The following is a 135469-nucleotide window of genomic DNA, read 5'->3' as shown; positions in this document are numbered from 1 at the left end:
AATAACTGTCTGTAGAAGTGTTTTTCAGAGAAACGAGTATGTGAGCTTAGCATGTTTCCTCAATATTTGCAGAAATATTATGGAATTTTTATGCTTTAGTAGAGTGAAAAAGTTACATAAAGCACCTTTTAAACACAGTGTTTGAACTTGAAGAAACTCTTCTTTAGATATAAGTCTAAAAGTAATTTAAAAATGTTCGGTCCATCCAGGTACAGGCGACACAGAAAAGTGCTATATAAATGTGACAAATTATTACTATTATTAAGTGAATTCTTTTTGGAACCACTGTGTTTATGATTAGCAGCCAGTGGCTTTCCAGACCAGGGGCCTCATTTATAACCATTGCGTCGCACAAAACAGGCCCTGAAAGAGGCGTACGCCACTTACGACGCACAAGTTGTGATTTATAAATACAAACTTGACGGGAAAATTTGCGCACCTGCAGGCAAACTCTGACCCATGTGTACGAACATTTTGGAGATTGAGCAGTTTGGCGACACCGATGGTGAGCTGGAGTTAAATGTCTTTTTGGTCCCTTTTAGACAGAAAATCTAAAGATAATTATACATATACAGAAAGATAATACAAATATAATTTCACAAACCAAGCCTATCACATGAAGCAAACATCCATCCCTTCTTAAATGTCCGCGCCAGCGAGCGCGTTTGGCTGTTTAGTGAAACTGACGCATAGCATAACGCATCTAAAACCGTAAATCTTCATTATAAGTCCTAATCATAAATACATTCATGTTCACAATAACAGTTTAAATAAATAAAACAATGATTTAAACTTTGTTTTACTTCTGTTGTAAAGATTTAGATTAAATATGCCATTCTGACATGAAATCATTACTGAGGAGTTACAAAATTTTTAAATTCAATAAAAAGAAATACTTGTGTGGATGCAATGCTTTCGAACACTTTTCCTCTTGCATGCTGTGTTTTAATGTTTTAACTAAAGAGATAATTGCTTATCATGATAATAGCAGATTGTCTGAGAAAATGGTTTCGTGCAAATAATGCACAACAAGGTCTATCTGTTTCCATTAAAAACATAAATCAATTAAAAATACTCTTTGGCCAGTGGAAAAGATTAAGAAAAACTTTCTCTGAAATGTATTCTATTCTATACTATTTGATTTATTTATTCAAAAACAAGGCAAGGATAGGCTGCTAGTTTTTATTAATGTAACTAATGTGACAGCACAGCCGCATTTCATATTTTCCTAATGTCTTGTACCGTTAAACATGTTATCACGTGGATGAATAATCATATGAAATGATATGCAGATGAGGATATACATAGTAAAACTAGGCGTTGTAAGCTCCATATATGCTTGTTTCGGGGAGCAGTGCGCACAATCTTCCGCTAACTGGGATTTATAAAGTGAATTCTGCGCAGGTTCTGGCGTACGCACGGTTTTATAAGTCTGAATAATTTTTTGCGTACGCCATTTTTAGCTTTCTGGTGCGCGTACACTTTTAGTAAGGATCCTACGCACAGTTTTATAAATGAGGCCCCTGATGCTGTTTTGGCGAAGGACTCCTCATTCAATAGACCGTTTAGAAAATGGAGTTAGAAAATGTTTCATAATTTCTTTTTATTTTACTGAAGAAAGAATCAAGGAAGCCAAAGTGGAGCATCTTGTGCTGTTTCAATTTCCCCATATATTTATGTTATAAATGATCTACAAATTATCCCTACACCATTTAACCCCGTTAAACACGGGAGCAGACCTGGCCTAATGGTAAAAGAGTTGGACTGGTGACCCAAAGGTTGCTGGCTCGATTCCAATACCGACAGGAATATGACTGAGGTGTCCTTGAGCAAGGCACCTAACCCCCAATCGCTCCCCGGGCGCCACTCAAGGCTGCCCGCTGCTCCGGGTGTGTGTATCCACGTTTGCAGTGTGTTTGTGTTCACTACTCACTACTCTGCTCCTAATGTGTGTGCACTTACTTGGATGGGTTAAATGCAGAGGTCAAATTCCAAGTATGGGTCACCATACTTGGCCATCACGAGTCACTTTCACTTTTTCACTTTCACTTACAAACAGTGCTGTCACTATCACCACTACTTCACAGGTGTTGTAGCTCCTATTGTAATTGTTGGTTTTCTTTATTATTATTCCTCCCGAATGGGAGACAATGGCAGCCCTAAGAACAGTACATAGGAAAATGATGAAAATTGTCACACTTAGTAATGAATAGTAATCTGACCAACTTTGGGTCCACCTACAGGTCACTTTTGAAAAGTTGTGGTTCTTGGGTCATGATGAATCCGTGGATTTGTCCAGGATCAGGAAAATTTTAACACAACGCAACCTAGAGTTCCAGAGATATAAGGATTTTTGCACAAGCGCTTATAACTTTAAAAAAAAAAATTTGTCTAAAATTTGTTTTCATTATGTTCCCAGGTTTATGCCTAATATGACAATATATCAATTGTCATTTTACATCAATTTGTCTGTCCACCATATAGGCTATGAAAACAGTTTTTTTGCTACAAATTTTGCCCAAAATCTGATCACGTGATCTTTGGACCGATCCACACAAAAATAACTGAATGGATTTTTGATATTTGCCACCGCTATCAAGAAATAAGTACCTATTCGAATTTGATTCTGCCTGTGTTAGTTTTCTAATGCTTCTTAGCTTAGCATGCTAATTGGTTAGCATGTTAAATTTTGTTCATTCATTCTAATGTGGCATTAAACTATGTTAGTAGCTAAGTTAGCATAGCATGCTAACCCGTTAACATGCTGAGTAATGCTTTTGTGTGTTCTTGCCTTGCAAGCATCAACTGTTGTGATGAGCAATGAACACTTGAACAGAAAGTTGGGGGTTCAAATCTCTTATGCACCATTGTCCAAAGTGCTACTGATACGGCAAGTAGCCTACATTCAAGGGTTTATTTGTTTTAAAAGTGTTTTCTGCTACAACGGCTATGTCTAAAAATATTCTCACCTTGAATCTTCAAAATCAAAACAAGATATTGTTTTATTTGTGAGTGAGCCCTCTCTGTGATACTTAATGTTAAGCAACAGAATTTCCGAATGAAAGTTTGTTTTTTATAACCACACCAATCCTACAGAACTCTTAAAAACGTTAAAAGTACATTTAAAAACCAAAGTTGTTATATTTCTTTCTACATTTTCTTTCTTTTTTGCTACTTTTTGAATGAACTCATGGAACTAATGGAGGGGTTTGGCCCCATTATTGCTGCTAGCAGCTATATTTCAAAACTATTTATTTTTTAAATTAAAAAGTATGCATTGCTCAAAAAGAAATGTAATATTGTGTACAAATTACAGTATGTGTGTGGGTGTGGTTATTCTCATGTGATGTAACAGTGAATCAGTCTATACTGTATTTTATGAACATGAGCCACAAAAGCGTAGGGACCGTACAGAGTGATACAGTAATCAGGGTTTACTTACAGTACCTGCACACTTGTTACAAGCTGTCCTTGCGTGATGTAACCAGGAACCTGTTCTTCGCACACTGAAAAAGCTTTTAAGCCCATCCACACTGCTGACACAGAGCGAGGGCTAATCCCGAACACACTTCTCATATGCAACCTGTTGCAAGAATGTCCTTGTTTTCATGACCCCACCTAAAACCTTGTTATAGTCTTCCTGTGCAGATTTCTCTTCTGAATGTTCTGTTCTTCTCAATTATTACCAGCAGTGCAACAATAAGTCATATTAGTGTCACTAGGTCATTCTCAGAATACGATGCCATCAGTGAATGGAAATTAATATTCAAGGATTTTACATTTCATGTCAAATTTGAGAAGGTAATCATTGAACTTTCAACAATTTCTCTCACTCCAGGCCCAAAGCAGCAAACATAGACAATTGCGGGCACAAATCATGTTTCTATGAACTCGAAACATGTTGCAATCAAAATATTTTGTGTTTGAATTTAACAGGGTTTAATGTTCATAAAACTGTTATGTAATGTTATTTACTTCATATTTTAGACAGCTCAGGCCTGGTTTACACTGCACATGGCAGCACATTTACAAGAAATTCATTTAATCAATAAATACATCAGACATGGGCTCTGAATTTATTCACAATCTGTTCTTTTATTAGAATTTTTTTAAAGAAGCATGCAAGGGAAAACTTTGTAGCAAAAAAATACGCTCTGCAAATAAGGGTAAATGTTCCCTGTCTGCTGCTGACAAATCACGTAAAAAAATCATTTTACAGAGAGTTGTTCATCTCAAGTATGAGCAGTTTGGCATTGTGTCGTTTACTAGACACGCTCATTTATTAAACTCAATGAAGTGTCCCGTAAGACAACTACACTGTCCTGGCTTTCCTAAAAAAAACAAAAACATTAGAAGTAGAACTTCAATTCAACAAAAACATTTCCTGTTACTTTTTAACAGGTGCAAAATGGATACTTGTATTGTGCACAAAATATTCAAGCTGTCCTTAAAGTGTTACTCAACTTTTACAAACTAAAAACAGTTTCTGAAACATTTTTGGATTTCTAATAAACCCAAGCGTCAAGATCGTCCTTACTTGGGTGCAAAAAAATAAAATAAAACTAATGAATTGCAGGCATCTTGTTTTAGACAATAAAGCAAGATTTGAAAGTTCGCCATTCAATAATAAATGCACCCACTGTTACATTCACGAAATACCCTTTCAAATGTTTTAATAAAACTTTAATAAAAAGGCTATATGCATTCATCCCCACTTAAAAAGCGTGATCGTATTACAAATTCTGTTGTTTTTGTGACTATCTGTAAACATGTCTACAAAGGGCTCATCGAATACTTGTTCAAGTACTGGAGTTTCATTATGACCACGAGGAATGCTTTGGAAAGTGCAATATACATACACAGTTGGTTCCACCCTTCGCACAATGTAAAATGAAGGGACAACGCCAACGAGTGGCAAATCTTCTTCAGTCTTAGTGCACGTAATCTTCACCGTGACGCCAGTGGACTCAGCTGTGGACCGGATACGCCAGCCGGACGTCCAGAGCCCGGTTGTGCTGTGCCAGTGAGGTGTGATGGTAGTGCAGAACGAGATCCTTCAAAGACTTGTGGAGATCGAACGGTTCGACGAACCCGTAGCCTCGCTCAGTATGGCGAATCACACAGTGCCTCACCTGGCTGCCCACCCTGTGGTGAAAGACATTAACATCAGGGTTAGCGGAGAGCGCTTCACGAAACAAAGGTTCATCTAGCAGCTAAATTTATAAAACTTTCAAAGTTGAACCTATGAATGATGATTTAATACCCTTACTTTTCTGTCTGGACTCTATTGTACTATAAATAAAGGCAAAAAAGCATGAATATTGCCGTTTTTATTTGGCCTTTAGGTTTACGGAAGAGTCATCTTCCTTTGTGTTCAGCAGAACAAAGAAATTCATACAGGGTTGGACCATCATAAGGGTGAGTAAATGATGACAGAATTTAATTTTTGGGTGAACTATCCCTTTAATTATAACTATCCCTTTAATCATGACTAAGTGTCAAGATGTTTGTTTGATGTTTTAATAGCATCTCTGATTAAAATGTCTACAAAAAGAAACTCTAAAATTCATTCATTTCTATTCATTTGAAAACTTAAGTGTCTGTTTTACACGACACCGTTTTCAACTAAAAAACGTATGCTTTTCAGTTGATCGTTAACACGACAACAATGTTTCGGCTGCCTGAAAGCGCAAACATTTTAAAACGGGTTTCAAAGGGCAAGTTTTTGAAAACTGTCTCCATTTAAACAACAAAAACATGAATCTCTGAAGACAATGACGTCATGCACATGCGTGTTACGTGTTCAGTCTATAGTGTTTCATCGCCATCTAATGGCCTGGCAGCAAATACAGCGTTTTTATTTGTTTTTGCGGATCCGTGTAAATTTGACAATGGTGTCGAATGTACGCGGAAAACTCAAAGGAAAAACTTCTCAGTTTTAAGCATATCATTGTCGTGTAAACATACCCTTAAAGGGATAGTTTGCCCACAAATGAAATCTCTGTCATCCTCTTATGTCATTTAAGCAACTTATATTGTCACGCAGAGTGCATAAGTGTATTCATTCACCCACAATGGCAAACAATAGTCGAGATCCATGTTTGGATTTATTACATCACTCAGAAGGTTTGATCGCAGGTTTATTCGGACAAGCGGCTCGTGAACCGAACACAGACTGACTGAATGACACTTTCATTTAAGCAGAATACCTCAAATGGAGATTGCTGAACTACAGTTTACTTGTTTGTCTGAGTTTTCAGATCGGCGGCACTTTCGCATTATAGAAAGAGCTTGTGCGCATGATTGCCAGATTGCAAATATTAGGTAAAACATTGGGCAGAAAGTGTATCTTTTGTTATATCGTTCATGGCCAGAAAAAGATCCAATGTGGATCAGACTAAATGCAAACAGCAAAATGTCTGCCTATACGGGACTACAGCCTCTGAAGACAATAGATTCACAAGAAGTTACTTGACATTTCTATCGTGTGCTAATTAACAATCAAACAGGACAAAGCACTGATTGATGACTTACACCACAGAGCAGGCGTAGCAATCCTTCGAGCTGCTGTTGCGGATGAGGAACGCACCGGATGGTTTCCCGTGGAGAAGCTCCTCCGCCTGACCTCGACCGAGATCTCCCACAAACCAACGCTCTTCCTCCAGGAGCTCCACACTCTCTTCTTTTACCTCACATGGAGACCTGAGAAAACAAACACTCGTTGATGAGCAAAAAGCTCTGGAAACGCCTCATGCAGCTCCAAGAGCACTCTGTCTTTTAAAGAGCAATTCCTGTTCACCTGCCATTGTCCCTTTGTCTGTTCTGATCTATTGCATCAGGCAAAGCAGCCAGACGTGTTCTCACTCGCTGCCTTTGACTTTGTTAATAAAAACGGGAAATTGAACCGCTTTAAAAGGTGTCATAATATTGAGAGACTTGAAGTAATACAAGATTTTTTAATGAAATCAGTGGTGACGGGTAGATTATTTAGAAATACAATAACAATCATAATAACTGGTGTTCGCAAAGTCAAGAATCACACATTAAGGGATAGTTCATCCCAAAAATGACACACATTTGAATGAAACCTGAGAGAATTCCTCCATTAAAAGTCCATTCACCCAAAACTTTGCCACTTCAGTAAGTACAGTTTAGCTACAGTTTATCATATTTGGTGTGCTCAGTGTATGTGTGTGTGTTACTATGGGAATAAAAACTTAAATTAAACCCGTTCATCAAATAAAGCATGTGTCTCTTCGAAAGACTTGGATTAAACCATTCAATTCATATGGATTAGTTTTATGATCTTTTTATTAACTTTTTGAAGCGTCAAATTTATGGGGGAATGGACTAGCAATGGAGGAACAGAGATCTCTCGGGTTTCATGAAAAATATCTTCAGTTGTGATGATGAATGAAAGTCCAAAACCCCAAATCCAAGTATTAAACTTGAAACTTAAACTTAAACTTAATTTTTTACAAGCTTTTTTAGATGTTTTATTATTTTGTGGATTGTGCTGTTAGAGATTTAATTAAATGTAATTATCAAAAAGCATGTCTAATCAATTGAATTCATAAAACTTAACTACTTAATGATTTATTAACATTTATACAATAATAAAAATGTTTTATTTTTCAGAAATTCTGTTGTCTTTTTTCATTTTTCAAGGCATAAAACATTAACAGTTTAATTAGTCATTTAAAACGTAGTCAAACGAAACTAACAATTTCTTTTATTTTAGGCAAACAAAGTTCTGCACAACATTTGAATACTGAAAAGAAGATTTTTTTTAAAATATACATAAAAAAATCAAATTTGAATAAATATCTTCTTTTGTTTTCAACAGAAGAAAGCAATTCATTCAGGTTTGGACCAACTTGAGTAAAGGATGTTAAAGATGGGTCAACTATCCCTTTAATTCCTAGGGAAACACTGGTGCTCTTTCAGGCCAGCTGATCTACAGTTAATCCATATGAGCACTCACTCTGTCAGATGACTGTGGATTGAGACGGGGAAATCCTTGCAAGAGTTCTCCTGAGAATAACACTGTTCTTTTGAGATCTCTGTCATACTGACGGGCTCTAAAGGATTTCTCCTTTGGATTTCCTGTAAAGCAACAAGGGGCATTCTTAGAAAAGCAATGTATTTGATATACATTCCTGAACATTTTTCAAACACTATTATATCAGCACATATTTGATCCTGAAAAACTTACGTGTAATAAAGTGGTGCAAGCATCATATAGCTGGTCATACTCTGCCGTCTTCTGAAACAGTCTTAAACATTCTTGGAGTTTCTCTCTGGTTGCGCTCAAAAACTCTTCCTTCACAGGTAGATCCTGAACATGCAATAAAAGGACTTTACTTGTCGACACAAAAAACACACTGACTAAATCTTCCTTTCAACTAAGATCATCTTCACAATGAAATTCACTGAAAGGTACCGACCGTGTGACAGTGGGACACGGGATAAGCCAGTGTGACATCCAGGGAAGTGTTGTACTGGACTAAGCTCCTATGCCTGTAATAAGATATCAGATCCGTCACCGAGCTGAAGGTCAGAGGCTCCGAGAATCCAAATTTTCCATCTCGATGTTGGATCCTGATGAGTTTGTTGGCGCCATTGTTCCTGTGGAGAGAAGCGCTTTCAGACATACAGCCTTCTCTGTAAATGCAATGGTACAATGCATTTCTCCATGTAGAGGTCATGTGTGAAAAGAGCCCATTGTTGAAATCCCAACCAATAAAATTGGACAATTTGCTGTCTTACTTGCCGGCTAAAGAAGTTGTTATATTGTTATTAAATGTGTAACAATGCTATTCGTAGACAAAGCCACAAGATTGATTAGTTCACTTCGGAATAAAAATTAATCTAAAGCCCAGGAAACACACAGTTTTCGTGCGTCGGTAGACTACGTTTTTTAAAAGTTTTCTCAGTGTTTTTCGAACCGTCGGCTGAAATTGGTCCTCATCGGCTTTCATTCGGCCGATTCGATATGTTGAAAGGGTGTCGGGCCGTCGGTGAGAGAGAGAACTCTGATTGGCTGTTCAGCTTAGTGAACGAGTCAGACTCAGTGCACGAGACTAATAGGAAAACAACGAGCAAAGTCAAACCGGTACAGAAGGTGTGCCCCGGGCTTAAGATATTCATGTCTTCCTAACTTCAGTCGAAATCTAATCGTCAGAACTAATGCTTTAAGAAATGAAGGGGTTTTTTTTGAGGAAAACATTCCAGGATTTTTCTCCATATAGTGACTTCAATGGGGTTCAACGAGTTGAAGGTCCAAATTGCAGTTTCAGTGAAGCTTCAAAGTCTCGACACGATCCCAGCCGAGTCTTATCTAGCCAAACCATCGCTCATTTAAAAAAATAAACATTTATATAATTTTTAACCACAAATACTCATATTGCACATCCATGACTTCACGCATTGCGTAATCACATTGGAAAGGTCAGGCGGTAACCTGACATAGGCGGAAAATTTAGAGAGGGCGAAAAACTGCATCTCATTTTCTCCTCCAACATGAAAATCGTCCGACATCGTTGTTTTACCTTTTTTTAATTTATTTTTTTAAAGGGCGTTTGATTTAGTCTTTGCTCGTTCGCTTTGTAGACACTAGGTTGGTACTACCGCCCTCCGCATGACCTTTAGTCGTAAATACATATTGTAGCGCATCGACATTTACACGACACAATTTTCAGCTAAAAACGAAAAACTTTTCATGCGTCTCGGCCATTTATTTACACGACAACAGCATTTTGGAAAACAGGTTTGTATGTTTTTGCAAACGATACCGTGACCTATTGCCTCGCTGCAAAAAAAACAAAACAATTTGTGAAAACGGTGGTTTAGTCTATAACCACGGTGTGTCTTTATCGCCAACTACTGGCCTGGCAGCAGAATACAGCGCTTTTAGTCGTTTTCGTGGATCCGTGTAAACGGGAATCGTTTTGACAACATTGTCATCTGTACGCGAAAATCATAAAGGAAAAACATTTCCGCTTTTAGTACATCATTGTTGTGTAAACGTACCTTTAGACAGATGCTAAATGTACTAGCAAATCACATCACAGAGTTTTAATGACACTCATTTGTGAACTAATGTGTGATTGGTAGCAATACAGACAAAAGACTGTTTTATGCGTGAGAGTGGCTAATGATTAGTTGGCCACTGTCAGTACCCGAGTGCTTCACCTGCTTCACTAAAAGAGGAATCCTAAAACATGCAATCCTTACCTCACAGTTAATGTATATTCTCCCTGCACCCTGCTGGAGGCATTTCGGACCAGGAAAGCACCGTCAGGCATGCCATGGAGGATTTCGTTCACCTCCTCCCTAATGCAAGTGGTATAAATTCACTAATATGCAAAACAATTTATAAAGACAAAAATACTAAGACTTATTCCGGCTAAATAGTTTACCGAATAAAGTTAAAATGCTCTCACCTTGATATGTCGGCCCAGTACCACCCGGCCTCCTGTAATGAATCGCTGGGCTCCATTTCTCTTGGTAGATGATCGTCGCAATTGATGACTGATGAAGAAACATAATATGAGACAACCTATTATTGAACAGTTCAGCAACTGTTACATTTCTACAGGAAAACCTAAAGCAATACATTGTCAATTTGTCAAGTATTGGTCTCTGAAAAGGAAAAAAAAACTCAATTGTACCAATCCACTATTTTACCTATTTTATTTGAAAAATAATATAAACAGATCTTTATATAGATTGTTTTCGATAATGACAATTTCTTCCTACATATTTTAAAATAATTAATATAATTAATGATATAAAATATATTAAAGGCATTGAATAATTAGATTGTAAAATTGATTGATACATTTAATGTTTAATCTATTTTACTCAGAAAACATAACATTTAGTCTTTTTTTTCATTTTTGCAAATATCAGTTCACATTACTACATACAATAATTTTAATACAAACACGAGTGACAAACTGGACAGAAAATATAGAGTACAATACAAGCAATATAGAAAAGCAAATATCTAAACGTGTATGAGGGGGTTTTGCGGAACAACGGCAGTAACGAATCCTTCAATGAAAAACAGATGGCCAGCAGACAGAAACTTAAATTCTCTTATTAACCTATCAGTAATACTGTTAACAAGACACAGTATGTTTGTGTAAAGACGCCTGTCTTGAACTGTGTGCGTGCCTGAAGTGACAGCTGTGGACAGAACAGCGCTCGGGATTTCCCTGGGATCCCCGCTCGCGAATTCAACATTCCCACTATGGAAAAGGTGAAGTCTGTGAACATTCAGTATGACGTGACGTTAATCAGCGAGTCTCTGTGATTGGCTTAAAATAAGACTTTGCTTAACCGTTGAAAACGGCACTGGGTTCGTGAATACTAATCAAGTTACGTGATTGGACGCTCAAAGACTGTTACCAAGCGACGTCACCATTGCCTATTTAATATTCATGAGCTCATGCTTCGCCATAGTAGGATTGGTAGTTTCGTGGCCCGATACTCCTGCACTGCTGACCTCAATGAACTCAGCGATGACATGTTGAGACATGCAAGACTCAACGAATAATAAGCCCGAGACTAGGCTATCTCACTTTTATATAATATTAAATAACTTTCACAATTGTTATCGTCATGAATACGGCTATATTATTGTTCCCAAGATTAACGCTTGACACTTGGGATTGTGTTTGAACGAGAACAAAGACAGTGTGATTTAAACAGAAAACTCACCAAATATAAAAAGATGAGAAGGAAAACAATAAAGAAATATAGTTACGAACCAGTCCCCGCTGCGTTGACACGACTCATTTCGATGTAGGAAAATTGTTCAGCAGACGACGACATCCTTTCTTCAACAATGGATCGTGTTCGCGAAGTGAATTAAGCTCTTTAAATACTGTAAATCGGACCGTCAAACAATTGTGAACGTTTGTCTAGTTGTTATATCTAAGATAACGAAGAAAACAACGGCAGGATAATGTTAAAAATCCGAAAAAAGTCAGTTTTTCCACTTCTTATTCCAAGTGTCCGGTCGTAAAAAAAAAAAAGAAGAAAAAAAGACAGAAAGAAATTGGCAGCCAGTCATTCAAAATAAAACTTAGCAATAAAGCTCATGATCATGTACCATAATAACATACATGATCATCACGTTCATAACGCTAAGTATTGATCTAAATATCCAATTGAACAGAGTGTCTGGAGTGAATCAAACTCTTATAAGGTTTGGGACGATGTAAGTGTCTGAGGACGATACCATCGATCTGCATAGGGAACTTTTTATACAGGATGTCACTGTGCTGTTGTTTGGATTAATTTTTTGTTATTGTAAATTGCCATTACTTTTATCAAAATACTTGAAATACATTTTAGAAACGGAATATTAGTTGTATACTCTTATTTAAAACCACTGTTGTGTTAATGTTAGGAGGTATTACCCCCTTTCCCCGCAACTATGTTACGGTCCATTTTTGTCCTGCATATATATTGCATTGTGCCAATGGATTCGTTTCTTTAACTTGTTAGAAGTCAAAATTATGAGTTTTCTGCACACAGACATTGTCGTCTATTTATTTTTTAAAGAAAAATTAAACTGTTTAAATTAATAAAATATGCCATGAGGTTTTGTAACTTAAATATTATGAAGGTCTACACATTGGAGGGGGGGGGGGGGGGGGGGGTCGGTCCTTCGTTGAAGGGAACATTGTGTACTGTTGGCATTGTCTGCCTTGTGCCTACTGAGACAGTGATCGTTTCACTCCTAGTGTTCACTCAAACACTAGTTCGTTTGAGCTTGCAAAGCAGCATGCTTTTCAGATACATGAAGACATGTGAATTGCTTTTGCATGATATAACATCTCTAGGAAGTCGATGACAGAAAGCACAAAAAAAGCAAATTTTAAGTGCAATTATTTAAGGCTACATATTACCGATGAAATAAGGCTATTACATAAGAAAATATTTAACGCGTTTGATCACACAACATTACAATGAGAAACTTACTCTAAAAAAGTTAAATAATTAATTACTATTAATTACACCTTAAACATTGTAATTAGGTTACTGTGTAATTATTCTCTAGTACTGGATACTTATTTCTAATTACTTTCTAAATCCCATATCAACCTCGACCAGTTGAACAATACAATGATAGAAACTGCACTTTTGATTCTTTCAAATAAACAATATACAATTAAATAATTCTTGAACTGACCAAATTTTGTAGAGGGAGAAGGTTACATTAAAACATAGATTTTAACATAAAACTTTGATGTTAAATCCCCTATTGTTTTATTTTTGTTTTATAATTGTTCTATAATCTCTACACCAGAAGTAACTGTAATTCAATTATAGAAAAATGATGAGTAGTCCCTTACTTTACTTTTTCAAAGGAAAAGTAAATTACACTAATTAGATTACTTCGTTTTTAATTACACCCGACACTAAAAATGTATAACATGTTTTGATATTATAATACATAATTTCACATTGAATTTTCAAAACAACATAAAGACGATATATTTTAAATAGTTGTTTAATTAATAAAAAGTTTTTCAAGAATATATATATTTTTTTTTTACCAAGTACAATGATTGAAGGCCATGCAGTGCTTCACGGTGCTGGTGAGCATGAAACCCTGCTAGCTTGATCATGCCAGGAAGGGAATATGGATGTTGCGTTAAAGGTTGGGTGGGCAATTTTCGGAGAGGCTAGCAATAGTGAGTTAGCTTTGAAAGCATAAGATCCCACCCTCCCTTCAGAGCGACTCCAAAGCCACATATCCTCAAAAACACACGATCGCGTACAGCAGGGAGCAAACAAAAGCGTCACAAGAGACGGCGTTAAATTACCTCATGTCTCAAAGCACATTACATTACAATAATAATGAACGTAAACCACTTTAAGGGCACTGACCTCTACCACCTGGCTGCTGCATTTTGGAGTTGATATAGTGTTGCCATTGAAACGCATAAATATGAGTCACAAACCGCTCCGAGTATAACGTCAAGGGTTTCCATCTCTTCCAGATTACAGTAGTTATGGTATGAACGCAGCATAAGCTGGTTGTTTTGGTTCAGGAGGAACTGCTGTTTCGTTTGCGGCGCTCGGTGACTGACGTCTGTCTAACTCTGCATAGCATGAAACGCGCTGATGACGTGTGATGTCTAGGCGAGCAGGGTACGTGGAGGTTTAAAAATATATTTTTTGACAGGCAGGGAGGACATCGTATCATTGCATTCGGACCGAATAATGATTGGACAAACATTGTATTGTCCTACGCCTTCCATGGATGATATATATATATATATATATATACATATGATTACATTTAGACCACTTAACTTGCTGCCAGGATGTAAAGAGACTTTCAACTAGCATAACAAAAAGAAAAATCTGGAACAAATCACCTTCCCTTCCCTGTGTTCAATATTTGACCGTGATATACAGATTAAAAAATATCAATTGGAAATATTAACATGTTTTTGACAGACCTATATGATTTAAATAATAAAAAACACAGTCTATAATAGTCTATTATTCACTTTCCATCTGAATCATTGCATAGTGTTGTGCATCTTAATATCAATTTACATAAAGTTTTCATATGTAGAACAGACAAGGTCTGCCATAGCGTATATTTGGTACTGCTTCAGATATATTATAGATTTGATTTGACTGGAAATGCCTCACAACTTGCCAGTTTTCTGTTATTTATAGTTCTTTGCAAGTGTTACAACAATGACAATAATAATATATACAAATAATAGATCAAATTAGTTGATTTCGAGATCTGTGTGTATTCTGTATGGAATAGTCTCTGGGCAGAAATACATAATTGGCATCTCTATCATTCAGACCAAACCAATATTGTTTCAACCGCTTGTTTTAATTTACAGTTCATTCATCACAAACAAAACTTGACCCGCTCTATAGAGTCAAGTAAAGACATTTTGTTACGTTTGGAATGTGATTGTTCATAAACTCCCATGTTCAATAATGTGGCAATTCATGACAATAAACATCTTTACATATTGAGATGTCAGAATAGAATTATTGTTTATATAATATGTGCTGTATACTGGTTTTCTGTACACTGACAACACCATTTCCAAACACGTCACTGAGTCAATAAACATTTCCTTTCCATTTCATATCCTTTTCAAATATTCAGATCTCTTGGTGTCTAATACAAACAATCCACTTGAAATAGAACAAAATATCATTTGCTTGTAGCCAGATCACATTCCACTTTTCCACAAGAGATACAGTCTATTACTGGTCGTTTATGTTAGGAAAAACTATGCCAAGATCAGGATGTGCGTATACAGAGCCATGGCCATCGTGTTTCCAGCATCACAACTTAATTCTGTCTCTGTTAGCAAACAAAGATTAGAGAACATGAATCATGTATTATGTGCTATGACTTCCACTGCACTGCATTTGGTTAGTTTTAAGAGCAAATCTCAGTTAAACTGTGCTGTAGTTTTCTCTTAATGTTGATTTTTAATGATATATGTTTTCTCCGCTGTAATAGTTGATAAACAATATCTGTTCACCGAAACAATATTTTGAATTTGTTTTAATGTTTCAGCTGTTTCAGCGAAGACCATAGACTGGCATTATGCAAATTTGTTACATTGTCACGTAGGTTTGTGTCAGGACGTGAGACCAGCTCAGAATCGATTCTTTTAGGAGACAAAAACTTTATTTTTTGTGCAATTTAATCTTTAAAACTTTGCAGACATTTTACATTCACAAACAGCTTTATTACACACTGCATGAAAGGTAATATTCGAAAAAGCATAATAGGTACACTTTCATTAATTATTTTGCGTTTCATAATTGTTTCACTGTGTGAATTTTACTGCAAAGTCACTAAAAAGCATGTAATATATTTTCATCATAAATCACTGTCAATAAACAACAGGTTTTCACTGTGACAACCCCAGTCAGCGGGATTGTCTCCACTATTTTCTGACAATGATCTGAGCTGATTAAATTCATGTAATCATTCTTGTGCTTTTTTGTTTGTTTGTTTTTTGCGAAACCTTCCTTTTCTCTGGTTCTGAGTAATTTAAAACGTCTTTCTCTGGAATGTAATTTCTCTGTTCACAGGAAGCAATTTATTACTCAAAAAAAGAAAAGAAAAGAGCTGTAGATCAAAACTAATCAAAACCAACTCTTTTATGATTGAGCACAACTGCAGTAAATCTATAATGTTACTATAACTGTTTATTAATGTTACGTTTGATCTGGGTTTGAGTTTTTGTTTGAGTTGAGTTCTTGTTTGGTTTTGCACTATTTTCAGTTCAGGTTCCAGTGTTAGGTTTACACGACGACGTTTGCGTTTTTAGAGTATAGACAACAAGGTTGTCAAAACAATTCCCGTTCACACGGATCATAAAAACACTTTAAGTGATTACACCAAAACAAAAGATAACATCTATACTTTTATGTCTGAAACTTTTTACATTTCTTTACATTCCCTTGTCTTACATTTCATAATAAACTCAGTACATAATAAACAATATTATTTCATATAAACAAGCTCAGTACCGACTCCTTTCCCTCCGTTTATTTTTTTTGTAAATTTAAATGTGTGCAAAGTGCGTGGGTGATTTAAGGCCGCAAAGGATACATCCAATGCGTCCTTCAAAACAGGCCGAAAGAAGGAGGCGAAACGAAGGCGGCCTTCCAAGGATCCTTCAAATTGAGACGTTCGATGACGTGGCCACCGAGATATATAGCCTTCCGTTTGAGAAACACCCATTGACGTTTACACAGAGACAATAATGGTATTATTTAAAAATAAAAAAACGGATTTGTGTTAATGGACATCGTTTGGTCTGTACGCAAAAACGGAAAAACCTCTCTGTTTTAAGCATATCATTGTCATGTAAACGTACCCTTAGTTCATGTTTTCTTGGTCACTGTTCATTAGTTGCCATGGTTTTTGATATTACACCTGTGTCTTGTTAATTATCTCGTACAGTGAAATCCCTATAGTGTTTCCCTGTGTATTTATAGCCCTCAGTTTCAGTTATTCTATGTCTTTATCATCCATATTTGCTGGTTGTTCTGTTCACGTTTTGAGAAGTTTTGAAGATACCCGAGTGTTTTGATTTTGTTAAGAGAATCAATACCATGAGTTTGCTAACTGCTTCAGCTGCTAGAGAGGTTGTTTTGGTCAAGCATTTCACAAGGCTCTATCACAAACTTACAGTTATGACATGGTTAAATTGAGTTATTTTACAGGATCATAGGAGAGTTTTTGAACATTTGCTCCAAGAGCAAGCTGCATTCTGAGATGGTGTGTTTGTAGTGTGTTTAATAAAGTAATGTCTCTAGCACAGGTCATAGTCTTCAGATGAGAACAAGTTATTCCAATACAAACTATTTAGGGGAAAATAACTGTACCGGGGCTTTGTCTGTGGTTCATTCTGACGTAAGTTGAGGTCCTTTGTTAGGAAAGCATGTGACTTACTCTCTACTGATATTGCTCAAGGATCCTAAACACAACTCTGGGCGTCTTATGCCTTAGATACACTTTATTTTGGCAGCATTTATTGTTTTTAAAACACTTTTGGAATCACTATATGATTGATAAGTAATTTTTTTTTCTGATTTGTGATGTAAGTGGAATAAATGGTCCATTATTGAATACACTTGCTCAAAGGTGAGGGGACCAATTGTATGTTTGAGAATCCTTTTTACCATTTATTTCATTCTTCAAATCATAGTTTTAGGATTGATGCTGAACCAGCAAAGGAAATTGTTCTGATAATTAAAAATACACTATACGCAACTCAATCTGACATATTGCATAACAGAAGAAGATGCAAACCAAGCTCCAGAATTTGATAAACATTCCATTCCAAGTCTATACAGAAACACTGGGACAGAATGTGATGATCTGAAAACAAACAACAGCTTACATTATGCATTTATATCTACATTTCCTGACACGGACAGATACTTGAGAGTTTACACTACAATGAAATGTGTGTGTGTGTGTTATTGTTTCTTCTGTAAATTCATAATGAATTAATGTAGGACATCCAAGAGGCTTTAAAATATTATTATTTTAATATAACTTTTTATGACAGTGGAGACCCTGAAAAAATTTACTTTATTGTATTTGAAATATATTCCCTTTTTCAATAGTAGGCTACTTTCTTTCTTTGTTTTACTATCTTTAAATATATTAAAAGTATATTAGCATTATGCTTTTACCTATTTTCACAATACAACTTTTAACACACTTTTAAAATAATTGTACATTCGTATATTTTAGAAAAATATTCTTGAAGTGAAAATTCTGTTTATCTTTTTAAGTAAACAATTTACACACAAAAGTAGGCCTACACTAAATACACTTAAAAGTTATGCTTTAGCCTACTACAATTTAACAACTAAAACATACTTAGTACAAAATTAGTTGTTCCAAAATAAACTTTATCACACTCTAATCATTAACACACTTGAAGTATACTAAATTAGTCTGGCTGCAAGTATAACTTAGCATATTATTTTTATTTTTCCGACAGGGCGATTAATCCCTTTTTTAAATTTTACCCTTTTTTCTGTTGCAACAGTATTGTAACCATAGTATTTTGAAGGAATTATGATATGGTACAATTTTGTAATGTAGCCTACTAGCAAAAAAAAAAAAAAAAAAAAAAAAAAAAAAAATATATATATATATATATATATATATATATATATATATATATATATATATTATATATATATATTAAAAGTTCTATGCAACCACATTGCGGTTGTCCGTTTATTTTGCCTGCTGTCCTTACGAAAAGCTGTTTTTACGACGTTTAACAAGCAACCAATCAAAAGTCTGTGCTAAGGTCGTCTGTCACTGAAGACACGCCCACCACAATAATCCGACGTCACTGAAGACATGCCCACCACGAGTAACCAGCTGTCAAGATTATTTCACGTTGCACGTTAGTTTTTAATGACAAACAATCTGAAACCGACCGTTGCGCTGTATAAAAAACGCAACTGTACGCAAACTGGACCAACAGTAGCTACTGTGTTCCTCTTCCAAGAGTAGTTTCTCTTGAAGAGCTCGACGTTAGCTGCAGTAATTAGATTAATCCTGTAAAGAGAGAAATCTAGGCCCATATGCATTAGAGAAGCTAACTGAACATTGCCACCTGTTGCAGAACATCTATAATGGTGAGTTACTCTATTTACTGCTCACTAACAAACTACATGGTGTGAAAGAGATTAAGTGATTTAAAGATTTAACGTTACTTTGAGCAAGTTTGATCTCTGAACTAAAAAACAACAACACAATCGTAGTAACGTTAACTGTTATATACCTAAGTGACGTAGTAGGCCAAATTTTTCGTTGGAGAAAGTGAATGAATGCATTTATTACGTATAAATGAATCTTTGAGTTTCTTTTTACAGCGTTTTATATATTTTTTAAACCACACGTTACACAGTTAAAAAAACAACAACTTAAAAGTGCCAAATACCTTAATCATACCTGCAAATAGTTAGTTGACATACCATATATTTGATAACATACATGTAATTTAATCATTTGACTGTAACTTCCATCAAAGAGCACGTCAAATTATCTATAAACATTTTGTTATGGATATTGTAAAATTCAGTTGAAACTGACAATTTAATTGAATAAAAAATAACAGACAACGCAGAATCCCAGTAAAAGAGATTAATCTGAAAGGTAAATTTATTATATGACTTATGTACAAGTATTTAAATATATACACATTTAACGGCCCATATATCAATCAAAGCCATGTCTTAACAACATTGTGAATGTAAATTGAATGATTTCACTCAATAAGAAATTTTAATGAATAGCAAAGATATCTGAAATGTACATCTAACTCATGGAATTATTGAGTAATAACCCCATGAATTCCAGTAAGCATTAAATTTAAATAATTACAGTATTAACAACATGCCACTCTGGACCCTCTGTGCCAAATCAGGAGGGCTCATCTTACCACAAAGGTCTAATTTTCACTTCAAAGAAGAAAAAGCAATATTTTTTACAAAAAAATCTAAAAACATTTACAAATAGTCACAAAACACTTGTATTCAACATAATTCAGTTTCACATATCAATTTTTAACAGACACAAAATTTGATCAGATTGTTTTCATCTTGTCCTGTCAGTTTATAAACACATTTAAATACTTGTTTAACATGGTAATGGTTTGAATACGATTTCCTCAAAAGTATGTAGACATGACAAATGTTTCTAAAATTGCATTACATAATAAAATATTTTACTGGTGGTTATATATTATTAATTTAAACTCATATATATATATAACCATCCGCTTCACTGACTAACGGCATCATCAGTATAATTCATTGGTCACAATATGAAAGAATTATACAGTGGTATTTTTGTTTCAGGATGAAGAGAGTCCCTTGTCCCTGACTGACATTAGTTTGGCCTGGCTGTGTCACAACGTGGAAGTGCTTTGTGTTGAACAAGAGAATGGGTCACTGCAGCTCCGCCACTGTCCTTTATTTCCTCAAGAGTTGGCTGATCAGCTGCTGCACAGGATGGCTCATGAGGGTAGCTAAAAATGATATATTTTTCCAAAAATCTCAATATTTTATATTTTATTTGATGATATTCCTGATATATATATACATACATGCATACATGCATACATACATACATACATACATACACACATACAGTGTTTCCCTTACAATGTATTCAGCATTTTCAGCGCCGCTGCAAAATCTTTCCATGAACAGTAATATCACGACATTCACTTACACACCTAAAAACACTGAGACATGGCGACCGGCGGCGCTGCATGCGGTGGCTCTGAGTCCACTTGATGACAAGCGAAGAGAAAGCGTTTTTTGCACGTGCAAATTCGTTATTTCAAATGTGGCATACGAGCTCATAATAGATGCAGAGAATGTCTAATAAGGGGAGAACTGTCACTCTCAGTAAACTTCTGGCTTCTGAACTGGTTGCAGTTTCACTCTGGTTCCATATGAGGGCGCTCACAGGACGAGTGCAGAATGAATGGAGGTCTATGGATCTATACCCCTCAAAATCCACTTTTCTCAGGATATAATTTTGTCTAGTAATTTGAATGTTGTATTCGAAAGGAGATGCAAAGAAATTACAGATTAGTGGGTGTTAGATTTTTTTAGAGTCACTCATTGGCTTTAAAAAGTCTTTCAAAATGTCAATGACGTCATACACATCGTACGACCAGAGATACTGCTTTACGGCAATCCTTCAGTCACTTTGTTGCTTTCACGCTCTTCACTTTCTTTTCTTTCGAGGCATCGACAACACCGCTGACACAGGTGCTAGAAGAGTGTTTGTTTTGTTGTTTTAAAAGACCACGCCGAAAATACACACACACATTCTGGCCCCGATTCGTATGTCACGATGCCATCAAGCGGTATCTCTGGTCGTAATCAGTCCTTCACTGACCAATCAGCGTTCATCAGCAGAATGCTAGCTTGTAAAAGGCAAGAACAACTCAACCTGTAAGAAATCGAAAGGACATAAGTACTCCTTCATTCAACTTTCGATCTATAACCCTTGTTGAACTTGCAAAACCTACAATCATTTTGCACTCAGGGCGATCGGCCCCCAGTGGAACTCTGGTGGAACTACAACCAAAATTCGTTCCAATAGGGCTTAATACGCTGATTTCACGCAGCCGTTATTTTGAAATCGAAAGCGAGGCTCCGGTGGGAAGAAAACCGGAAGTGTCGTCTTTACGCCATCGCATTCGTGACTCTTTTATCATTATTGTTGTTTAATGTAGAAATTAGTTATTCTAAAAATGTAACATACATTTCTTTCATACTTTAGACCAGTGTTTCTTAACCTCTCCTGAAGGGACCCCCTGACAAGACATGTTTTTGTTTTAACCCTGAAATGGCACACCTAATTCAATTAATTAAAGGCTCAAAGGCTTAATGTGTAGCTGACTAATTGAATCAGGTGTGCCATTTTCAGGGTTAAAACAAAAACATGTCCTGTCAGAGGGTCCCTGCAGGAGAGGTTGAGAAACACTGCTTTAGACTATATACAGTGAAATTCATTTATAATTTTTTTTTTTCAGAAAGTAAAAAAAAAAAGCAGGAACGAACTATATACATATCCTATATTGGATATTAACATCCAATAGTGTAAATTGCGGCAGCAGCTTCAGGTTGGTAGTCAAAGGCATTGTTGTTCATCTTTACTTCCGGGGTTCTTCCCACCGGAGCCTCGCTTTCGATTTCAAAATGGCGGCTGTGTGTAATCAGCGTATAGGGAGTCATAGATATTAACACTAGATGTCGCCTTGGCTACGGCAGTTCATTGGAACAAATGCGTCAATAGAGCCGCCATCTTGAAACGGGAGCCCCTCATCAGCGTCAATGTAGGAAAAGGACTAACGGAAATAAAATCACCATAAATCGTAATGAATGCGATTTTTTTTTTTTTTTTTTTTTTTTTTGTTGTTGTTGTTTTGGTTCGTTCCAACGGTCAGATATGTATTTATTGTAGAGTCTAGAGAAATTTTACAATCTTGTGAAATGTAATCCCTTGCTGTCTGGTTTTTAGATTTCGTTCATGTGAACATCCATACGCAGCACAAAAGTCCGGCATCATCCATGAATTCAGCATTACCTAGCTACTTCCTATGACAAGACCCCTGTTCCAACATGGTGGCGGTTTTGACGCATGCTTAGAACCCCAAGGCGACATCTAGTGTTTATATCTATGATAGGGAGTGAACAGCTCCGTAAACGGGCTCTGATAGACGCGATGTGGCGCCTCTGTTCATGGTTGCATAGCAACGACAGACGCCACGGTTGAGCAAGCGCTTGTGGAAATAAGCAGACTTTTTTTTTTTTTTAGATTCTTAAAAAAAAGAACATCATGTAATAATATTTCACAATATTAGCCTACTGTTTTTTCTGTATTTTTGATTAAATAAATGCAGTCTAGATGAGCATAAGACTTCTTGAACTCTCTGCACGTCCCTGGATTTTAATGTTCAAAATGTCTACAGGATAAAGTAAATGAAAGTACTGGTTAAAAGATGTATCTAAGTGTGTTACAGAAAAAAAGATCAGTAGTGCATGTGTGAGAGGAAAGAGACCTCGAGAGAGAGACCATCATTTTCCCCCTATCAATTTCTACCTTATAGCTGAAAATTAACACAAAAGAAAAACGTGAATAATCCTGTCTAAAATTATAAAATGAAGGTTTCTGTTTGTGACCAGTTCAAGGTACGTGCTGCAATAATCATGCCTTGAATCTGTTGATGGTATGTCATATTTGTTTCTCTCAAAATGTCCATTTCTATCCACAAAACTTGCCGGATTAATGACGGAAAATGTACATAGTACATTTCACAATGGTGTGTTCTGTAGGGGCAGCGGAGAATAAATCTACACAAGCTATTGTTGACTGTATTAAGAGACTGAAGGCTGGAGGCTGTAGTATTTTGATATACAATGTCAGCATAATCCAAGATTGGCAGTAAAAGTTGAGAAACAATTCTTTTTCTGACAGGATAATTAAAACAGTTAATTGATTGATATAAAATTCTAAGTGTACAGTTGAGCTTATTAGTTATATTATGAGCCTGAGTGCTAAAAGAAAGATCGGAATCAAGCCAAAGGCCAAGATACTTAACCTGCCTAGTAGATTTTAAAGGAGTTTGATCCATAAATGTAATTTTTAGTAAATTTTCAGATGAAGGACTCTTTCTTTTTAAAAAGCATTGAATATGATTTTGATTTAAGTAGAAGCTTATTTGACAATAGCCACCACTCGACTGAATCAAAACCATTTTGTAATGTAGTGCTGATGTCATAAATATTAGGTTTGGAACAATAAATGACCGTATCATTAGCATAAAGTTGAATATTGTATCCAGTGCAACTACGTGGAAGATCATTGATAAATATCGAAAATAATAAAGGCCCGAGAGAAGAGCCTTGAGGAATTCCTCTGTCAGTTCCTGTGAACTTAGACATGCTGCCCCAACAGGACACACACTGGCGACGATTATGCAGATAAGAATTGAACCAAAGCAAAGAAGAAGTGGACAAACCAAAAGAATACAATTTTTCTAAAAGTAAATAATGATCAACTAAGTCAAAAGCTTTAAGATCTAAAAATAATGCACCTGTACACATATGATTATCAAAACTCCAGAACACATCATTGGTAAATTTAAGAAGTGCTGAAGGAAATATACAAGAAGAGAACGACAAGTTAAAAAGTGAGGCCAATGGCACTGCTAATATATGAGAGCCAATTTTAATAAACTTATTCTCAATGCCATCTAGACCAGCACCACTGATAGACGGCAGTTCACTTATAACCCTTTGTACATCAGCTGGGCTGACCTCTTTAAATGAAAAGGAACTGCCTGTATGAAAACAAGGAGCCAATATATTAATTATAAATATATGTTTATTTATAATTAATTTAGCCGATCAAGGCTAAGTACTGCGCACTAATCTAACGATTTCTTACGTTTTACCCCCCTCCCCTCCCCTCCCCCCCCAGGGGAGGGGAGGGGAGGGGGGGGGGAGGGGGGTAAAACGTAAGAAATCGTTAGATTAGTGCGCAGTACTTAGCCTTGATCGGCTAAATTAATTATAAATAAACATATATTTGTTATAATAAACTTGTAGGCTAATTGCAGTATATTTAATCGTTTTTTGACCTAGGCTAATTGTTTTGCACTGAAATGACACACTCGAGTCTGTCGGCTCTGACAGTGTTGCATCACGTGCATCTGTGCAATATAGCCTATGATTTCTGAAAATAGTTCTATGTCAACTAGTGATATCAGCACAAGAACTGTTGAGGAATATGCAACATCATTTAGACAATTGTTTTTGACAATTGTAACTGACAGACACTATCATTTCAGCCGAATAGTCTAATAAAAAATAGTAAAAAATGAATAGTCTATTCGTGTCTCAGCCGCGAAGCTGCGCTCCTATGTTCAGCCTCGCTCATGCAGCTTCGTGGCTGAGACACGAATAGACTATTCATTTAAAGCTTTTACTCTTAAACGCACAAGGCACGTCCACTTTAATAAAAAAAGAATATTTATTAAACAAACCAGATCAAGACGAGAGTAGAAACGAAATAAAGTGCATAACTGAAAAATAAAGCATATGCTTAAAACACATACAAACGGTGGGCACAGCACAATTTGGCATTAGGCTCCAAAATAAAATAAAAAATAATAATAATAAAGTGCCCAAATCCAATAAATAATACTAGAAATAAATGGTCACAATAATAATAGTGAACCATAAAATGTTTCCTGCGTGATCTGGGTGTGTCTGGGGGATGCTACCGTCGTTGTGTGCGGGTGCGCCTGCAGTTAACTTATAAAACAATTATTACTAATTGGCATAATTCAATGTTTTATGCCAATTCTGATATGTTCATTCATATAGATATTCAAAACAGACGGGGCAACTAAACGCAGACAAGTTAGCTTACCGTTTTTAGGTGATATGCCATGTTTGATGTTGAGCTGTGATATGCAAACTTTGCCTTCATCATTTTTTCTATTTTTTATTTTCATAAAATACTGCCACACTCCCGATGTCTTTGACATGGTAGACTACTCTGACAGTAAATTAAACGCTAATTTCAGCAAACAACCATGGATGATGCAGACCAATGCCTTGTTCTTTCTTCAATCTGTCTCCATTGGGTTGGGCTAATCCAAAAAAGTGAAAACAAGGGGGATGTTCTGAAGACAGACTGTTTCCTGTGAAACAGGGGTGCTCTGAAAACACCCCCATTAGCAATTAGTGATGAAATGAATGTAATGAAATGAACGCGGCAAAAAGTCGACTAATCAGAATTTTAGTCGAGCCAGAACGTATCGACCAATAAATCGACTAGTCGACTGGGAGATTACAGCCCTAGATCCAAAGAGCATGCTTATTTATAACATTCAAGAGCTCAGTATATAGAAAATTCCATGCATCATCAATAAATGGAATTAGATTCAGCATATACCAGTTAATTGATTACCTCTATTAACTGCACTTGTTTGAACCCTTTACCTATATAAAAGACACCTGTCCACACACACAATCAAACAGACTCCAATCTCTCCACAATGACCAAGACCAGAGAGCTGTGTAAGGACATCAAGGATAAAATTGTAGACCTGCATAAGGCTGGGATGGGCTACAGGACAATAGGCAAGCAGCTTGGTAAGAAGGCAACAACAGTTGGCGCAATCATTAGAAAATGGAAGAAGTTCAAGATGACGGTCAATCTCCCTCAGTCTGGGGCTCCATGCAAGATCTCACCTCGTGGGGCATCAATGATTATGAGGAATCAGCCCAGGACTACACAGCAGGACCTGGTCAATGACCTGAAGAGAGCTAGGACCTCAGTCTCAAAGAAAACCATTAGTAACACTACGCCGTCATGGATTAAAATCCTGTAATGCACGCAAGGTCCCCCTGCTCAAGCCAGCGCATGTCCAGGCCCGTCTGAAGTTTGCCAATGACCATCTGGATGATCCAGAGGAGGAATGGGAGAAGGTCCTGTGGTCTGATGAGGAAAAAATAGAGCTTTTTGGTCTAAACTCCACTCGCCGTGTTTGGAGGAAGAAGGATGAGTACAACCCCAAGAACACCATCCCAACCGTGAAGCATTGAGGTGCTTTCTCCATCATTCTTTGGGGATGCTTTTCTGCAAAGGGGACAGGATGACTGCACCGTATTGAGGGGAGGATGGATGGGGCCATGTATCGTGAGATCTTGGCCAACAACCTCCTTCCCTCAGTAAGAGCATTGAAGATGGGTCTTCCAGCATAACAACGACCTGAAACACACAGCCAGGGCAACTAAGGAGTGGCTCCGTAAGGAGCATCTCAAGGTCCTGGAGTGGTCTAGCCGGTCTCCAGACCTGAACTCAATTGAAAATCTTTGGAGGGAGCTGTAAGTCCATATTGCCTAACGACAGCCCCGAAACCTGATGGATCTGGAGAAGGTCTGTATGGAGGAGTGGGCCAAAATCCCTGCTGCAGTGTGTCTTTCATCCGATGATAAAAATTACATACTTCTACATGCTTTGTAAGTGGGAAAACCTGCAAAATCAAATACTTGTTCTCCCCACTGTGTATATATATTTAGCCAGTTTGTCTATTCATACTTTGCACATGACGTCACAAGTACTGGTTGGCGGGCAAGAACGTCATTCAATAGCAACGAAACCAGTAAACTAATCAAGGATCTTGCCAGGACGTCGCCAGTTTTAATATACAAAAGTTGGTGCTTTGAGGTGTAAACGACATGCCAGATAGTTGTTGTGCGATTGGATGCACTATTATTCAGCATAATCGGGTTAAGAACGTGCATGTAAACGCGCTCATTCCCAGAAAGTGAAAGTAGAAACGGACTGAGCTTTCAGCATCTGTCGCTGCATTAATGCCGTGTTCTCTCAGAGACGACGATGGATATCAAAGATTCAAAGCAGCTTTACAGAGATAACAGGAAAATAATGAAACCAAGTTTGCACAGATGTGTTAAATTAAATGCAAATATATGTCCAAATATTTCAGTTATAAAATGTATACAAATAAAAATGATAAAAAAAGTTATAAAAATCAGTTATAAAATTAAAACATAAATTGTTCAATTTCTGAAACCTTTCTCCATTTTCTGAAAACATTAAACACAAAACCTCATCTTCAAGCACTATTTACAAAACCTCTCGCAAAATGAAACTTTCGCCTCAAAACAGTTTTATCTGTGTTCAGAATCAAACACTGCTCTCAATTAATGAACAAAGTGATCAAAATGATATACACTGTCAAGCAGTCAGTAAACAATCCACCGAAAATCACTTCTGGTTCACATACATTGTGAAGAGTAATGTCATTCACATAGTTTGTGTTAGTACTGTAGACAATCTGGATTACAGTAAATGTTTCTGAATGTACACTTACTCGCACATACTGAGCTCACAGTTCTTTCACCCTTGGTGAGTTGCGCTCAAAAGGTACCCCGTATACTTGTTTAATTTTTTCTCCATTCTGTCACCTGATGGAGTTTTGGTTCCTTGCCACTTTCGCCTTTCTTCACCTTTGTCGCCATTGGCTTTTGGCTTGCTTAGTTGGGGACATTTAACTTTATATTTAACAATATTAATACAACATTATTTTCCTGTTATCTCTGTAAAGCTGCTTTGAAACAATCTGTATTGTAAAAAGCGCTATATAAATAAAGGTGACTTGACTTGTAGTACAGTAAATTTGCAATTACAAAAAATACAGTAGTATACTGTACCTGTTCTCTTCTCTGAATGTCCTTACTATGGTGGACACAGAAAATCGGCTCAGATTGGGTTGCACTCTTAAGTCCTGCTTCCCTCATTGCCAGTCCATCTACAAGAACATGGTCTATGACTGTTGCTCAAATTTCATCAGATATTTCCACTCTCGCATACGCACTTGTCCTCGTCCTCTCACATTGTTTCTTCTATCCATTCTCAGACTTTCTCCTTCCCACCTTCAACCACCTGTTTGCTCTCTGAACTGGCTTATATTGGTTGTCACATCATTTGAAACAGGTTAAATCAATTTTGAGTGGTTGTGTTCAATCAATTACATGTTCTCTTTTTGTATTTGATTGTTGCCACTTGTGTTTACCAGTATAGATGACATGTGCATTAGATTGCAGAATGTGTTTTGAGAATGAGAATGTGTTTAGAGTTTTGCTGAAAAGTCTAAGTGAGATCTACAAATTGTGTTTTACCATGTGAAATGGTTTAAGGTATTGACAACAGACTGCACAATTAGCTAAATGAGTTCAGGCAACTGAGAACTTTGTTTAGCCAATGGGTTTTAGTGTTTTAGCAATTGAGAAAAACTGTAATAGATTATTATTATTATTATTAATTAAAAGTTTATCTGGTGAAAGAAGTTATGTTCAATTGGTTGTATGTTGTGATCTGTTTTTCTGATCCACTTAGGAGTCCTCAATGACAGAACCGTAGGAATTTTCCAGAACCTGGAGCACCTGCGTTTGCGGCGTGCGCACATCCAGTCCTCACACCTCTCGGGCAAGTCCTTCAGAATGGCTCTCTGCCCTCACAAGCTTCAAGAACTGGATGCTTCACATATACACAGTGACCTCACAATCTCAGATATTCTCCACAGCATTACCTCCAGCAAAGCCTGCAGACAGGGCCTTCGAACACTGCTGATGAATGGCCTACATCTGTTTGGGGAAGCAGGTGAGGAGTGCCTGCAGGCCTCCTTCAACACGCTCCGGGGCTTAAAGAAGCTCTCTCTGGCCTGGACGGACCTGGAGGACAGAGGTCTGGAGGATATCTGCACAATGCCCATGCTGGAGAGCTTAGATATCTCCAATACTAACATCACTGATCTAACACCTCTGTTGAACTGTGAGTCTCGGCTAAGGTCTCTAACTACGCATGGGCTTCAGAAGTTAGAGATGCCGACCTCCAGCCTCATCTTAGTGCTCTCCAAGCTGCAGTTGCTGAGGCACCTGGACATCTCTAATGACAAGCTGGTAATGGATGGAGACAACTTGGTGCAGCAACTGCTCGAGCGCCCAGGGATCCTTCTGCATCTCGTGTCCCTGGATGTGTCGGGCTGGAGAGGTGTAAGCGATGCTACCGTCCAAGCCTTTGTAGAGGTGCGGCCTGGGATGAGGTTCATTGGGTTGCTGGCCACGGGTGCAGGTGGCTCTGAGCTGCTGTGTGGAGATGGACATCTGAAGGTAAGATGTCCAAGAAGCTAAGGTGTTTTTGTTCACACTGACTATGTTTACATGCACGCCTTTTGTTTCAATCGGACTGCATTCCGATTAATGAATCCGAAAGTCATGCTTACATGAACACTGAATAAAGTGATTGGGTTGATGTGCGCAAGCACATCAGTTTACAGTTTATATGTCACAAGCTTCAAATTGGAATTGATTTTTTGACATGCGCACATTGCCCAAATATGCAGAGTTTCCCGCTGTTTTTGCATAGTAACTATTCTCCTTCATTGGTTTTTCATTTGTTTTAAACAGCAGACTTAATATCTATCTCTGGCCATAATTTGGAGACAGTGAACATATGAACATATGTTGTGCCGTGCTGCTCATATTTATCACGCAGTACAAATTTCATTCGAATCGGATCGATTAAGGTGTTTATATGAAGGCTTTTCAGTCTGATTGAGCCGTCAATCTGATTACTAACTGATTATTTGGTTGCATGTAAACATAGCCATTGACTGACTAAAAAATCTTAAAGGGGCCATGAATTGAGAAATTTAATTTCCCTTGATCTTTTGACATATAAGAGGTCATTTTATAATAAAATAAAATAAACTAGCTTGTTTGTCCAGAACAGCTTTTATTGAAACCAGGCTGTCCCCTCTTTATTACATAGTAGATATGAATACGTCAGCACAAGACTACCTGCAGAGAGACAGATCAATATCTACTTCTTCATCTCCTCTTTAGCCACCCACTTAGAGATATTAAAACAGGATCACTGGAATAAAAATATCATTACCTCCCTGTGCTTTAATCCAAAAATAAACAAATAACAAATCTCAAAAAGTTCAGGCGTGGTCCTCTCTCGTTCTTCACTGTCTCCAATCCTCCTCTTATCCTTCCGGAGCTCCTCCGTGGGACTCGAGACTGGTGTGGCTCGCAAGGCTCTCAGCCTCGCCCTGCTAGCTACATAAACGTTCAACATAAACTTTAATCCAAAAATAAATAACAAAACCAAAGTACATAATGCAACACATTAAAGGGTTAGTTCACCCAAAAATGAAAATTATGTCATTAATGACTCACCCTCATGTCGTTCCAAGCCCGTAAGACCTCCGTTCATCTTCGGAACACAGTTTAAGATATTTTAGAGTCAGTCCGAGAGCTTTTTGTCCCTCCATTGAAAATCTATGTATGGTATACTGTCCTTGTCCAGAAAGGCAATAAAGACATCATCAAAATAGTCCATGTGACTTCAGTGGGTTAGTTAAAAATTTTTGAAGCATCGAAAATACATTTTGTTCCAAAAATAACAAAAACGACGACTTTATTCAGCATTGTATTCTCTTCCGGTTCTGTTGTCAATGAAACATGCTAGCAATTATGTTAGCAAACATGCTAAGGTGTTCATGTCATTGACCAACAAGGAAGAACGCCGTTGCATTGGCTATATTGTATTTTTCGGTAAAAATAGCAAATTGTTCCCGTGAATGTGGTACATTTTGTATGTAGTATATATGAGGTATGTGGGAGCTCGTATTCTATCAAAACGAGGAAAACGTAAAATATTTTGGTATTGTGATTAAATACATGTTTTATTCTGAACGTTGCAGGAAGAGAAATACAATGGTAAAGGGGTAAATATTTTTACTTTACTCATACTGTTTAGCAGACTAACTATTTACTAAATAAAGTATTGACACATTTCACATTAATGTTTGTCAGTGTGTATTGTCAAAATATCTACTAAATAAATCAGCGCTACATGTAGTTTAGTGATTTAGCAAAACAGTTCAAGATTCTTGAGTGTGATATAACATGCTGAAAAAATGACCGATAATTAGACAGAAATTTTGAGTAAATTATTACAGAAAAAGGATGTATTGTTATTGGAATATTCTACTTAGCAGATCAATAACAGGCTGAACCCCGCAAGTCTTCGGCGGATTAGCCTGTTTGGCTTTTATGAAAACGTCATGGTGACATTTGATTGTTTATTACCTTGAGACATTTGAGTGAACGTTGTTGACCAACCGTGTATGGTATGATTATTATTTTGAGCTTTTGCGAAGTAATCAATTATATTGTTTATGAATGTGTTTTCATAATAATACAATCATAGTTGGATACAGTAAAAACATAAACAAAGTTTTCTACTACCCCCGTTTTTCCCCTCACACATAAGAGTAATTTACTCAAATGTCTTTCCTTCCATATATTTGAAATGACTTGCAGATTTATAACTTTATTACCACTGAAGAGATTTTGGCTGTACACCAAAGATCTGCGCGGCAGATGCTCCTTTAGTTATGAACAGCTCGTGCTCGTGCATGCGTGCGTGTGCGTGTGGTCCATGAGCGTGCACAACTCTGGTTGCAGTTTCGCTTGTCGCCAGAGGGGGCGTAGTTCTGCAAAAACTCAGAGACCTGCGTTTTGCACCTTTAATTTTTCATTTTTCAATTACAGGTTAAAAAGGAAAAAGGAATGGACACAAAAGTACACGGACCCAATTCTATCAAACTTTTTCTACAAATGCATTATTTGAAATGTTTTAATAATATAAGGTCCTTTTACTTTTACTATCCATTCGTTTTTCCTTTTTAACCCGTAATTGAAAAACAAAAAATTAACGGTTGTTGTATTTTGCTTTTGTTGGTTTTTTGGTTGTTGTATAAAATGCAATTGACATATTTACATATTTTTGTTTGACATTGTGCCCCTTTATTAAACATTTAAAATACTAAATTTAGATTTTACTGTTTTTCTAAGGCCAAATTAGAAGCTGGAAATTATATTTTCCCCGCTGTGCTGAATGAGAAGAGCCATGTCTCTGGAACCATACAGAGATCTGATTTATTTACTGGCTAATGATAATAAATGTGTCTGAAAAAATAACGAGTTTGTAATTTTAAATGTATAGTTTATTAGTAAACTAGTGTTTTATAAATTAGTGTTGGCTGCAAGCAAATCTCCATCTCTGCTGTAAAGCGGATGCGCCTTTAGAGAGAAATGCACCTTTCATACGGGTTACATCAGACTGTATTAGCTTTCGATTTGAATTTGTTCGTTTAAAAGTGATTTAAATTTTTTTTTTAAATTAACCAATCACATGAACAATAACCTAAATGGCCAATGAAAAGGCAGCGTCGTTCGCGCACTTAATTAGGCAATATATAGGCTTCAAATTTGAATAGCCAAACAGCCAGTTGATTTCAAATGACGAACAAAGAAGACACCAGAACTGAACCAAAGAAAAAAGACAAAGGCATCCAAAACAGTCAACATTAATTACGGTCATTAGTGTGAGCCCTGAGCTTGGTGACTGGCAGCCAACTTTTTCACATCAGGACACAAGGATGTCAGCTTGAGCCGGAGTGCGCCTGAGGTAACCAAATTGAGACGGCTGCGGTACTTGGTCTGCATGTGCAAAGCTTGACTGAACCCCTGCTCGACAAGGTATGACGTCGGAAAAGCAAGGAGCAGAAGACGAATCCTCTTCCACAAAAGAGGGAAACGCTGACCATGCGTGGCCCACATGACGCGCCAGCCACAGGCACGAAAGGTTGCCTTGGCCTCCTCATCATTTTGGAGGTCGATTAGAGTTTTTTGAATTTCGGCCTCACTCCTGGACACATCCCCTTCAAATGGCTCCATCACCCACTCAGGGACATCCAATTGTTCGAGGTCCCTGAAACGGATCTCCATGTCCGCCTTCACTGCCCTCAAGTGATCGGTGTAACGCAGCAGGTGGTTATCGGTCAGCTCATCAACCACCTGAATGTAAGTACAGAAAGGCAGTTAACGTTATTGATTTTATTTTTAGGCTGCCTTTGTAAATTTAAATATAACTAATACTCCTACTACTAATAATAGCTAATAATAGGCTACCTTGGCCAGCTGAGGAAAATTACTGAACTGACGCCTGCTCAAATTTAGTTTGTACAGCTCCAGCTTGGCGAGGAAACTGCAGATGGTGGCTTTTGAATGGACCAGTGTCACGGCATCTCCCTGGAGCTTGAGTGACACTTCATTCATCTTCCCGAAAAAATCTGCCAGGTAAAATATGTCAGCACGAGACACGACCACAGCGTGTCCCTTAGACCTGCGTCGGCACCGGCAAGGAACTCCAGGACACTTGTGAACAACTCACACAGCCTAGCCAGACAGTTGCCCTTGGATAGCCAGCGTACCTCGGTGTGGAGCAGCAAGCGCTGAAACGCTTCATCGTTCTCCCCGCACAGCTGCCTGAAGATCCGGTCGTTCAGAGCATGGGCCTTAATTTTGTTTATGGCCCTGACAGCGATGTTCAGAGACTGGTGGAGAGAAGGACTTAAATTTTTGGCCACTAAATTGTGACGGTGCAACATGCAGTGCACTGTTAACACCTGCGGCACACGCTCCTTTAACAAAGTTGCGAAGCCACGGTACCTGCCAACCATAGCGGGAGCTCCATCTGTGGCACAGGCGAGGATGTTGGCGATGGGAATACAGTTCTCCAGCAGGTAGTCACTCAGAGCCCTGAAGATCGTCTCCCCTCGTGTGTCAGTGGAGAGATATTTGGCAAACAAAACATCCTCGGCCACATCCCTCTCAGACATATAACGCACATATGCCATCAGCAGAACATTATTATCCATGGTCGTGGTTTCATCTAGCTGGATACTGAATGGATGTTCACGTAGTGTGGCACACAACTGCTGCTCAGTATCCAGAGCCATCTCCTTTATTCTCCGAGCCACACTGTCATTGCTGAGCGGGATGGCCTGCATCACTGGCGATGGGTCTCTCTCCATGACAGTGGAGATGGCCTCTTTAATCGCTGGGATAACCAGCTTCTCCCCCACTGTAAATGGCAACCCGGACTTCGCTATCATAAGAGAGATGTTATAGGAGGCCACTAACCCACTGTCTGTCTGGTTTACCTTCCTAGCGAACATCTTGGAGATGGACTGTTTCGAAAGCTGCTCCTTGATGTTCTGGAAAAACGCAGCATCCTTGGATGCCTTATCCGGGTGAATTTTAGTAAGGTGCTCCTTAAGACGGGACGGTTTCATTGCCTCGTTAGAAAAAACCTGCTGGCAAAGCAGGCACATAGGGAGCTGGATGTTCGTGGGTGAGGGAATAAATCCATATTTAATATACTCGACACTATACTGTCTGCACTTCTTCTTGTTTTCCGCCATGATGTTTAAATGTGTTTTGATGTCAAAATTGTTTTAGTTTACGTGATTGTGTGCATTTTGATTGGACACATTAATCTTAAACCGCGAAGCTTGTGTACATTTTGATTGGACACATTCTTTCTACCACTCTGCCGGCTGCGGCATTTGTTTTTAAGCGTTGCCATGGAGATAATTTGCCGGTAACTAGCTGGGACAAGTCTGAGTGGGCTACTAGCAACATTTAAATATTAATTAATTAACACAGACATAATTTTATTTTACATTAAAACATGGACGCTATGGAATTATGTCGGACAGAGACGCATTCGGAAGGGCATTTTCAAAAGTGCGAATGACTCATTCATTCTTTTTTTTTTCTTTTGCGCAGGTAATGTTTTGAAAGACGATGTCTTGTAACGTTAGCTTACTGATGTAAATAAATAAAAATGTATACAAAGATGTGATGATGTCCTGATTCACTTTCTTTTTTTTTCTCTTTTTTTTTTATTGCATAACAAGAACAATATATAACATACACATACGGAGGATCACATAGTATTATATCTATTACATTCATAATAGCATCAAAGAAACAATAGACAGAAAGAAAAAAAAAACTATAAGGGGAAACATTACAAAAAATTCCAAAAGCAAGGGATTCAAAAATAGTATACATCCGTTTCGCTTTTTTATTTCTTACATCTTTTAGGGAGACTTTCACTTTCCGTAACGGACTGAAGTGCGCGTCCGAGTGAAGACAACACATTTCAGCGCTAGATCGTCTCTTATTTAACAAACGAATGAAACGAATGCTGCTAGTTAACTGGATATGTTTTATTTGTATTGGTACATCCGTGCCGCGAGATGTTTTAAAAGTGTTTCAAAACCGCCCTGTAGGCTAAATGACGCCTAGGCTACTATTTCATATACCGGTAGGCTACATGTTCTACGATATGATATTTTATATTAATATTCTCATAGGAACCTGAGACTCGCGCTTGGGACTGCACGTGCGTATTGGATCGTCTGGCCTGGTGGGACTCCGAATGAAGGTGGAATGGATTTGAGCAGCAGCGTGGAAATCAATGCTGTACCTAAAACGCCCATGCATTCAAATTAACATTGTATGTGTTGTCAGAGGCTTAAAAAAGTTGTGATAATAACAGTGAGTATATAGTGCCACAGTCAGACATAACGCCCCCCATTTGTGCCTGAGCGCCCCCCTCTCAGCTGCCTCGTTCCCAACGCCCCCCGACACTGTCCAAACGCCCCCAAGGGGGCGGTACCGCCCCCGTTGAGAAACGCTAGTTTAGAGCGACCTAAAATTTGTCCAGCTACGACACTGCAGGATCCTCAAAATCCTGCCGCGCCACTCACTAGGTTTCCATTAAATTACATTTACAACTTTTTGTTATGTTGTACTCGTACATCAACGCCACTTTGCATGTTTGGTGGTTAGATTCACTGATCGACGAGTCCTGTGTCCTAGACGCGATGCGGCTTGAGTTTTGTGCGCTAACCGGCTTTACTGTACTTAAAAACAAGAAATATAAACCAATATGGACCAAGGACAAAAAAAAAGCTATTCTTTTGAAAGATTTTTTGAAACACCCAAGCCTGTCACTATAATCAGTCACTCTTGCGGACAAGAATAAAGCCTGGCATGAGGTAGTTAATTCAAGCACACAGTGGACGTTCTAAAAATATGAAAACGCTGGTGTTCCATTCCATTTTTGACAATTCGTTCAGTTCACATGACGTCACTGTAGCTTTGCGCCGCCATGTTGACGACCGACGGTCTCAGTAATGCCTCCAATATGTTGTGCAGTTGGCTGCAACAACAGCCGAAAGAGGAAACCTGAACTGGAATTTTATTCTATACCAAAAGAAAAGGATAGAAGAAATGTCTCATATTGTATGAATGTCTAATATTGTATCATGTCTCATCTTTCTGTGCGCACATACCCGACCCGAAGCGTGCCGCCATAGAGCCCTATACAGCGCGCGAGTAATGAATTGAGCTCTGTTTCGTGTCTGAATGCACAAATACACACAACAAATGTCCGTTTTGGAGAGTATTCACGTAAAATATGTCGGTTATGTCTTAAACAGGTTTGTCATCCAGTCTCTTTGGTAGAGAGAGATAGAGAGGGAGAGAGACACGAGGAAAACAAAGCATGCAAATGGAAATTATCGCGGCCGGAAAAATTATCGAGCTCATTTTTTTATCGTGCGATTAATTGATTTATTGACTATCACGACAGGCCTAATCCAGATTAATGACAGCTAGCCGTGAGCCGTGGCTAACAGCTGGCAAGCTACCAGCTGAGCCACTTAGCTAGCTAACAACTCGCTACCTAGTCAGAGCAAACTACCACCAAAATCATACATTTGATTTTTTTTTTTATAATACCAACATTTCCCATGATTAAATATAAATCCTTGGTGGCCACTGGCCAGGTGCCGCACTTTTACGTTTGTAACCCATCCAGCCACAGCATATTGATACGCGTCTGTACTCTTTGAAAGCCTTCAAGCGATCCTCACTGTATGGGGAGGGGTTATGCACAAGGTAAATATATATATTATGGAAGGCAAATTGGGGCAAGTCTGGGGCAGATGACGAAGGACAAAAGAAAACTGGGGGTAACAAATAAGGATCGGAGCCTAAAATTAAAATTTTATCCATCTATCTCTGTCTTTCTCTCTCATTCAAATGGGCAGTTTGGGCTGCGCCGGGCGAGATCGGTCGTCAATATGGCGGCGTTCTATTTCTAGTGACGTAGGTGGCATCTATGAATACACACTTTTTCACGTCATACTTTCAACAAGCTTATTTCAATCGCTAAAAATGTACATCGGTACTTCCTCCTCCTTAGCTAACTTGAAATCATCCATCACGTTTGAATTCAGCACATCTGGAAACATAAAATAAAACAAAAATGCAATTCAAGACCCCATTAAGAGAGCAGACGGTGAAGCACACGATGATCCTCTAGCGTTACTATTAGTATTTACGCAGAGCCTTAACGGCACATAAACAATTTCTAACTGGGCTGTTCCTGACCAGAATAAGCAGCAAAGTGGGCCAGACTTTATGCTGCTATTCAAAAGTTTGTCTATAAGAGACTAGAAACAACATGATAGCTTGCAGAAAAATTACATTTGACTGCTATCTCATTGAGCATGTGACAAATAATTAATAATCTAAAAATCAGAACTAATTGCAGATTTTGCCAGGATCTGCAAATTCTTAGAAGATAAGATATTTGTAAACCCATCCAGGTGGCTGGAGAGTCCAATTTAACTCAACTGTGTGAAGCCTTGAGGAGATACAGCGACCGAGAGACTTTTATACGGGAGGTTCTTACACATCTTTACAGTCACACAAACAACATGGAAGGACCTCAGCCAAACATATTAAAGGTACAAAAAATTATTCTTTAGCAGTTCTTCTGTTGTCTCATTATCTGTATTTGTGAACAAAATATGTGAAGCTGGTTTCTTACTAGGATCAGTAAATAAGATTCATAAATATCCTTTTTAAGTTTTGAGAAATCACACCATATCACATTTTACAGCCTGAACGAACCTTGCCTATTTATAAATCCAGTCTCTTCAGAAAATATTGACTAAACCACTCAATTCTTATGGATTAGTTTTACGATATCAGGATAGTTTTATCTCCCTGAGATTTTTTACTTTATGCTTAATTAATTTTCTGTATAATCATAGAATGAAATAGAATAAAGATCATTTACATCATCATAGAAGAGGTGTGTCATATAAAAATCATCGTTATGCATACATTACATTTTTTTATTTTCATTTTTAAATGAGTGTAAGGGCAGTTTTTTTTAATATGGCATGTTTAACATGATGATCATGTTTAAAAACACAGTTTTTTAGTGTGCTAAATGACATTTACAGCCGATGTACATGTGGCTCTTCCTGTTGCAGCTGGTATTGGCTGGAATGCAACACCACACAGATTCTCTTCATCTTCAGCTTGTGGCCACTGCATGCGTGTTTAACCTGACCGTACAGGAGCTGGTGCTGGGAATGTCCTTACCCCTGGCAGGAACTGTAGTTCAACGGCTTCTTACAGCCATGAAGAACTTCCCAAACCACAACCAGGTATAAACACACTCAGGCTGCATTCAATATTCATCCTATCCATCGTCCAACGGTTTGTATGATAAAGCACCCAGATAGTATTGTATCCATCCATGCATTGGGGGTCAATGTTGCCCACAGGCCCTATTGCCCCTGCTGAGAAAAAGTGCCATGAATCACCGGTTCTGATTTGCTTGTCTTAGCTGGTCTTACTTGATTCAAGCTGTTTTTCTAACTTGTTTTCCCCAAAAGCCCCCTTCCTGCTTTTGGGGAAAGCAGTCCTACAGTGGTGTGAATAACTTAGGCCCCCCATGCTAAAGTTGCCTAAAAAGAGGAATAAAAAGTCATCTTTTGGAAATTGATCTTAATGGCTTAATTGGAAAAATGAGGAAAAATCCAACCTTTAAGGACACCAATTTTCTTTGTGTATGAATAATGTATCATAAATAAATAAATGTTCTTCCTTAAAATACAGGGTGCATAAGTCATTGCCCCCCTATGTTAAATTCCCATAGAGGCAGGCAGATTTTTATTTTTAAAGGCCAGTTATTTCATGGATCCAGGATACTATGCATCCTGATAAAGTTCCCTTGGCCTTTGGAATTAAAATATCCCCACATCATCACACACCCTTCACCATATCTAGAGATTGGCATGGTTTTATTTCAGTTAGCCTAATAGCTGGTTTGATTTGCATTGAAAGATGATCTTATGGAAAGTGCCCCATGCCAATCTCTAGATATGGTGAAGGGTATGTGATGATGTGGGGATATTTTAATTCCAAAGGCCAAGGGAACTTTATCAGGATGCATAGTATCCTGGATCCATGAAATAACTGGCCTTTAAAAATAAAAATCTGGCTGCCTCTATGGGAATTTAACATAGGGGGGCAATGACTTATGCACCCTGTATTTCAAGGAAGAACATTTATTTATTTATGATACATTATTCATACACAAAGAAAATTGGTGTCCTTAAAGGATGGATTTTTCCTCATTTTTCCAATTAAGCCATTAAGATCAATTTCCAAAAGATGATTTTTTATTCCTCTTTTTAGGCAACTTTAGCATGGGGGGCCTAACTTATTCACACCACTGTAGTTCTGCTGTTGCAGGCAATTTCAGCCTTTTCAAACAGCGTGGTTTTAACAGCGGTTTTAAACAGTTTTTACACATCATAATTTCTACATAATGGATTACTTTATAGTTGCTTCTGCTCTTGTGTTTTAAACTGGGATAGGCGAAAGTATATATATAAAAAAAAAAGTTAAGTTGCCATTTTGCGCCGCCATGTTTCTACAGTAGCCTCTACAGAACGCATTTCGTCACTATGTTGTTGTTGTTTTTTTCTTCTTCTTCGTTGGTGTTTTTAGAGGCAACTTGCACCGTCCCTTTCTGAATTAGCACAAAGTAGTAGTACTAATGTTAGTAGTGAAATTTGAACTAATGGAGGACCACATCTATTATTTTGCACAAGAGCCGACAGAGCGTCAATCTTCGACCGACACGTTTGTCCTGTTTTGGCCACCGTATCTTCTTCAAAGGGGAAGGGTGAGCAGTGGGCTGAGCAGTTGGTTGCAATTTGCAACCGAACCACTAGATGTCGCTAAAATCTACACACTGTACCTTTAAGCAAGTACAACATACTACCATGATGTATAAATAAATTTTTATACATTTTGAAATCATGTATATGTAATATTTTTTTTGCATTACAGTGATGAGAATGAGATTGTAGGCATCGGAAATTGGTGATCATGCAAAAACTTATTTTGTATCAGTAAAATATCATTTTTTTATTTCTTTATTTATATTTTGCCATTAAACATGACCTAAAATTATTCATGGCAATTTTTGTAAGATTCACCATTTACTGACTATCAATGTCTAATTTTTTTCTGCTTTTAGTTGCAGAAGAATTGCCTGCTTACCCTTTGCAGTGACCATATCTTACAGGTTGTCCCATTTGACAGGTCAGTCCATGCACATTTCCTCAGCGCACTTCAGCTTGTTGTTGATGTGGCTTGATTTAGTCTTGACCCCTGTTCCCGGATAGATACGAAGCTGCTAAGCTGATAATGATGTTGCTGGGGAATCACAGAGATCAGACGGTGCAGAGAATGGCGGTGGCTGTAGTCTCCATACTGGTGTCTAAGGTAATTACATCACCACCAGCATTCTGTTCAATATCTAAAACCAGGAGAAGCTTTGATGCTGTGCTGAGTTGTTAAGTTCAGAGATTTTTAGTGTTATTAAAGTCGGGATGAAATGGAAGTTGCGCTAGCTATTTTTTTCGTTGTTGTGACATATATCTAACAGAAACGTTTTGTCAAACAAGAAAAAATCTAGGACGGTACTTGATTTTGTCCATAGGGAGTTGATTGGATGGTTGTGGTTTGCTATTGGCGGATCTCATGTGGTTTGCTATTGGCGGATCTCATGTAAGTGACTGGTTGTCCCGCCCTTGCACCAGTAAACGCATCATCAGAGAAGAGATGTCGTTGCAAGGGGGAGGGGAAGTTATTTAAAACTTTATGACAATAATTTTAAAGACTTTAAAGGAAGATATATAATTATTTTTGCTGTGTTTTTTAATAATAGGTGATTCAAAAGTAAAAGAAAAAAATTAAGGCAGTAAAAAGTAGTGAGTGGCGTATTGAGTGCTTAGTCAGGTTGTGAAAGTAAAAACTCCATAAATTTTCTCCATGGTAAAATTGATTTGTAACAATGACTTATAAACCCTTAAAGACAGACCTGTTGTGAGCTCCAAAGTATGGTATGCTTGTTGATGCTATCTGTTGCATTATTTTAGATAGTTTATATTGAGTTACACATTCTCTATTAACAAGTTGCTTTGTTAGCATGCATATTACTAGCATATTATTGACTGTTTATTAGTACTTATACGGCACATATTAATGCCTTATTCTGCATGACCATATTCTAAAACTAAAAAAAGAGTTTTAGAACAGGGAACATATTTAGACATAGAAAGACTTAATTTATTTTTGTGGTGCAATAGATTTTGAGATCTGCTTATATGAACAAAAATCATTATCAAATAATTTTCATCTCTGGGACATTATTAATGTGTAAAAGGTTTTGAGGCTGGAGAATTTAACTCTTTCACACTTCATTGCAGTTGAGTACAGAGGAGATCTCAGAACTGGGTGCAGAGGCATTTATAATGAAGGTAAATATTTTTATTGGCTTTTGGTCCATTGCTATTAGCTTTGAAGCCATCTATGTGCTAGTGTACTCCTGGATGTTGGCAAGATAGGCTCTAAAATTAAAAATTTCATATTTTACAAGCTTTCTCATAAGGTTAAATGGACCAAAAATAATGACTCCTCTTGAACATAGTTTTGAATAAATTATACAATGAGAATGTCCCTCCCACCATAAACCGCCAGACTATATATTGCTGTCACAAACTTCCATCACCAGCCCAGTCACCTTAACAAACTACATTTCCCAGCATCCCTCTTGTTCACCTGCACCTCCTCAGCACACTCATCACCTATGGCTTATAAGCACACACTCATGATCTGGTCTACGACTTGGACTACGAATTACTTGCCTGTATTCCCTACCTGGAAATATGACCTCCTATGAGTCCGCCCCAGAGCCCTCTCCGGCCGGCGAGTCCGCCCCAGAGCCCTCTCCGGCCGGCGAGTCCGCCCCAGAGCCCTCTCCGGCCGGCGAGTCCGCCCCAGAGCCCTCTCCAGCCGGCGAGTCCGCCCCAGAGCCCTGTCCAGCCCAAGCTCCGCTCCGCCCCGAGTGTGCCCCAGAGTTTGTGCTTGTCTAGGAGTGTTCTCCCAAGTCCGTTCCAGCCCATGCATCTCCAGAATTCACTCCAACTACGGAGCTTCACCAAGTATCCCCTGCATCCTCCAATTTGAACACCACATTGAGCCCCGCAAAGAAGAGGAGGCAGAGGAGGAGGATAAGGATTCTGAGGGAATTTTTAATCTAGAGGTTTCTGCACACTCAATCCCAATGCTCTCAGTTGTGCCAAGTCAAATGTCTCGGCGCTAGCCAGTCCGGTGGTCTCCGCACTGCCAGGTCAAATGGGTACAGCGCTGTCCAGTCCAATGGTTTCCGAGCTACTTAACCCAATAGTCTCAACACATCAGAATCAGTTAGGCCCAGAGTTCATGCTACGGTTATGTTCTTTGTCTGTGATGGCAACTGTCTGCTAGTGTGTTGGGCTGTGACAAAGTCCCATCACCATCCCAGTCAACTTAGCACACTACATTTCCCAGCATCCATCCTCTTCCTCACCTGCACTGTTTACTTGCCTGTATTTCCTACTTGCGAATATTACCGATTCCAAAGTTCCTCTCCTCATACCCTGACAATAGCAAATAGCAAAATATGTCAGACTGTGATGCAAGCTAAAGGTTGTTAGTTAATAAAAAAGACAGGCCTTTAATATGTCCCACCCCTTCTATTTCAAGAGCAAATACATCAGCACAGGAAAGACAAATTCTTCAGAACATTTAATGGGGTCTTTTACACTAACCGTACTGTTCCCCTAAAGTACTATAGGATGTAAATGGCTAAATTCTTAAGCTTCTATTGCAAATGCCTGAATGGAGAGATGACTACATGAATAGACCAAAACAATCGATTTTTTTCCCCTTTCTGTGGAACTTCAGCAGTTGCTGAGCATCGTTCAACAGAAGGCCTCACTGGGTGTAGTGGATTCAACTCTGAAGTTTGCATTAAGTGCTTTGTGGAACTTGACCGATGAGACACCTACTGCTTGTCGCCATTTCATTCAGTGCCAAGGACTGGAACTCTACATGGAATTGCTAGAGGTACACAGACACACACCCATGCACAGTTGGACACATTTCAAGTCAAGTAACCTTTATTTATTTATATAGCGCCTTATTCAATACAGAGTCAAAGCAGCTTTACGGTGATAAACAGAAAAAGGAGTTCAATTCTACTGTAAAGCAGCTCTAAAAAGGCAAAAGTAAACAACAGTCATTATTCAGTTGAAATTAGTTCAGTGTTGATTCAGTTTTGGTTCAATAACTGTGTAGTTAATTAATTAATCTATAAAGTAGCTCTAGAGAAAACAGTGATGTCATCCAGCTTAGTTCAGCTCTCATCCAATAGTGTCAATGCATTCAAGTCAATAATATTGTCAAATATTAGGTATCCAAAACTAAGCTAGCCAGAGGCGACAGTGTCAAGGAACCCAATCTCCATCGTTGAGAGAAATGGAGAAAAAACCTTGGGCGAAACCAGGCTCAGTTTAGGGCCAGTCCTCCTCTCGCCAAATTAACATAGTGTGGTTTAATTACAGGTTGCATCACAAGTCAGATTATAGATTGATATCATGACAAGTTTACAACAATGACATAGATTCTGGAACTTAGTAATGTTCTCTCAAAAATAAACCTGTGACCATTCTCTCTTCCTCTTGCTGATCCAATCCAAACTAGTATGACTTACTTTCTTCTGTGAGACACAAAAGAAGATGCTTTAAATAATGTTGATAACCAAACCATTTTGGTTACCATTGGCATTTCTCAAAATATCTTATTTTTGTTTTTCACAGAACACAGAAATTCAAACAGTCTTGGAATTACATAAGTTTGAGTTAATGATGAGTAAAATTAATTTTCATTTTTGTGAGAAAAATGCCTTTTAAATGGATGTTAATTTTCTGGATCTTCTCATCACTCTCTCCTCTCCTCCATAGTCGTATTATTCTGAGTTCTCCATCCAGCAGAAGCTCCTGGGCCTTTTGGTAAATATATTTTATATATCATGTAAAAATTGGTGGAAGTGAACTCACCCACTCTGACATGATTACTTGTGGTCACACAAAAATCTAAATGAACTCAAAATTATTCATTGCTCAGTGTTAACAGAGGATTTGTTGACTAATGGTCCAAAAAAAGGGAATATTACGAATAATTGCTGAACAAATTTCTTCATGCAGTTTTTTAACCTGCAAGGAAAATCAGATAATGTCCTTATTCAACCTTCAGCATCCCCCATGTGGAATCGTGGGGGTTTTAATATTCTGTTCTAGAAGCTTATCTACTTCAAATGACAATAGCTTGCTCAACATTGAAATCAGCGAATCTCCTCTGTGCTCCAGAATAATGTAGCAGAGGTGGAGGAGCTGCGGTCGGAGCTGATGGATGAGGACCTGGTGGAGCACATTCTGTCACTCTTAATCAACCCAGAGGTGGAGGTGGCTGTCCGTTACTTTGCTGGAGGGATCCTGGCACATCTCACCTCAGTCAGGGGGCCTGCGTGGGGTCTGGATGCTGAGCTGCACTGCACAGTGCAGGAGAAACTGGTGTGTGTGTGTGTGTGTTCTTGTGCATATGGTTTATGAGGACGGAAATGTGTGTAATGACACTTCCTGTCCTCGTAAACCAACTGGCTTAAAAAACATACTAAACCGTGCTTTATTGAAATTAAAAAAATGCAGAAGGTTTTCTTTGATGGGTTGGTTTAGGGGATAGAATATACAGTTTGTACAGCATAAAAACTATTACGCCTATGGAGAGTCCACGTAAACCGTGTGTGTGTGCGCATTAGTTGAATTTTATGTGCTCAACCCTGTACCTTAAATGTCTCACTTTTAGCACTCCTCTATCCTGTCATGGAGTTCTCCTGAGCATGCAATGGTTTCATACCGGTAAGTGTTTTAATTTACTTTTTTATTGATTAATCTGTATTTATGTAATATTATACAATAATCAGTCAAAAGACAGGACGCACCTAATCATTCCATATTATTATTATTATTAATATTATTACTTACCAAATTTCAGAAAATGTAGACAAATGGAAATATGGGAATTATGAAGTGATCAAAGTTTGAGTTCATCTTTTAAAATATTTTAAATTTTAGTTCTGGAAAGAAATTCATTTGCAGGCACAATTTATATTTATATGTGTCTACAAGACTAATTTTAAGCATTTAGGCAGAGGCTGTTTGATAAAAAGGATCATGAGAAGCATAAATTCAGTCCGTGCTTCAAGACATTTTTGGTGAACTATCGGGTTGATTTTCACCAAAACTATTAAGGCACTTGAAAAATAACCAGAGCTGCAATTTTTTGCTTATTTTCACATTTATTAAGGCACTCAAAAGTGTAAGTCATGATATATAGCCATTGTGAGCTTTTTGATCAAAGGGGCCATCAGAGGCATAAAGCTGTATATTATAAGAAAATTGACTGGCAAGGAGTAGTAATTTTTGCCATCATTTACTCACGCCACCTACTGGACTGTGTGTAGCGCTAAATGGTGCACAGGAGAACAATGGCTGAAGTCACCATTTACATTTACAATTAAGGGATAGTTTGTCCAAAAATTTAAATTCTGTCTTCATTTACTCACTCTTGTCATTCCAACCCTGTATCTATTACTATTTTTTTTTAAAAAATTAACTATCCCTTTAAATATCAAGTTGTTTTTCACCAAAACAATGGATGCACTTAAAAAATAATCAACATGCCATTTTTATTATTAGTGAGTTGTGATGTGCTGCCATTGTGTTAAATTCACACAACCAACTATTAATTAAAATCTTCTTTTCTATTTATTTCAAACAAGAAAGACTTTTGTCCAGAAGGAGAAAATCCAAAGAATGAGCTGGTCACTTTTTTCCATGCAAATGCACACTGTTTATCGTATTTAAATGGAAAACAGTATAGGAACAGTTTTCATTTGTAATGGAACTGTTAATTTAACATTGCAGTAGCACAGAAAGCTTTTAATGTTTTTCTTTCTCTCTCTCTGTCTTCCAGGACACTCCAGCCCTTCTATCCTTTGCTACACATCTCTCAGTGTTCTGGTGTTCAGCTGTGGGCTCTCTGGGCCATACAATTTGTATGCTCTCAGAACGGTAAGAAAAAAGCCAGAGAGACTAATAAATGGCAAGTTCATTGAGATACACAGCAAATCCCTGAAATCCCTTGCTTTTCACAGAAATGAGTAAAAAAAAAAAGGAAAACAAAGAAAAGATAATGGTGTAATTTGTTTAGTTTGATTATAGCGACATTGCCTACTGGCCCTTATACGCATTTAGACCATTTCATTTTCCCTTACCAGGCTCCATTCAAAACTGAATTGTGAATTCCTTTAAAATTCTATTTTAATTCCTGATTTTAAATTGGAGCTTGGAGGTATCTTGATAATCCAATTTAAGGAATTAGAATTAAAAGGAAATTCAATTATCTGCAATACGTGTACCTAAGGCTGGGCGTACACTGTGCGAGTTTAGACGCTCTTTGTCACGTAATGGTGGCTGTAATGAGCGCACGACGAAAGAGAATCAAACCAATGGAGAATGAGGAGTTACGTCACGATCTTTTCACGCAGCGTTGCATTCCGGGAAGGCACTGCCATATAGACCTCTTTTCAGTTGGTAAACATGATGATGTTTTTATGTGGGCGGAGCTTAGGTGGAGGCAGAACGATCCCTCTGGTCGCTTCACTAACGCTAGTTTGCAAGTTTTGTTAGCTTGTTTTTTAACAATGATGGGAGAAAATCTGATTTTATCTTAATGTGCAAGGTCACTCACTGTCCAGGACCGCGATTGTTATTTGCAAAAGTTAATTTCAACGGAAGGAACCAGATTAGCCGACCGGTACACGCTCAGTCAATGGATGGATTTAACGTTACCTCGGTCGAGTGGCCTGCCTTCTACACCTACCTGGTAGAGAAACCGAGCATAAAGAGAAACTGAGGGCATATAAATCTTTAGATGCCTATAACTATTTGATGAATGGACTTGACTTGTGGCAACGTTACATTGCGCGGTCCTGCCCAGCGCCAAGGCCAGAAGACAACAATGTAAAGAGTGACAATACAGTGCAATTTTAATTATGTGAATATTTTCTAGAAATAAAAATATTTTTTATGTATTAAAATTATATTAATTAACTATGTATTTGATTATACTTTCTTACCAGGTTCTTCAAAAAGTCTATCACAATCAATCACAACAATGTATACAATCATAGATGTTTCACAAATAATCACAATAATTTACAAAACATTATGTGATAATTTCAAATTGGATCCTGTAGGGGATTCTTGCACCCAGAAACACAACAAGATGACATTTAGTAAAAATAATAAAAATTTAAGATCCTTATTATGTAGCCTAATCTGTGCTAGTTTGTATTGGCCGCCTCCAGTTTTCACTTTGTTTTGCCTCCAGCTAACGGCGTGATGTAATTCAAAAGGGGTCTATTAGGTGGTTACGCTATCCGTTGCCATGGTTACTTCGACAGTGAGACCGAGAGAAATAGCGAAAGAGATAGAGCACAGCTTAGTATTTGCTTACATTTTAGCGATACGCCGCAGTTTCTTCGGGAAGATATGGAGGAGGAAGCAAAAGGAAAGGGGCTCTATCGGGAGAGACTAAACACCGCAAAGCAACGTTATTTAGAGAAACTGCATGCAATCAACAACATGGAACCGTACGAACTGCCAGCTACAGAATGGACGAAAGACCTAGAAGCATGTACCACCTTTCACATACCCTGACTTAGTGAATTACTTGGTTTATGGCATCAGTGCCTACACAATGCAAGAGTTCAGAAGTTTCAAGTCTTTTGAAGCTTATGAACAATTCTGCTGTGGCAAGACTTACAAACCCACAGAACTGTGAACTGTGAACTGCGAGAACACAATCATACTTGCCAAGGTAAGGATGCACTTCACTTTTATTAATGTTTTTTTTTTTACAGTTATAATGCTTGTTTATGTTTATGTTAATGTTATATTTATTTTATTAGTTGTTTGTGATGATGGGAGCGCTGTAGACGTGCAAATGAGATGTGATTAGGCTGAATGGCAGGCAGATGGACAATTGTTTTTTAGTTATAATGCTTTTTTTTTATTAAGTGGTTAAATATACTAATAATATAATTGTATTAGGTGTATTGTACCTACTGAGTCATAGATTAAAAGGTTAGTGTGTTTGCTGATGGGAGACATCATGGTGATGATGGGATGCAAATGAGATGTGATTTGGCTGAATGGCAGGTAGATGGACAATTGCTGCAGGCAAAGTAAAATGGAAATGTAGCATGGAATAAAATGTATGTACTTTTGTTGTGTAACAGGTCATGCATTCACAGCGCCTTTCAAGGTGGAGGCAACTGTCCACTGCAGGGAAAAGGCCACAGTCACTGAACGGCCGGCCTACTGGATGCTGCCAAGCAACATTAACAAGCTTCATCCAGAGGTTGGTCACAAAATCAATTACACGTCTGCTGCTGCCACACGTTGGTCTCTGAACAGTCTTCTGGATGGTGAGACTCACAGCAGGCCTGCTTTCCACTAAAACAACAACAACGCCACCAACACCAGAAGAGATGGCTAAATTCTACAGTGATCTCTACAACATGGGTGCAAGATCAGCCATTCTGTGCATGCTACCACATTACAGTGAGGACTTCAAAGACCCTGTTCTGCCCATCGGAAACTTAACATCTCTGACAAGCGTTTGTAACACCAGCCTTGATGGGAGTGACTTTTCAACACTGCGGCAGCACTGCCAGGTGATAATAAGCACAGCGGATGTTTCAGAGGATCAGGCAGCGCAGATTGAGAGAAAGACCAGGGGACAGCACAACTCCGCACTTTGGTTTGCAGCACCTGGGGTATCAGACAGGTGGAGAATGCAAGGAAGGCATACATCTATAAAACAAGAGGACAGCACAGCAATCAGGAGGTGCAAATTTGTGGGGGTTTTTATCAACCCAGCCTTTCCACAAGTAGGAGCATCACCAGATGCCATTGTGAGATGTGCCTGCTGTGGGAAAGGCTGCATTGAAATTAAGTGTCCTTCAAAATACAAACATTGCACAATCCTCGATGCATGTTCCTCCAACGACAGGAACTTCTGCCTTCAACTTGTAGATGTACAGGTGCATCTGAGAAAAGGTCACCAGTACTACAGCCAAGTACAGACACAAAGTTTTGTGACAGACAGCGCTTACTGTGACTTTATCGTCTGGACACTGAAAGATTGTTTTGTTATGCACATCACCCCTGACTTTTGGAAGCCACGACTTCAAAAGGCACTGGAGTTTTTCAAAGAGGTGTCTCTCCCTGAATTGGTAGCACAATATTTCACCGGACAACCTACCGACCAAGCGTCTTTGAACAGCAGAGTGCTCCAGCAACAGAAAGTGAGAGATAAAAAGCCAAGAAAGCAGGTTGAAAAAAAGACTGTTAAGAGGTAGAAAGCACTGCGGTGTCTGTCATAGACCTGAGAGAGATCATATGGTGGCATGTCAAGTCACCTTCATTTATATAGCGCTTTTAACAATATGGACTGTTTCAAAGCAGCTTTACAGTGATAATAGGAAATTAAAGTAACAGAGATTGTTTTGGCTGATTCACTTCCGTCGCAACGATCATTAGTTATTAACTTAGGGGGGCGCTAACACGACACCGCTCTAACAGAAAACCTTTAATGTGATCCGGACGCTCATTTGCATAAAACAGTGCCTGGTGGCTCTGAGAATTTTTATCGCTTCCGCGTAGCACTGTGAATCGCAATTATCCCAACTACGTTTTATCAGTACAGAGATAAAGGGAAGCAGGCCTTCACAAGGGAGAGACTAGTTGACACTTGAGGACTGCGTTGTCGTCGTGTCCAGGCGCATCAGTTCCCGATACGGCCTGGATCCGGCTGACTGCGGAAAACCTCGGGATAAACAGAGACAAATATTAGCGTAGACAGCATCATCCTTATGATGTACAAAGTACATCAGGATTTATGGGAAGTGTTCCCGGTTCCAGCTGATCTTAACTATGCAGCCTAACATTGAATTTAAGACAACCAGAACTGTCCATTTCAGTGGTTTCAATTTGATTGTGTGGGGCTTGTAGAAACCCCTCCTGAAGGGTCTCCCTGGTTTTGTCCATCTTGTGCTGAGTAGTGTTTTAATGCACAATATGCACATTCAATGCACATTGTTTACTTATAGATGCATTCATTATAGCACTGTGAAATTGAAACGTTCATTATAGCACTGTGAAATTGAAACGTTATTGCACATTGTTACCTCAAGTGTATATTTGTAATATATTTATAAACAATTGTACTTTTTTAACTAACTATATAATTGTATTTATACATATCATTTGTCTAAATAAACAGTTAAGTCATATGAAATTGTTGTAAGGTGTTACTTTTTTTATTAAACTGTATATTTCTCTTCTCAAATAAACAATCTCAGGTAGGGCTGTCAAATATATACACAGTTCATTATGCAAATATTTTTTAAATATATACATGCATGTATGTGTGTACTGTGTATAATTATGTAACGGAAAACTTTTATTTTGGATGCAATTCATCATTAGACAGCACAAGTCACAGCAGGCAAAGTCAAACAACAGTTGGGCACATGTTTGTTAAACCACAGCCAAACAGTGACAGTTTTGTCTAAAAAATGTTGTCTAGGGAAACAATGCTGATGGGGACTTTAGAATGCAAAATCTTGTATTTGTTGCGCACAACACCAATTAGTCTCTCCACATGTATTCAAAGATATGCAATGGCCCTAGTCTCTTCCACATCCATCTAGCTGTTCACGACCCTTAGTGTATGCATGTATTTTCACTTCAGCACACAACATACCTACACTTTCCCTGACATTAAATCCCCGATCACCCAACACAATGTCACCCGGTAACAGTTTTCCTAGAAAACCACAACGTTCTGTTATTAGTTTGTCACTGCTGCGCCCACCCCACCCTTTCAAGATGAAAGAAATTACACCTTGTGGTGGGATGACAATCAGATATTTCAGTGTGTGGTTGTGTTTGTATTGTGAAAAAGTCTGCGCCCTTGCCTGGAGATTTGGCGGTCTTTCTATGAAAATCTCGAAACAATCCACAATAGCAGTAACATGCTTTCCAAACGCCTCCACAAACTAATGGGGCATACTGACCAACAATTTTCTCTGTCTGGCCAGTGCACAAGTGGAGACAACCGTGCATACAAGACACCAACAGTCTCTTGAAATGCAGCACTAACAGTTGTTCTGTGCACACGAAACACATGGTCGAGGTGCTGAATAGGCAGGTCTAACCTGAGACGCATCAAAGTCAACAGGGTCATTTGGAAGGGTGTGAGCTTCCTTTTTCCTTGAGACAGAAATGGCATGATACTACGTAATAGCACCCGTAATAAAACGTCACCACCCCTCAGAAACTGTTCATTCATTCTGTGTTTGTCCAGCACCTCCTTTAGCTGTCTGTTTTCCTCCCATATAGTTGATGAAATCTTGCCTAGATCGGCAAAGTGCACATTCCTTACCACTCAGTTCAGGATGCTCTGCGTCCTGGTGGGGCGGCGGATGCTCTGCGTCCTGGTGGGGCGGCGGCTGCTCTGCGTCCTGGTGGGGCGCCGGATGCATAGTGTGCTGGTGGGGCGGCGGATGCTCTGCGTCCTGGTGGGGCGGCGGATGCTCTGCGTCCTGGTGGGGCGGCGGATGCTCTGCGTCCTGGTGGGGCGGCGGATGCTCTGCGTCCTGGTGGGGCGGCGGCTGCTCTGCGTCCTGGTGGGGCGGCGGCTGCTCTGCGTCCTGGTGGGGCGGCGGATGCTCTGCGTCCTGGTGGGGCGGCGGATGCTCTGCGTCCTGGTGGGGCGGCGGATGCTCTGCGTCCTGGTGGGGCGGCGGATGCTATGCGTCCTGGTGGGACGCCGGATGCTCTGCGTCCTGGTGGGGCGCCGGATGCTCTGCGTCCTGGTGGGGCGCGGGATGCTCTGCGTCCTGGTGGGGCGCCGGATGCTCTGCGTCCTGGTGGGGCGCCGGATGCTCTGCGTCCTGGTGGGGCGGCGGCTGCTCTGCGTCCTGGTGGGGCGGCGGCTGCTCTGCGTCCTGGTGGGGCGCCGGATGCTCTGCGTCCTGGTGGGGCGGCGGATGCTCTGCGTCCTGGTGGGGCGGCGGATGCTCTGCGTCCTGGTGGGGCGGCGGATGCTCTGCGTCCTGGTGGGGCGGCGGATGCTCTGCGTCCTGGTGGGGCGGCGGATGCTCTGCGTCCTGGTGGGGCGCCGGATGCTCTGCGTCCTGGTGGAGCGGCGGATGCTCTGCGTCCTGGTGGGGCGCCGGATGCTCTGCGTCCTGGTGGGGCGCCGGATGCTCTGCGTCCTGGTGGAGCGGCGGATGCTCTGCGTCCTGGTGGGGCGCCGGATGCTCTGCGTCCTGGTGGGGCGGCGGATGCTCTGCGTCCTGGTGGGGCGGCGGATGCTCTGCGTCCTGGTGGGGCGGCGGATGCTCAGTTACCACCTAAGATGGCGGCAGCCTGTAACTTACGTCACCTTCTCATTCACTATAGTCTTTATTTTAGATCCACAAGAAAAATCAGGAGATAAACACAACCACTAAACAGACGAGATCGGACAAAGAACTGAAAACACAGGGAGTAAGAGTACTCAGACTAAACGAGGGAACTAATTAATTAATTAATTAATTAATTAACAAAAGGTGAACAGAATGAAAAAGACATGGAAATTAGGACAACTTAGAATGATAGAACCAAATACAATAAACAGAACATAATCCTGACAGTAGTACGTCCACCCCCCAGGAAAGGGGGTGTTGCTGTAATGTTGCAAATTTCTGTAATGCTGCTGCTGCTATAGCTTCAGATAGAAAATAAATTAATAATTAAAAAGACGGCTGTGCAAATGATTCAGTGAATAGTAGAGAACAGCATGGTCATTCCGATTAACACACACCAGCACACACAAATACACTTTCTGTATTCGTTTATGTGCCTGCTAGGGTTGGTAGTAGCCCATGTGATGTGGTTGTATGATGTATGCATTTTTGTATGCGTGTGTTGTATGATTTTGGAATAGGGGAGTGCCTATACACTTAGAGAACCTTACTGAGCATGTCCTGAATAAATGTCATCTTACTTAGTGGTGAAATTTTGAGCCACTTAGAGAAATGCAGCTCTTGTTCTCTTGTTGTAGCTCCTCAGTACTGCAGTATGCTCCAGACGGAAGGAGGAACAGGCCTACTGAGAATCCTGAGCACCCATCCGGACACCCACACTGACGTGAAGTGTCTGGTAGAAAACATCCTTAAGATCCTGGAGCGAAACCTACATCCTGCCAGCCCAGGTTCAAAACGTGCTAACATCTCTCTGCAACGAACATGTTCTGTTAATGTTGTCATTACTTGTAATTTAATCATTTTAGGAATAACTCTTTAAATGTCTGTATTTTCAGAATTTAAAACGCACGTTCTTCATGTTTGATATGTCTGCTTTTTCTAGTGGAGGATTTTCAGTGACGCCACCAAAAAAAACCAATGGATTTAACATGGATGTGCCATTATGTATCCTGTTAAGAAGACATTTCAGAACTCTAATACAAATGAGATTCAACAGAAGAGCACAAGCACTTATCTGGTGGTTGAAGATTAAAAAAAAATATATATATATATTTTCTGCCCAAAACTAAGTGTTTTTTTATAGTTTATTTAAGTGTGTTAACTTGTGAAACACATATTCCCACCCCGAATTCACACCATTGGTGGAGCCAGTCTTGCTGTGTAGGTTGACCTGGATGCTCAAACAACCAGCATATGAAAAGCAAAACATGTATTTGATACACAAGTTGTACTGTTGGTTTAAACTTCTTCAATTTTTTAAAATTCATGTTTCTGGATGAAAAACTACACTACCATAATCCATGTATATGCAGATGCCTCATTAGTGACTGTTTCTATGGGCTGATATTAGCCATCCTCCATATTGGAATGGTCAAAGCTGGTTATTGAGCACAAACAGTTTTACAAAAAATATATAAACACAAGCAAAATAAAATAAACACTTAAAACCAACAACCAGATATTAGTTTATACTTTTTCAAATGATTATGCAAGTGACATCAGGAGTAAAATAAACATTCAGATTTTAGTTTTTCATAGAAAGTGGTTGTATTATTTCTCATATCTTGTTTAGATAACTTGTATTAATCTCAGACAAGTTTGTTGAATAGTTTGCCAGGTCTTCTCAGATAAATGGAAAACCTACTTTTCTCATGCAATATGGGGAGGTAAAAAAATCTTTGAAAAAGGCATGAAAACTATGCTGCATAGAGATGATAAAACTGTCAAACTATTTTTGAGTGATTTAGAGCTCAGTCAGAAAAAGGCTTAAGAATGATTCTGTCAAATAAATTAATTGTATAAAAAATGGGCAGCTTTAAAAATAAAGTGTCTCTGGAGACCCAAGTTTATCTCCTTGCAGACTGCAGTTGAATAAAGTTGCATTTCAGCCACATAACCAAAGCTCACAAAGAGAAACATTTTTATGCGTTCATTTAAAAATCATCCCATATGCCTGTATACAAGTAACATAACTGCAGCTTTTGATCTGACCAAATGAAATGCTAATGCTTTTAAATAAATTACGTTACTGACGTTTAGATCTAGCAATTGCTCGGTCAGATCACACATTACAAATTGTTTAGCAAATTGTCACTTTCCTTTTTGACTGCAAGGCTCTCCATAGTTTGAGTTTTCTTGGTTTTGGTAACTGGTGATTCACCAGAAGTAAACGATGATTGCCGTTAAGTCCTTTCCAGATAAAAAAGCAGCCATCTAGATGACAAATTTAAATTCTAAGCAACTGAATCTTTAGATTATGGCCTATAGTAGCCAGGTCATCTTTCTGTTTACGGATGAAATTTAACTACCCAAAGACAAATGGCATCAAACTGACATTTCCAGTGACCTTACAGCATGGTGGCTCATTTGGTGCTCCAAACAGCCCAGATTCTTCCTTCTTTCCAAAATTAGTAGGCAGTATCCTTGCAAGGCTGCAATTCTCAAGTAAATCATCAAGCACAGTCGAAAGACATGTCAATTTGAAGGATCCTTGTTAGGCAGGCTTCGTTTCGCTCCCTTCATTCGTGTATTTTGATGAAGGCATCAAGTATTAAATCTTTTAGGACTATAGATAAGTCCAATGAAGGAACACAGGCAGAGTGGAAAGTTGTCAGCCATCTCATCCCTAGCATGAAACGAGAAATGAGTGTGCTAAGCAGTATGAATGCCTCCAAAGAACAGTGTTGTGCAAGTTACTCCCAAACTGTAATACATTATATATTACTTGTTACTGTTATTTAAAAGTAATTCATTACCTTACAATATTACTGTCTCATAATTGTAATGCGTTACATTACTCCTGTATTACTTTTGAGTTACTTTCACCAAAATAACTATACAGGAGTAGAACTTAACATTCTAAAATGACTAGGGCTGTAAGGATATGCCATATCATATGAAACCGAAATCGCGACACTCAGATCCTCGAACCTGCAGAATCGCGACACACCCTTTCCAACTCCCAGCGTTATCCATACCGTCCAGATCCAATGCTACCACATATTTAAATTACTATTAGTATTATCTGAAGTTAACTTAACATTATAAAATACGTAGACCTACACCACAAAACTAGTTGAGGATAAATTATTTAAAATTTGGGAATTCCAGCGTTATATGGACATGACATTTGCAGTCAAAACTTGAAATATAAATTCTCAGAAAATGCATTAATACCAAAATGAAACGTCTGTTTATCCATAGGCTCCTCCCTGAAAGGAATCCAGACATTAGAAAAATATCAGTCTACACATACGTTTTATATTTAATATTAGGGAAATAGACAGTCATGCGTGACAAAAAAAAATCTTTAACTTTTAGGAGGCAACGATTTTTATTTTTTTTGTAATTCTGTGAATTACACTGCGCAAATCGGATGAAGAAGGGTTGGCTCTCCACAGAACATAAAATATTCATTTTATTTTATTGTTCGTGTTGGCATTTATGAGGAAAAAACAATGTTACAGATGTGACAGTTCTCCGTTATGGATGCGACCGCTATGAAGCGGCACTAAAAGACTGCTTTAAAACTTTCACAGAGACCTTACACACACAAAGCGTTTCTTTAAAGTGAATTTCGTTTTGTATTAATTGTATCTTAATTTTAATCAATGTTTCGTCAACCAATTGCCTGGATTTAAGCGCGTGAACTGGAGCGCGTCTCATAAATGAACCGAAACTCAGCGTATAAGGTAGCCTATTCACGGACCTGAAATATATATCTATATTGATATGTCTACTTGTAAACAGAACAATTCAAAACGAAAGAAAACAGACTGCTCTCTGCTTATGAAATGAAATGTGCATTTCTCTCTGGTGCATTCACTACTGCGAAGATCGCGAGGCAGCATCGTCAACTTCATCTTGACTTTATTAATAAACAATTAAAATGTCTCCTTGCTATATTTGACATATTCATAATCATTGCTTTTGCCGGTTCTTTGTGACAGCTTTTAGGTGCTTTATCGGCAGCGCCGCCGCCCTTACATGAACGCGTCACCACCGCATCAAAAACATGATTGCCTGATGAAAACATGAAAAATACAACATAAACATAACCTAACTGTTTAGAAAGAAAACACAGAACGAAAAGCCTAATGCGCATACGTCCATCTCGCGAATGTATAGTCTTCTTCATGCCATCTTCACCATTAGCCGCTTTTCAACTGGCCAGCGCGAGCACAGAGGCCGAAATCATACCTCACGGCACTCCTGTAAAAAATAAATCGCTATACAAATATATATCAGACGCTGCCATTTAGTCTTTATTTACAGACTTGGACTCCACACGCGGCTATTGACTGACCACGAACAGGTAATTTAGCGCATTTTTCCTTCTTTAATGTCTCGCGGTCTTGCTGTTTTTTGTTGTTGTTTGTTTTACAATTAAAACTAAAAATCTGTTGTAACGCAAGCCTTACTGAACATGTACCGAGTAAAATATTACTGAAAATTGATAAGTAATGCCTTACACTACTGCGTTACAGCAAAAAGTAATATGTTACTGTAATGCATTACTTTTGTAACGCGTTACTCCCAACACTGCCAAAGAAGCACCATCAACTGGTGCGTTCAGCTGCAATCAGCGCCACATGCTCTTAAAGTGTGGCCCGCAGAGAAACACTAAAAGGAATGCCAGCACTGAATCAACAGGGCAGTGAACCATATCCTAAACTGTGTTGGATATATTAAGTCCCCATGACTTAACTTTTTTTTCTAAAAAAAAAAGAAAAGAAAAAAAAGTTGCCAGCAAGCACCAGCATTTTTTTTTTATCATATTCATAAAACCTTCATGGACACAAAATTATTTCAGCATATGTAAACAGTCACTATACCAAAAGAAAGAACAGAGCCTTTGCTTTAAAAAGAATCAATAAAGTTGGAATATTTTTTTAATCAACATGTGGAAAGTGCCTTAAAAAAACATTTTGACCAAAAATCTAAGAAAATTGCATTTTTGTTAAACACTTGGATCAGATTCAGAATGATGACCAAAACATAGATTTAGTTTATCGAATTCATCAACACCCTCAAAGCTTGCACATCTCTTACACTACTTATATCTCTATTTGGGTTCAACATTATTTAGGTAGTTATGATTTATATGTGCTGTTGAATGTGTAAGACTGGAAGAACTGGAAGATAGCGCAACTGGCTGACAGAACAAAGCACATTTGAATTTCTCTCTTGTGCACCATTCGAGACGCAGTCTCAGCTAAGCAATCCTAATCTACATCTTTTATCCCTTGACCCCCATTCTCCCCCGACTCCTTCTATCTCATGCTGAGATCACCTGAAATTCACCCAAGAATCTATATTGTTTAATGTGAATAATTATCATACAGTATCACACGTTTGATATCATTTGAAATGTCTCAGTGCGACTGGTACAAAGGTCTCATTCTCAAAGATGTAAACCAGAAGGTAATAAGGTATTTAAGAGTTTAGAAATAATTCACATACATAGGAGGTGTGTCTTCCAGGCAAATGGTCTCATGCTCTCAGAAGGTGTTAACTCGATGCAAATTCCCACTGTTAGCAAATGGTTCCATGTAAATCAACTTCTGCCTAAGACGGTGTTGTGAATTCCAACTGTGAACTCGTGTTTACATTTGAAATGAGGTCAGTCTATATAATGAAATGCAACTAGAGCTCGGCACGTTTTCTGTAACCAGATTAGCCCGTGATGCGAAGTGCACCAAAACACTTCGCATCATGCCGTTTTTAGAATGTCAATGTATTGCATCTTCTCTCTTAATTCTATAGCATTTGATGTTTGCAACTATTATCTTTGAACTGATTATGGAACTGGCGTGATACATTTACCTGACATAATAAATTGTAAACATTTGATTTTATTCTAAACGACTAGGAGTTAACCAATAAAGAATAATCAAATATTCGTTCAGTTTTAGTGATGCCCAGATATTATTAAAACCTTTTTCATTTATGGAGTCAGATGAAATAACGAGTTGAGACATATGAGAAAATTTATTCATTTAATCAAATTACTTTGCCATGCAGAAAGACGGTAACGCGCAGGGACCTTCACCCGCTGATCGGAAAACCTTCTTTGGGCCGATCCAGCCGGGCTTTACAAATGTTTGGTTAATTGTGCAAAAGCAACTTCTATGCGCTCCTTCTGGTTTATGCAGATCATCTTCTTCAATTGGTTTTGGATGCTGCACTCTTTCAAAAGATCTGTAGCAGTGCATCTTCTACCATATAACAGTGAAAACATGAAAGCCGGAAAAACTTGTCAATTTTGGGGTTAGTGTTGTGTCATAAATTACTACAAAATCTTGAAAAATGGCAGGGAAAGTGCTTAAAGCATAGTGAGGAGGAGTAGGAGGAACTCTTGCATTCAAAATGGACGCTGTAACTAGAAATAATCAAAGAGGACCCAAACCAAAAGTTTTCAGGGCCAGGGATGCTACACGGAGCCCCAAGCCTGGGAAAGTAGGTCTACTTTAATCGGGATCTCCTAATGAAAACTGGCACCCGATACGATTGGAGTTGTCAAAAAGTACTGACTTCAGTACCAAGTCGGTATTGAAATTTAAAAATGTGACGATAAATGTGGAGCTGTCTATATCTTCAATAACACACGCGATAGTGGAATATACACAACTCAATTCTTCAGCGGCAGCCAAGAATTCAACCCAAGCGCTCTGATGACGTGGATGGTTACGTTACCGTTGCTCATCTGTCCATCATCGTATAAAGCCCGCCCTGACAATTTGATTGGTCAGAACAATTTTCTGTTCGGTCATATTAGCTCCTCAACGGATCGAGTCCAGACCGAACTTCCCGACCTAAAAATTTTGTGGGCGGGGTATGGGCTGACATCCAGGCTAGAGAAGTCTAGTTTTAAATATAAATCTTTTGAAGTTTTGGTGCTTAATGTAACACTATCTAGTATAAATGATAAATCAAGTTTGAGATTTGTGCTGGCTACTGTATACAGGCTACCAGGGTACCATACAGACTTTATCAAAGCATTTGCTGATTTTCTGTCAGAGTTAGTACTGGCTGCAGATAAAGTCCTAATTGTTGTTGATTTTAATACATGTAGATAACGAAAAAGATGCTTTGGGCTTGGCATTTAAAGACATTCTGAACTCTATTAGAGTTAGACAACACGTGGCAGGACCTACTCATTGTCGTAATCATACTCTAGATCTAATATTATCATATGGAATCAATGTTGATGTCGTTGAAATTCTAAAGCAGAGTGATGACATCTCAGATCATTATCTTGTCTCGTGTATACTTAATTTAGCCAAGTCGACTCTGTGTTACAAATATGTTAGACCTACCACTTCTGCCACTAAAGATCGCTTTATTAATAATATTCCTGATCAGTTTCATCTCCTCAGCACCACAGATAGCTTAGAAGAACTCAATATTGCGACAGAAACTTTTGACTCTCTTTTTCCACACTTTAGACACAGTTGCTCCTTGGCGCTTAAAGAAGATTAAAGAAAATAGTCCAACGCCGTGGTACAACGAGCACACTCAGGCCCTTAAAGGGTTAGTTCACCCAAAAATGAAAATTATGTCATTAATGACTCACCCTCATGTCTTTCCAAGCCCGTAAGACCTCCGTTCATCTTCGGAACACAGTTTAAGATATTTTAGATTTAGTCCGAGAGTTTTCTGTCCCTCCATTGAAAATCTATGTACGCTATACTTTCCTTGTCCAGAAAGGAAATAAAGACATCATCAAAGTAGTCCACGTGACCTCAGGGGGTTAGTTAGAATTTTTGTGAGAATACTGGAATACGAGAATACTTTTTGTGCGAAAAAACAAACATAAATAACTGACTTTATTTCAACTATTATTTTCCTTCTCTTTGGGCCTCTAGTCAGTTAACGTAGTGTAATTGCGTAGAGCTACGTCACACGTAGGCTCACTATTGGCCGACGCTGGTCATGTGGGTGATGCGTATGACGTACAACAACAGAAGCGCTGCGCTGTTACACTAGTGAACTGACTCGAGGCCCACAGAGAAGGACATGAATAGTTGAAATAAAGTCGTTATTTTTGTTTTTTTGCGCACAAAAAGTGTTCTCGTCGTTTGATAAACTTAAGATTGAGCCACTGTAGTCACTTGGACTATTTTAACAATGTCTTTAATAACTTTTCGAGGCCGGCAAGTTCAATCCCTGAAGAAGCCTATGGAGGAGTGATCCAGCTCTCAGATTTCATCGAAAATATCTTAATTCGTGTTCCGAAGATGAACGAAGGTCTTACGGGGTTGGAACATCATGAGGGTGAGTAAATACTGACAGAATTTTCATTTTTGGGTGAACTAACCCTTTAAGAGAGCAGACAGAAAAATGGAGTGCAACTGGAAGAAAACAAAACTGGAGTTTTTTCGCCTTTCATGGAAAGACAGCACGATTGCGCACAGAGAGGCCTTAAAAGCTGCTATGTCTGCTTATTTTTCAACCCTATTAGAAGAAAATAAACAAAACCCTAGGTATTTATGTGAAACAGTGGCTAAATTAACGAAAAATAAATCTTCAACCCCAGACGTTTCCAAGCAGCACAGCAGTAATGACTTTATGAACTTCTTTACTTACAAGATTGATAATATCAGGGAGAAAATTAAACTATGCAACCGCCTACAACAGTATCGAATCAGGCAGTGCATTGTAGCCTCCTTGAGAAAAAACTCTATTCATTCATTGCTATAGGAGAGAAAGAATTTTCTAAACTTGTTAAATCATCTAAATCGACAACATGTATGTTAGACCTTATACTGACTAAGCTATTGAAACATGCTTCCAGAGGTCATAGATCTCCTTCTCAATATCATTAATTCATTTTTGTCATTAGGATACGTACCAAAAACATTTAAGCTGGCTATGATTAAACCGCTTGTTAAAAAAACATCAATTACAGGCCGATCTCGAATCTACCTTTTCTGTCAAAGATACTAGAAAAGGCAGTATTCCTCACAACTATGTTCCTTTTTAGAAAGAGATGGTATCTGCGAGGATTTCCAGTCAGGATTTAGACCATATCATAGTACTGAGAATGCTCTGATCAGAGTCACAAATGATTTACTCTTATCATCCGATCATGGTTGTATCTCTCTATTAGTGTTACTTGATCTTAGTGCTGCATTTGATACTATTGACCACAACATTCTTTTAAATAGACTTGAAAATTATGTTGGCATTATTGAAATTGCATTAGAATGGTTTAAATCATACTTATCTGACAGTTATCAGTCGGTAGCAGTAAATGAAGAGATGTCTTATCTATCAAAAGTTCACTATGGCATACCACAAGGCTCAGTACTAGGACCGTTGCTGTTCACTCTGTACATGCTACCCTTAGGAGATATTATTAGGAAGCATGGCATTAGTTTTCACTGTTATGCTCAGCTCTATATTTCTTCACGCCCTGATGAAACTTACCAATTCACAAAATTATCGGAATGCATAGCGGATATAAAAACTGGATGACTAGTAATTTCCTACTACTTAAATATGAAAAAACAGAGATTGATATCTTCCCTTATTGGACAAAACACTTCCTCACGTAATAACCTAGAATACTGTCTAACACTTGATGGCTGCTCTGTCAAGTCTTCGTCGTCGGTTAGGAACCTGGGTGTGCTCTTTGATACCAATCTTTCATTTGAAAGTCATTTGTCTAGTATCTCTAAAAACTGCATTTTTCCATCTTAAAAATATATCTAAATTGCATCATATGCTCTCAATGACAAATGCGGAACACCTAGTTCTTGCATTCATGACATCAAGGCTAGATTATTGTAATGCTCTAATGGGTGGTTGCCCTGCACGCTTAATAAACAAACTACAGCTAGTTCAAAACGCAGCCACTAGAGTTCTTACCAGAACCAGGAAGTATGACCATATTAGCCCAGTTCTGTCTCCCTATTAAACATCATATACATTTTAAAATATTGCTGATTACTTACAAACCACTAAATGGTTTAGCTCCCCTGTACTTGAGCAAGTTCTTAACGCATTATAGTCCTTCACGTCTTTTGCGATCTCAAAATTCCGACCAATTGATAATACCTAAATATCAAAATCAATTGCTGGCGGTAGATCCTTTTCTTATTTAGCACCAAAACTTTGGAACAATCTTCCTAACATTGTCCGGGAAGTAGACACAGTCTGTCAGTTCAAATCTAGACTAAAAACACATCTCTTTAGTTTAGCATACACATAGCACATTATAGACTTCTATAATTCAATGTTAGGCTGCATAGATTAGGTCAGCCGGAACCGGGAACACTTCCCATAAACCCTGATGTACTTGTTACATCATAAGAAGGATGACGTCTATGCTAGTATTAGTCTCTCTGCCTATCCCGTGGTTTAATGCAGTACGCCGGATCCAGGCCGTATCCGGATCTGATGAAGGAACTGCGCCTAGACACGACAACAACGCAGTCTTGAAGTGTCAACTAGTCTCTCCACTGTAAAAGGCCTCCTTCCCTTCCCTTTATCTCTGGACTGATAAAACGTTGTTGGGATAATTCCGGTTGCTACGCGGAAGTGATAAAAAATTCTGTATTATACATTTTTAAAGGCTTGTACCTTGGAACCTATTTCATGGTTTGCGTTCTCGAACCACCAGGAACTGTTTCGTGCAAATGAGCGGCCAGATCGCATTAAAGGTTTTCTGTTAGAGCGGTGTCGTGTTAGCGGACCCTAAATTAATAACTAATGATTGTTGCAATGGAAGTGAATCAATCAAAACTAACTTTAGCTGGACAATAACTTTATTCTAGAGCTGTTGTAAAGCCAAAACAATCTCTCTTACTTTAATTTCCTATTATCACTGTAAAGCTGGTTTGAAACAATCTATTGTTAAAAGCGCTATATAAATGAAGGTGACTATGCAAGCTCCTCTGAATTTTCAGCACATCTCCTCCACCAGCTTCCCATCTGTTATTCCCCTTAGATGGATATTTGACACCGTTACCACCTGCTTAGGATGGGGTAAACTACAGCTGACAGCAGTACCTCACAATTCAGTCCCAGTCTTATCAAGACAAGCGTCATGAATTTGAATCCTACTCTCGCTACTGTTAAAGCCGCGTTACTGCAATGATATAAAAGCACACGTATGCTGCTTACAATATTTTTGAGCTCACTGCTCTCTCCATTATCAAACATAATCTGCAAACTTTATACAATGTTTGTATTGTTGATTTAATGCAGAGTTGGGAGCCAAACACTATGGAAAATTATTTCTGAATCCAACACTGCTAAGAAAGTGGGTATTAATGTGACTCGTGTATAATGCTGCTAAGGACGAATTCAACAAATGTATAAAGAAAATGGTTGATATTTAGAATATGATATAGGTAGTTCTAAAATCCTGTCTTAATTTACCATTTTACTGCATGCATTGACAGAACAAGTGATCCTGCAGATATTTGCTGATATTCTTGGTACCAGACAAACAGGTTAACAGAGGGAGGGGTGAAGGAGAGACAAAAGCGGAGTAGTAACAAACCGGAAGCATGGACTCAGCGGAGTAGTAACAAACCGGAAGCATGGACTCAAATAGTGTCGTCTTCCATTTTATTGTCCCTCCTACGAATACAGAGTACATCGGCCATCACACTTGGAGGTCTTGCTATTTCACATACACAAGAAGCTGGTTCCAACTTTTCTTTTGCAGCACACTGTTGTCCCACCCTGAATTACACATTTTTCAGAAAATGCAAGCAGTAGTGCCATCATAATAATAATTAAAAATAAAAACACAGCAAAGATCACAGAAGGAATAAAAATAAAACAAATGGTACTGATGCAAATAGACCACGTGCTTAGTAGCTATATTTCAAACGTCACCAAAAGTCTAAGTGCAAGATATGTCAACAACCTTAGCTAGAGAAAACTCACTGAAGTCAAACAAAAATTCATGTTAAGAACATGACTTGCTGAAACTTACCATCCAAGCTCACGAAAATAAACTTATGGCAGATGAAATAAAACAGGTTATCTTTCTCTCATACACACACGCACAACACATCACTTATGTATACAGTTCTGAAAGTGGTCCTAAGGTTTCTAAGAGATGAACTTGTATGACTTAAGGACCAGCCTGGATCTACATTGAGCCCTGGGTGATTTAACAAGATAAGGAAGTAATCTCTCTGAGGAACAAAGACAACTATGCATACTAATATCACAGGTCCAGCAAAGGACGACAAGACACCAAAGCAAGATCAAGATGACGCATTTGCTTCCTGCTACCGGTCAAGAAAATAAAAAAATCCAAATAACAAGAGGGTAGCTTGACCTTGGAGCTTTCTTTCAAAACATTTAAAATAGTCAATATACATTACTCATGTATATGTTAATAGTAAAATCATCACTACAAGTCTTGTATTCTCACTTAGTGGTGAGATGGAAAAAAAGAAGGAAAGAAAAATCTGCTTTTGGTAGAGCCATTGAGAGAGTGAGTGCACTCAATTACACGCAGACACCGCCGTGTCCCGAGGGAAGCTTAAGCGTTCACAACACACTTCAACTTCTATCTTGAAAATGCATACATTCAAGCAGCAATAAAAAAATATTTATGGCGAATGCATAATCTCTGGAAAAAAGGGAAAAAAATACTGTATGAACATCCCTGCTATCATGTCTCTAAATACAAAACCTCTACCCATAATTTGCTTCAGTGTAACAAGAAGTCCTTTTTGTGTTTTTCCGCAGGTAAAAGTCAGTTCTCAGTGTATGTATGGATGACAGTCTCATGTATTTCTATTTTCCGGTTTCTATGGTCGAACGATCCATAAGCATGCAAGCGTCAAAGAGGAGGGGAGCCTGGAGGAAGGGTAGGTGGCGGAGCTGAGGTTTAAGCCAGGGCCGGAAAAGCCTCGGGATCATCCACATTGGGAACAGAAACACCTCCACCCTGTCAAATTCAAAAGCAACACACTTCAGGACTACACAGCAATAAGGCCAATAAGGAGAAACAATCATTTATTAATAGATTCACCAATACAGTACATGTATTGCTCTTTTTCCTGTAAATCAAACACCTACTAAATAAGTGAAATCTGGAAAATATATTCAGCATTCTTGTGTCATATTCAAGTTTCCAAAGTCTGTGACATCACAGCTTAGGGTTGTGAAGTCATGACAACCACGTGATGCTTGTTGGACTCGTTTAAACCTCTCTGGAAGTGTTGTGTGATGGAATTATTTTGGCACAAACATTTATACAGGACACTTCCTTTTTTTCTTTCTTTTATATTTGTTGGTATACATTGATATTATACTTTATGATTGTTGTTTTCATTGCCAATATTCACATGTCTGACAACGAGTAATTGTCAATCATCCAACACAAATGACTATAAAGTTCAGAAGTGCGTGAGGACGTGTCCAAGTACTATCAGTAGATGTATGTGTAAACTAGGGAAGCACCGATACCACTTTTCCCAGAAGTCCGATACCTTTATTTGTGAAATATCACAGTTTTCAGGTACAGAAATTGAAGTAATCAAATGTAAAATAAGTATTCACTGTATAAATCTAGATTAATCAGTGTTAAAATGACAAAAGTCACTTCTTTTCTTGCTATATTAACATTGAGGACGAAGACAGCAGCAGGTTTATTAGGCTGCTGTCACTTTAAGAGCTGCACATGACGAAAACACACGTTTACTTTCTCAACTGTTTACGTTCACTTAAAACATAACCGACTATGTTTCACAAGGATACTTGCCTATACAGGCATTTTGAAATATTTTTGTGTGAATTTGTCCATTCACGTGCAAGACGACATGAAAGAGCACTCGATTTAATAGACTATTCTATGCTGTGTGAGAGACAGCTTTTCTGGGCGTGCGCTTGTGGCATAGAAAACTTCTTAAAAACACCATGTGATTACTGTCCCGCCTTCCAGTAATAATGTAGGGAACCACTTGTTCTACATAAATCATGTAACAGTTCATGTTTTTACTTACACATATGATTTAGTTTTACAGGGATTCAAGTGAAAAAAATACTTCTGACTGAATTTTTTTGTTCAGGTCAAGTCATATTCCTTTAACTTTATTTAAATAGTCGAGACCAATAGCGTTTTAAGGGGAGATGTTTTAAACCGCTTTAATGTTTCCAGTTTGCATATTTTAAAAGCTATTTTAATCTATGAAAAAAAATTACTTAGCTTGACAAATAATCAACCATCTACATAACTTTTCAGTGCATGTTTTTATTTATCTTATAAGACCAAACAATGCTAAATTATATTAATATATAGTTTGTTTCATGGCAAATCGTTTTTGGCTGAGGGCAAAGTGAAGTTTCATAACTTTATATATTTAGGCTATTTAACTTTATCTTTGTAGCCTATTAGAGAGCTGACTTATGTTTGACTGAATTGTTTGCTTAATTTCTCATTGCATAGCTTTTTATAGCCTACCTATTAGGCTACTTATACTTTTATACTGGATATTATTGATCATTAAAACTGACATTTAACAAAAAGCAACAGGGTTGTGTAATGTTATATATTCTAAAATATATAAAATATTCTTTATATATTTTACTATGCATTCTCTTGTATGTGTACATGCATAATACAATAAAACGATACAACCCTGTCTCTGTTTGATAAATGTCAGTTTTAATGATCTATAATGTTTCATATTTTTAAAATGAAAACAAAAAGAAGCAGGGTTGTGTTTTATATTTCGTGTTGTTATAAATATATGGAGTGAAGATAATCAATGTGTGTAGTCTGAACCACATTTTTGTTGCCATATAGGCCTAATATGTTTATGATAATTTGTTCTTTTATAAATGAAAAGAGGTGTTTTGTATATATTTCGTTTTATTGTTGATGAAAAGAGGCAGAGTTGAATTTTATACCATATTTCGTTTTATTGTTGCCTAAAATATACATAGAGATAACCGGAGTAGACAGAGCGAGCTGAGTGACGCGATCAAGAACGCCGCGGTTCCGTTTGCAGAATAACCGGACCCGCGCCCTCTCGTCCTCGGGAGATTGTTCTCCTGAGTCGAACTTGGCAAGTCCGAACTATCAAGGACGCAAGTCCAAAGTTTGCGTATTGGGATTGAGAAACGGCCAGTATTGACCCCCGTTCTGTTTTCTATCATGCGCCGTGCACTTTTGCGATGACGTAATATGCACGCAAACGCACCAGGGTTCGATAGAATTAAGTTGAATGTGAAACCAGACCAACGCTGCGGGGGGCGAAGGGAACAAACGCGCTCGGATTCGGACCGCAGCAAACCAGCTGTAGCCTGACATGCACTTCTCCAAAACTAAGATTAATTGAGTGAACACGGAGCAGTTTTTCCGTGAGCGGGAATTGAAAACCCAGACTGGACCATAAGCGAAGTGATTACAGAACGTTAGAGTGGAGAGAGGAATAGGGCTGGGTTTCGATTCAAATTTCAAGAATCGATTCGATTCCGATTCTCAAGATCTTGAATCGATTATCATTATTCGATTCGATCTTCGAGATTTAGATAAGTGTTTTAGAAAAAAGCATTTTTTCCAGCTGTTACCTCAATTACAGGACTGTAGTTATGCAACATATTGATACTATTATTATAGACGTTTAACTGCAAATTAATGGAGTATTGATGGTTGTAAAGAACAATCCCCCTTCCAGAGTGTTGATACAACTGCTTTCACAAACTTGCACTGGTGTAGACGACAGAGGTATTTCAGCAGCAGTACAAGGGGTATCGCGATTAGGCTACCGCAATCTTGTAGTACCGCGCTACTGACAAGTCAACCGCAGAGGATTGCAAGTAACCGCAGCAACCGCGATATTCACGTTTTTTTATAAGGCTATACCCTTCTTGTTTTGAACTTCATGCATGTGTATTGAATGTTAAACAAGTTCATAATGATAACAAACAAGACTGTTTATCGTGGTGATGTGTAGCCTAGGCTTCGCACAGACAGTGAATGAGAGAAATCGGCAGAGCGCGTGCGATTACCTGCGTCTGTCTTTGAAGTCATATGTATTCGTGAAAATTCGTATTGCCGTGTCAAAGGAAAGCGAAATATTTGTCGTATCATCCTTCTAACTTTCACGTCACGGGTATTTACCATAAATGCGCGTCAGCAGCAGCGCTGGTCAGCATTCCACAGCGCGAGGAAGCCGCGGGAAAATAAAATCAGCGAGTCACGCATTGAATCCATGCATTATTGGTCTCTAATAAGTGAAGCATCAGCTTCAGCGTTACCCATGTGACGCATTGCTGCTCAGCTGAGCCTTGAAAAGTGGAACTCAAAGTTAAAAATAATTAACACATTGTTTCATTACATCTCTTTTAATGAATCAGCTTTTTTGAACGTGTTCGTTGAATGAACGGTTTAATGACTCACTCAAAGCCCGTTGTCGTAACAATGTGCGCGCTGAGTGAAAGCCTTTCAATGCGCATACAGGGATCTCCCAGTCGCGGCAAGTTAAAGTTCACGGGGAAAATGTAAGCCCATTATTAAATCGATCCTCTGAGTGACAGATCGATCTTTAGAAATTAATATCAAAATCGATTCAGAATTGGTGAATCGATTTTTTCAACACAGCCCTAGAGAGGAACGTCCTTTCGCTCCAATCCAGGCTTTATCACATACCCCTCAGCAGGGTGAATACACCTCGTCTTTCCTTAATTTAAGACCTATTCAAACTAAAATTAAGACATTAATCACACTATTTGAGAAATTAAAGCCTATTTACGGCCTTAACATTATGAAAAGGGAATTTTCATAATTTTCAAAAAAGACATTAAGGACAGACGGGAACCCTGCAATTGACGGGAATCCGTCATAGACTCGCTGCAATTAACGGAAATCCGTCGTAGCGACGGAGAACTTTAATCCCTGAGTTTTATCTAAATTAAGCATGTGTGCCGGGTGGACGATCAACAATTAAGAGCAACAGAAGAGGTGGTATAATACTGGTATCGGCGCATCCCTAGTTTAAACCATAATAGTAATAATACAAAGTTTTGTATCTCTTTGTTGGGGTATAAGTGAATTGAGTTCATTTAAAAACAATGCATTTTCTAAGTAAAACGTTAATATAATGCATATTGATAATGTTATAGGGGCAGACTATAGTTTTATTTTATATAAGCAGTATCTGTAACAAAAATAGAGTATGTGTCTTTGTTCTTTACCTTCTCAGATCTGCCTCCGCCTCGGCTTGGGCGTCCACCACTGCTGCCTCCTCCTCCTCCTCCTCCTCCTCCACCACCGCCTCCTCCTCCTCCTCCACCACCTCCTCCACGGCCTCCACGTCCTCCACGAGAACCTCCACGACCACGCCCTGGTCGACCCAAGTCTCCGAAGTTTATCTCCAGCTGGGATGTGATGTCATTGGCTGGCTTACGGAAGTGGTGTTCTCCACCTTCTTCAGCCTTTAAGAAAAAATATTACAGGAAACAAATCTAACATTCCCAATTTCACATGACAATAATTTCATCAAAGAAACTATGACCACAGCTGACCCCTCAATCCAGCTTGAAGTACTAACATTAGTGCTGTCAAAATTAATGCAAGCGATTTTTTCCTTGTAACTCATTAAACATATTTAACACTACTAACGCAGCATTGTTTTTTTTCTTGTAATCCTTTGGCAAATCTACAGTATATGATCCCGCAATCATTCATTCAAGAGCTATTGAACCATTCATGTGAGATAAGACGCAAAAAAGAACTCAAATTTTTACCGGCACGATACGGCTGTCTGATTAATGTTAATCAGAGAAAATCCCTCACTGCTCTTGACTGAATAATGTCTGTAGCTTTAAAGTAGGGCTGGACGATTAATTGCATTTGCGATAATATCGCGATATGATGAAATGCGATTTTGTAACCGCAAAAGCTGCGATTACACTGGTCATGTGACACGCGAGAGAAAAGCAGTCTGCAAATCAAGCATCAACTTGGCACGCTACGCATAGTTCTGGCATACAGGAAAGAACAGTTTATTTTTTATGTATGTGATATTGTGTTATTTATTCTCTCTCCACAATTCAGAGAATTTCAGAATCGAATCTGAGCTTAGTTTTTAAACACACATGCGTGATGAAGCTGCGCGTGCTTTAGAAACAACCGTATTCTGCTTGCTTCTAATTTCTCTCTCTCTCTCGCTCTCTCACACACACACACACACACATACACACACACACCTTCCGAAAAATAAGCTTTCATAAAGTTCGGGGTTTAAGCGAATTACAAGGACAGTCGCGGGCTTCATTGCACAGGTTTTGCCGCTTTGATGTTACTCTTGCTGTGCGCGGTCTTGGCCGCCGGAATTTTCTTTACAAATGCTCCACAAAGGCATTATTTATGTCTTTTGGAATGCAGTTGGCTTATATATTAAAATTATGAAAATCACTGAGAAAGCTGCTTTCATTTTAAAATACTTACGCGCGCTTTGTGAAGAGTGCTCGTGCATGCGGCTGTGAGCGACTCATTGGGTAAATGTACTTGCATCTCAAAATGCTTTTGACGCGAAATTAATGTAAACACGGTCAGTTATATCTTAAACCAATAGGACAAACTACATTTACAATTTCAAAAGAGATATGTGCATTAGTGTGAATGCAATTTATCGTATAGGGGGAAAATCACTCCAGCTCTTGAATGGAAAACGTTCAGACAGCCTACTTTTAAATACTGAAAGCACTCTTTGTTTATTGCTTGTAATGTTTTTTTTTTGTTCCTCTTTATTTACTAGCTTTTATATGTTGAAGCTATATTAGTTTATTGTCCATTTAAAATTCTTAACATGTAATTGGTTTAATTAATATATATATATATGTTTATATATATTTAATGTATGTATATTTACACATGTAATTAAATACATATTTTAAGTATTATTAAGATTAATTAATAAGAAAAAAATTAGATTGGATCATGAGCCGGCTAAAGATTCCAATCCCTACTGTACAATGATTTATTGCTCGTCTTTGTCGACTAATACAGAAGGTAAAGAACTTAAAGTAATCGCATATTAAATCGCAATCGCAATATTGGTTAAAAAAATCGCAATTAGATTATTTTCCATAATCGTACAGCCCTACTTTAAAGAGGATTAATCTTTATTTAATTTATGCAGTGAAAACTGTAGTGTTTTATAACTATTCAATGTTTATTTCCTACTTGTTAGACCTACCTGAAAATCTTAAAGCACTGTTTACCAGGGTTTCTGCAGGTATCTTCAAATTAAATGTAATGCTTTTTAATGCCCTTTTTATTTATTTTTTTTTTTTACATTTTTAATGCCATACACGACCCATGACTAACCACAGATATCATATATCCGATCTCGATCACGCGCCACTGTTACTAGGAGATCCAGACTCTGGATTTTGAGTGAAGAAATACATTGAATTCACCTCAGAATTAATAACATCATCGCTGCGAGATCCAGTGAGAAACATTCAGATTCGTTCGTGACTCTCCTGTTCGAACTCGTTCATCAAAATTAACAAATCTTTTTTCGAGTCATTTCGTTCATTCATCGAACAAAATGACTCGAAAAAAGATTTGTTCATTTTGATGAACGAGCTTGAAAAGGAGAACGTGCATCACAGAACAGAGCAAGGCGAGCATTTGTGCTTCTAAAACTTAAACTTTTTTATTTATTTTGGAAATGACCGATCGTTTCGCAAGATAAGACCCTTATGCACCGTCTGGTGTCGTTTAAAGCCATTTGAAGCTGCACTGAAACTGTCATTTGGACCTTGGACCGTTTGGTACCCAGTGAAGTCCATTATATGGAGAAAAATCCTAGAATGTTTTCATCAAAAACCTTAATTTCTTTTCGACTGAAGAAAGAAAGACATGGACATCTTGGATGACATGTGCGTGAGTAAATTATCAGCAAGTTTTTTAAAAAGTGAACTAATCCTTTAAAACATTTTTGAATAAAAAAGTCTCGGTGTGGGGGGGTTGGGAATTGTCTCAGCAGACGAGGGAAACGGAGGCAGAGTTAGTGGTGCTTCGGAGGCTGCTACTGCTGGAGATGATTCAGGAGAGGTCCCAAGAAGAGAAATCTTGGAGATCTCCTTAATAAACGGAGGTCTGAAATTTCTGCCCCTTTACAGATCAGAGCGCGCGCTGACACGGAGTTAACCCGCTATCTCCAATATGGCTGTGCTCAGAATATCGATACAACGCCATGAACTCCTGACGATGCGCGTATCGATACAGTCGTGTTTTTGAATGTAGCCAATTCAGGGCTCAAATTTTGGCGGGATTGCGGGTATTGCGCATAATTTTAATAATTCCCGCAGGTCTCCCACTTATAATGCGGGAAATTCCCATGTGCATTTAGGTTGTATTAGTAAATGAATCCACACAGCTTATAAAATCAAATCAGTCATTTTAAAACTTTCTGCACCGACCGAAGCTCAAAAGTTGAATAGAGAGATATAATGGCTTGCAAACGAGCGAAGCATGGCAGTTGATCAGTGTTCGGATGTACAAATGAACACAAATGTATTTTTTAGTTCCTTCATCCGAGCCTCTGAAGAAACAATGGGTTAATTTTATTTTCTCTGGAAATGCGCCGATACAACTTGCCAAAGTTTTGGATGGTCCAAACATTTCACCGACGACTGTTTCCTCAACTTGGGCCAATACAGAGCTGGCCTCGATGAACGTCTGAAAATAAATCGATCGAGCTACCAAGCAACAATTCAAGTTCAAGTTCAGAAAGGTAATCTTTCTCTCAAAATCGTTCAATACTGTTAATGCATCAGTAAGTCAAGCCAGTGACTAAAATATCACCTTCACATCGTTTCTTTTAGTAGGATAAAAATAATCTTATTTCAATTGTGAACAAATTATTTACAGAAATCGATCAAAGAACAATTTTTCACACAGCGCGAGTTTATCTGGACAACTCGTTATGAAATCAATGACGCACGTGACTGCACAACGAAGCTCTTACTGTATGTACATCATCGTGTTTGCATTGGTGAAAGCATTAGAGAGAGTGCAGAAACTGCGTTGCAATGATAAGATCTTCAGTCTCGCGATCTACAGACTGTCATCTGCTTGCTCAATGCTCATCACAGCAACATTTTATGTGATGGGAATAGATCTAAATACTTTAAAAACTTCTCACGATTCGTTAATCTCGATAGCTGTATTAGTAAAAACGTATAATAGCAGTAGTAAAGGTATTCGAGAGACTTTCAAATGTAATACGTAGCTATTTCATATGCACGCATGTCAGCCAATCACAGCACTGGCCGCGTTTACACTGAATCCCACTGCAGACACGACCCTTCAAACAGAGTGTTCAAATCAGAGGCTAAAATCAGGCTAGGAAAAATGCCTTTTATTTCTAAATTATGACTATTTTCGATCTAAAAAACATACTAACATTATAAGGGCAACCCAGGAAACATTATAAAATAATACAATAACCCCATGTCAGGGGACCTTTAATATACCTTTACTGGGAACATGAACCAAATATGTATATATTTTATAACAAGTGGAAGGTATGAAAGGAAACAAGCGGGCGGTTCATTAGAGCAATGACAGAGCTGAGCATGGACATGATGCCATCAGGGTAGGAAAACTAAATTAACAGGAGCGGTTGGGAAGAAAAGTTGGTAAACCAGAGGAAGAGGATGGATGAGGAATAGACTCTTGCAAGAGAGTGAATTTTGGTTTTAAAAAGTCAGCATGTCATCAAGTGTTAATAGCCATAGATTCTTGAATTCTGGCAATGTACTAATTCAACTGAACTTTAGTTTAAAAGAACCATATACAAACTGAACAACAACTTTAAAAGGTGACCAAGAGGGTGACCACCCAAGTGCCTAAATGACAAAAGAAAAAAAAGATCAAATAATCCAAACACAAATTTAGACAAATACCTTGTGGAACGAGTCGGGATCAACATCTCCAGATTCAATCACAGCTCCAGCATGCCGCTGGAAACGCACAAAAGCAGAAATTAGTCTTGGAACCATAAAATGACTGAAATTTACAAGACAAGAAAATTGGATAATTCAACCTACCGTGCCAACTTCCTCACTCTTTGACTTGTGCAGTACGTAGCCCTTCTTCCACTGACCATCGTTACCTTCGTTGGGCTTGCGGATGTTGAATTCAACTTTGGACCGTTCTTTGTCTTGCATAGCCTTCCATTCATCCAGTGTCATCTCCTTAGGACCTTCCTCCTTCACCTCCTCTACTTCATTCTCCCTACACACACACACAACCATCCATCGGCATGCTCTTTTGTACATGAAGCATTTTCATTTCTTCACATCAACTTATCGTGAACAGAATTGAACTCACTTGTTTTCAGAGTCGACAGGGGCGTGTTCTTCACCTTCAGGAACAGGCTCAGGTGCAGCGGACTGATCAAGCTCACTGTCAAATCAGACAATGTTATTAGATCTGGTGAACCATCCAAATGATCAAACTAAACCTTTAAACATTTCAGAAATGTACCCTGAATTTGGCAGTGTTCATTTCACACTATGGTAATGATCAGATTGATACTATGGCAATGATTAGGCATTACTCTTATCTAGAGCACAAGTGGTACAAGTTTCATGTCAAAATGTTATACTTGGTGTTAGGGCTGCACAATTAATCGAATTTATAATTGCGATTAGGATTACGATTAATGATGCCACGATTACGTAATCGTTCAAAGCCGCGATTACAAAAGAAAATCCACTCTGCGTGTGTGTGTTTAGAGCATAATTATGTTATGAGAGGAGAATCACGACTACTTCAGAAAACCCAGCACAATATGACATACCAGGCAGTGACGTAAGTGTACGCTGAAATAAAAAGACTTTCACCTCAGAAAAACTGACTTTACTGTCCTGTCAGCCGTTATACTGTGCTCGTAGCGGGCACTCTACAATTGCACGTGCAAATGCGGCGACGCGCGCTGTGTATCGCTTCACTGTATAAAGTGCAAAAGAAACTACGTGCATGCAACGTCGTAACAATGTGAATTATTAAGACACGAAATAAAAGTAAAATACCAATAAATCACGTGTTAGCTGAGAAGGATTTGCACGCAGGTGTGATTTTCATTCTATTCACCAGGAGCTGTTTCATTAACAGTTCTTGTTAGTATTGTGTATTCACCATGGTAAGTGTCGTTTCCATAACCCAAAAATGCCACTTTATTTTCACTTTGTGTTATTTTCTATATTATTAAATGACTGTGGTGGCTCATATCAACATTGTATTAACAAAAACTAGTTTGGGACTGCTATTTAATTGCTTTAGCATAGTCCTAATGTTTATCTAGTCTTTACTACGAGTCATTCTTACAATTTATGTGTATGTTAAGTAAAGGGGGACAGTACTTGTGTGTGTTAACAATTTTTTTGCAAACATGTATTATAATATGCCTATATATATTCAATGTAAATTGTGATAATCGTAATTAATAATCGCAATTACAATTTCAAGGGAATAATCGGCAATTATGATTTTTGTCATAATCGTGCAGCTCTTACTTGGTGTTGAATAAATAAAAACGATTTATTTGCCTTACCAAGCACCACTAATTAGAATCAACAAGAGTCACATCACATAAGCGGTTCAGGTATTTCTCAACAGGGGTCGGCAACAGGCGAGCCAAAACTGGCCAATGCCAGCAATCATATCTGTCCCGCACACACAGCCAGATTATTCTGATATCGCCTGGTTCTGAAATAGATCTGTCATGACAGCAACAGTTACTTACAATCACTTCGTCTTTAGTGATTTTCAGGGTTCCCACTCTAAACCAAATGTCAAATTCCCTGACTTTTACTGACTAAAAAGATGAATTTCCATGACCTATAATATGGAAGTAAAATAATGCCAAATGATTTTTAAACAAAAAGCCTGTTGAATTGTAGATGGAAATTAGCCTAAGGCTATAATCTGACATATTTACATTTGTGAAAATGTTCATTAATATGTATTGCCCCTTTTGTTTTTTCAAAAATAAAAATAAATAAATTGTACTACTTGAAAAAATATGCATTGCATTAACCCTGCTTGTATTTTAATGCATTGTATTTTTAGGGCTTGCATTTTTATGGGCTGAAATTTAGCATGGTTGAATATTTAAGCTGTGAATATTTAAATTCAAAACATTTCAAACACACTTTCATTAGTAAAATTTCAATAATCCATATTCACCTTTCATATTTCACTTCCAAAATATTCAAACTGATTAAAAATACAACCTATAATATTCAACAGCCGGATTGAACAAATTCAGTGGTTCAAATTCGACAGTAAATTCAACGTTGACGTCCAGGAACTGCAGGAAACGCAGTAGATTACTGAGCATAATCTCCATCTGCTGTTAGTCGACCTCACCAGCAGGGGGTGCAAGCGCGTGTTGTTGACGAAGACCGAGCAACAGTTAAGGCCTCATTATGCTTCTGCGTCAACTCCACGGCGTAGCTACGCCGTCACTCCCACGGAGTCGTGGCCGTTTTATGGTTCTGCGTCAGGTTGAGCTGCATCACGGTGCATCTGACCAATCACAGCCCTTGTGGTCTACGTCGCCTCGACGCGTAGTTACAATTTTTTGGAGGTGCATGTCGAGCTACGGCGGAGGGGTTCGCGGCGACGCAGAGGGGTCTGTGGGGGTACGCCGTCGATTCGACGCAGAAGCATAAAACAGGCTTTAGAGCAAGCCATTCATTCATAAATACTCATTTACAACAATGTAAGTGTATCTGTGACTATTATGTTTTATGTGAAATTCAGTGTCTTCACGATTACTTTTCCTGTGTAGCCTACATGCATCTCTACCGTGAACGAGATTATAATGTTATTCCACCGATGTGGGTGTATACAGATCCAATGTTACATTTGGGTTTGACATATCTATTGGTTGTTTAGTTGCCTCAACCTTATATTGAGGCGATTGTGCTTCATGCAGTAGGCTAGGGTTTCCCTCAATACGTCAGGATTCCCCTGCTGGACATATAAAGCGCTTAACGTAGCTTAATGGACTAATACAGTGATATAAAAGACCAAACTCGTAGGCAAGCAGAAGGACTCAGAATATGAACTTAACGCGCAAAGTTTAAAGATGCGCGTTTCTCAGTGATACTGACATAAGTTGGCTTGACATTGGACATTCGCACATTTAAGGACCGTCTCTAAAGTAACATACGACATTGGTAAACACGTTTCTAACTTCAATAGCATTTGAAGAGAACAACTTGAAGTCATAAAACCAACTTTAAAGTGTTCATGTAGGTGTCAGGCATAATGCGCAATTTATTCAAATAAATTGAAGTTTGCTATTGAAGTTAGAAACGTTTAGGCCTATAGGACTACCAATGTTACTTTAGAGACGGTCCCTAAATGTGCGAATGTCAAGACATTTTTACATTTAGTCTTGTAGCTGACGCTTTTATCCAAAGCGACTTAAGTTTCAGTTAAACTAACAATATAGGACAACAATATGAAAGTGGTATGACCCTTCCCAGATTAATGGTGTATGTAGGAATATTAACATGTATGTAGGCATACTTATACATACATCCCTATAAGGTGCGAGTTTGGTATTTTATATCACTGTATTAATCCATTAAACTACGTTAAGCGTTTTGTCCTGATGGAAGGGGAATCCTTGAGTATGATGAGGTATTGAGGGAAACCAATTATAATCCTGTTCATGGTAGACAAAGTTGATAACATATAGCCTAAGGCTACACAGGGAAAGTAACAATGAAGTTAATGAATGAAACACAAAAAACAGCTTTTGTGCCTTTATCATCTTTTCCGCGTATATACTGACCCAGATAATCATCACAAAAAACTTAATGCATGCTCAATTGTTGCAAATGAGTATTTATGAATGAATGTCTTGCTCTAACTGTTGCTCTGTTCTTCGTCAACAACGCGCGCTTGCTGGTGAGAATCGGTATAGAAAAATTTCATTTTGATAAATGGAAACTAAAATTTAAAGCAACAAACTAAATTCCCTGATATTCCATGACTTGGAGAGAAATATATATAAAATTCCCTGACTTTCAATGTCTGGAACAGAAATTCCATGACCCTGGATTTTGCCTGTTTTACTTTGAGATTAATTGAGAACTTTTCATTTGAAAAGTTCTGTAAGACATGAAAGTTCTGCCGACCCCTAATCTACAATATTTCTGTTCGACACATTGGACGAGCTTGAAACTTCCCAAATAAGCTGCTACAACCCCAAGCCTCAAATATTTCCCATCTACAATCCTACCTGGCTTCTTCCTTCACATTGCCCCAGTTGTGCGGGCCACTCCCACCGCGCTTCTCCTCTCCTTTCTGTCGACTAAGACATGAAGAACATTCCAGTGAGACTAATGCAACAAGACCCCTTTAAGCATTTGTTATTGATGGCTTCTCACACTTACGATTTGTCATTGCCGCTGTGTCTATCAAAGTCACGTTTGCCCCGGGAATCAAAACCATCTCCGCGTCCCATGCCTCGTCCACGGCCACCTCTGGCGCCGCGTCCTCCTCCACGCCCCCGAGAAGGCTTATCCCCAACTGGCCTGAGGACCACATTATAACATTTTATGACAAAGACAACTGGCAATCTTGAATTACAAATAAAATAAAAAGATGCTTAGATGTAGATATTCATCACATGGGGTTTCAGTGGATTTATTTACCATGGTGGTTAAACAACTTTCTGAGAATCTCAACCAGACAGACACTGCAACACAGCCAATGGCATGAGTTTGGGGAGTATGACTTCCTGTCTGTCTAACCAATGGCAGATGCAGGACTTAGACAGTATTTTGAAAATTTGTTTGATGATATCAGTAGTTTTAAAGTTTTATTTTATTTTTAGGCTTAGGTTTTTCTAAATGAAATAACCCTCACTCAGCTAGAACAATCTCTCAAAATTGTAAACTATACAGGGAACACTGTCTTTCAGTACATCACTATAATATTAAAGTTTAAAATTAACAAAAGCATCCAAATTTAAATGCTTAGAAGTTCACTTTTTATTTAAGCTTAATTATATAATTGTTTCTAATCCAACTTGTTTTCATGACAGAATTATTCAAACATACAATGAATAAGACATTACTAACAAATTAGATAAAAAAAACAATGTATTACAGAGTGCATATATTAAGCAAAAGTTGTTGTTTTTCCTAGCTGACTAATAAGCAATTGATACTGAATGGCTATCCTGAAGTAAATGTTGCCTGACAGTGTGTACAATCTGTTTCACTGATGTCTTTCTGCAGTCAAAACACTGATTGAGGGACTACATAAAACGTAATTCATTTTAGTAAGTTGTATGGATTCTTTCAACATACCTTCTGATGTTCATGCATGTTTTTCATGCTATAACTAGTTAAGTTGAAGAGATGATAGGTTCTTGAATTGAGGTTTCTACAGTGATCTGTCACTCAACATTAAATAACTATTTAGTGATCAACCGATAATCAGTTTTACCGATATTTTAACTTGCCTCCCATTTGTAAGTTTGACATAACAGCCATCAATGCAGAGATGCTGCATGCTTGATATGTAGTTTAAACTTGCCAATAAATAATGGAGACGAACTCACAGAGACACGCAATTAATCAAGTCATGTCCCAATAAAGATGGACTTTATTGGGACCAACTTGATGAATTACGTGAGTCTTGTGATTTTCAAGAATTAAGTAAAACAGCCATAAATTAGTGCATGTTAGAAGTAAAAGCACTGAATATAATTCTCTCTCTGTTGTCTATGCTCATCATTAGTCTCGTGAAGTCACTTTCCAGATAATATTCAAACATATTCAATTTGCTTCACTCTTTAAACAACATATAAACCTTTAAAATTTAAAGCAAATGCTTACATTCATGCAAAGTTGATAGACTCCCGTCATTTATTTATGTTCTACATTTGAAAACAGACTTTTATTAGACATTTATTTTCCTCTGTTATATTACTGCTGCTGTTTAAAAAAAAAGGTACAACTGTGAGTACTAAGGTCCAGTAAAACAGCAATGTCTTTTATTCAGGATGTTTTGTGTGTGTGTGTGTGTTTATTTCACATGCTATATTTGTTATCTGTTTGTTCACCTGATCAAAGCTTTCATTTAAAAGACACTTCAATGTGTTTTTTATTTTTTTCACTCTTTCAGACCCCTTTATTTACTGATGCAGAAGTGTGTTTTGTTATGAATGAAGGGAGAGAGTGAAATTACAGTATAAAAGAAAGTGTTAAAGTTTTATTCAGTACCCAGACCCGTCGCTATAGGCGGGCCATAGGGGGCCAGGCCCGCCCCAAAAAATGCTTGTGCCCCCCCACTTGAGGCACAGGTAATTAAATTTTTATTAAATTTTAATATTATCAGTTGCTAATTTTGTGTTGCATTAATGTTGCATTCTTTATCACTAAAGCATTAAAAATATAAAAAAACAATGGTGTGATTTTGTTTGATTGATGGGAATCTACACTGCAACAGCCTATCACGGCCTTACTAAAAAGAACACTAGGCTACGTACTTGACGTACAACGAAGCCGCTCAACAGTTACCGCGCATTTTTGAAAGCTGTTTCAAAACGAGTTTTCGCCGGCTTACTCGCTTCAGTTCCTTCCGAGTGGAAGGATACTTTGATGTGGAGGTTCTGCTCTGAGAATCGCCGCCTCCCGGTGTACTGACAGGAGGGACTGGAGAGAGGACAGCGCTGCCTCCACTCAAAGTACCGGTAGGTTCAAAGTCTCTGTGCGAGTGTATGTGCGTGCGTGTGTATGTGTCTCATGGCAATGCATATCCCTCTGTTCACTCCTTTAAAATGCAAAGTTTGAGAGATGCTTCTGGTGTTACATCTAATATGTTGTATAGTCAAGTGTTATATGGATATTCATAACATTGCTTCTGTGTAATGTGGTGTAGGCTATAGGCTACCTGGTCATATTGCTGTTGGTTACATGTTTAACGTGATGATTAGGCTACGTGCTGCGCGACTAGAGTTGATTATTATAAATATACGTACTGTAGGCTAATAATAATTGTGCCGCCCCATGCATTTCATATGCCCCCCTTAAGACTGAGGTCTGGCGACGGGTCTGTCAGTACCATTACAAATGTCAAAAACAGAAATAATAAAAATATATCAGTTCTGTATTCAGTTATCAGGTACTTAAACATGCATATAATTAGCAATAGTTATATAAAGTCAATATCAGTCGATCTCGATTCAAAACGGCATTTACTCTTTGAATCTCATGATAAAATTAATAGAATTTGAAAGCTGAGACATTGTTTTATATCAAAGGTAACAAAGATTATTTGGAATATTGGACGGAAGGCAAGCTACAAACAAATGTTTAGTGAAGTTTTGTTCTCGCATAAACTGAAAACAGCATAGACTAAAAGATTGATTCAAGAATCTATAGTAGTCAACATTTAAAGTGGATCAAAACCTTTCAAAGTTATACATGAATTTTGAACAATACCTGTTCTTGTTTTAGGACAATTTTTATGAACTTTTTTGATCCACTTCAAATGTTGACTACTGTATATAGGTTCAATAAAAATGATGATAGACCGATATATTCCACCCAGACCTAATGCCGTCAGTTACATTGTTATGATTATAACAAAACTCACTTGTCCACAGAGAACTCGCCCCCCTCTGGCTTTTCCTCAGCTGGTTTGTCGAAGCGTCGCTCACGAGGAGGTCGTCTCTCTGGCCGCCGGTCACCGGGACGTCCCTCTCCTTGACCTCCGGGATGCTGGGAGCTGGCCTGACCCTGCTGACCCTCCGGCCTCCGCCCAACTCTCCTCATTCCTAAAACAGAGATTCAGACATTCATTTAACACGGGTGAAAAAGCCCAACACTAAGAACCTATGAGTTGTTCAAATCAAATTCACACTTTACTCAGTTCACCCAAAAATGTAAATTCTGTCATCATTTACTCACCCTCAAGCTGTTCCAAACCTGTATGGGTTTCAGTGAACACAAAAGAACATATTTAAAGAATGTCGGTAACTAGACAGTTGACGATAGCCATCGACTTCCATAGATTTTTTTTTTTCATACTATGAAAGTAGATGGCTACTAAAAGTCTTTAAATATATTATTTTGTGTTTGAGAAGAAAAAATCGTACAGGTTCGTAACTACTTGAGGGTGAGTAACTTAAGTAATGAAAAAATGTTCATTTTTTTGTTAACCATTCCTATAAAATATGGGTGAGCTAACTGTTACTCATTTTAGTGTTTTGCACGAAGTCACAATCGTTCATGAATCAATCCTAGTGATGTTTGAAGACACCCTTTCACTTACTAACGTTAGCTCAGATCTTAAAGCACTACAGATATTGTCATTTCAACAAAAAAGAATAAAAAAATAACTTTAAACATGACAATATGAAATGAATCATCAGACTGGTGAACATTAGCCTCTCTCCTTTAGACATTTTCTCCATGTGCACATCAGCACGGTGTGAAGTAAAACATCACATTATATATTCACATAGAGCTAGCACATTAGCATGTAGCTAAGGAAGCTACGCAGTTCTAAATAAAGTGAGGATGATCAAATCACAAACAAATAGAGATGTTGACATGTCAGAGGAAGAAAACTGGTGAAAGACACGTATACTGAACCTTACTGGGGGCATTTCGCTCTCAAAATATGGTGTTAGTGGACATGAAGTGTCGACAACAACACCAGCAGCAGCCTCTCCATGTTGACTTCACTGCTGTGTTTATATGCACACGAGCGCTTCGTCAGTTGCCCTGTCCAATAACCCACTGAGTTGCCTACCTAGACAGCATTTTTGGGCACCACATGTGCGTTACGAACTCATTTATGGCGCGTTTGAGGGGTTCGCGTCAACAGTTATCAATCGCGTTGCGACTCGCCTGCGTTTTGTTGATCGGAGCGTGTCTATAATATCCAAATGTGTTATTTAGGCTCATTCAGTTGAGATATTTAACGTTACTACTGAAACTTCTACATACCCTCCTTCTTAAGTGGCACAGGGGCCTGGATTTCTTCTTTCTTCTCCTGCGTTGTGTTTTTCCTGTCTTTCTGGGACTCTTTCTTCAGCTGTTTAGCGGCTTGAGCTGCCGTCTTCGAGCCGCCCGACGCGGCCGCATCTTTCTTCTTGTTTTCGGCCGCCTTTAAAATCTCGAACGGGTCGGATTCGTCGTCCAATAGCTGGTCGAACCGATTGGTAACGACGCAGCCGAAGCCTTCTTGCAGATGCCCGGGCATGATGGCGCCCCAACAACGGGATTCTCCTCCGATTCTTCGAGCAAACGGCTCACGGTGGACAACCGCAAGATGGCCAAGGAAGACACACACACCTGCTTCTCTTCCGGCGCTCTCAGTATCCGGGACATTACCGCTCTCGCGCCACATGGGGGGTGTAGTTCTGTGTAGCCTAGGCCTACTACTGATATGTGCATTGTGCAGTTCACTCATGCATTATTGTCAAACAACATGAAGTGATGATGATTATTTTGAACCGAACCGAACAACACTGAACTGCAACTTTGTTACATTGTTTTCTTATGACTGTAAAGTTGTTTTGAAACAATCTGTAGTTTAAAAAGCGCTATAGAATAAAGGTTATTTGACTTCACTTGAACTGACTTAGGCTGCATAATTACATTATTCATTAGTAATTATAATTAAACTCGGTTTGCATCATTGATCATTATTTTCCTGTTTATCACTTATTCTAAAAGGCAAAAAAAATAAAGATGAGTTTTACTTGATTATATGTAAAATGTAGCCCATCATCAATAGAAGTATAATTTTGGGCAAAAATTTAGTGTTCGGCAATGACTGGTAAATAAAACACAATTTGATGTTCCAAATCTTGTCATAGGTTTTAAATCAAAGGCTGCATCCCGAAATCTCATTCTTCCCTACTACCGTATCGGCAAAAATCAGTAGGTGGCAAAACTCGGATGACCAACTTCTTCCAGTGAGCATCTGAAGTGTGTATATGATGAACACTTTACTATCCCATTAGGCCACAGGAGAGGATTTATAAACGGCAGTGCAACTGTATGTCTAGATTACATTCATACCACACACATTCATGTACTATATAGAACATACTTTTTTTAATTATTAAAAATAAGAACCTACTCAAGAGAGTACAGTATGTGATTTCGGACGCAGCCGTAAATGTGTATTGTTATGGGGCCTCCAAGAAAAGGATCATGCTGAACTGAATTTTGAACTTGCAGATCATTAAATTAAAAATTAGCAAGTGTCACAAAATGATATTAGTTTTAAGCAAGCTACTTAAAAATGTATAGTTAAAATACAAACAACTACTTCACAAAAAATAGCTTAAGAGCTACGCTACAATACATGTTTGCTACATCTAAGTTAGCCTACTTTATTTATTTTTTTAAATACAAAAGCAAAAGAGCAGATGTAATTAGATTAAATACACGATTGTCATAAAATAAGCATGTAAAAACATAAGAACAAAACTAGAAAACTTGTGTATGCAAAACTGTGGGGATCAAATATTCTGACAAAGAAAACCTGAAATCAACAACAATGTACTGAGCAAAGAAATTGAGTGGTTAAAAAAACAATACAAGATACATGATGTCAAAGAATCAGTGTCCCAAGAACATTAAAAAAACTTTAAAAATAGCCTAAGTTGTCTAGCTATATGTCAGATGGTTTTACCATGATATACATTAATAAAGTGTTTCTCAGTCCTCATGACCGACCTCCCAGAATGTCTAGATGTCTATTCAACGCACTAAGAAGCTGATGAGCTGAATCAGGTGTTTTATTTAGTGCTATTTCATTTCAGTGCAATGGGATGTCATCATAATGTGAGCGACACTGAGGAGAATGAAGAAGCTCTGCTGAAAACAACACAGGTGAGGTTGCAGCAGCGAAGGAAGCTCCACCTTCTGTGGACGGAGGACATTTTGGGAGTGTTGTTGGAGGTTGCTTTACTCACTATTCAGGGGGAAATGTTTACACGACAATGATGTATTAAAAACAGGCGACAACGTTTAGCTGCAGCCTAGAGATCTCCAAAACAGGGTGAGACTTCCTCCTATAGACAGACTGACACATGATACGCATGTTTGTTTTTTTCACCCAAACCAGTTCAGTGCAAACTCCACCCTGCAGACGATTCTAAAATTGTTTGTTCATGTCAATAACAGCAGGAACTATTGAAGGTGCACAGTGTCCTTCACACATATACTAAACAACCTCATGGTAACACACATGAAAGAAAAGTAATGCAATAAACATTTATTTAACATCAACTTTAACAAAACCCTAATGTACATTATAAAAACTAAGAAACATGGTTATTTCAATTAAAATACATGTGAAGGCTCACGCAGGGAATTCTGGGAACTTACATTTTTTGTTTTTTCACTGTAATTATACAATTACTTTTTTTTTCACTAAAAACTGTATTTAACAGTATTGAATTTAACAGTATTTTACAGTAAATGTAGGGTTAGATCCAATACATTTTCTATATTTAGTAAGGAAACTTACTGTTAACCAATGTACAGGTTTTTACCGTTTTTACATTCACGTAAGACATATATTTACTAGGATACTTGCCCGAGACGGGAATTTTTTTAAAATAATTTTGCGATACACAATATTATAAACACTTATTCAACTGAGCGATATTACTTACTAATTCATTGATCAAAATTTCTTGTTAGTAAATAGTAGTAGTGTTAATAATGCGTTACTCATTTGTTCCTGTGTAGTTATTCATTAATGACAGAACAGTATTCTAAAGTGTTACCTTTATTATTATTATCATTTTTATGTGACATTTGTTCCGTACAACTGTATATACATTTATTCGTTTTGTAGACGCTTTTATCCAAAGCGACTTACAAAAAAGAGGCAAACAAACACAAGAAGTGTTCAAAATACAGTTTAAGACATTGCTTAGGTAGCATAAGCTAGAATAGGGAGGGATTCAAGAAAAGTGAAAGCATATATTTTTTTATGGGGTTAAGTGCTCACGGAAGAGACATGTTTTCAGCTATCTTTAGAGTATTGTCAGGGATTTTGCATTCCGGATGAAAGCGGGGAGATCATTCCACCAGCAAGGAACAGTGAACTAAAATGTTCTGGAGAGTGATTTTGTGCTTCGAGCCATCGCTCACTGTCCGATCGTAGGTTTCTGGTAGGGATGTAGACTCATAAGAGCGAGTGGAAGTAGGAGGGAGCTGAGCCTGTGTTAGATCTGTAAGAAAGCGTCAATGCCTTGAACTTGATGCGAGCAGCGAGTGGTAGCCAGTGCAGGGAGATGGAGAGAGGAGTGACGTGGGCCCATTTGGACTCGATGAAGACAAGATGTGCTGCGGCTTTCTGAATCATTTCTAGAGGTTTGATTGCACACGATGGAAGTCCAGCCAGAAGAGCATTGCAGTAATGCTCATGTTCTTGTTTGAAGACAACAACAAACTGTTTTTTTGTGTATAATGTTACAGCAACAAGGGAAAGGGTTAGAATATTACTTTCTTACACTTCACCATTATTAGATTTGGTCTGGAACTGCAGGCCTATCGATTGTTTATGGATGAACCTCATAGATCGGTGCAATGTGAGCAACACTGAGGAGAATAAAGAACCTCCGCTGAAAACAACAGGTGAGGTTTCTGCAGCGAAAGGAGCTCTGCCTTCTGTGGACTGAGGACATTTTGTGAGTGTTATTGAAGATTGCTTAGGCAACCACAATTGACTACGGCATGTGCAGTAGGACAATGATAAAGCTGCAAGAACAACACTGGTATCTGCAGTACAGCTTTACTTACTATTTAATCACACAAAAACAGGAAGGATTTGTTAATACCTTGTTGTAGTGGTGATCATGAATTGTAAAAGTGAGCAAATGTGTCTCAAAAAAGTTCAAAGACTTACAAAGCCATTTGTGTCATTAGTTGCATAATTTTGAATGCCGTCTAAAAGTTGAGACATGCAGAAGTTGGACATCGCAGAAGATTTGAATTTCAGATGTGTCAGTGACTTAATACAATTACCCCCCTCCCCCCCCCAAAAAAGAAGGAGGCCAACTGTTACGGTTGGTGGTGCTGAGAAATGCCCACGATGAGGAAGAACGTTGGAAGGAAGACTTTAATCATCAAACACATTGGAACAAGGGAAAACACAGGAGAAATACAACCAAATATCAACAAGAACTGACGAAGACTAAGGGACAGCACAGGGAATATATACATGGAAAACATGGGGAGCTAACGAGACTGATTAACAAGACACATCTGAAATAAGTTAACTAATGAGGATGGTGATCATGGAAACAAGGAGTGGCGGGAACCTGAGCACAATGAAAACAGAAGGAAGTCCAGAAACAGACAGACATGTGACACCAACACAGGAATATAAATACCAGCAACTGAACACAAAACTGGTGGCAAAAAAATCAGTAACCATGGAAACTAACAAGACAATCAGAAACCAAGGGAGCTAATGAGACAGGAACTAAGGGTACATTTACATGAAAAAAATGTACAAAAAAAGTAAAGTAATTTACATATAGACAACAATGTTGTCAAACCGATCCCAGTTCCCACTGATTCAAAATAAGATGCAGTTTGCGTAGTTGGTAATGTCACTGTATAAAGAAACACTACACGTTTATAGACCGAACGCATAATACACATGCGCATTTTGTGTGTATGCGACAAACACTCTGACTCGGCTTTCATTGAGGCAGCGGTACCAGCCCCAGAGCCCTCTCCAGTCCATGAATCCGCTCCAGAGCCCTCTCCAGTCCATGAGTCAACTCCAGAACCCTTTCCAGTCCATGAGTCAACACCAGAGCCCACTCCAGTACATGAATCCGCTCCAGAGCCCTCTCCAGTCCATGAGTCAACTCCAGAGCCCTCTCTAGTCCATGAGCCAACTCCAGAGCCCTCTCCAGTCCATGAGTCAACTCCAGAGCCCTCTCCAGTCCATGAATCTGCTCCAGAGCCCTCCCAGTCCATTAATCTGCTCAAGAGCCCTCTCCAGTCCATGAGTCAACTCCAGAGCCCTCTCCAGTCCATGAGTCAACTCCAGAGCCCTCTCCAGTCCATGAGTCAACTCCAGAGCCCTTTCCAGTCCATGAGTCAACTCCAGAGACCACTCCAGTAAATGAATCCGCTCCAGAGCCCTCTCCAGTCCATGAGTTAACTCCAGAGCCCTCTCCAGTCCATGAGTCAACTCCAGAGCCCTCTCCAGTCCATGAGTCAACTCCAGAGCCCTCTCCAGTCCATGAGTCAACTCCAGAGCCCTCTCCAGTCCATGAATCTGCTCCAGAGCCCTCCCAGTCCATTAATCTGCTCCAGAGCCCTCTCCAGTCCATGAGTCAACTCCAGAGCCCTCTCCAGTCCATGAGTCAACTCCAGAGCCCTCTCCAGTCCATGAGTCAACTCCAGAGTCCTCTCCAGTCCATGAGTCAACTCCAGAGCCCACTCCAGTACATGAGCCAACTCCAGAGCCCACTCCAGTACATGAGTCAACTCCAGAGCCCTCTCCAGTACGAGTCAAATCCAGAGCCCTCTCCAGTCCATGAGTCAACTCCAGAGGCCTCTCCAGTCCATGAGTCAACTCCAGAGCCCTCTTCAGTCCACGAGTCAACTCCAGAGTCCTCTCCAGTCCATGAGTCAACTCCAGAGCCCTCTCCAGTCCATGAGTCAACTCCAGAGCCCTCTCCAGTCCATGAGTCAACTCCAGAGCCCTCTCCAGTCCATGAGTCAACTCCAGAGCCCACTCCAGTCCATGAGTCAACTCAAGAGCCCGCTCCAATACGTGAATCCGCTACAGAGTCCTCTCCAGTCCATGAGTCAACTCCAGGGCCCTCTGCAGTCCATGAATCCGCTCCAGAGCCCTCTCCAGTCCATGAGTCAACTCCTGAGTCCACTTCAGTAAATGAATCCGCTCCAGAGCCCTCTCCAGTCCATGAGTTAACTCCAGAGCCCTCTCCAGTCCATGAGTCAACTCCAGAGTCCTCTCCAGTCCATGAGTCAACTCCAGAGCCCACTCCAGTACATGAGCCAACTCCAGAGCCCACTCCAGTACATGAGTCAACTCCAGAGCCCTCTCCAGTACGAGTCAAATCCAGAGCCCTCTCCAGTCCATGAGTCAACTCCAGAGCCCTCTCCAGTCCATGAGTCAACTCCAGAGCCCTCTTCAGTCCACGAGTCAACTCCAGAGTCCTCTCCAGTCCATGAGTCAACTCCAGAGCCCTCTCCAGTCCATGAGTCAACTCCAGAGCCCTCTCCAGTCCATGAGTCAACTCCAGAGCCCACTCCAGTCCATGAGTCAACTCAAGAGCCCGCTCCAATACGTGAATCCGCTACAGAGTCCTCTCCAGTCCATGAGTCAACTCCAGGGCCCTCTGCAGTCCATGAATCCGCTCCAGAGCCCTCTCCAGTCCATGAGTCAACTCCTGAGTCCACTTCAGTAAATGAATCCGCTCCAGAGCCCTCTCCAGTCCATGAGTTAACTCCAGAGCCCTCTCCAGTCCATGAGTCAATGCCAGAGCCCTCTCCAGTCCATGAGTCAACTCCAGAGCCCTCTCCAGTCCACGAGTCAACTCCAGAGCCCTCTCCAGTCCATGAGTCAACTCCAGAGCACTTTCCAGTCCATGAGTCAACACAAGAGCCCACTTCAGTACATGAATCCGCTCCAGAGCGCTCTCCAGTCCATGAGTCAACACCACAGCCCTCTCCAGTACATGAGTCAACTCCAGAGGCCTCTCCAGTCCATGAGTCAACTCCAGAGCCCACTCCAGCCCATGAGTCAACTCCAGAGCCCGCTCCAATACGTGAATCCGCTACAGAGCCCTCTCCAATCCATGAGTCAACTCCAGAGCCCTCTCCAGTCCATGAATCCGCTCCAGAGCCCTCTCCAGTCCATGAGTCAACTCAAGAGTCCACTTCCGTAAATGAATCCGCTCCAGAGCCCTCTCCAATCCATGAGTTAACTCCAGAGCCCTCTCCAGTCCATGAGTCAACGCCAGAGCCCTCTCCAGTCCATGAGTCAACTCCAGAGCCCTCTCCAGTCCATGAGTCAACTCCAGAGTCCTCTCCAGTCCATGAGTCAACTCCAGAGCCCACTCCAGTAAATGAGCCAACTCCAGAGCCCACTCCAGTACATGAGTCAACTCCAGAGCCCTCTCCAGTACGAGTCAAATCCAGAGCCCTCTCCAGTCCACGAGTCAACTCCAGAGCCCTCTCCAGTCCATGAGTCAACTCCAGAGCCCACTCCAGTACATGAATCCGCTACAGAGCCCTCTCCAGTCCATGAGTCAACTCCAGAGCCCTCTCCAGTCCATGATTCCGTTCCAGAGCTCTCTCCAGTCCATGAGTCAACTCCAGAGCTCTCTCCAGTCCATGAATCCGCTCCAGAGCCCTCTCCAGTATGAGTCAACTCCAGAGCCCTTTCCAGTCCATGAGTCAACTCCAGAGCCCTCTCCAGTCCATGATTCAACTCCAGAGCCCTCTACAGTCCATGAGTCAACTCCAGAGCCCACTCCTGTACATGAATCCGCTACAGAGCCCTCTCCAGTCCATGAGGCAATTCCAGAGCCCTCTCCAGTCCATGAATCCGCTCCAGATTCCTCTCCAGTCCATGAGTCAACTCCAGAGCCCACTCCAGTCCATGAATCCGCTCCAGAGCCCTCTCCAGTATGAGTCAACTCCAGAGCCCTTTCCAGTCCATGAGTCAACTCCAGAGCCCTCTCCAGTCCATGAGTCAACTCCAGAGCCCTCTCCAGTACATGAGTCGACTCCAGAGCCCTCTCCAGTACATGAGTCAACTCCAGAGCCCGCAGCAGTACATGAGTCAACTCCAGAGCCCTCTCCAGTACAGGAGTCAACTCCAGAGCCCTATCCAGTACATGAGTCAACTCCAGAGCCCACTCCAGTACATGAGTCAACTCCAGAGCCCTCTCCAGTACATGAGTCAACTCCAGAGCCCTCTCCAGTACATGAATCTGCTCCAGAGCCCTCTCCAGTCCATGAGTCAACTCCAGAGACCTCTCCAGTACATGAGTTAACTCCAGAGCCCTCTCCAGTCCGCTATAGGGGCCGTTCACATTTGCGCGCTTAAGTTTGTTATTTCAAATGTAGGCTTTTGAAAAAACTTTTCAGAATGCAGCAAGCACACCAAAGGTCATGTGACAAAACCAACGGATCAGCTTTAGCCTTTCCATAACAACACTGAAAGCTCGGCAGAATTAATGCAAGGGCTAGAAATCAATTAGTTCTTTGCTTATACTTCCTCGTCATCATGGAGAGCGCAGTTCATGGTTGCATAGCAACGACAGACGCCATGGGAGCGCAAGCACTTGTGGAAAGAAGGAGACTTTCCACACGTTTTAAACACGATATGTGAACGGCCCTTTACAGAGTTGGCAAATAACGATATTTTTGTCATCCTTGATGAAATACTTCTACACATCTGATTTTTGTAGTCTAGTGACGTTCACCATTTTGAATTCATTTATGGTTGATGGCATGCACGCTCGAATGTAGTCGAATGTTTACGGCAGCGCCGACTAGTGGTTGAAGTAGTCGATCTCTCAACTACCTGACTAGTATGTGCAAGCCCGAGTTGTAATGGACTTTTATCTCTAAGATCTGTATTTCCATTGTTGCTTTGTTCACCTCATGTTTCCCGTCTGCTCTGTTCTCTTGTTTGTTGCCATGGACACTCATTTGACCACACCCATCTCCTTATCAGTTTCCATAGTAACTCATTAGTTCATTGGTTCTGCTCAGCATTTATAGCCCTGCTTGTCATTAGTTTGGATGTCAGTAATTGTATTCACAGATTTTTTATTATTTTGTTTTCTCTTGTCCCATGCATCGTTGTTTTTTATTGACTTTGTAGATTATTTTAATAAATCTCACTGCACGTGGATCTGTTTCCCAGCCTGCATGAATGCCTCATCATTACACAATCAAAAAACTGTAAAATTTGCAAAGGAATTTTTTAAAATTGTATTATTATTTCCTAAAAAGTATTGTTGTTGGATGAATCTTACAAAAATACATCCATGTTATGTTTCCACCGCAACATCAGAAGAAAAAAGGCATTAAATAGTATTTTTAATGAAGAATATGAAGCCCATTTTAAGACTTAATCCTGTCATTTTCTTATATCCTTTGTTTTTGGGGTCTATTGTCCTGAGACGGTATAACGCCAAGAAACAAAAAAATTTAATTTGAAAAATTCTATTCTAATTTTTTACCTTGAAAGATGTTTGAAAAAAGGAAAACTCAACATGTGAGCTTTTTACTAAATGGTTAAATGTACAGCTTCATGTTTTTTAATGAAGTCATTAAATCAAAACATTTGTAGAAAATGGTATAGTATAGCCTATATAAATGTATCCCTTTCCTAGAACTGTAAGGTTTCTGGTTGCAGCAACGAGCAAACAGGATTTCTGTGCAGCAGACTTTGTTAACAATAAACCTAAAATTACAGAAATGCTCAGGTGACCAAGAAACAAGGCAGAACAACCATTAACGACGACAGACAATTGAACAGGACAAAACACAGGGCTCAAATACAGGAAAACAAGAGGAACTAATGAGATTAATTAACAACACACCTGAAACAAGGAGCCTAAGTAATTAGTAACCAAGGAGACAAACAGGTAGGGAACAGAGGATTAACTGACTAGAATATTAACAAAGAAACTCAAACATACACTGAACAGAAAAGCAGGACAAAAACAACCTCTAAACATGACTAAATAAACCCAAAAACGTGACAAGAACTCCTGAAATTATTACTTGCCTAAGAACTCCTGACACATGCGTATTAAACTGTTTTTAATTCCTTTTCGTCATCTTCACATAATTACTGACACATCCGGAATACGACTGTCCTACAGCAATGAAAGGAAGAAGCGCAGCCACAGAGCTCTCACTCTCTTTCTCACTCACTCACTCACACACACTATTGAGACATTAGTGGGGCTTGTTTTCTCTGTGGAGGCTATTTGGCATATCCATAACCTGTGAAGGCTTCATGAAGCTCGCAGCCACAGCATGTGTATCGGAACCCAGATATTGCTTGTGCTTTTAGTGCATGTGGTGTCCTCGATCCCTTCTGGCTGCCCAGAGCGTTGTGTGTGTGATGACCAGCATGTTGTCCAGTGCGCTGAACAAGATCTCTGCAGATTCCCAACAGGACTCCCGCTTACCACCCGCCAGCTCATCCTGTCCAACAACCGAATCTCTGATTTACCTGCGCTTGAGCTCAATTTCCTGTCAGACCTTATGTATCTGGACTGCAGCAATAACTCTCTCACACACATATCTGAATCCACGTTTGGAAACCTGAGGAAGTTGGCATATCTGGACCTGTCCTTTAATTCCTTGAGTAAGATTGAGGAGCGCTGGAGAGCCTGGTGATGTTGAGACTGACGGATAACCCCAGGCTGTCAGAATTTCACCCTCAGGCTTTCTCGCACCGCAGCGCTCTTCAGGTGCTGGACATCAGCAGGAACAATCTGAGCAGACTCAATGTGAGCTCCCTCATGGCACTCGGCGGGCTCAGGTCTCTCGGGCTGAACGGGAACCCGTGGCTGTGTGCCTGCGATACGGAAGAGCTCTGCTTATGGATGCACACCGACACAGTTAAATTTCAAGGTAGGCTATAGATGTAGGTTACACTAGTTTGGGTCTAGGGTTTGTCGTTTTGCCTCTTTAGGCACATTGGATCATTTCTTTTTAAATAACTTTATTTAATAGCGTTGCTCTAGAATAATAGATCATTATAACATCATTGTATAAAACTCAACAGATTTTTACGTCAGGGAGATGGGCGATGCTTGAACATTGTTTTGTTTTAGCATCTATAACTCACTGATTATGTGCATGTGTGTGTGAGTGAGTGAGTGAGTGAGTGAGTGTTAGTCACAGAGAGGTTTATAATACCGTCATCCAGCAAAGTAGTGTCAACTGTCATGTCATGTCAACCCTGTATTTCATTTATGAAACTGGTGATGTTAAAACTTATCACCTGTAAAACACTCCTCAGTCTCCTACATTCAAATATATTATTATGTAGTTATAGACTGATTAATCATCCAGGGGTGCGTTTCCCAAAAGCATCATTGGCCAACTATGATCGCAATTGACATTGAACTCTATTGCTAACGACGGAACTTGCGACCATAGTTGGCTTTGGGAAACGCACCCCAGGCTGATAATCTGCTGAATTTGAGAGATATGTCCACTTGGCAGATTTTATAGTTTGGGCACTTGATTTAAAATGAAATGCTGTACGGGTAGCTGATACCTTTTAATCCAGCTAATACTTCTTAAAAACATATAGTTACTGACAGTGTTGGGGAAAGTTACTTTAAAAGCAATGTATCACAATATTGTGTTGCTCCCTAAAAAAAGAAATTAATTGCATTGCTTGTAAGTGCTTGTTATTGGACACTATTTTAGATTTAGGGCACTGTAGCCCACTGCTAACAATGAATGCATCACCCAGTCCTATTTTGTCTTTAGGGTTTGATGAAGGGGGGAAAATAGACTAACAGCTGGCAATGGATTTGTAAAGGCCATCTGATTGATATGCAAGAATGTGATGCTTAGAGGATGGAAGAATGACTAGATGGAGACATAGAGGTAGACAAATATATTTAGACATACATACAGTACATACATACATTATATATATATATATATATATATATATATATATATATACAGTGTATATACATACATTCTATACTGTATGTTCTATACTGCAGATCATTGTTTAAGCTAATCTCTTAGTTAATCTTTTTGGAATGTACCAAAATTGAGTCCAGTTATAACCAGTTATGTTTTGGCTTAGGGCCTCTTAGTGTACAAAGCCACACTGAACACACTCAGACATACACAAACACACATAGTGTGAGGAATAATACAGAGACATCTCCTGCTTTTAATTGGCACAGATGTATTCCCTCAAGTGCATCTAATTATTTTTCTCTACAAATTAACATGCAACTATTCACATAGAAATGCAAGATCAAACGCAAACAAAATCTCTCCCTCTGCTGTAAGCTTCTCTAGCTCCATATATGCTGGCCTATTTTTTACCTTTAACTGGCTTTGTAGGGGCTTATTCGTAGGGGCCAATGTAACATTAACTCAGTGGTTCTTAAAGCGTGGGGTGCGCCTACCAGGCATAGGTAGCATTATTATACATCTATACACCTGTCAATACACATTGGCTCAAGAGTCAAAATTGAGCTTTTTATCTTAAAGGGCTCGTTACATAAGCATACCAACTATTTCAATATTTATTTCAATGAAAGTGAAAAGCTTTGAAGACATATTCAAAGAGTGAGGATAAGAAAATATGGCATAAGTACAAAGGATATTGGATGACAGAGAGATAAAGGAAGAGACAGACCATACAAGTACTGCAGATGGGTTGTGGGTATTCAGTCACCACAACTAGGGAGAAAGTAATTGCAAGGATGGAGACAGTGGAAAATGGTGAGATTACTGTAAGGAGTTACATTATATTCCTCGTCCAAACACATTTATTAGTGGTGTTTGTTAAGGAGTATTTTACAATAATACAACTTCTATTCATAGAATAGTTAATGAAGGTAAAATAAAAAGAGAATTGGAGCAGAAGACGTGTCTCCTTACAAAGCACAAGTACAAAGACTAAATGGCTTTGAATTATTGAGTGTGTCAGTGTGTACGGTAACATAATATATCGAAAGGATGCCAAAAGGCACAGCTTTAATTTACTCCTAAATTAGTAATGCTCATTTCCAGTGCTGCTCATAGAGTTAACCATAAAGGAAGACATTAAAGTTGCAGTCCGTGTTTTTAATTCCAGTGGTACTGGTGGATTTCTGTGGGAAATTCGAGCATGTCTTTGCGTCATTACGTCACATCTGTACACATAAAGAAGATGTCCCGGCTAGTGGCTATATTGCGTGTGAGGATGTTGGAGGTGGAGATTTAGCCTTTCCTCACATCACTTGATAATTAATCATCAATTTGATGGTAGATCCAGAAAGGTTCAAACGAAAATCACCATTGACAACTGGAGACTCACCCGTTGTAAAATGCAAAAGACTTCAGACTTCGGAGTGGCTACAGAAGAAAAAAGAGACTACAACCGGGCCCATGCTGATGTTGTTAAAGGGCACCTATTATGCAAAATTCACTTTTACATGGTGTTTGAACATAAATGTGTGTTGGCAGTGTGTGAGCAAAACCACCCTAGAATGATAAAAATCCACCCAGTGTTTTTTTACAATCTCAATAAATCATGAGCACTGTCTCAGAATGAGCTGTTCTAAGATTCGGCTTACCGACGTGTTTTGATTGACACTGTAGTTTTGGCATAGACCCCGCCCTCGGTGATCTGTACACCATCCTCCACTGTTTTAACGAAAGCCAGTGTTCTGACGATTTGTGCTGACTTGTCGAAAATGTCTCCTAAGAAACATAAGTGTTCTGTTGTGGGATGTAATAATGTACATAGTAGTTTTCACTTACTATCAACATCAGAGCCACTGAAAACGCAGTGGATGGATTTTATTTACGAAGGAAAGGCGCCACTTAAACTTCCAAAATACGTTTATGTTGGCGCGAATCATTTTCTGTCTGACTGTTTTGTGAACGAGGGTCAATTCAAAGCAGGTCTTGCTTCAAAGTTAATCCTCAAGTGTGGATCGTTGCCGACTGTTCGCGATCCAACGTCACCTCCAGTAGAAGTAATGTATTTTATGATTTTTGAGCAAATAGTCATTTCAGTCGATGTCAGCCAATTCAACAACAAATGTGTCTAAAGTTGTTGTCGTCATCGTAGGATGTCTGTGTATGTAATTTAAACCTTGTTTGTATAGTGTGTAACCACACGTTTATAAATATATTTTTTAAAGATGTATTAAAAACTGCATGTTTTCTGTAAAGACAAGACATCAAAATTGCTATGTTTATACAAAGGCCAGCACATCGACACGAAGCTGTAGAACGAGGGATATTGGCGTGCAGACAGAAACATCACATAAATGTAATTTCGTTTTGTAAGTAGCAAACGTTATCACAGTATTTGTGTTTGTAGTTTCAAAAAATTGCGCCAAAGTTATCACAGTTTGTGTGTGTCTGTGTGTGTGTTGCACATCCATAATTGCAAAGGGGACGCAATTACAACTCTATAAGTACATAAATGTATAAAATAACCATTCCGAGACGTCCTGGTCCATTCTCATTTCTGTTTCTTCTGCCGGAGTCTCTTCATCATCTGGGTCTGATTCCGGTTCAAACATGTACGGCTGAATGCCATACAAAACAGCGGGATTCTCACTCTCAGTCATTCTGCTTCTACCGACTGTTTATTGCCATGGGTTTGCAAGTTACGCCCTCATCCAAAGGCAGGGCGGGGATATGCAGCTCATTTACATTTAAGGTGGTACACACCAAAACAGCTCTTTTTAAAACAGGCCCCAAAAATGACATTTTTAAATGGTTATAATAAATTAACTGTGGGGTATTTTGTGCTGAAACTTCACAAATACATTCTGGGGACACCCGAGACCAATATTACAACTTGTAAAAAGGGGCATAATAGGTGCCCTTTAACATTAACAATTTGAGAACAAAGTATAATTTGCACGCTTTGACGTGATATGATAAGCGATCGTTAGATTTAATCAGCGTGATTTACTGCAATGCTTTTTTTCCCTTAGTTGGTCAGAACAAAAGAGGATGTTACTTACTTGTTCAGATGACATTTTCCAGTGAAAATTCTTATGTTAGTCATACTTCCAAAAAGTAGAATCTGTGATTCCACACCAGCGTAGTGACTGACAGCCGCACATTCTCCTCAAAACATTGGATTCATCCACGCTGTGCCGTGCTGTGCCGAGGCATAACCCACATAAATCTGATAATTCCGCGAATAACTGCAATTGCAGATTTCGAACAGCGATGGTGACAAAGAGGAAAAACTACGGACTGCAGCTTTAAATCTCATGTATAGTACATGGAGCTGACTTGTATTTTAAAATACCAGTATGTAATTACATCTGTTTTTTCATCATTTGATTTGCAAATCATCAAAAACAAACAAAAGCAAAAATAACATTTACATTTATCAACCGATTTCAGTGGTTTGTACGTGGTGTACAAACAGTTCCATCTCTGGTTATTTAAAATCTCTATAGTTAGACTTATAAAATATTTTTTTAATAAGGAATTGTCAAAGCTCAGGCTGGTCATGTATTTGGCTTATTATTCTTGGATAAGAATTGTGAAGACCCCCATACTGAGATATAATTTTATTTTCACATTAAATGAAATAAAGTTTTCTTATTGTGGAAAAAGCATCTTCTGTCTTTAAAGTATGATGCAATTGACCATTCGCAAAGACCCGCCCCCTTTAGTTACTGTTGCTATGTCCGACAAAGTCTCAACTTTTGAATTTGGTCATTTTTAAAGAATTTTAATATATATACCGTTTTGTGGCTCTTTAATGTGTCTGACAGATAGCTGTAGAGCCTCGATTAAAGCTTGTGAACCGATCATCTCTTCCTTCTAGTTAATTTAAAGCATCAAATAAACATGAATGAACATAAGAAGGAATGTTGTTTTAGCCGCGGAAAGACGTCAGTACACACCGTTTTTCAAGTTCAAATCCTTCAACGTTAATCTACTAACTCTCCTGACTGCTTTGTCGGACAAAAATGGCGGATTATGATTGTTCAGATCGCCTGTAAATCAAACTCCCTGTGAAGGGTCAATTGTTTCCCCTTTATTTATTAAAGTCCCCGTGAACCGGAAGTTGCAAACGACTTTTCTCCAGTGTTGTGACGTATTTCCGAGAGAAACGGAATACTAAATGAGGCAAAATAGTGGGTGTGGGTTTTTTTCCAACTAGCACCTGATTGGATCTAAAAAAGTAGGTGCTTCATTCAAACACACAGGCAGCCTGTCTACTGTCAGTTGGAGAGGCGTGGTTACGGATGTTAAGCAGACACCGAAACCGTCAAACCTACGTCATCAGGGAAGGTCCTCCAATGCAGAGGGGAGGGGAAATTTCAGATTTTGATTAAAGATTACGAAGCCAAAATTTTTTTTTTTTGATTGACTGGATGACTGGATGCATGGATGAATTGTTCACCACAAAACAATCAATTTAGGCAAACAAAGTAAGTATGGTCAATTTTGAATTCATAGGGACTTTAAAGTGCATAATATCTGCGCCATATCATATGCATAAATGCAGTTATAATAATAGTCATTACAATTCAAGTCTTATCATAACTGGTAAAACCTGAAAGCCAAAGAAAGAAAACATTGGTATTTTTTACGTTTTTTTAGACCATATACAATATCACTCAATATTACTATTAAATACTATGGTAATGCTGTAAATGAGTCCTGCCCCTTATAAAATAACCTTTTTATCATAGTAAAATCTACATATCGTTCCCAACAAAACTATTGTTTAGTGTAAAACATGTTGAAGATTAGCGAACAGGCTTGTCATCTGGTGGCTTTGATACAGACCCTCTCATCTCCCTCTGGTTGAGCTTCTTGGGTCTGTTCAGTAAGGAGCGTTTCTATTGGTGGATTAAAAGCTCACAGCGATTGGCTAAACAGAACATCCTCCAAAAAAAAAGATATTTATAAATCCTAACCTGCCAGGAAGGTCTCAAAAATACCGCACACAAATTCAAAGCAGTCCACGCACATGTGATGATTTGCAAATGCAGATTCAACTATCCATAAATACATGTAACATCATTCATAAATGCGTGATGAAAATGAATTCAAGAACTTGATATATACATATTTGTGTAAACATTTAAAATTTATTTGGGTAAGATGCATTTGTGTGAGCAGTTGGGGAAATATTTATGCTTTTTACTTTGTGCTGTGAACCTAATTGTGCTGTGCATTTATGAATTTTGTTTTGTAAATGTATTATTTTTGAGACTGATCTGGCTCCATAAGGAAAGGAAACAAGCAGAGGTGGAAAGTAACGAATTACATTTACTCGCGTTACGTAATTGAGTAGTTTTTTTGTGTACTTCTACTTTTTACAGTAGTTTTTAAAATCTGTACTTTTACTTTTACTTAAGTACGTTTTCTTTGAAGTATTGTACTTCGCTACATTTGAAATCATATCCGTTACTGAGTAAAAAATAATAATACAAGGGGGAAAAAAAATATCACACACTCCGGAAACTACTGAATTGATTGAAGGGCGGGAGAACAAACGCGCAAAAAAGGTGACGCAGACCCAGCTGAAGCTGAAAGCTAATTAAGCGCCAAGCGAATTATGGCCAGTATGAAAAGTAGGAAAAAAAGCGTGGTTGTCCTGGAGGATAGAAATCCAATTTGCAAAAAATGTGGACGCAAAGTGGCTGCAAAAAGAGGATATAGGACACCATCCCTCCTGCAGATAAAGGTATGTCCGATTTACGTGATGCAGCAGCAGAGGGAATCCCGGAATCCAGTCATGAAAATGGAATTCACTTAATGCAGATGTCACGTAAAACATGCAAAATAATGGATGGATGAATACACGAAAAGTAGAACTGTGCAATAAATCCAATCGCGACATGGTCTGTGAATATTTAAGCTAAGCACAAAAATACTGCATGTAAATATATAACCCTATTTGTTCTGCTGAGCTGCGTTTGTCTACTACTGAAGTACTCGTGACGTTCATGGTGTTTTCAGCGTCTCACAGACAATTTGAGGATATGAATACATGAACATTTCCAGAGCTGCTCTGAGAGAACGCCAAATGAGCATTTTCATAATTTTATTTGAGAAAAACCATTGTCAAATACACTTTGAAACAGGGCTTCACAACCCGTCAAAATAAAAGTTCGGTTTTACTAGGAGAAATTATGACAGAAATATATTACTATTGTAGGCATACAATAGAAGGTAGCCTATTTCTCAAAATAATAATAATAACAACAATAATAATACATTTTATTTGAACATTATTTAAAGGAATATTTTTTTTTGTCCATGGTTTAATTTAGTAAATCTGTTTTTGCAGCGCTTCCCCCAAAAATAAAAGGACACAAGTTTAAATTTACATTTGATAACCACCGTTTTTGATAATATATTTGGATTAAATCATAAAAAGTAGGGGTGTAACGATACCAAAAACTGACGGTTCGGTTTTCCCACGGTTTTGACGTCTCGGTTCGGTTCGGTTTAGAAAGCTAAAAAAAAAAAATTAAACAGTGGTTTAATGAAAAAATGGTGTCTTTGTCTTTAAATTAATTCAATTACAATTAAACGTTTTGCAAAGATTAAAAATCTGCTAATGCTGTATAGGGAGCCGCACATTACTATAACATTAAAGGTTAACAACAGAGCCTAAATTTAGATGCTATTTATTTTTTAGATATAATAATCAACACCAAACACATTGTATGAAAACATGTAAACTGAACAAAAGGCAGTTTTTGCATTAACTTTACTCTAATGAAAATGACAGCAACTGTGTAAATTATTATATTTCAATAACAAATTAAAGATATTTTAAACGTACTTTAAATAATCAAGATATAATTAAGAGGTTAAGTAAAATATAATATATAGGATAATATTGTGCATTTATTTAGTGCAAGAGTTAATTTCTCTAGGAACCAACAAGTTGTGGACACTGAATCACTTCCTGCTGAGGTAAATATAATGCTAGTGACAAGCTATGCAGTTTTATTGACGTCTTTCCGCTGCTGAAACACTGATTGAGCGATTACACGAGTTATGATGCCTTTCAGTAAGTATACTGTATTTTTCAACATACCTTCAGGTGTCCATTCATGTTTATTCTGTAACTGAGGAAGAGATGATCGCGTTTACTCGCGTTTACTCCGCGCTGCCGCTACTGTTACAACTGTTACAGTTACCGTGGTGACAGATAGTTTTAAACTGTGGGTACAGATTGTCAATTTACATCCATGTGGACAGATTGGTAAACTGTGCCTAGTTTTGTAAAACTGTGCACACGGTAGTTTATTTTTCTTCTGTAATGAAGCTTGGCTGTCCATCTAGTGAAAAATGTTGGTACTGCGGCCAAATAAAATCTTACTGAAAGCTCATTTTTTGAGATATCAACCTAAAATTTGGAACACAACTTCTTCAGATTTTTGGGTTACATTTTCTGGCAGTTTTAGAGTAAAATATATTTTGTAATATATATATTTTATATAAAATATAAATAATTATATTTTTATAATTTTATAATTTATAATTTTATAATTATAATTATATTATATTTTATATTTTCATAAACTCAAACTTGTATAACTTTTTTTCTGTTTCACTTTCATAATTTCATAATACTTCACTTCAACATTAATCTGGCAAATGTCTTCTTTAAAACAAGACCAACCATAGGTCTATATTCCAAAGCATTCTTGAATTACAACCATTTAAGTTTGAATAAGGATTTTCATGTCTATGCGAAAAAAGGGGGAGTGACAGTTAAAGGGTTAAACAATATTAAACTATAATATCTATATCTATAATATCTAAAATATAATTTATATATAAAAACTCTCCTACAGTCCAGTCACCATCAGTCGCCATCAGTCGCGACTCGCACGTATTTTCATTTAAACGTCACTCACTGACGTTTTCCTAACCAGAAAAAAAAACCGATTGCCCTGCTCTGCCTCTGATTGGCTAGTACTCATTGCCATCTGGGTCAGAGCCAATTAGAAGCAGGATGTGGGTGGGAAAAAAACTCTGTGTATAGGGAAAGGGGAGAGACAGAGGGAACAGGCAAGACAAACTCCTACGTTTAAATAACATATAGAAAATATCTGCTTGACAACGAGCTGAGAACAAGCTCAAATAAGCAACTACACTTTAGAAACAAGCCCAAAAAAAAACGCGACCCGCGACTACCAATATTTGTAAGCGACTTTACAGAAAAACAAGCCCAAAGTCGCTTATAATAAGCGGACTTGGCAACACTGATTCCAGGTCCAACCAATGAGCCGGGCTGGGCGGGGCCGGGGTAGCTTGCAGGGCGGGGCGTGTTCGGTACGCCATGAGAGTATCGCCATTAGAATTGTGGGTTCTGTATCGCGGTTCTTCGGTTTGGTTCGAATATCGTTACACCCCTAATAAAAAGAAACATTAATTTTCTGAATAAAATACATTTCATAGGACAATATTATTCTTAAACATTTTAATAAATTATTAATGTTAAAAATAAGTTGTTAATCTAATTCATTATTAATTATCGAATTTAATTGATTAGACATGTTTTATTGAAATTTTAATAAACAAACAAATTATTTCAAGTTTGTTATAATAAAAGCATTTGTTCAACCAAAAAAAATTCCTGTTTTCATTAATTTAACTGTCATTTTAACTGATGATAATAATAATAATACCCATAATTTAGTAATACAATTTATTTATTTAACAATTGATTAATACTGTAAACCGTGATATTTTCTGAGACGTTACCATACTGTGAAAATCTTATACCATTACAACCCTACACGGGAGTTGTAAAAACAACTACCCCCGCTGTTAAAAAAGTTACTCAGTAACTTTTACTCTGAGTCAATTTTAAATGAGCTACTTTTTACTTTTACTTGAGTAGATTTTTATACCGGTACTTTTACTTGTACTTAAGTAAAATTTAATTGAAGTAGTAGTACTTTTACTTGAGTAGAATATTTTATTACTCTTTCCACCTCTGGAAACAAGGATGCACAAAATTAGAAATGAGAAGCACCCCAGGTGAGCACTGATCCTCTCTTTCTTCTGTTCCAGAGCAGTGGTTTGCTATTGGTCAATCTCAAATTAGTGACAGGTCGTCCCACCCTCGCACCAGTAAACGCCATCAGAGAAGAGATGTGTCATGATTAGTTTGGGGTTTTGTTCATGTTCTCATTTTCAGGTCTTTTATTTTTAAGTTTAGCCATGGTCATGTTTCCGAGTTTGTCATGTGGTTCCCTTGTCCTCATGTGCCTCCTTGCTTCATGTGTTATGTTGTCTTAACATGAGTCGAGTCAAGTCAAGTCACCTTTCTTTATAAAGAGCTTTTTACAATACAGATTGTTTCAAAGCAGCTTTACAGTGATAAAAGGAAAATAATTCAAGTTTGTTTCGGCTGTACAGCAGATCTAGAAGAAAATAGCGTGGAGAAAAATAGAATGCAGAAAAAAAAACTTTGAAGAAATCAGGCTCAGTCAGGGGGCCAGTTCTCCTCTGTCCAATGAACGAACAGTGTGTATGATTATGATTCAGGCAGCATTACAGGTCAGAAGTCAGATTGGATCAGAACATGCAGAATATTATCCAGTTCCATCTGGTTGAAGATCGGAGTCATGCCAGTATAGGGACGAGTTTGTTGAGGATCAGTGCCGATGGCTATCGTGTTGATGAGGCCTTCGCCGGGGAGAGTCTAGTTGACACAATTTCTGCTGACACTTCACGGATGCGTTGTGGTCGTGTCTAGGCAGTGGTCCTCCATCTGCTCTGGATCCAGCCCGGATCCAGCTGACTACATCATGCGTTGTGGTCCTGTCTAGGCAGTGGTCCTCCATCTGATCTGGATCCAGCCCGGATCCAGCTGACTACATCATGCGTTGTGGTCTTGTCTAGGCACAGGTCCACCATCTGATCTCGATACGGCCCAGATCCGGCTGACTACATCATGCGTTATGGTCGTGTCCAGGCCCAGGTCCACCATCTGATCTGGATACGGCCCGGATCCAGCTGACTACATCATGCGTTGCGGTCCTGTCTAGGCAGTGGTCCTCCATCTGATCTGGATCTCTTCACCTCGGAATGAACAGAAAGACTAACATTAGCGTAGATGTCATTCTTCATATGATGTAACGAGTGAATGCATATACATTCAGTGCATTTATACATGTTCATAATATGCATCAACAACCAATACACAGATTTAAATAGTACAACAAATTCAGGCACTTTACTATATAGTCCATTACTTACTTAGTCTCTTATTCAGTTCTGAAAAATGATGCAGACCCAGAGTACCGCAGGGATGACAGCCCTGGGTGGAGTCGAGGGAGCAGCCATAATGTTGCTGTGGCTGAAGACATCCTGGTGACGACCAATGGAGAAGGAGCCAATGGATCCCAGGGCACAGACAGAGAGCCGATGGTACTGAGCGACATCACTGGCACTGGAGACCTAGGCAAAGCCGCAGCACTGAGGCGAAGCCAGAGTGTCACGTTTGTAGGGCTGCAACTAACGATTATTTTGATAATCGATTAATCGGACGATTATTTTTTCGATTAATCGATTAATCGGATAGAAATTAAATTAGATTTTTTTTTTTATAACTAAATAAAACCGTAAATCAGGGTATTTATGTGTAAAAGTGTACTTTAAAAAGTTCAAAAGCCACACATTGAGTTTTACTAATATCAATATTTGCATTGTTTTTAATGATAATTGCTGATGGCAAGTTGACAAACATGATTATTGTTAAAAAAATGATATCCAACATATTATGTTTTAACACAATTTTTGTTAAAACAAATTTACACAGACATGTTGTTCAGATGTGAATATCTGAACTAAAAACAAACTAAAAACATCTAAAATATATAATTCATTTAATTTTTATTTAAAATTAATTATATATAAGGAATATAAGGATAAAGAATATAATATATATTATATATAATATATAAAAGAATAATATAAGGATAAATTGATTAAATAAATATAGAAAGACTGAAAACAATTGTGTGAACGTAGAGCCGCAGTAGATCGCGTTTGAAAAACAATTAAAACTTAGTAGACAAATGCTATAAAAAGAGAACGGAATGGAGGTAACGTTACCCAGCAAGCTAACAGGCTTGAGTAAAGGACAGGAGAAATTATGCATTAGTGCACAAGCATTCGCTGAAAACCACTGAGTACAGTGACTAAAAAACAATATTTTACTGCTGCTGTTATTAACTGCCTTTATATTTAGTGCTTCGCTTTGTAAAGACCGTTTTAATTTAACCTATTTCTGCGGTAGCGCTATTTTAATCCATCACTTACGTTGCGAGCGAACTGATTGCGCAACCTGATGCTCGAGACAAAATACAGACATCCCAAGATCCCGGAAGTCCCGGGAGTCTCCCGCATATTGATTGCGGCTCCCTGATGCCCGCGAATTAGTTCAAACTCCCGAAATCTAGAGCGCGCAAGAAAGAGCGCGAATGCGAGACAGAAGAGACTGCTCCAAACCGTGTAGCGCGCGCGCTCGGCAGAGCGCCTGAGGGAGAGAGACCTTGCGTGTGTGTGCGTAACAGTAAACGCTCCCCGTGACGTAAGCAGACCAACTAATCGATAATGACATTCGTTGACAACGATTTTCATAATCGATTATAATCGATTTTATCGATTAGTTGTTGCAGCCCTACACGTTTGATCAATTCACTTTCTCTCTCTCGTCTTGTGTGCCGTGTGTGTGTGTGTTTAGTGTGGGCGTGGTCACTGATCACTTCTGATCAGCAGCGCCAGCTGGTTTCACTTTGTATGTGGCTTTATATGTTCAGTAACTGGTGTCTCATGTTGTCAGATCATTGTTCGTCTCCGGTGTGTTCCTGTTCTTCGTGCGTTGCTGAGTGGATTCCTGTTCGTCGTGCTGTCGTTCCCGGTTGGATTGTTATCGTTTCGTGTTCTGGATTACCTTCACTGGACTTCCACACACAGTCACGGATACTCACCACGGGATCACCGAGCACCTTCACCTAGGACATCACCAGCACTGCACCACCTGCTCACCTGGGTCCCTGCGCCACTGTTCCATCTGTGTTGTGCCGTCTCGACCCCAGTGTGTCTGTTCTGACCGTTCTGCTATCTGTTTGTCAATAAAGCGTTCATTGCAATGGCATCCGGTGTCGTTCCGCTATTTCACACAGAAGGCCTGAGGATTGAAGCGGAGCGGTGTGACAAGAGGACTGAGGCAGAGCCGGAGGGAAGGAGGAACCCCCTGCACCTATAGGGGTGGAGGGAATGAGTGGAAGTCTGTGGCGGAAGTAGAGTGAAGTGAGTGAGACTGGTGGTTGCACGACCTGAGGATTTGCGTAGCAGCAAGGCATTCCCGGGGAAGGTGAAGGGCTGTAGGCATCCAGCAGAGGACTGACTGGTTGGAGGACTGACTGAGCTTTGGAGTGAGGGTGATAGAGGTTGATGTGATGATCAATAACGGTAACTCCTATTCCTAACAAGTCAAAGATACAGTCTCAGTTCTGTCTTGAAGCAGCGATGATTCCGGACCAACAGATCCTCAATGTCCCTTTCCCCCTATATTCCCTCAGCTGCTGATGTCGCAGGCTCACACTCCTGGTCAGACTCACTCTGGGGCTCCTGTTTTGGGGTGATGGTCGGCCCCGTCCTCTTTTCCTCGGGATCTGGCTCACTCATCGTGGCGTGCGGTCGCTCTCCATCTGTGGGGGGCACTCATGAATTCTCCAAGGCCAAGGCTGTAGGTGGGTTGGGCTCTTGGTCTGGCTGTGTCCTGGATTGGGGATAGAAGCTCTCCAGAGAGGTCAACGGGATAGTGATAGTTTGCCCCGATTCAGAACAACGACTTCAGGGTTTCGGTGTAGGGGCAGGTAACAGCGATACAGCATAAAATCAAGTAAATTGTGGCTCATCTGAGCCACAGCAGCAAACTACATCATGCGTTTTCTAACAATTCAGTGGTCACTGCCTATCTTTCCCAATTCAGGTCTGTTGTTTTGTCTCTGAAGGAACAGCCAACTACAAACAACACATTCTCACAGTTTTCGAATCTTGTGTCTATCCGGTCAGGTTTTGGTGTACGGAATTAGTCAACGACAGTCAAACAACAGTGATGTTCCTCCACGTCCACCTCCTTTCATAAAATGTGAAGGGCTCTCTGGATAATTTGTATGGTGACTTAGCCACTTTGTCACTCTGCCATCAAGTCTATTATTTTTACGTGTACCATTATGATCACACAAATTTGACACTATTTAAATTTAGACCCTTTTTTTAACCCATAACCGACTCAATCTTCAACTTAACAATTATAATTTACATAAATACTCTCCAACGTATTAATCCAGAGAGTAATTCAAATCAACATCATAAATGACAAAAGTAGTCAAACCAATCTAACAAATTGGTTAGAAAACCAATCCAATTAAAGCTTGTCACGTTTTGATCATTTTTTGATCGATTCACTCAGAATTAACAGCTTCTTTAAAAGTTTTATCGTTTCACTTAACCCATCTGTAATGATAAAACCCTCATTCCAGAGGTTATGGTTATATCCACAAAATCTCCAAATAATAGTACCCCAAACACGTATAAGACATACAATGCAGTCACTATCACACAGACTCATACTAGACACACATGACTATAAACTGCCAATAGTCAAGTTTTTTTTTTTTGTTGGCTCTAAAATTGTGTACTTCACAATATTCTTGTTTTATGTTTTACCTACTTTTACATGGTCTCTTAACCAGTTCAAATCATGTCTATTCATTATTCAATTTTTTTTTTGAAAAGTCATCTGGGTTGTTTTAGTTCTAAAATCATTGCTTTGTTTTATTCAACCTTTAGCAGATAATAGTCAGACATAGCACCATCCCTGCCTCTACTCAGTCTCTCTGACTTGACTTGGAATTATCCTATGCCATAAAACTATGATATAAACATATTAGTTCAATATCATCAATTCCAAACATTTTTCTTCTTGCCCATAAGCCAACCAAAATCATGTTCCTTAATACGTTAAGAAGTTTTGTTACTGTCTCCACAACAAATAATGACAATCACCTCATGGTCTCAGCTGGCTCTTGAAAGTCCATTCCCATCAGTCCTTTATTTATAATGACTGGACTCACCGTTATCGGCTCCACTCTCAGACCCATCTCACATAACACACCTCCCTTCAGGGTAGATGCCCAGTGGCGGCGTGACCCCTGGCCTTAGGTTGCCCTCTGTTTGGCCAAATAGGATCTTACCAGTCATTTAGAAATCACCTCGTTCACACTGGTAACCGCTCTTTCCCATTACAAAATCTTTGACAGTTTTCTTAAACAGAATCAGGTGTTTCCTGGAGTTTACGGAAACGCACATTCAAGACACACCAGAGCTGTCAGGTTGCCTTATAGTGTTAACACAGACAGACAGGTTAATGACAGCAATATTTAATCACTAAAATCCATTAAACATCTTAAAAGCAGCAACCTAGCACTGCTCAGATCACAACCGTCCATTCAATGTAATGTTACATCTGTAACTAGAGCCATCAGCCCTGTATCATGGTGCTGACTAAGATTAGACGTTACGGGTCCTAAATAAACTAGTCAAATGTAATTTCTATCGTTTTAAAGTCTGTATCATTATTTTTAAGACTTCTTTAAAGTCTTTCAGTTTTACTTTTAAAATATTTAAATACAAATTGCCCTCTGAATGGCAATGATTTCTTTTAACATCTCTGTTGATTTTCAATTGAAACACTGTGCTGTACTATAAATAGCTTATGATCACTTATGAAGCAGGCTCGGATAGCAGCTTTTAGCTGACTTTGAATTAGATATAGACTGAGGCAATCAGGACTGGTACTCTGCATTTTCATAAACTTGTAACATCAGACATTATCTACTATCTTTTAACTCTAGCCCAGCTTAAATCAGCTTTGCCAGAAATGACATGCGTTTTCAAATAAACGTGTTGTAGTCATCATCTGTAATTTTACATCCACCTGTATAGTTATCCATTCACTTATAAAAAAGTATTATTATAGGTCTTTCCTTCAAAAGGATTTCCTTAAGACTTTAATCTTTTGACCTTATTTTTATCTCATGTTCTTTCTCAGACGACAAACTTTAATGTCGTATTCGTATTATTAAACACTGATCTACTTTCAAACCCACAATAACACTGGTGGATTCGTGTCAGCCTCAACTACAGCAGCAGACAACTTGCCTATAGTTTGATCATGAGCCTGCAAACGGTTCCAACTTACTTCTCACAATTGAAGCAGTGTGTCCCAATCAGTAATGTAAACAGAGCCACTGATAAGCAGTTCTCTGTATTCTTTTGACAGTCCACCAGTGGTGGATTCAATCACATATGCCGAATCATAATCTTCATCATTATCATTGGCAGCACATTAATTTTCATAAGCTTCACTGAAACGCTTAACATATTCTATAAGGGGTTTTCACAAAGATCTATTTAACTTTAGTCACACTTGTCCAGGAAATTATCCCAGACCAATAATTTCCTTTACTTGCCTTCTGTAAAGCACAGGTATTCATATAGAATTCACTGTGTCTGTACATACCTGTGTATGAATACCTGGCAAAGTTTGTTGCATATTCCATTTGAGGTCGGTTGGATATTCAAACAAAGGAACACATGTGACATAAGAAAAACTCCATGAAAACTGAAACTAACTGAACATAAGTGTGAGACAGTACAGGGGTCGGCAACTTCATGGCACGCGGAGGGATAATCACAGAAGCGCGCACTTCCGGTCGCATGAATGTTTTTTTTGGGATTTCCATGTGGATGCAGGTTAAAATCTCACAATTGAATAGCATTTGTAGCTCATAGCTTAATAAAATAGGCTGTGTGACTACCTCAAAATGTATGTCCGTGTGCAAGTTTGAGGGACTTTTTAGCAGTTCGTCACATGAAGTTGCCCACAATTGTACAAAAAAAAAAAAATCATAATGTTGGTTGATATTTGTAATGTTTTCATTCATGATTCATTAAGAGCAGTGCATTGTGGGATACAGGATTCTGTCCAGTATGATGCTGGGAAATGAGGACTCAATGTAGAGATGCACATAAAACATTTTTTTTTTTGAAAATGAAACAAAAGATAAACTGAAACTAACCCGTAGGAGAAAACCCCCAAGGCCTCCAGCACAGCAGGCAGAGTAGAGCTTGAGCACAAGGCTGGGAACAGGATAGCACACATGGAATATGACGACGTACTGGCACAGGACAGAAAACACAGGGGGAATAAATAGGAGAGCAAATTAGGAGAGTAACAAGGAAGAACAGATGGGGCAAATAAACCAATAATTTTTCATAAGCAGGGCGGGGTTAAGACAATAGACAGGAGAGCACATGGCAGATTAAAACATACATGACACAAGAATGCCTGGCAAATGAAAATGTATACCGGGCACTCTAAAAAAAAAAAAAAAAACGAAACAAGAGCGTACAGCAAACTAGACAGGAGTGGCGGGATTTGAGCACCATGCTCCGCAGATGAGACAAAGCACGTGGAAAAGAGAGCGCACAGCCTAAAGTGACAGACCATGACAGTATTTTTCCATGTGATGTGCTCTGGATACACACTGCACATTTTGGGAAATGTATCTTGCTGTTTTAAACATGAAGAAAATGCTTGTTTTGTGCATAGTCACCCGGCAGCCATCTTTGAAACACCTCTCAAGCATGCAAGTGCAGCTCCCACATTTTTTGAACGGGGAAACATCAAATTGACCAAAACTGTTTGCCAAGCTTACTCTTAAATTTCATATTTGGAATCCCAAATGGATCATACATTTTGTTTCTACACGCTCGAATCATTAATTTTTCAGGCTGGATCAAGCTAATGCGCAGTGGAAGTCCGCATCTGACTTTTTTATAGGAACCGGATTATCTAACGGCAGCTGCAGTGGCGCGATTACTTTACCAATCGTTGATTGGCTCTTATTTAGAGTACGGGAATTATTCCGCCATATTGAGTGTTAAACTTTTTTCCCATTCAAAACTATACAAGTGACACATCTTGTGTTATTCTATAGTCTTTAAAGTAGTGTGCTCCCTACAATGCCATACTTCTTAAATCGTTTTAGAGACTTAAAAAGACTTTTGTTTTCTTAAAAAGACAAATGCAATTGTTTGTACAGAGATTGTATTTTTTACATTTTCAATCTCACCCCAACCAACCCAAAACAACCTGCCTTAATTTTATTATAACCTTTTAATTAAACAGTGATAGTACAAAAGATGATAAAAAAATAATAAATGAATAACAGTAATAATAATAAAACAATATTAAAATAAATAAAATAATAAAAAATAGGGAGAGAGAAAAACAGTTGGACACCACAATCAAAGGTGTAACAATACATCAGTAGACACAAACCCTACATTTTTACATATGTAAATACCTGGAAAAACACCTGGAGCACATATGCATCAAAGACCACAAGATTGTCATATAGAGAGGTATGTGTAAAGGGAAAAGTTACAATACCAATGTAAATCCCACTACTCCCCAGGAAGTACTTTTATGGCAGAGAAATGGGATAATAAGGGTTGCCAAAAATAAGAGATTTTATGGGAACCTCTAATTGAATATTTGATCTTTTCCAAGTGTAGATATAACATCAGATCTTGAAGCCATTGCGATGCCTTAGGTGGATTTGCAGATTTCCAATGTAATAATACCCGTCTACGAGCCAATAATGATGCAAAAGCAATAATGTTTAGTTGTCTCAGAGTCAGATTCGATTCATTACCTGGAGCACCAAATATAGCAAATCCAGCACATGGTTTCAGTTGTACTTTACATGCTTTAGAGAGTGTATCAAATATGGTTGACCAGTAAACAGTAAGTGTGGGGCACGTCCAAAACATGTGAGTCAGATCCGCTTCTGCAGTGTGACATCTTATACAGGTCTTATCAAAAGTAGGATTAAAAGAAGCAATCCTTGTTCTGCTTTGGTGCGCACAATGCAAAACCTTAAACTGTATAAGGCTCAATTGGGCACAAGAGGTACTATCATTCACTCTGTGGAGGGCATTACTCCAGAATTCCTCTGAGAATACTGTTCCAAGCTCTTTCTCCCATCCACTTTTAACTTTGTCTATTCCTACACTTTTTAAAAACATGAAAATTGTTATTATTGTTATTATTCCTGAAATAAAACCTTGTAGATGGAGGGGGGCTTCAAACAGAGAGTCTGCAGGAGACTTAGATGGAATATGTGGAAATTATGGGCTTTGTGCATTAACAAAATGTCGTATCTGAAAATAACGAAAAAGGTCAGTTTGATTAAGATTGAATTTGGAACGCAAATCATTAAAACTAGAAAAAACACTGTCTATATAAAGATCACCAAATCGAGCAATACCCTTATCTTGCCATTGTTTGAATGCAGAGAGTAGTTCAGCAGGGAGAAATGCATGATTAGTACATATTGGGCTCTGAAGCAGAAGTGCTTGTCTTAACTACAAATGCTGGCGTCCATATTTTAAGAGTAGAATGAACAACCGGATTTAATGTATAATGTGCTATAATTTTAATAGGTAAGCTAGATGTTACCATGAGTGCATGCAGTAGATTATCTTTTGAACTTGCGCTGCCCAATAATAATATAATAAATTAGGGAGAGCTAAACCTCCATTACTCCTATTTTTCTGGAGAAACTCTTTCCGAATCCTAGGGGTTTTCCCATCCCATATAAAACTGGAAATAAGTTTGTCTAATCTCTTGAAAAAATCTTTAGATAAGAAGATGGGAAGGCATTGAAATAAATATAAGAATCTCGGAAGAACTGTCATTTTCTTAAATCGTTTTACCTGTGACAAATTTGGTGTATGTGGTTATCATGTTACACTGTCATGTTTATTAAGTTGCAAAATATATAACAAAAATAAAAATGTTTATGGAGTTAATGGAATTTTTTTTCTTGTGTTTTATGTGACTAGAAGAGGGACAGACAGTGTGTGAAGGTCCTCCATACTTACGGGGTCAGCATCTCTCGGAGTTGGGCCTTTGGCTGAGAAGACATTGCCATCCAGGACTAGGTCACCAGGACTACCTGTTTTTTGTGGCCATTGGTTTTGTCATCTTTGGAGTAGGCACTGTACTGGCTTGGGTAGCCGGCATGGTAATAGTGCTCTGCCAACGCTGTGTCAGATGGAGGAAGGCTAGACCAAATGTTGACGCGACCGAAGGGGAAAATAAAAGTGGCATAACAGAGAGAAGTGGTTAAGAGGACTTGAGAAATACCCGAACTAGCATAAACCTGAGTCCGGTCCTGTAACAAGTGTTGACAAGGAACTACGAAAGAAAGTGAGGTGACAATAATTTTGCTCATGATTATGAGCCAGTTGACATAGGGCTGTGTGTGAAAGCTGAAAAATGCTGCCTCACAGGCAACATAAGTAAAACAGGAAGGCATCAAGGCACATCTGAATTGTATCACATCCTGTCTTCTGAGATACATTCATCTGCTGGATTTCTGAAGGCAGGATAGATGTATCCTTCACTGCCTTTGATATCCCACAATCCTGTGCGTTCAATTCTGTGACAGTAGAGCTAAAAAATAAAATGGTGTCTGAAAGCTGCGGATGGTGGTCAATTTGTGTGTAAATGTATGTTTTTAAACAACTTTTTTAACATTTGCTTTCAGTTCTAGTGAGAAATTAGTATTGTAGTAATAAAAAAATTGCTTAGTAATCTCCAAAGCCCTCTCTATTTTGTTGTAGACCATTAGGCAGTTATCTTAAAAGCCTGTCTGAAACTAGCTTTCTTTGTATGTAAACACTACCTGCAAAGTAATTGCTTGATAGGGTAGCACGGGCACTGCTATTGCAAAATATTCATATATGGGCCATTCTACAGAATTGGTGCAAACTGCTGTCCCACAACCAAAAAATGCATTTAAATACACAGTAATATTTAAAATATCAGTAAGCTTAATATATATAAAATCCTCATTTATTGAGTACTTTCAATTGGGAGGTGGCTGGCCCGAATCCTATCTCGTAAATTTCAACTTGTGAAAATGATATTAAATACATTTTTTCCATTGCTGTTTTTAAAAAATATATTTTTTATTTAATTTTTTTTAAAGTTAAGTTAAAAAAATATATTTATTTTGTATTTTTCTTAGTAAATCATGAAACTTTATGTAAAAAATGTGTCCCACATGTCACAACTGAAACAGTGTAGGGTGATATCAGGCAAATTGGAACATATTTAAGGTTTGAGTGTCTTATCTTTTTAAAAGTTCAAAGCCAGTACTTGACATTTAGCAAATGATTTTATTGGTCTGAGGTTGCTAAGGGGGGCGATGCCTCCTTTTGAGACCATCCATCCATCCATCTTCTTCCGCTTATCTGGGGCTGGGTCGCTTGGGCAGCAGTCTAAGCAGAGATGCCAAGACTTCCCTCTCCCTAGACACTTCCTCCAGCACTTCCTGGGGACACCGAGGCGTTCCCAGGCCAGCCGGGAGACATAATCCCTCCAGCGTGTCCTAGGTCTTCCCCGGGGCCTCCTCTGAGAAGGCGTCCAGGAGGCATCCGGAACAGATGCCCGAGCCAGCTCAGCTGGCGCCTCTCGATGTGGAGGAGCAGCGGCTCTACTCTGAGCTCCTCCCGAGTGACCGAGCTCCTCACCCTATCTCTAAGGCATCGCCCAGCCACCCTGCGGAGAAAGCTCATTTCTTAGCAAAGGGCCCTGGGCGTCATACTCCCATAGCACCCTCCACAGGACGCCGCGAGGGACACAGTCGAATGTCTTCTCCAAATCCACAAATCACATGTGGATTGGTTGGGCAAACTTCCATGAACCCTCCAGCACCCTGGAGAGGGTATAGAGTTGGTCGAGTGTTCCACGAGCGGGACGAAAACCGCACTGTTCCTCCTGAATCAGAGGTTCTACTATCGGCTGAATTCTCCTCTCCAGTACCCTGGCATAGACTTTCCCGGGGAGGCTGTGAAGTGTGATCCCCCTGTAGTTGGAACACACCCTCCGGTCCCCCTTCTTAACAAGAGGGACCACCACCCCGGTCTTCCAGCCCAAAGGTACTGTGCAGACTGCCACGCGATGATGTGGAGGCGTGTGAGCCAAGACAGCCCACACAACATCCAGAGACTCGAGGTACTCAGGGCGGATCTCATCCACCCCCGGTGCCTTGCCACCGAGGAGCTTCTTCTGTGAGGGCTACCTCTGTGACTTAGATCTTATCTTAGTGATAAATTAAAATAAAAATTCTGCATCAAAATTTATAGACAAGTAGTTTGTTTAGGCATGGTTTGTAAGGAATTACAAACCTGCGCACATATATTCAAACGCACATAACTATAGAATCAATTCTTAATGCACATGTGAACGCCATCAGCGTCTATCACAGGTTCACGTTTAAAGTCTGTTTAGAGAGAACGGTGTCGTCTTAGCGGCCCCTAATTTAATAACAAATGATCATTTAGACGGAAGTGAATCAATCAAAACTAACTTTAGCTGGAGAAAAAAAACATTTTTCAAGAGCCACTATAAAACCAAACCAAACTCTGTTACCTTAAATTATATGTTTATCTCTGTAAAGCTGCTTTGAAACAATCTACATTGTTAAAAGCGCTATATAAATGAGGATGACTTGACTTGACTTGACTTGACTTCAGCTAGGGTGATGGACGAGTCCACCTCCTAGCCCTCAGCCTTTGCTTCCTCAATGGAAGACGTGTCGGTGGGATTGAGGAGAACCTAAAAGTATTCCTTCCACCGTCCGACGACATCACCAGTTGAGGTCAACAGCTGGCCACCTCCACTGTAAACAGTGTTGGTAGGGCACTGCTTCCCTCTCCTGAGGTGCCGGACAGTTTGCCAGATTCTCTTCGAGGCCAACCGGTAGTCCTTCTCCAAGGCCTCACCGAACTCCTCCCGGGGCCGATTTTTTGCCTCCACAACCACCCGGGCTGCAGTCCGCTTGGCCTGCCGGTACCCGTCAGCTGCCTCAGGAGTCCCACAAGCCAGCCAGGCCGATAGGAATCCATCTTCAGCTTGACGGCATCCCTTACTTCCGATGTCCTCCACCGGGTTCGGGGATTGCCACCTCGACAGGCAACGGAGACAGTTCCGAGTGGCCGCGTCAACAATGGAGGTGGAGAACATGGTCCACTCATACTCAATATCTCCAGACTCCCTCGGGATCCGGTCGAAGCTCCGGCGGAGGTGGAAGTTGAAGATCTCTCTGACAGGGGACTCGGCCAAACGTTCCCAACAGACCCTCACAGTACGTTTGGGTCTGCCGAGTCTGTCGAGTTTCCTCCCCCACCATTGGATCCAATCACCACCAGGTGGTGATCAGTTGACTGCTCCGCCCCTCTCTTCACCCGAGTGTCCAAGACATACAGCCGGAGGTCGGATGAAACGACCACAATGTCGATCATTGACCTGCGGCCTAGGGTGTCATGTGCACTGATGGACACCCTTATGCTTGAACATGGTGTTCGTTATGGACAAGCTGGAACTAGCACAGAAGTCCAACACAGAAAACCTTTCGGGTTCAGATCGTTCCTCCCAATCACGCCCCTCCAGGTGTCACTGTCGCTGCCCACGTAGGTGTTGAAGTCCCCCAGTAGAACAGTCGGAGCACTTTCCAGCACCCCTCCGAGAGACCCGGGTACTCTGCACTGCCGTTCGGCCCGTAGGCACAAACGACAGTGAGAGGCCTATCCCCGACCTGAAGGCGCAGGGAAGCGGCCCTCTCATTCACCGGGGTAAACTCCAACACATGGCGGCTGAGCTGGGGGGCTATAAGCATACCCACATCAGCCCACCGCCTCTCACTATGGGCAACTCCAGAGTGGTAAAGAGTCCATCCTCTCTCAAGGAGTGTGGTTCCAGAGCCCAAGCCATGCGTGGAGGTGATCCCGACTATCTCTAGTCGGTACCTCTCAACCTCACGCAAAATCTCAGACTTCTTTCCCTGCCAGCGAGGTGACATTCCACATCCCTAAAGCTACTTTCCGTGTCCAGGGATCAGGTTGTCAAGGCCCCCACCTTCGACTGCCGCCCCAATCCAATTGCACCGGCCCTTACGGTCCCTCCCGCAGGTGTTGAGCCCACGGGAGGGCGGCCCCACGTCGCTGAGCCCAGCCGGGCCCCATAGGGGGAGGCCCGGACACCAGGTCCTCGCATACGAGCCCCAACCCCTGGCCTGGCTCCAGGGTAGGGCCCCGGCTGCGCCATGCCGGTTGACGTCACAGTCCTTGTTTTTATTTCTAGCATAAAGGGTTTATGAACCGCTCGTAGTCTGACCCGTCACCTAGGACCTGTTTACCTTGGGAGACCCTACCAGGGGCATATAGCCTTGGACAACATAGCTCCTAGGATCGTTCAAGTACTCAAACCCCTCCACCACGGTAAGGTGGCAGTTCAAGGAAGGGTATTTTTGAGACCACGCCAGTAAAAAGCAAGGTAAGTGGCCTTACATATCAAATCTTACTTCTCAATAATAAGGTTTGATATATCAATAAAAAAATAAATGGACATTTAGAAATAATGATTCATAACCCATGTCTTGATGGGAAATGCTGATATTTTGCTAAATAATCTGGATTTTTATTTTCAAAAAAAGCATTTTTAGCTACTGGCCAATTTAACTGAATGTGTCAGATAAAATCGTGTTAAAAATTTAAGTTAAAATGGGTCACCTTCTGAGTTGAGTTTAAGCAGAAATTCTGGTGGTTCCTCTTATTATAAATTATTTGTATTTATATAATTTATTGTATTATTGCATTTGTGACCTATGCAAAATTTCACATTTTACCGTCTAAATGTGTTTGTATGTGATGTGTGTTTATGTGTGCTCGACTATGTTTGTGTGTGCATATTAGTGAGGTATGTGTATGTTTCCACACAAACATAGTTGTGCACACATGTGCTTACACTCACTGAAAAGGGAAAGGGTGAAAGAGATATTTGTTTTAGTCCATTGGCTGAGACGGATTTTAACCACACTCCTACATTTTTGATCAGGAAATATTCCTGTGTCCCTCTCTCTCATATCTACTAACAAACTCCACTACCAAACACCTTTTTTTTTGCAATTAAGCAAACTTTTTTGGGAGTTATTACATAAAATGTTGTCTTTATGTGTGTACATGTAATGCGTCGATCCAGAGAAGACTAAACAGTGTGCTAGTGCACAGACAACAACTGACAAATGGAGGAACTTTAATAAGTGATGATTAACTAAAATGGCGAACAACTGTGAAGAATGGTGTTAGTGTCCATGCATTGTGACAGATTGTGGCGGGAAACTAGATGACATGAATGAAAACAAAACAAACTGAATGTGACTGTTACAGTACAACTGTTCAAGGTAACCCTGTGCTGATCAGCATCTTTGAGCTTGGCTCAAAAGTATCTAAAATTGTCACCACCTAAACAGTGGTTGTGACAACATTGTTTTGGTAGTGACAAAAGGGAACACACAATCCTTTATTTGGGGGAAAATTATAGTACAGTTATGTAAATCATTAGTATTTTAGTATGTTTTAGTAGTGTTTTAAATGTGAGTTAAAGTTCTGTAAAGTGATGTGGTCGCTACCAAAACATTACTGTCACTACCGAAAATGTGCAGTCACGACTGAAACGCGGGATGTCTAGTCAAAAATAAAGTATATTGAAGATGTTTTTATAGTGTTTATTTCAATGTATATTCAAACTAATGAATCCTTAACTTTTATGTTGATTCAATGCAGTTAAAGGTATAGCGGAGGATCTTTCCGAATTTTAGAGAAGCCCTCTCTAATTTTTTAAAAATGCACATAACACTCTATTTGCTCCCGAGAGGGAAGGCCTATTAATTTAAACGTATTGAGTGACCGATGACTCAAGACATGATATGCAATGGAGAAGCTTGTTGCATTTGTGTAATAAATACTATGGTGAACACATTGTAATTATCGAAAATGAACACACAAGGTTTTAGAATATTTCAGCGTTATACCATTTACCATTTGGTCATAAGGCTACTTTAGACAAATTGAGATCTTTACCTTGTCTATGTGGTGCATGACTTGTGCCAGGGCTAGCATCGCTAATCATGGCTTACATTAACTTTTACTAGCAGTGATTTTAAATGGATTTCTCCAAATAGCATGACAAACTTTACCTGTCTAGTATCTTCGTGACTGCGGCATCAGTGGGAACCCCAACCTGTGCTTTTAGTGCACGCCAGCATGTGAAATATTCACCCAAAATCACTCTGGTCTTGTTTCTATATTCTGCGGCCTTTCTCTTCTTATCATACACTTCGTATACATTTTTTCTCTTTCGACCCTCAGCCATTTTCGAAGGAATGGCTGATACCGTAACTCATCACACATAATGCACCTGAAAGTCCATACGCGCAGAAATCTACTACATAGGGACGAGCACGTACGACGGCCTTACGTAAACATATCACCAGAATGATTGACACTTAGGTGGACCAATAGTATAGGCTACCCACCCGGAAAAATAAAATCCTCCGCTATACCTTTACACATTGACACATTAACATTAATTTAACATTGTTTCAATGGTGGCTTGCTATCTGTGTTGTTTTCTAAGGTCAATGTTTACTAGCTATTAGAAGTTAAAAATCATTGAGTACTGAAATTGTGGTCCTGTCCAGCCCAGAGCCCTCGCCGCTGGTCCCGTCCAGTCCTGCACCCTCTCGTTCTCGGAAACGGAGAAGGAGGAAGAGGACTTCCTGCACCCCACAGTGCCCGGAGGTCAGCCCAGAGGCCGCCTCCATGCTCCTAGCCCTGCCGGCGCCGCCCAAGCTCCTGGCCCTGCCTGCATCACCCAAGCTCCTTGCCCTGCCGGCGCCAACCATTCCATCAATCAAGGCCAAATCTGTCCATGTCCCATCTGCCCAGTCAGAGACTGTTCTCGTCCCGTCTGCCCAGCCAGAGACTATCACAAGACCTGTCCCAGAGCCTATCCTAGAACAGTTTCCTGACTCTGTCACTCTCCCCAATATTTTTTTGGAGGGGGGCAATAGGTCCTCGCCGTGGCCGCCAGAAGGTTCTTCACCGCCATGGCCGCCTGCACGTCCTGCTCCGCCCTGGAGGCTTCCTGCTCCAGATCGGCCACGCCCTCGCGCCCACCCCCCCACCCCATCGATGTTATACGGCGCGAGGTCGCGCCTTGCAGGAGGGGGGCAAGAAAAAAAAGATTCTGGATAAGATTAAATATTAAGCAATGTTTCTTAATGGGAAACATACGGAAGAGGATTAGGGCCAAGCAATAATAAAAAAATAAAACCATCTCGAGATTAAAGTCATTATAATGCGAAATTAAACTCGTTAAATTTCGAGAAAAAAATTCATTAAATATCGAGAATAAAGTCGTTGTTTCTCGAGAAAAACTCGTTAAATTTCGAGAAAAAAACTCGAAATACAATCTTGAGAATAAACTCGAGAAAACAAGTCGAAATGAAATGTAGAGAATAACACATTCGATTAGTGTTCATTGCATAGCCTACTGATAGAGGATATGTCAGAGTTGGATCACTCAAGCTATATTTTAGACTTTCTTTCAGTAACAAAGAAATAATATCAACTTTAGCTAATTATGACAGAATTAGCATACATTTAAAGAGAATTTGCAAGCGGCTAGCTCTTTTTAGAAGAAAAAATCAATCCAATTTGCGCGATGTACTCGCTTTTGTCCAACATGAAATGACAACCAGTGGACAAATGCACTCTGGCATATGGATGATAAATTAAAACCATATGGCTTTGCCATTAATGGCTGTATAGATGGTTACAGTCGTTACATTCTGTTGATGGAGGCGTACACAACCAACAACGATCCTAAAGTAATAAGCCAGTGATTTATTCTCACGATTATTTCGACTTTTTTCTCGAAATTTAACAAGTTTTTTTCTCCAAACTCAACGACTTTATTCTCGAAATTTAATGAGTTTATTCTCAAGATTGTATTTAGATTTTTTTCTCAAAATTTAACAAGTTTTTTCTCGAAACACAACGACTTTATTCTCGAAATTTAATGAGTTTAATCTCAAGATTGTATTTCGACTTTTTTCTGGAAATTTAACTAGTTTTTTCTCGAAACACCACGACTTTATTCTCGATATTTAATGAGTTTATTCTCAAGATTGTATTTCGAGTTTTTTTTCTCTAAATTTAACGAGTTTAATTTCGCATTACAATGACTTTAATCTCGAGATGGTTTTATTTTTTTATTATTGCTTGGCCCTAATCCTCTTCCGTAGAAACATGTTTTATTCAATCCATATCTTTTTGTTTGTTTAAACCAAATAATTTCTATTAACTTTTATTGAATATTTTTTCAGAAATGAGAAACAAATGTTTAATTAAATCTATATCTATTTGATTGGAAAATACAAATATTTTCTAATACATTTTATTTCTTAAATGAGAATTTTTGTTTTGATTAAATCTTTTTGTTGAGATCAAAAATAGAATTTAAATTAATTGACTTTCTTCAACAACAAAAAAATATATACTTTCAAGGGAACTTGAGACGCGGTGGGAACGCTCTGCGTGATTACGTCGTGAAGCACGTGTAAAATCAGTCCAATGGAAGCCCGCTACGACATAGGTGACGTCATAGACCAGGAAACTATAAAGCAACCCTGAAATCAGACCGCGATAGCTTCTGCACCTTCAGCAAGCGCTCTCTGTATATCTGTCCTTGTCTATTTATTGTTGTCTGTCAAGCCCCTTATATATATATATATATATATATATATATATATATATATATATCACTATGGCGAGCAAGCAAAGTTATAAACCTTGTGTTGTGCCCTGCCCTCGTTATATCACGGGTGGGGACACACATCCTATGTGTATTGCTTGTTTGGGAGTGGAGCATGCCCAGTCAGTCCTCGAGGGGGCTGACTGTGAGCATTGCTTGAGTTTGTCTATGAAAACTCTCCGCTCTCGCCGGGCGTTCTTTGAGGAGGACGGTTCGGTTCGCGCTCCCCGAGGTGCGGGTCCCGCTGCTGCCGAGGCACAGCGTCGAATTTCATCTTGGGGTTCGCAGATGGATCTAGTAGCGGGGTTTGACACGGGCCCGGCCCTTTCTCAGCCCTTACCTACTGGATTCGGTGTCTTTGCCCAGGAAGGAGCCCGCTCTGCGGCTTCTCCTTCCCAGGCTGAGGCACCAATATTACGGCTATCCAGTTCTGAGGATCTGGATGTCGGTAGTATGGGGGATATTGAGTGTTCGCCAGCTCATACCCCTGCTGATGAGGAGCTTATGGAGGTTTTATCTCGTGCTGTTACTAAATTAAATATTGAGTGGCCAGCCGATGATTTCGATTTTGAATCTAGAAAGAGTCTTTTAGATGAACGTTATTTACCATCTAGATCACGACCTCCTCGTCGGGAACTCCCGTTTTTTCCCGATCTCCACGCCGAGGTTTCGAGATCGTGGATTAAACCGGCGTCGTTCAGAGTGCATAACCCACAAACTAATAATTATAGTAAAGTTCAATTATAGTAAAGATTGATCATTATGGTTATTTGACTATGCCTCGTGCTGAAGACACACTAGCGAGCTATCTCTCCCCTGAGTCTTCTTCTTCTCTGAAAGCCCCGACGTTACCCACCAAACCATTAAAAAATACATCTTTGTTGGTGGGTAAAGCGTATTCGGCAGCAGGTCAGGCCGCAGCATGTTTGCACACTATGTCGATTCTCCAAGCGTACCAGGCTGACCTGCTGAAGGACATAGACGATAGTGAGGAAGTTAGTGCTGACACAATTCGAGAATTGCGTCGCACGACATATTTATCTCTCCGAGCCACCAAGGAGACGGCCAAGTCTGTGGGCCGCTCTATGGCAGCCTTAGTGGCCACGGAACGCCATTTCTTCTGGACGCACCGCTGTCACCTACAAGTCTGTTCGGCGACGCTATAAATTGTGTCGTCGATAGGTTTCAAGAAAATAAGAAACAAGCGGCTGCGTTTCAGAGGTTTCTTCCTTGCCGGTCTATTGTCCCCCAAGGCTGCTTGTAGTATAAAGTCTGAGCAGCCTCATCCGTCTACGAGCTCCGCTCACAGAGTTCAACAAAAATAGAGCGTCGCCGCTCGGGCACCTCCTCAATCTACGGTTTCTGAGTGGCGCTCGCAGCCCAGACCTGTTAGGGGTAGACAAGATCTGAGGACTGTTATCTCTAGGAGAGCTTGGGCTAAGAAGAAGTCCTGACGCCAAGGCTATCAGGCTTCTGAGGGTGGTCCCCTCCAGGGAGGAACGGTTCCGAGGAACCGTCCCTCCTTGGCACCCTCCGGGGGGCGACTCTCCGAGGAGAGCCGCAGCGCTGCCACTTCGGTTGTTCCCTGCCGGTTCGCCGCTTAAGGGCACCGAGGTGTCAGCGTCCCCGTGCAATCCTCTGGGGAGGGTTGTAGAACGGTCAGTTCGGTTGTTCCCTGCCGCTTCGCCGCTTCAGGGCGCCGAAATGATTGTTCAATCAAATCCAGAGGCCAGTCTCGAGAGACTGGTTCCCTTATCGGAATTTCTGGCAGCGTGGAAACTTCTGCCAAATATTTCTCTATGGGTCCTGCACATAATAGAAAAGGGTTACAGAATTCAGTTCGGTTCTCGTCCGCCCAGATTTCAAGGAGTCCTCCCCACGGTGGTGGACTCACAGCAGGCTCTGGTAATGGAGCAAGAAGTACTGACACTTCTTCGAAAGGGAGCTATAGAAAGGGTTTCTCCTCCCAGCAGAGAGTCAGGGTTTTACAGCCGTTACTTCATTGTTCCAAAGAAGGATGGAGGGCTGCGTCCTATTCTAGACCTGCGCCAGTTAAACAGCAGGGTTCAGAAACTCAAGTTCAGAATGCTTACACTCAAACAGATTGTATCACAGGTTCAGTCCGAGGACTGGTTTGTCACAATAGACTTGAAGGACGCGTACTTCCATGTATCTATCCATCCTCATCACAGGAGGTTCCTGAGGTTCGCTTTCGGGGGCGAAACATACCAATATCGGGTTCTTCCATTTGGCCTAGGTTTATCTCCCCGCACTTTTACAAAATGCGTGGATGCAGCTCTGGCTCCGTTGAGACTCCAGGGCATCCGCGTATTAAATTACATCGACGATTGGTTGATTTTAGCTCAGTCAGAGCAGGTGGCAGTTCAGCATCGAGATGCTGTTCTGTCCCACATAAAGAGTTTGGGGTTGCGGCTAAACACCAAAAAGAGTGTGCTCCTCCCTGCTCAGAGGACCACTTTTCTAGGTGTAATTTGGGATTCGACCACAATGCAGGCACGCCTGTCTCCTGCTCGTATTTCTACGATTCTCACAGCCGCAAGGGGACCAAGGGGTTTTCTCCGAGGGGAAATCCGTTCCGCAAGATCAAGGTCACGCGGCTATGCCTTTGTGCCTTGGCCTTGTGGAAGAAACCTTGGTTCCTCGCCCAGGGCCCAGTGTTGGGGGCTCCTTGTCGACGCGTCACGCTTTCGACGGATGCTTCCCTCACGGGATGGGGGGCGGTCATGAGTGGCCGCTCGGCGCAAGGTCTGTGGCAGGACCATCAATGTTCCTGGCACATAAATCGTTTAGAGTTGATGGCGGTATTTCGAGCACTCAAATATTTCCTGCCAGACCTGAGAGGCCATCACGTGTTGGTCCGCACAGACAACACTTCGGTGGTCTCCTATATCAACCATCAGGGGGGTCTGAGGTCACGTCACCTTTGCAAATTGGCCCATCAGATCCTCCTATGGGCCCAGGGGAAGTTACTGTCGCTCAAGGCGGTATATATTCCGGGGCGTCAGAATGTGGGAGCAGATATTCTGTCGAGACAGGGGCTGAGGCCCGGGGAGTGGAGACTTCACCCAGAAGTGGTGGAGTTCCTGTGGGAAAAGTTTGGTCGTGCTCAGGTAGACCTTTTCGCGTCATCAGATTCAACCCATTGTACCATGTGGTTCTCTCTAACGCACCCAGCTCCTCTCGGTCTGGATGCTATGGTGCAGGTGTGGCCGAGGCTGCACCTGTACGCCTTTCCCCCGATATCTTTGCTTCCGGGGGTTCTGGAGAGGGTTCGCCGAGAAGGGGCTCGTCTGCTACTAGTAGCCCCTTATTGGCCGACCAGAGTTTGGTTCTCGGACTTGGTGTCTCTTCTGGACGGCTCCCCCTTGGAGATCCCAATCAGGGTGGACCTCCTGTCTCAGGCCGGGGGCACGATATTTCACCCTCGGCCGGAGTTGTGGAAACTGTGGGCCTGGCCTCTGAGGGGGCCAGGCTCAGGGAGACCGGTCTTTCGACCGATGTTGTAGAAACCATTCTTCAATCCAGAGCTCCTTCCACGAGAAGGCTGTATGCGCTAAAATGGAAACTTTTCACCACGTGGTGTGTTGAACGTCAGTTAGATCCTGTTAACTGCCCTGTTGGTTCAGTTCTTGATTTTCTGCAAGACCGTTTCTCGGCCAGGTTATCTCCTTCCACCCTAAAGGTTTACGTGGCGGCTATATCTGCCTACCACACCCATCTGGGGGGTACTTCTATTGGGAGAAGCCCTCTAATTACTCGCTTTCTCCGTGGTACATTGAGGTTGAGACCTGCACTGCACTCTAGAGTACCGGCTTGGGACTTGGCCATTGTACTCGAGGGTCTGGCTTTAGCTCCCTTTGAGCCCATCGAGGAGGTTTCTGAAAAGTTCCTCACTCTAAAGACTTTATTTCTCCTTGCTATCTCATCTATCAAGAGAATTGGTGATTTACATGCTTTGTCGGTTGCTCCTTCATGTCTGGAATTTGCACCTGGTATGGTGAAGGCATTTCTCTACCCCAGGCCGGGTTATATTCCTAAGGTCCCACTGAATGTTGGGGGCCCAATAGTGCTGCAGGCCTTTTATCCTCCACCCTTTAATACCCCTGACCAGGAACAGCTTAACCTGTTATGTCCAGTCCGGGCTTTAGATGCCTACGTTCACAGAGCTGCCCTGTGGCGTAAATCTGAGCAACTATTTGTTTGTTTTGGGTCACTCAAGAGAGGATGCCCTGCATCTAAGCAGGTTATGAGTAAATGGATAGTCGAGGCTATTTCATTGGCTTATGAAGCGGCCGGACAGCCTTCACCTATGGCTGTGCGGGCCCATTCTACTCGGAGTATGGCGGCCTCTATGGCCTTAATTCCGGGAGTTTTGCCTTCTTGACGTATGTAATGCGGCAGGATGGTCCTCTCCGCATACATTTGTCAGGTTTTATGACCTTGACCTCTCCACTCCTGGGGCGAGGTTGCTTGCTTCTTAGTGTGCGCAGGACCTCACACAGAACGGGCATTTGTCATTATGGCGTAGTGGGTATAGGGTTCCCACCGCGTCTCAAACGCAGCTCAAGTTCCCTTGAAAGGGAACGTCTCAGGTTACGTATGTAACCCTGGTTCCCTGATAGGGAACGAGACGCTGCGTTTGCCTGCCATACTTCCTGCATGCCCTGATCGACTTGCTTCAGGTTTTTCAGAAGCTATCGCGGTCTGATTTCAGGGTTGCTTTATAGTTTCCTGGTCTATGACGTCCCCTATGTCGTAGCGGGCTTCCATTGGACTGATTTTACACGTGCTTCACGACGTAATCACGCAGAGCGTTCCCACCGCGTCTCAAACGCAGCGTCTCGTTCCCTATCAGGGAACCAGGGTTACATACGTAACCTGAGACGTTTTCAAAGAAAATGTCTAAAAAGTTATTCATCATTTCATTGGCTAAATATATGAAATATAGACGTGAACCATAGCATACCCCTCTTTTTTTTTAAATTGGATGAATAAAAATATTTTTTTCAGTGTAATTTTTTTAATTGGGTGAATACATTTTTTTTCAGTGTGCGGATAAAATCGGTCACTAGTCCACACATTTACTATTTTCTACATGGTGAATGGCACATAGTGCACTATATAGAGGATAGGCAACGAATCAGACATATGCTTTTCATTGAGGCGAATGAAGTCTGGTTTCATGGAAAGGCTGATTTAAGCCCAATTTATACTTCTGCGTCGAACTTACGCCGTAGCTACGCCATAGGCTGTGCGTAGCGCGCGTACCCTTCGGCGTACCCTGACGTGCACCTCTCCAAAAATGTAACAACGTGTCAATTCTACGCGGACGCAAGCGCTGTGATTGGTCTGCTCAAACCGCTTCCTCGGGTTTCACATGCTCCCTCTGCGTGCGTCAACGCGGACAACGACGCAGAAGTATAAATTAAAACCAAAGCGTAGGCTACGGCGTAGAGGCCCCGGCGTAAGTCCGACGCATAAGTATAAATCAGCCTTTATACTTCTGCGTCGGACCTACGCAGGAGCCTCTACGCTGTAGACTACGCTTTTGTTTTAATTTATACTTCTGCGTCGAACTTACGCCGTAGCTACGTCGTAGGCTGTGCGTAGCACGCGTACCCTTTGGCGTACACCTCTACAAAAATGTAACAACGCGTCAATTCTACGCGGACGCAAGCACTGGGATTGGTCTGCTCAAACCGCTCCCTCGGGTTTCACATGCTCCCTCTGCGTGCGTCAACGCGGACAACGACGCAGAAGTATAAACACTTCAGTTCACAGTCACAGTTCACAGTCACATGAACTGCCGCAGCTCGGTCCAGAGACACGATACCAAATGGTGGATCAAGCCCAATTTATACTTCTGTGTCGAACTTACGCCGGAGCCTCTACGCCGTAGCCTACGCTTTGGTTTTAATTTATACTTCTGCGTCGTTGTCCGCGTTGACGCACGCAGAGGGAGCATGTCAAACCCGAGGAAGCGGTTTGAGCAGACCAATCACAGCGCTTGCGTCCGTGTAGAATTGACGCGTTGTTACATTTTTGGAGAGGTGCACGTCAGGGTACGCCGAAGGGTATGCGCGCTACGCACAGCCTACGACGTAGCTACGGCGTGAGTTCGACGCAGAAGTATAAATTGGGCTTCATGTGCGAGTCAGCACAGACCAGAAAACATATCAGACCCTTTTGATTGAATTCTGCACAGTATTTTAAAGCGATATGGAGGAGATTAGGAGGAAACTGGCTTTGCTGAGCTCGACAGCTCTGGCTGAGCAGTGCTATTTTTATTTGCTCCTCCTATTTTTAAGAAAAGGAGGAGCGGTTCGATATGTCCCTCCCTGTCTTCCTGTTTCAGTGGAAATTACGTCAAAACATTGAATAATCCTTAACGTTTCAAGGGACTTCAGTGGGTTTTTAAACTCTACCAATCCAGTCCACTGAGGGGAAGCTGGACATCATGTTGGCTCAGTGAGCAGCTTCAGGCCAGAGGTGCACAATCAGGGTTGGGGGGTTACTTTTTAAATGTATTCTGTTACAGTTACAAATTACTTCACTTACATAATCCAAGCACCAAATAATGAAAGTAATGTAATCTGATTACTTCTGGATTCCTTCAAGGTCATAAATAAAGTCAGGTAAAAATAAAAAAGTAATTTTATTTAACTATGAATTTAAAATAAAATCTATTAAAACTATGCAATCGTGTCTTGTACACCAACTAGATTTCACAGCCCCGTATATATTTAAAGGCTATGCAGACTAGTGGCTACAGTATGGTAGGCTATTACAGATGGTTTTATTTTAATTTTTTTACATGTACAAGGGAAACATAGTAGCCTACTTATAGTTTAAAAACAATATATATAAAAAAGTCTACACCATCTACATATTAGTCTACTTTAAAATCGGGTTGATCAAGGCTGTCATCTTTTTTTAATTTCACTGACTGACCAGAATTAGTGTAGGCCTACATTAGTGGGAGTTCCCCTTTGAGAGTTTTTCCTTTTCCTATTTGCGATTTACAATGTGAACGCAAACATTTTGAGCGTGTCTTAAATGCCATTCCAAAAAGTATTATAAATCTTGTACAAAACACTTCTGTCAACATGCCTGATGGACCTTGTGAACTTCCATCCCTTCTCTTCAATGGTAATGATCTCAGAGCAATGATTCCCAACAAACTTATCCGCTCTTGTTTCAATTCTATATTATATCCGACGCTTCTGTATAAAAACTGTTTTGCAATCTTATGACAAACAAACTATTAATAAAATGCGAACACAGTATATTAGCTTTCCAGTGGCTCCTGAAGCAAAGGAAATTCATTTTAGAATATTCAATGGGGTATACCCGTCAAGTGAATTTAAGACAACGGTTTAATTTTGAAGGAAAATGCCTGTACTTTTTGTCAAGTTGACATAGAGACAACTGATCATCTTTTTTTTTTTCTTGTGTTTCTTCAAATACTTTTTGGGAAAAAAGGTCTTATTTGTTGGAATCAAAGATTCACTCACTGCCTACTTTTGCTGAAACATATTATGTTTGGAGTGCTGTTGGACGAGAAAATAAATGAATTCCTTATTCATGTAATGTTGATACTGGGCAAATTTTTCATTCATAAGTCCAAATGTATGAAGACGAAACCTTATTTTTCTGTATTTAAAAGAGACTTGATTTGTAATTCCTTTCCAGCGTTGGAATATATGAAAAGTAAAAAAGCCCAGAAATTGGCTGGAATAATAAGAGACCTTGAGCTCTTAAAAGAGGAATAAAGAGACCCCTTTGTAGCCTATTTGTTAAAAAAAAAAAAAAACGCTTGGTGTAGGCCTAGTTCTTTTACTGTCTCTGGGTGTAGCGTTATTATGTCAAAATACACATTTATTTAGTTTTAAATAAAAAATTGTAATCCAGATAGTACCTATTTTTACTAAATGTAACTGTAGGCTATTCTGATTTGGCTACTTTGTTTTTTTTACGTAACTGTAACGAATTAGTTGCGATTTTTGTGTATCCTGATTACATAACGCCTACCGTCATTAACCCTGTGGACAATGAGATAGATAGATAGATAGATAGATAGATAGATAGATAGATAGATAGATAGATAGATAGATAGATAGATAGATAGATAGATAGATAGAATGATAGATAGATAGATAGATAGATAGATAGATAGATAGATAGATAGATAGATAGATAGATAGATAGATAGATAGATAGATAGATAGATAGATAGATAGATAGATAGATACCCTATTATAAATCAGTGGTGCAGATCAGGCCGGGAGAGTTACTGACAACGGAACAAGCATGACGGGGAATACAGTGAACTAATTTATCATTTAAGTATTTATCTGCTAAAAATACTGAAAATGTGCACATCTTTCTCATTTTATTGAAGCTTGAATTTGTTTTCTTTATTGTTCAGATTTTTTTTTTCTGTATTCAGTTCGACTAGATTTTTTTAAATGGGCCTTGCAATGAAGTCACTCTATGTTTATTATTTATGAATATAAGCTCTGAGAATTTTTTTTATTTTTTTTTTAATTTATTTATTATTTATTTATTATTATTTTATTTATTTATTTATTTATTTTTATTATTTTTACATTTGCCAAAGTAGAAAGTAGCCCTATAGGCCTATTATTAATTCATTTTCAGGGATAACATTGAGGTCTTTCTGCAGGAATGTCATGATAAAATTGTCTTAAGAGCAGACCTTATTCGCAAATATTATCGTCAAATTATCGTTCCAAAGAAAAATCACCCAACCCATGACAGACCGGTTGCGCTCACCATGTCATGAAGACGTTTGAGATAGTCCTTCGCTACATCAGGTCTAGTGTGTCAACTCAAATGGACCCTTCACAGTTTGCATATCAGCCCAACATCAGTGTTGATGATGTTCTCATTTATGTTGCAGAGGGCGTATACACACCTGGACACCGCTGATGCATCTGTAGGCCTACAATCATTTAATGAATTCACAGTTTATTGCAATTGACACCACTTCAATTAAAATTATAGACATTTAATTAAGATGTATTTGATTGGGGTTCTTTTTTTATATATAAAAGAAGTGTAGGAATTAATGTAGGCCTAATTAAAATATCAGGGCAAATTACTGCTGTTTTTGCGTCCATCGGAAAAGTGAAGTCAATCACGGAAAGTTTAGAATTTTATTTTATTCATATAAAGTTCATTTTATTTCGATGTATGTTTTATTACCATACATTATTCTTAACGCTTTACCTCCGTAATATTTCAGTCCGAATCGGCACATGACAGCGCAGATAAACTGTTAATAACTTAAATAATCTGTTTAACATTATTTGAGAAAGATAGTTTTAATGATCATTGTAAAATAAATGATGAACGTCATCCTCTACTCCTTGATTAGTAAAATAAATGGGTTTTATTAATTTTGATTTATTTTCTTCACCACTCTACTAACCGGTGTGATGACGCATTGGTGATACTGAAAGCTGATTGGCTTGATGTTTATATGCGGGAATTTATTAATTAATTCTTCTAGACTTTATAATAAAATTATGTCCGATGTATCCTTCCTTGTGCCTTTTTGCACGCATTTTGGACAGAAGCAATGACTATGGGGATCCATTAGACTGTAAGTGCCTTGCGAAGGCGGCGCTTATTTGCTTAATTATTAATAGCTAATGAAGATTTTGGGCAAGAATAATTCCACGGATAATAATAATAATAATAACTGTTTAAAATTAAGTTTGTTACTTTTCGATAAATGTGTTGAGATTCGATGTGCGCTCACGCACGCGAATTCTGGTGCAACGTTACGTACATGGTTATGAATGATTTGAACTTTAGTTGCTATAGCGACGCGTGCTATGAATTTTGACTGCAAATGTTTACACTCGAACTGATCGCTTTCTGAGTTGATTGAGAGACGAGGCGAACAATTCAGAGACTTTTGCAAAGTATTTTCTATGCAAATCTTGTGAAGCTGAAGCTGAGAAAAGACTTTTATTCTAGAAGAAGATCGGAGCATATATCCTTTCCATATATTTATTTTTTAAAGAGTTTATATTTTTTTGTGTGGAGACTTCTATTTAATTGTTATTTTCTTATGCTAGAAGGAGTTTGGCACTTTATTTAATTTTTAGTTTATTATTTAATTTAATTTTAGTATTTCTGAGGAGAGTTGTATTTTGTTCTCTTTTTTGTATTGTTTTTTTGTATTGTTTTTATTGCAGATTGGTGGATGTCAATGGCTCACATGGGGGGAAGAGGAGGTGAGTGCTTTAGTTTTTTATTTGTACATGGTATGTTATGGTATAATATTGTTGTACAATGGTTGAGTAAATTAATGTGAAGAAACTTGTGCAATGCAAATTTGATCCCCCAATTTTCCCAGCTAAGTCCTCACATGTATTTGACTCCTTGCATATGAAATCAACTTTTCAATCTGAGTAACTAAAGTTATGTATAGTGACACTTTGTAATTGACCACTGACATTGAGTATTGGTTATTGTTAAACCATTAATACTAGCTATGTGAAATATTCCAGCATCAGGCCGCTCCAGATGCAGGAGAGCTGCTGTCTCTCAGATGGCTGGTCGGGAGGTTTGGAGACCCGGTTCTGATGGCCGTGATCAGGATCCGCTGCCAGCCCCGACCCAGACACAGATCCAGGAGCTTCATGGTTATTTAACACAGTCTTTGTCTTCTGAGTTGTCTTTTTCTGTGTCCACAGGTCCGGCTCACAGGAAGGAGTGGCAGATCGGCAGCCAGAAGAGCCCAGATGATGGACGTCCGTCCACTTCATCTACACACTCTCGCAGAGGTCAGAATAGGCTTTGAACAATTCTTACGTTGATTCTAAATATTATTACAACAAAAGAAAAAAAATGATTTTTAATATCTGAAATTTTCCAGACTCTTCATCATCTTTGTCCCTCTCTGAGGACAATGTGGAGAGGTGGTTATGCAGAGAGTTGTTGAGGCTGTCCAGGTCCGACAGCTTGGAAGGGTGGCAGTGCCGTCCGCTGCCGGGTCAAGTTCCTGTCGAGCCGACTGAGACTTCGAGTGGCCGAACTGCTCAGGGTGCCATGGATGCTTCTCCTGTGAACAAGAGCTCAACAGGTGAGACTGAAATAAGGCTGGGCAGTGTAAAGTGTACAGATAGAGATTTTGCCATTTCATGCAGAACTGCTTCAAGTTTTTAGCATGTTAATGTCCCGTCACATCTACTGTTGCTCAGCTGAATTTTGATTAAATTTGTTCAGAAATATTTTAATTTGACCATTTTCAGAGCATTAAGAGAACATTCAAAAGTAACGTTCCCATAATGCAAAATTATGAAATATAATGTTCATTTAACCAAGAAATTTCTTTTTTGAAACATTGAAAAGACGCTGTGAACGTTCAGGGAACATTTAGAATAACGATTGCT

General features: G+C 39.5%; 5 protein-coding genes across 6 annotated transcripts in view; 3 read left to right on the top strand and 2 right to left on the bottom strand.

Annotated features, from left to right (window-relative positions):
• Window positions 1–4075: 4075 nt before the first annotated feature.
• Window positions 4076–12259, bottom strand: pik3r3a (phosphoinositide-3-kinase, regulatory subunit 3a (gamma)). Its single transcript, XM_077247073.1, has 8 exons — window positions 11778–12259; window positions 10446–10533; window positions 10237–10335; window positions 8448–8628; window positions 8216–8338; window positions 7985–8106; window positions 6535–6702; window positions 4076–5145 (listed from the first exon to the last, which is right to left on the bottom strand). The coding sequence occupies exons 1-8, from the start codon at window positions 11839–11841 to the stop codon at window positions 4968–4970; spliced, it is 1023 nt and encodes a 340-aa protein (XP_077103188.1). The 5' UTR covers window positions 11842–12259; the 3' UTR covers window positions 4076–4967.
• Window positions 12260–18890: 6631 nt separating this feature from the next.
• zyg11l (zyg-11 family member, cell cycle regulator, like) lies at window positions 18891–55320 on the top strand. Of its 2 annotated transcripts, none has more exons than XM_077247105.1 (15): window positions 18891–19194; window positions 20419–20584; window positions 29015–29787; window positions 38223–38363; window positions 38898–39074; window positions 40961–41025; window positions 41109–41208; window positions 42195–42245; window positions 43714–43875; window positions 44772–44819; window positions 45177–45380; window positions 45673–45725; window positions 46843–46940; window positions 54049–54198; window positions 54354–55320. In XM_077247105.1, exons 1-15 carry the CDS (start codon window positions 19192–19194, stop codon window positions 54368–54370), a joined length of 2208 nt encoding a protein of 735 aa, XP_077103220.1. In that variant the 5' UTR covers window positions 18891–19191; the 3' UTR covers window positions 54371–55320. The 2 variants fall into 2 exon arrangements, with proteins under 2 accessions (XP_077103220.1, XP_077103228.1); XM_077247113.1 differs by having other exon boundaries at window positions 18894–19194; window positions 43717–43875.
• Window positions 55321–65033: 9713 nt separating this feature from the next.
• On the bottom strand, window positions 65034–84840 carry serbp1b (SERPINE1 mRNA binding protein 1b). The gene is made up of 9 exons (XM_077247151.1): window positions 84458–84840; window positions 83100–83280; window positions 79886–80026; window positions 79732–79803; window positions 75801–75875; window positions 75518–75704; window positions 75374–75430; window positions 70646–70885; window positions 65034–66392 (listed from the first exon to the last, which is right to left on the bottom strand). The coding sequence occupies exons 1-9, from the start codon at window positions 84711–84713 to the stop codon at window positions 66333–66335; spliced, it is 1269 nt and encodes a 422-aa protein (XP_077103266.1). The 5' UTR covers window positions 84714–84840; the 3' UTR covers window positions 65034–66332.
• Window positions 84841–94528: 9688 nt separating this feature from the next.
• On the top strand, window positions 94529–115485 carry LOC143746365 (leucine-rich repeat-containing protein 52). The gene is given in 3 exon segments (XM_077238206.1): window positions 94529–94868; window positions 94871–95131; window positions 115199–115485. Coding segments are annotated over 3 exon segments (888 nt in total).
• A 19043-nt stretch (window positions 115486–134528) lies between these two features.
• Window positions 134529–135469, top strand: part of LOC143746269 (uncharacterized) — a 3902-nt gene continuing 2961 nt past the window's right edge. Inside the window, exons 1-2 of the mRNA XM_077238135.1 lie at window positions 134529–134860; window positions 134953–135159. Of these exons, the coding sequence (XP_077094250.1) occupies window positions 134626–134860; window positions 134953–135159 (442 nt within the window). The 5' untranslated portion in view covers window positions 134529–134625. The remainder of the gene's footprint in view (window positions 134861–134952; window positions 135160–135469) is intronic.

The sequence above is a fragment of the Siphateles boraxobius genome, unplaced genomic scaffold (genome assembly GCF_051911475.1).
Source record: "Siphateles boraxobius isolate OS27281-9 unplaced genomic scaffold, OSU_SipBor_1 1, whole genome shotgun sequence".
NCBI lineage: Eukaryota > Metazoa > Chordata > Actinopteri > Cypriniformes > Leuciscidae > Siphateles > Siphateles boraxobius.
The sequence above is the reverse complement of the archived record's forward strand: the minus strand, read 5'-3'. Positions and strand labels throughout refer to the sequence as shown.

Coding starts and splice junctions, on each gene's coding strand:
- pik3r3a (XM_077247073.1), bottom strand. CDS start 11,841: ATGTCGTCGTCTGCTGAACAATTTTCCTACATCGAAATGAGTCGTGTC. Junction 10,534..11,777: donor TGTCAACGCAGCGGGGACTG/GTTCGTAACTAT, acceptor TTTCTTCATCAG/TCATCAATTGCGACGATCAT. Junction 10,336..10,445: donor TACTGGGCCGACATATCAAG/GTGAGAGCATTT, acceptor CACTTGCATTAG/GGAGGAGGTGAACGAAATCC.
- zyg11l (XM_077247105.1), top strand. Junction 45,726..46,842: donor CATGCAATGGTTTCATACCG/GTAAGTGTTTTA, acceptor TCTGTCTTCCAG/GACACTCCAGCCCTTCTATC. Junction 46,941..54,048: donor ATTTGTATGCTCTCAGAACG/GTAAGAAAAAAG, acceptor CTCTTGTTGTAG/CTCCTCAGTACTGCAGTATG.
- serbp1b (XM_077247151.1), bottom strand. CDS start 84,713: ATGCCCGGGCATCTGCAAGAAGGCTTCGGCTGCGTCGTTACCAATCGG. Junction 75,876..79,731: donor AATGTGAAGGAAGAAGCCAG/GTAGGATTGTAG, acceptor CTGATTTGACAG/TGAGCTTGATCAGTCCGCTG. Junction 66,393..70,645: donor GCGGAGGCAGATCTGAGAAG/GTAAAGAACAAA, acceptor TGAATTTGACAG/GGTGGAGGTGTTTCTGTTCC.